The sequence below is a fragment of the Symsagittifera roscoffensis genome, chromosome 5 (genome assembly GCF_963678635.1).
Source record: "Symsagittifera roscoffensis chromosome 5, txSymRosc1.1, whole genome shotgun sequence".
Classification (NCBI taxonomy): domain Eukaryota; kingdom Metazoa; phylum Xenacoelomorpha; order Acoela; family Convolutidae; genus Symsagittifera; species Symsagittifera roscoffensis.
The window spans coordinates 61944628-62066579 of record NC_087066.1 but is presented as its reverse complement, the minus strand read 5'-3'; the positions used below and the strand labels follow the sequence as shown (position 1 = coordinate 62066579).

General features: G+C 34.8%; 1 protein-coding gene across 1 annotated transcript; it reads left to right on the top strand.

Annotated features, from left to right (window-relative positions):
- Positions 1–16671: 16671 nt before the first annotated feature.
- LOC134845986 (uncharacterized) lies at positions 16672–55147 on the top strand. Its single transcript, XM_063863136.1, has 3 exons — positions 16672–16908; positions 54243–54422; positions 54527–55147. Exons 1-3 carry the CDS (start codon positions 16813–16815, stop codon positions 55031–55033), a joined length of 783 nt encoding a protein of 260 aa, XP_063719206.1. The 5' UTR covers positions 16672–16812; the 3' UTR covers positions 55034–55147.
- The last annotated feature ends 66805 nt before the right edge of the window (positions 55148–121952 follow it).

Below are 121952 nucleotides of genomic sequence, written 5' to 3'. Positions count from 1 at the left end.
CCTTCTTACCCAAGATCTTAATAACATAACACAAAACATAACATAACACACATATCACACATTACATACAACTTAGTCTCTAGAATTCAAATTTTTTGAATTCGACCTAAGATTGGACAGTCCAAACTTTGGATCTTTTCCTAAGATCGTCATTCAGTTGTTCATGGTCACTAACCCCTTCTTACCCAAGATCTTAATAACTTCTCGTTAAAATTTACTTAAAATAGCCAGATAAAAAGATTTTTATCCTAAAATTGCGTCCATAGGAACTCTATGTTTTTATAATCTCTCGTAAAATCTACCGCTAACGCTGTCCTAAGACAAGGTCACGAATATCACACTTGTCAGTTTCACCTTAACTTCTCGTTAAAATTTACTTAAAACAGTCAGATAAAAAGATTTTTATCCTAAAATTTATTGAAATCAATCGGTCTTTAAAATTTTTGAATTCGACCTAAGATTGGACAGTCCAAACTTTGGATCTTTTCCTAAGATCGTCATTCAGTTGTTCATGGTCACTAACCCCTTCTTACCCAAGATCTTAATAACATAACACAAAACATAACATAACACACATATCACACATTACATACAACTTAGTCTTTAGCCTAACACCCTCTCGCACGTCACTCAGCCTATACTTAAAAAATATTTCTTATGTAAATATACTTGTATATTAGTATCAAAGAACATCACGTACAAGCGCGTACAATTCCCGAGGATGCAGTCGTCCTCTGTTTGGATTGTACACTGGAAGCGAGAGCTCCTTCACGTCCATTTCCACGAGGAAGTCTCTTAACCTCGTCAAGGACAAGACTAGGTTCTCTGGGTCCACGTGCTGCTTCTCCGTCGCCCTCGTCACCAAGAAGCATAGGTTATTTCCCGGTATCTGTGACGCCGCCGGAGGTAAGGTCGCTACGCCCCTACTCCTGGTCTTTGCGTCCATAGGAACTCTATGTTTTTATAATCTCTCGTAAAATCTGCCGCTAACGCTGTCCTAAAACGCATGTCTGCTGTGATTGCTATCGCACATGTTCTAATTGTGAGTATGAAATCACTGTCTGTTAGTATTATATTACTTGAATATTCATTTGGTAAGTTAAAATATGACTCAACTACCCCCCTATGTCAGGTTTCTTAGGTTCTTCGCCTGTTTCTGCTTCTAAGTCTCCGGTTTCTCTTACTATTCTTAATTTTTTATTATCAAGTTTTCAGTGTGGGTAAGTCCTACCCCCACTCCCCGGACAAAAATATCCATCGACGTCCCCGTCGATTGCATACCGGGTATCAAATCGAGATTGGAAGCCGGAATGAGTAGTCGCCCCTCCTGGGCAGCCCAGGAAGGATCTTCTCGTTCGGTTCTCATGTACTTTATGCTTTCACGATCTACATCTTCAACAGTGACACTGGTCTCCTTTGGGTCCGACGTCATTTCGTTCAGCCATTCCAAGACACGCAGATTCGTCAAGTCTTGTTCACATGACTGCTGTTGCTCGTCGTCGAATTCTACCTCGGGTTTCGACCGGTCATCGACCCACTCGTTGTCGTGACACAGTTATTTCTTCTAAAACCACTACTTCTTCCACTATTTTTTTCAGATCCATCCTATCCACTACAAAGTCGTCACCGTAAGGGTTATATTTCTTTCTTGGTCTTGTCCCGGCGTTCTGTCGAGTCTGTATCGTAAGCGGAAGATATGGTTCCAAATTCTTGGGAACCTCCATCTGTTCGGGATCCTGCCAATCCTCCTCTGCGTAGGGTAAGGTTTCATCGTCCGCTTCGATCACCTCGTTTGGATCCAGTCCAGCGGTGTATTCGTTCCTTCCTCCACGACTTCGTTTCTCCCTCGTGCCATTCTCGTTGACCTCACAAGCAGGATCCATCATTAGATAATCCCCTTCTTCCATGTCTGCGGGTATACACCAGTCTTCTGTCGATGGATTGTGTGGCTTAATGTTCTCATAGTGCTTGGATCCTTGACCTGTTGGCATGACAGACATGCTGTTACCCACTTCTCACATGCCTTTTTCATTCCAAGCCACTCAAAGCGCTTCAGGATCCTCTGATACACTTTGTCGATCCCCTGATGGCCCATCTGATCATGCGACCTGAATAATACTTCTGTCTGATAGAGTTGCGGCAACACTATCGCGTTATACTTGTATAGGACTTTGTCTTCATCTCTTCTCTTGCAAGCCACAATCCCGTCCTTGTTCAAGTATAACCTTCCCTCTTTCTGCATGAAGTACTGTCTCAGGATACGGTAACTGTCTTCCTCGAGGTCCCCTTTATCCGAACAACCATTCTCGATCCACCATTTCAGGTTGCTCGTCATGCGATCATTTCTCTGCGCCCTTAGAAGATTCAAGAGTCTGTATCTCGCCTTCAAGTACGTCTTCATGACCCTCATCTGACTATTCAGCTCATTGGGCTGGTGTGTGTCTTCTTCCATCTTAACGCACTGAGCCATGGCATCAATCGGCTTCTTGCTCATATCTTTTTCACTTCCATCGGAATGTTTAGAATCTTGCACGTTGTCTCAAAAAGATCTAAGTCTTTTAGACAATCCAATTTCTGCAACTGTTCTCTCGTCGGTGCCTCCTGTCTATTGTTTTCTCTCACATGAGCCTCCAGCCATTGTATCGCCATCATAACTTCCACTATCACTATTGTTATGGGCCGTGATGAGTCTGGTAAACTCATGGAGAGCAGCTCTCCAGAGTCCCAGATCAACACCAGATTACTACGCTCGGGATACCACCAGGTCTGCAGCAAGCAGTGGCAGGGAAACTCGTCATGTGTCAACATGATGCTCCTCCATTACGTTTTCCCGAAGCTTCCAGTAATGGTTCCACTTCCATCATCACTCGGTGGACTTCATCATTCTCGTCTGCTGTATTGTAATCTGTAACGGTTGATCCTCTCTGTTTCTGTCTCTCAAAGTCACTGAAGTTCCCACTCACGTATTCCATGAATTTCTTTCCCAGTATTGATTCCAACTCCTCCTTTGTTCTCTCTGTAACTGCTGAGAACATCTTACACAGTAACTCGTAAGGTTTTTCGGACATTCTCGTTAGTCTCACACACTTTGGCACTGAGAAGGCTGGATCCACGATCGTTCTCGTACTCTTTACATCCACAGCTACAAAATGCACCGGGTATCTGCACTTGCACATTGGAGCCAATATCGATCCCACCAAATATCGTGCTCCTGATGGTCTACACTGAGTCTCACTGTGTCTTATGTTCATTTCTGCCTCGATTGCTTCCCTCCATTTTCCTATATGCTTCTGCTCAGTTTGCAAAACTCCTGGGAACACTTCTACACTGATGGCTGTGACCATCTCATGTCTCTGTTCTAGATTCAATAGTGACTCAAAAGAACCAAACATGCTGTAGAATCCTAGTGCAGTCACTATATTCACCTCGGTTCCTCCATGGCAATCTGCGATCAGCTCCGTTTCCGTCCTTGCTTTCATCACGACATTCCCAAACAATATCGTCAATTGCTTGTGTTGTCTCTCTAGGGTTTTCACACAATCCAGACCTGCACAAACGTGACCTTCCAGTCAACAGACTTCCGCCAGACAGCTAATAGAATTGACCCAGTCTTCTGGTCCCCATCCAGGCAACTCCACTTTGTCTTCCCCGTTGATATATGATGTAAAGGTCACGCAGGTTACAGTCTGCATTCAGCTCCCTCTGCGCATCTTTTGTCGCCCGTAATATCGAGTCAGCATTGGGACTAGGACACCATGATAGTTTCATCAGTTCCCACACTACCATCACGCTCGTTCTCAGTAGTTCATCTGAGAATCCCATCCCAAACTCCACTCTTTTGTCGGATTTTGGTATGGAAGGTGCAGTCACCTCTTCTTCCTAGATCAGTCCCAATTTGGTCTGCGGATTATTAGCGCTCTTGATCGTTACAATTCTCGACCTCCAGAATCTTAGCAACACTGCCTGCTGCCTGCTCGTAATCAAAGAAGCAATCGCGTATGTCTTCACTCAGGAAAGGGTTGTATGCTATCCCTATGATTCCGGACACGTAGCTGTACGACTTCTTCTTGATCGGTCCACAGTACTCACTGGATTTCGGCAGTGCCCCCATAGATTCTATAGTGAGTCTCAGCTCCTTGTTTGAAAATCTCCTGATTTCGTCTATCTTTCTCATGGGCTCTAACTCCTCAGGTTCTTTCATATTCACTCTCATCGGCTTGCTTTGATGCATCTCCAGTAGTGCTAGCAAGAGTAAGGCTTTTGCTCGTTCATCGCCCTCCCTCAACATCTTGACACAGGTGTTCAATGTTGGTACTGAAAACTGCTCTATCAGAAATCGAATGAAACAGAGAGCATCTCTCCGCTTCGCGCACGCTACTGCCATTCCTTCCTGGATTATCAGATTCCTCAGGCTCGTCATCAGGAATACTTTTTCTTCTTTTGACCTTTTCCTTTCTTCTGAGTCATATTCCCCTCGAGTTAATCCCATCATGCACCGGGCGAACCTCAGTTGTATTTCGGTTCTCACGTAAGGTACTGCCATGAGAGCGTGTATTCTCGGCGTAGTCCTCATTTCCTCTTCGAAGTACTTCAACACCACTGCTTTCCATGGAAGGCTCACTAATTGCTCGATCGTTTCAGATGACTCTAGAGTTCCGTACGCCTTCTGCTTGAGAGTGGTGCCTCGCAACATCATCTCCAGATAACCCTCCATGGCACCCTTGTCTTCCAGAGCCATCACATATCCTCTAGCCGAGTTTCGGTATTCTAACATCTCCATGTATCCACCGGCGGGTTCATCTATAGGCAGCAAAGTGATGCCGAGGAGAGTAGGAATGACGAAGGTAGATTCAGAGATATCAATGAAAGCTGTCAATTCAGCGAAACGAAAACGAGTCGAAGAGGCCATGGATTTGGGACAAGGTGATTATCAATTGCCTGACACGGACAGAATGTTAACCGATGTAGCGATGGTGCCAACCATTCTCATGGCGGGGATAAAGTCAACAGATTACAAATCCAAAAGGAGTGACCGCACTCTGACTGGAGCAACCTTAGAAATGGAAGGAAATACTTAGCCAATGTGGAGAAAGCACGATGAAAGACTTTAAACCATCTCCCATGAACCACGGAAAGGGAAGTGTCGCAGGACAACTAGTACCAGTGGAGTATAACCGACTGACAGTGTCGGAGACTGTGTCAATAGATGAACCCGCCGGTGGATACATGGAGATGTTAGAATACCGAAACTCGGCTAGAGGATATGTGATGGCTCTGGAAGACAAGGGTGCCATGGAGGGCTATCTGGAGATGATGTTGCGAGGCACCACCCTCAAGCAGAAGGCGTACGGAACTCTAGCGTCATCTGAGATGCAGGCGGAAACGATCGAGCAATTAGTGAGCCTTCCATGGAAAGCAGTGGTGTTGAAGTACTTCGAAGAGGAAATGAGGACTACGCCGAGAATACACGCTCTCATGGCAGTACCTTACGTGAGAACCGAATTACAACTGAGGTTCGCCTGGTTCTTGATGGGACTAACTCGAGGGGAATATGACTCAGAAGAAAGGAAAAGGTCAAAAGAAGAAAAAGTATTCCTGATGATGAGCCTGAGGGATCTGATAGCCCAGGAAGGAATGGCTGTAGCGTGCGCGAAGCGGAGAGATGCTCTCTGTTTCATTCGATTCCTGATAGAGCAGATTTCAGTACCAGCATTGAACACCTGTGTCAAGATGTTGAGGGAGGGCGATGAACGAGCAAAAGCCTTAATCTTGCTAGCACTACTGGAGATGCATCGAAGCAAGCCGATGAGAGTGAATATGAAAGTACCTGAGGAGTTAGAGCCCATGAGAAAGATAGACGAAATCAGGAGATTTTCAAACAAGGAGCTGAGACTCACTAAAGAATCTAAGGGGGCACTGCCGAAATCCAAAGAGTAATGTGGACCGATCAAGAAGAAGTCGTACAGCTACGTGTCCGGAATCATAGGGATAGCGTACAACCCTTTCCTGAGTGAAGACATACGCGATTGCTTCTTTGATTACGAGCAGGCAGTGTTGCTAAGATTCTGGACGTCGAGAATTGTAACGATCAAGAGCGCTAATAATCCGAGGACCAAATTGGGACTGGTCTTGGAAGAAGAGGTGACTGCACCTTCCATACCAAAAACCGACAAAAGAGTGGAGTTTCGGTTGGGATTCTCAGATTGTTTCATTGTTCTTTCTAACCACAAAGTTCCTTAGTTTTATTATTCAGGACAATAACAAGTAAGATTTCCGAAGGGAAGAAGCATAGTAGGATAATTTTAGCTTGTTGGTTGGCAAGACTGTCCTGCAAACCAACATCTTTTAAAATCTAGGAGAAAAAGTTTTAAATCAGGACATTGACATTGGAGTCAGAAAAGATGTTTTTATCTTAGGTCATATCCTCAATGTGCAGATTAGTGAAAAAATTGGAAGGCTATAGTGATGTAGTATGATGCCATTTATATTCTGCAGTGAGTCGATATGACGCGGATAAAAGTAATTTCGTGCATTTTGTAAATTCTGTTCGATGACACTGTACCAATTTTACGATCATTGCGAGATTCAATGGGGACATTGACCGGACTGTCCGGGGAGTATGTGACATTCGACCAGAATGGACGAAAATTCAGATTCGAAATTTTAGCAGCTAGCCTTCTGAATTAGTAGTTTTGAAGGATTAGCAGTGTTATTGGAACGATTAGCCAAACTGTGAAGGCTAGAATCATGGTGTCCTAGTCCCAATGCTGACTCGATATTACGGGCGACACAAGATGCGCAGAGGGAGCTGAATGCAGACTGTAATCTGCGTGACCTTAACATCATATATAATGTGATGATAACAGCCTCTAGGAGCAATGGGGAAGACAAAGTGGAGTTGCCTGGCTGGGGACCAGAAGACTGGGTCAAACCTGGTAGCTGTCTGGCGGAAGTCTGTGGACTGGAAGGTCACGTTTGTGGAGGTCTGGATTGTGTGAAAACCCTAGAGAGACAACACAAGCAATTGACGATATTGTTTGGGAATGGCGTGATGACAGCAAGGACGGAAACGGAACTGATCGCAGATTGCCATGCAGGAACCGAGGTGAATCTAGTGACTGCACTAGGATTCTACAGCATGTTTGGTTCTTTAGAGTCACTATTGAATCTAGAACAGAGACATGAGATGGTCACAGCCATCAGTGTAGAAGTGTTCCCAGGAGTTTTGCAAACTGAGCAGAAGCACATAGGAAAATGGAGGGAAGCGATCGAGTCGTAAATGAACATCAGACACAGTGAGACTTATTGTAGACCATCAGGAGCACGATATTTGGTGGGATCGACATTGGCTCCAATGTACAAGAGCAGATACCCGGTGAATTTGGTAGCTGTGGATGTAAAGAGTACGAGAACGATCGTGGATCAAGCCTTCCTAGTGTCAAAGTGTGTGAGACTTACGAGAATGTCCGAAAAATCTTACGAGTTACTGTGTAAGATGTTCTCAGCAGTTCCAGAGAGATCAAAGGAGGAGTTGGAATCAATACTGGGAAGAAGTTCATGGGATACGTGAGTGGGAACTTCAGTGAATTTGAGAGACAGAAACAGAGAGGATCAACCGTTACAGATTACAATACAGTAGACGAGAATGATGAAGTCCACCGAGTGATGATGGAAGTGGAACCATTACTGGAAGCTTCGGGAAAACGTAATTGGAGGAGCATCATGTTGACACATGACGAGTTTCCCTGCCACTGCTTGCTGCAGACCTGGTGGTATCCCGAGCGTAGTAATCTGGTGTTGATCTGGGACTCTGGAGAGCTGCTCTCCATGGGTTTACCAGACTGATCACGGCCCATAACGATAGTGATAATGGGAGTTATGATGGCGATACGATGGCTGGAGGCTCATGTGAGAGAAAACAATAGACAGGAGGCACCGACGAGAGAACAGTTGCAGAAATTGGGTTGTCTAAAAGATTTAGATCTTTTTGAGACAACGTGCAAGATTCTAAACATTCCGATGGAAGTGAAAAAGATATGGGCAAGAAGACGATTGATGCCATGGTTCAGAGCTAACATGACTGCATGGTTGTACGAATATGCCAAAAAGCATATGTCGAAGCACGGCAGAGTATACAGTGGATATCAATTGGACATTGGAGCAGGAGCTTTCAAGCGAGCTTTCGTGACTCATCGGAATGCAGTGACCACCGCTGTAAAAAATTTCCAGGACAAGTGAACGTAGTGGAAAGGAGAAGGAAGAGATGTTGAGGGAAGACTTGGAGAGAAACTTGACGTTGTGTCTCCACAACAGCTTCTGCCGAAATAGAGAATAGAACGTGGATCCTCTACCTTGTTGCAAACAGAGGCTAGAAGAGCAGAAGTGTTGGAGGAATGCTTCCAACAGCGTCAGAAAGCAAACGATGTGTTGAAAGAAAGAAAATTAGAAGAATTTAGAAGTTTTAGAACTTCTAAACGACGAAAAGAAGAGAAACAAAGGAGTGACGAAGAAGAAGAAGTTAAATTTCAGAATTTTTTTATGTGTGTGAAAAAACTCAAGTGAGAAACCAAGCAACCAAGTTGTATTTGAAAACTGAAATATTTAGTTGAATTTTGAACATTAGAGAATTTGTTGCATTTATAAATTTGCATTTTGATTTTAGTTAGTGGCTTTAGAGACACTTACTATTTATTTAGAAAAGGCTTGAGTAAAGAGTATATTTAAATGTGCCAGCCTGCATGACTGTTTTTAATCAACTAGGAGAACTGATCACTCTGTGGTGACATGAAAGGCTTGGGTAATCTCTTGAAGAAGGAGATTGCTTCATTGTTCTTTCTAACCACAGAGTTTCTTAGTTTTAATATTCAGGACAATAACAAGCAAGATTTCCGAAGGGAAGAAGCATGGTAGGATAATTTTAGCTTGTTGGTTGGCAGGAGTGTCCTGCAAACCAACATCTTTTAAAATCTAGGAGAAAAATTTTTTTAATCAGGACATTGACATTGGAAGTCGGAAAATATGTTTTTTATCTTAGGTCATGTCCTCAATGTGCAGATTAGTGAAAAATTTGAAGGCTATAGTGATGTAGTATCATGCCATTTATAATCTGCAGTGAGTCGATATGAGGGGTTAAAAGTAATTTCGTGCATTTTGTAAATTCTGTTCGATGACACTGTACCAATTTTACGAACATTGCGAGATTCAATGAGGACATTGACCGGACTGTCCGGGGTGTGTGTGACATTCGAGCAGAATTGACAAAAATGCAGACGCAGCAACGAGTTTGAAGCAGTGAATCTTCCGAATTGGCGGTTTTGAAGGAATAAGAGCGTTATTCGAACGATTGGACAAATCGTGAAGGCTGAAGGATTCGGAAATTCCTAAATTTTAAAATTTCGAATTGATGACGTAACAATTCTAAGAAACGTCAGAAACGGCCATTTTAGAGAAGAAACTGAAATAAACACAACATCATTTGTTGCGACGACGATAACAACGAAGAAACTGAGGATCGGAGTCAGAGAAAAACAGAAGTAACAGAGACCGCTCCGAGTTGCAACTATTGTGTCGCTACAATAGTTGCAAAGCCATTGCGAACGACGGTGAAGGGTGGAAGACAGCCTTCCGGAAGGGAGATAAAGGTCTTATTTCCCTGGATTCGAGAATCCGGAGGGGTCTCGGGATTGAAACTCTTAGCCTTTTATATAAACTTTTAGCTTCCCTATTATGTCCTGAATTGAATTTAATTAACATATGAATTCATTTTGCTAGGATGAGAAGCTAGGAGTTGGGGGAAAGGGTTAATCCATCTTCGATGAGGATGATGATTTTTATCAACTGAACAAAAACAATAATAATTCAATAAACACTAGTAGCCCTGATTTTAGGAGTGACCTCGTGGTCTGGGGATACTGAGACCCAGCCATGAGCTCACTATTTCTGCATGTAATTAGGTTAATTTGGACGTTTTTGTCGACCCGATGTTGGAAAGACCACCAAAAGAACTGGCTTTGGTAGAGACGGTGAAAAACATGTAAAGCTCTGTTTAGACGTTAGCCAGTCGTCTTAGGACCTAGCTATATTTTCCGTCGATATGTATCTTCCGGGCGAATGTTACAAGGGTCGAGTCATGGGCCGAACCGGGTCGAAGCATGAGTCGCTCAGAGTCGCAAAATGTGTCGCACAGAGTAGCAACAATGCTAATTTGGGTCGCACAAAGTCGCAACATGGGTCACGAAAAGTCGCAACATGGGTCGTGCAAAGTCACAACGTGGGTCGCGCAAGGGTAAGAAGTTCATCTAGAATAAACAAGCTGAAGGAGCATTCGAGAAGATCAAGAAAGAGCTAGTTGAAGAACCGCTGCTGGGCAAAACCACCAAAATGAGCATGCACAAGCTTAGCACTGTCGCTTTGATGAAAGCCATCTCCGGGATTTTCCATCTAGAGCAAGAGTGGAGTGGGAAGAACAGGGCAGTGCCATCTTCAAATTAGGAAACGTGGCATCTTATGGTTGAAGACCTACTTCATAGACCAGAGTTGCAAGAATGCGCAAACTGCAGGAAGTTTCAACAGGAGACAAGAGGAATAAGCGGCAATCTTGCATCATGTGTTTGGTTCAGTCAATTTATGTCACCTTCACAAATGTGACAAAAAGTCTTTAATAAGCATCTGTGATCCATTTCAATAACTGGTTGGCAGAAAAGGCAGATGTGCATGAGCGTATGCGAGCTAACGCTCCAAAAACTCTTAATCCGGAAAATCAAGGAAACGCTAGCCCTTCTATAACAGTAACAAATTTTGTCCTCTAATACAAAAATGTCCGACAAAAAATCCCGTAAGTCTGTGTTGTTTGCAACAGCAAACATGTCATTTGGTCAGGCAGCGTCTTCAAAGAGAAAACTCCTACTCGAACAGTAAGATTTACTGCCAAAAAATTGTGTTTTTTTTGCCTGCAACCGTCCATTTTTTTCCAAGTTGTCTAAAATCTAAAAAAAAGCAGTAAGTCTAATTACAACAGCAGTACTCATAACGTCCTCTTTTTTGGAGCCGAAAAAATTTATCCTGCAAAAGATTCACAGAGGTCGCCAGCAGGCGAAAAAATCTCTGCTCATTCTGCCAGTCTTGAGGTAGAAACAGTTATAAGTACCTGTACCACGGCCGTTCTTCATGTTGAAAGTCGTTTTCAAAATATTAAGCTGAGAATGTCCAATAACACAACCAGCTCTAATACCTTTGTTCATTATGATTCAGTTTGCATCATTCACAGACTTCTGCTCATTTTCCGGGGAAAAATTAAATCTGGGCTTCAACGGAATACGCTCACAACAAGCTGTAATAACGAAAGTAGTGGATATAGTATTTTCAGGTTTTTATCAAACACACATCTACCATTTTCACACACGGCCTTTTGTGAAGAATGATTTCAACATAGGATCAAGACTTAAAAAGATTTATCCTCAATTAGATCCAGTGGCTTCCCTGACGTCCCAATGTTCTGACGTGGAAAACACTTCAGGCCAAGACTAGTTCCACATCATCCCACCATGAGAGACTCTCGCTGATAAAAGCCGCAATTTTCTGTTTGGTATACGTTTACCCATCGGTTGGGATCTCAGCGGCCCTCTTCCGTCATCCTCACGTTTGCCATCTCAATGTTGTAGATGTAGTGTTGATGACAAGTCTCTTCTAGAACAATTCTAAAATTGGTATGAAATTGGGTCTTACGGTAGTTTTAAATCCGCTTATTTGTATTTCGCATCAGACAAACAATCTCTAAGCAGATTTGAATCGACTGTTTTGCATGACATTTTTGGTACCCAGTAGTAGCTGTGTCACTTACTTATAAACCTCAAGGCACTAATGCTTTATTTTCAGAGGCATTTTAACATTTTGATGATTAATTCAGTAAAGGTACAAGGGGTTTCCAATCTACGAACACTTGACGCTCAAGATTTTTTCTATCATTTTTGAGGTAGTGAGTATTCATACTGAAGCTAAAAATTCCATTGATGTAGTTCCCAGATTAATTTGTTTGCTGAGCTTAAACTTAGTGATGATTCTAAGAAGGAAGCTACGTAGTAAATTATTTTAGAACGATTACCAGGTAAAAGGACAAAATTGAAAGGAATTCAATAGAAACATCGATTAATAAGTCTCATTAAATTTAAATTAAAATAAATTGTTAAATCATCCAGTCGCTACCTATACTGCTGTCGTTTTTTCCATTTTTCCTGTAAACAGTTTTGCAATCAAACAAATTGAGTGACATAGTTTATTTAAAAGATCTTTGAACGCAGTTGTAGTTGGTGACAAATACTTTGAATTAAATATTTTGTAATGTTTATCGCAAGAATTAGAAGAGAGAAACGTTTCAAAAAGAGACATATTTGAAGACAAAAACCATTTAGTGAACTTTTGTAATAGGGGGAGACTTAGAGGATCGAGTGGGTCGGACCCCACCTCTCCTCAGGGATTCGACCCCCTGCCGATACGATCCCTTTGTACTATTTTGAGATATCCATTTTTGACTACTGACCCTAAAGTTTTTCTGAAGGCGCCTTTGGCGCCTTTGGCGCCAACAGATACTAACTTTGAGGGGGAGCGAGCCACGAAAAAACGCAATTTTTAAGTTCGAAAGTGGCTGAAGCTGCCTTTTTGACGGCGGCGAAGCAAATTTGGTCAAAATGGGGTCTTTCTAGTAAATTGGGGAGCTCAGAAAATTAATTTGATCAACCCAAAAAAAAAATTGACATCTTTTTGACATTTTTTTGAAACTCTGCTCTCTTTTGAAAGTGTGCCCTTAAAATCAAACCCTTTATTCTCTAAATCACAAGTTGACTGATTTACTCGTATTAGGACTATTGTTTCTTGTTTTGAAAACTGACGAGTTTTTTTTTAAAATTTTCGCTCAGTGTTTTAAAAGAGCGTTGATACTAATACGTCTTTTTTAATTATAAAAGAAAACGCAAAAGATTAATTTTTAATAGCTTTACTGGCTGCCCAAGGTTTGTCTTTGCTTTGATTAAAAAACTATTAAATCAGCAACTGAACTTGGACTATTGTGCAACAGAACCAGATAAAAGACTTAACAAATCCAAGGAGAAAAAATTGAAGGCTGCAGTTTCAGTCAAAAAGGAATAAAGAACAAGGGATATTTGATCTGAAAACTCAATTAAAATCTAGTTGAAAATTCCCTGATGATGAGGGGAGAAAAAAAGAGCAGGTGAAGCTTGATTTCTTTGATAGATATATCAGCTGCCATTTTATGCCAACGAGCAAAGGGACTCTTCCAATATCTTCAATGTTTCATTTTGCACTGACGGCAGCAAGTAACAAAAATTCTTGAAATTTAGTTTTTCATTAATAAAAGTCTAATCTTCCTTTTTGTTTTAATTAGAGAAACAGCTTTTTAGTAAAATATAAATGTGAGTTTTATCTTTAAACTCGATTTAAAATTTAAAATTGAGAAACAAAGACACAACCTCGATAAATCGGAGACTGACTTTCATCTCACCTCAACATCATTTTGTGAACATTTGTAGCAGGGGGAGACTTAGAGGATGGAGTGGGTCGGACGCCCCCTCTCCTCAGGGATTCGGCCCTGTGCCGATCCCTTTGTACTATTTTGAGATATCCATTTTTGATTACTGACCCTAAAGTGTTTCTGAAGGCGCCATAGGCGCCAACAGATACTTACTTTGAGGGGGAGCGCGCCCCGAAAAAACGCAATTTTTTAAGTTCGAAGGTGGCTGAAGCTGCCTTTTTGACTGAGGCGTAGCAAATGAGGTCAAAATAGGGTCTTGCTAGTAATTTGGGGAGCTCAACTCAAAAAATCAATTTGGTCAACCCAGAAAAAAAATCGACATCTTTTTGACATTTTTTCGAAACTCTGCCCTTTTGAAAGTGTGCCCTATAAATCAAACCCTTTATTCTCTAAATGACAAGTTAACTGATTTACTCGTATGAAGGCTATAGTTTCTTGTTTTGAAAACTGACGAGTTTTTTTGAAATTTTCGCTCAGTGTTTTAAAAGAGCGGTGATACTAATACGTCTTTTTTAATTATAAAAGAAAACGCAAAAGATTAAATTTTAATAGCTTTACTGGCTGCCCAAGGTTTCTCTTTGCTTTGATTAAAAAGCGATTAAATCAGCAACTGAACTTGGACTATTGTGCAACAGAACCAGATAAAAGACTGTACAAATTTAAGGAGAAAAAATTGAAGGCTGCAGTTTCAGTCAAAAAGGAATAAAGAATAAGGGATATTTGATTTGAAAACTCAATTAAAATCTAGTTGAAAATTCCCTGATGATGAAGGGAGAAAAAAAGAGCAGGTGAAGCTTGATTTCTTTGATAGATATATCAGCTGCCATTTTATGCCAACGAGCAAAGGGACTGTTACAATATCTTCAATGTTTCATTTTGCACTGACAGCAGCAAGTAACAAAAATTCTTGAAATTTAGCTTCTCATTAAAAAAAGTCTAACCTTCCTTTTTGTTTTAATTAGAGAAACCGCTTTTTACTAAATTATAAATGTGAGTTTTATCTTTAAACTCGATATAAAATTAAAAATTGAGAAACAAAGACACAACCTCGACAAATTGGAGACTGACTTTCACCTCACCTCAACAACTCACCACTGCCCGGTAAAGTGAAGAAGCCTTCCAAACTCACCAGTAGAAGAAAAATTGACTCAACTCCAAAGATTTGAAGATTTCACTCGAGTTATCCAGCTCCATCGTAGGAAGAAGAATACATATAAATGTAACGTAAGGTTGGTTGGAAACCCCCCTTAACGTAAGATTGGTTGGAACACTAATTAATTTCCTCTAAGATGTTCGGTTCATTTATTTGAAAAAAACCTATGGGTTCTAGTAATCAACATTAAAGTTTTCTGTTTTTTTTCTACAGCTTGTTTCTAAACAATTTTTGTCATAAAATTTGACGATTAAGGTAAGACTGATAAAATTAGGCTAATTAACCAATCAAAATTAAACCAGTACTGTCCACTCAGTAAAAACTAATGACCAAAAATAATTATCGGACTGGATTGAGTGATTTCTTATATTCAAAATTTTTCAGTTGTATTGCAAACGACGTTATAAAAATTCTAAAAAATATTCTCGATTTCGAGCAAAACCGGTATGAAATTTCAATTTTTATTCTCACCTGATTTTAAGTTCGAGCTAATCAGGTGAGATTCTAGGCTTACAAGAGTTTAATTATGCCCAATTTAATCAGAAATTTTAGTTTACTCGAGCAAAGTTAGTTTTGAGAGTTTTTTAGCACCTTTCGGGAATCCAGAACTTCAAAATTTCAAAAAAATTTCTTCAAAAATTTTGGAAAAATTATGAAAACTTTTTACGATTTTTTTTTGTTTTTCAAGTTTTTTTCTACAAAAATTGCTTTATAATTGGCCTTTTTATTCCTGCTGAATAAACCCAAGTTTAATTTTTTTGTTCAGTTTCTCTTGAAACTTATCTCACGATTGTTTTCGTGTTTCTATTCTTTTTTGTACACAAACAGTTTTACAATTGGCCTATTTTACTATGGCTGTCGAATATACCTAAGCTCTGTTTTTTCGTTCAATTTTTTTTGAACTTTTTTAATGACATTTTTGTGTTTCTAATCATTTTTATACAAAAACGGTTTTACTATATACCTAACTTTTTTTGTTCAGGTTTTTTTATCACGCCACAAAGGAAAAAAATTAATTTGATAAAATTTTGTTTTTTTAAACTATGGTCGGAATATTCTGTGCTACTTACACAGTAACCGGCTATCTTTTTTATCTCATGTTTTCTATTCTAGTATTCAATCTTCACAAAACTTCACGCAAGTTCATGCACTTTCGTTAATAAAAAGGTATTGAACTGATAAATCAAGTAAATTCGTACATTGGATTTTGCTCAGCTTCGCAACTATGCTCAGCTTTATGTGTAGTTTATTGCTCCGACTTTCGTAACAGAAGTTACGGAATATTTTTGCTCGGGATAGTTTTTTTTCTTCTGACAAACAAACTTCGAATTCTCAACTAACTATTTTTGACGAAGTGTTTTTATATCATTCAAAAGGTATTGTTGTCCTGAGATTAAATTTGAAAAGATATTTCAATTGTTATGGGGGTTATGACGAGTTATCCGTCCCAGAATTTGTTCCAAATTAGTTGCAGCAGACTACTTGCCCTAGTTGATTTGTTACAAGGAGCGATATCTATCATTTTAAACTTACATGGTGTGTGGGGATATGATTTTCAAAAACCTCAAAATTAAAAAAGTTCTTTTTTTTACAATTATTTTTAAATTTTATTACTACTCCATAGACCTTAGAAGGCAGTCTGAACATTCAGGGCTTTGCCCTGATGTGAGCAGTATTATTATTTTGAGAAGGCATTGAACTGATACCTCTTGTAGTTATAATAAATTGGACTTTGCTCAGCTTCGCAAATATGCCCATCTTTGGACGTTTGTGTGATTTATTATCTTTATTATCTCACTTTTCATTTCTATTTTTCAATCTACACAAAACTTCAAGCAAGATTTGTTGTGCATCAAGCTTTTGTCATTGAGAAGGCATTGAACTGATACCTCTTGTAGTTATAATAAATTGGACTTTGCTCAGCTTCGCAAATATGCCCATCTTTGGACGTTTGTGTGATTTATTATCTTTATTATCTCACTTTTCATTTCTAATTTTCAACCTACACAAAAGTTCACTTAAGTTTTGACGTGGACCAAACTTTCGTCACTGAGAAGATATTGAATTGATAATTCAAGTTACTTTGGTAAAAAGGATTTTGCTGAGGTTCGCAACTATGGCCAGCAGTAGCAGTATTCCAGATTTGTTGGCTGACAAACATGACTGGTCCTCAGAGTATAATCACGCGGACTGCACTCGGTATTACCAAGGGGTTAGTTAGTTCACGTTACCAGTCTTTAGAATGACAAAATGCCCTAAGAGTTTAAGTCATGTTCTGGAGAATAATTGTACTGCAAATTTTAAAGAAAAAGCAGGCGACTTTTCTGCAGTGTTCGAGAAAAAATCATTAGGAGTGGTATTTGTGTCGGTTTCTTTCACAGCTAATAGATGAAAGTTCTGCCCGTCAACCAGACAAGCATGCTCCTGCATCTGCTGTTTTCCCTCTGTTTTGTCGTCATTCAGAGTTCATGTATTGATCATTCGATTGAAAACTGGGTTACTCAGCGCATTTAATAAAACTGTGAAAAAAACTGTAAATTTGTGTGTGTGCGTAATCTTGTGCGTGTTTGTGTGTGTAGGAGAGGGAGGGGAGGGGAGGGGAGGGGAGGGTACGGGAGGGGAGGGGGGGGGGGGAGGGGAGGGTACGGGAGGGGAGGGGAGGGGAGGGGAGGGGAGGGGAGGGGAGGGTACGGGAGGGGAGGGGAGGGTAGGGGAAGGGTAGAAACAATACATTTTTTCTAAAGACGTTTAGTGACTCGGTTGAAGTGTCTGGATGAGCCTAGCGCTAAGTGATAACAACTTTCATTAGATTGGTCACCATTAATAGTACTCGTTTTATGAGAAACAATTCTATTGTCCGTGACCAGTAAACATGCTTTACCTGTATAATTTTATATCCACGTCTTTTTAACAATGCTTCATCTGTATAAAAGTTGGTTTTAATGATCAATAATTTTGACATGCTTTTAAACTGACTTGAAAAAAGTATTTTTCCTACCGCTCTACATGAGACTTGGAACCAGATATAAACTATATTTTTTATTGGTTATAAATTGGATATTTTATCTCCATCTAACTAACAACCCACTTATTTGTAAGTGCTGAAATTACTTGTAATTTCAGCACCAGAGAGATTTGAATTTAAATTAGAAATTAGTTACTTCTCCAAGAGAACTTCAGCACTCGCAATAAGACAGTATACTCTAGATCTATTGAGCATAGCAGAGACTAGTTAGACACCCTGAGACTAGTAGTTATAAGAGTAAGATTAGGATCGGTATTAGACTAAGAAGTTGCACGAATCTATCCGGCCGAAAATAAGATAGCTTGACGAGCAGAGGGTGTACCCTATCCGAAATTACTCTATGAGTTACACCTCGAACCTAACTCATCTGATGCGACAATAAGTCTCGATCAAGACCTTAAAAAACAAATTAGCTTAGAACTAACAGATATATTAGAATTAGACAAAAACAATTTTCAAAAAAGTTACATGATAATAATCTAATTGAAATGTCTCTACGACTCAATAGATCAGAACCGCTATTCCGCACAATACTAGAACTACCAGGCATTGGAAGAAGGCCTCGGACAAGAGACGATCTACGACTACGAAGAAACTTACCATTAAGTTTCATGGTCGTACGGCAAAAGCCAGACCAAACTTTTATATTAAGAATTTTACTAGCAAGGAATTTGGATTTTCATTTGCAAACATAGAAACCTTGAAGAAAAAGCTTCAATAATTATTACAGGCGCTAAATCCCATTTACTATTGTATAATAAAGATTTATAAAAACACCTCAAATCGTTTCCTTTAAATCTGCAGTAAAATTTAAAAAAGGATATCTGAAAAATATATTTATTGAAAATAAAAAATAAAAATTAGTTGACATGACCATATATTATTAGTATATATAAATCATCCTGGCATCCCCAGCTTCATCACCTAAACATAACAGCAATCACTAAACCACTAATATCATCAAACACTAATTTATTCTATCAGATAAATTTATAGGCTTATCCCAATTTTTACCTCTATCTCCTTTTAACTTGTTCAATCATAAATTAGATCATCATGGCTTTCCTTTGATCTCCATTAAATAATTAAATTAAATCCATGTTAAACAATAAAAAATTATATCCTGATCATCAAGGCCTATCCTTGGATGAATTAGAACAATTTTGTTCTCCCCCACCCAATAAATAAGTGTCTAACGACCTTAAACATCAATTCACTACCCAACCCTTTCTAAGACCCAGGACTAATAGAAAGTTTTCAATCACGCTAACAATTCAATTTAAGCTAAACAGTGAAGAGCTTCGCTTATTCATCCTTCACTTAATCCCCCCTCTTAACTGACCCAGGCTAACTTTTAAATCTTAGTAAGTATTAAAATAGTACCTAACGAACTATCTGTGTCCTAAATATACCTGAACCCTGTGGATTGATTTACTATTCTCCAACCCTTGAACACAATCACTACCCCTAAGTAAGATAAGTAAGTTAACACTTTAACTTAGAATAGCCACGAGAAAGTAACAATCATTCTTCGGAATCGATATATACTTTTCTCTCCAACCCTACATAAAAGACCCAAGTTAGGCTAACCAAAAAATCGTAAGGACTAACAATCTAGGATAATAAAATCACTAATAACAACCTTGCACCCTTCATCCTAAGCCTTATATTACTGAACAATTTAGGAAATAAACAAACAATCGTGCTACCCAATTGTGAAATAAATAACGAATCATACGATCTTGTAATTACACCGCAAAACAAACAATTGGATATATTCGCACAAGACATCAAACAATAAAAAGAAAAACTTCAAGTAAACAAAGACAAATCGCACAAAAAAGATTTTCAAAGCGTAGAAACGCACTCTCCAAATCAGAAAACAGCAATTTAGATGCACTTTGCAAACTCAAAGACAAATTAAATAAAAACTACCCAGTTCACGATCAATTATACTTTTCAGACTGAGAAGCTACATCACATTCATCAAAACAAGGGAAAAGAAGAAAAAAAAGATATATAAAAATAAACCAGTACGTTTATACAGTTGGAACCAACCAATCAGGCACATTGAACATTACGCACTAACAGTCATAAAACGAAAAAATGAGCCAAAGTCCAAGTGATGACAGTCCAGACGAAAACTCTGTTTTCCCTTTTATTATAAATTCACTCACTGAAGATAGAGGACAAAAACAATTTTGTACTAATTTGATTGCAAATGTATTCGAACAAGGAATCAGCCCATGTAAAGCAGAATTCCCAGAACTAAAAATCAAAAGACAAATTATTGATCATTATTTAAAAGGAATATGTAATCTAGCACAACCATATGGAATCTACATCATAGAACTCAGCACAGAAAGTAGATATCATAGCAAACATGTTATTCAAACAGACGATGTCGACATAGAATTTTCAAAAGTATTCACAGAATACTTTAAAAATATACAACACCAAAGTTCACAAAGAGCAAACTCAATATTCACCAACGATGTTTTTTCACTAATATATAGTTATGTGTCTATACTAGAAAAAAAGGAATTGAAAGCACATCACCGGTTCATATATCAAGACACACAAATGTCAGAAATGAAATTACCGCATTCTAAGCATTTTTAAACACAATTCGTGAAATTTTTTCGAACAATGGAATTTCACCAAATGTCAAACATGATTTACAATAAATCTTAGCATGGTTCGTAATTGATTATTTTGCACATAATATTGACTTAATTGCACAAGCAAGAAAAAATTTCAGACCTCAAAGTACCAATGATGACACTGTCATTACACAACAATCAGACTATGTTTTGGACCCTGAATGGTCTCATCCATTATTTCTGAACATACCGATAGACATCTCAAGTCAAGCAATCAGTACAATTTCTATTCACAAAGACTATGTAAAGGTATTTCCACTTACAACAAGATATTCAAACACCATCACATTTAATAAATGAAGAAATTGTTGAAACAATTGTATCAACTACACAGCAAAGTATTTCACCAATACATCTAAACCTTACAACACCAAAACCAAAGACTTCAATATTACCTCAAGTAACAATGCAATCTACGGTTAAACCCTCGGTTGTTCCAAAATATTCACATATGAATTACCAAACATTTAGACCAATGACGAAACCACCACAAAAACAAAGAATATTCACCAGAAGTAATTTTGCAGAACACAATTATAACTACGTAAATAGATCACAAACATCTAAACCTCCTCGTACAAACTCGCATAATCGTTCATTTTCACAACGACAAAATTTTCAACAACAAACATCAAATTTCGTAAATTTTAATGATAACCCACGAAATCCAACAGACCCAAGTGAAAACTTTCCATTTTTTCAACAGAATAAAAATAGTAAACAGCCATACCAAAATAAACAAAAAAACACTTAACTATACGCCTAATTGTCTATCATCAGATGATGACGATTTTGATGACCAAAACCATCAACAAAATTTTCAAAACCAAAGACTCCACTCTTATCACGTAAATCAACCAGATATTTTTGAACCATATACACGAGAACAACATATGCGACAACCTAGACCAAATCACGCATCTCAAAATAATAATTTTTACTCAACCAACACAAATGCAAAAAGAAATACCACTACCATATTATTTGCAACAACATGAAATAACAAAAAATCAACTGACGAAATTTTCACAAATGCCAAATGCCGCAGAATCACTACAGATGACTATGAATCCATACCTCATGGGTGGATCATCAATAACATCAACCAAACCCTTGATGGTATTCACAGGCAGAGACCCTGAATATTCTGTAGAAGACTATTTAAACGCAATCACAGCAGATTTAATTTTAAATATCGGACCTGAACCAATTAATACACCACTCCGTCAAAATTGGATACATAGACAGACAGCGTTAATCCAAACAACACTTGATGGCGCAGCTCAGAAATGGTTTTAAGTTTTACCAATAGACGTAAAAACAGATTGGAAAAGATTTACACAAGAATTTTCAAAAAATTTGATTCTGAAAAAAATAAAACAACATGAAAGAATTTTATGTAATGAAATTCGTAGACTACCAAATGAAACAATTAAACAATTGGCAGTTAGGATCGAAACACCAGTTCAAAAAGCATACTCACTAAACACTCATGATTATAAAAACACGAAGATGACAGAAATTTTAATGATGACTCTATCACCCCAATTAAGAAAAATAGGTATTAGAAAGAGAGCACCACATCCCTCATCAATTCGAGAACCAGATTTAAATTTCAGAAAACTAGTTGACAATCTAGAACAAGCAGAGATCACAATGAAACTTGAAGAAACAGAAAATCCCAAACTAAAATACGTCAATAGAATCGAAACAAATACTACACATATAAATAATATACACGATTCAGATGTAGACCTAACTGACAAAATCACTGAAGTTTTGAACATATATGAGTAAAATCCCAATTTCGAAGGTAAACCATCTTTCAAGAAATGGTGTAATTATTGCCGAAGATACGGACACATCATTGCCGAATGTAGACAAAAACAACAGGATAACCAAATTAAACCGCAAAAGTACAAAGAACCAAATAAATCATTCTATCAAAGCATGAAAAAGGATCAAAATTTACCAAACAAAAAAAAATACATAGTAATAACAGCTCTGGTAAACCACTCCCAAATAATTCAAATTACTCAAGAAACCAATCACCCTATAACTCTAGTTATAGAGGTAGATCACCAGAACAAAGAAATTTACGAAATTTCTCACAAAAGAGGTATAGTCGATCAATTAGCCAAAAAAACCAGTATAGAAACAACTATTCACGATCGAATTCAAACAGAACAGAATTTTTTGATACCAGTTTCCATTCAAATTCTAAGAATAGACACTTTTCAAACGATAGATCACGTAATTCATCATACAATAGAAATATAAACTACTCAAATAATAGAAATAGAAGATATTCAAACAAAAGAAATCAATGTTACCAAAACAATAGATCAAGAAACATTTCCTACAACAGATCTAATTATCAAGGAAACAATAACAATTACTATAATAGGCCACGGAACAACTCACAAAATAGAAATCCCAATTAAAACAATCGAAGGAATCATTCTCAATCACCTTATAGAAACAATAATCGCTGCCCTGATTCCCAACAACAATATAGAAGTAACACACCGAAACATCAGCGACAAATTAATCAGGTACAAGCAACTGAAGAAACAACTTCAGATCCCCCTGGTATTGACAACACAGAAAGTACCGAACTACAATTAAACCACATTAGTTGTGAATCAACAGACAGCGAAAGTGATACAAATAACACTATCTCAGTTGAAATGATCACAGTCGAAAACGACTACGAACCCATTGTATACGAACAACCCTTCAGTTCACACATTTACGAAAATTAATCGGAACTTTTTCAAAACTACTATACTAGATCCATAAGAAACGATGTATCAGTTGAACAAAATGTAATTGAAAAAATACAGTAGTCATTAACGAAAAACAACGCTCGAGTACAAATCACATTTACCAAAATATACAAACAGAACAGCCAAGGGAAAAAATTTGGACAATCCCAGTTCTCCTAGAAAGCCCAAAAGGTAAAAAATTTCAACCACCCGATCTTGAAATGGATTTTTTAATTGATTCAGGAGCAGAATCAAATATTATTAACATCCCTACTTGGAATAAAATCAAATCGTTACATCCAATCCTAACACCTGTAAAAACAGCCTGTAAATTAGCAACAGCACAAGGCTCAACATTAGTAAACTTTGGAAAAATCTAACTTTTCTTTGTTCCCACTAGAACAATGGAACAAAATAAAATACTAAATAAACCATTTAAACAAACATTTCACATTACAGACATAAAACACAATATCATTGGCATACCATTTATAACTAAGTATATTACCACAATAAACATTTTAAATAGCAAACTTCCATATAAAAGATAAATACATAAGAACAAAAAACACATCCTTAACATTCTTTCAAAGATTATACAAACAACCACCTTTTTTCTCCAAATTTTATCCTATTTACAATCAGGAACGAAAATACTTGAAACCACTATCAAGAAATGTATATAATTTTTCAATCAAACAAGTCCACCAGTACGATTAAGACCAAAACAAACAACATCTCTTTATGTCAGACCTTGAATTTAAACCCATCCATAAACTTTTCCGAATCACAATTTCATCCATAAAATATATGAAAAGTTCAAACTCAGATATTATTTCATTGCTCGTATATAACAATTCACCATACCAGATAACACTACCCTTAGGACTCTTAGGATACTGCGAAACAAATTAAATAGCATATCGAGTCAATAATAAATTACAATTACTAGATATATGTCAATACACAATTCTTGATGAAGAATTATCAATAAACAACAAAATAATCAACGAAAAAAAATACCGACTGCTTCAAAAAAACACCATATTTTAAACCAACGTTTAAAATATCACATTGTACGGATGAACAACAAAAGTTTCTAACAATGTTTAATTTTCAACATTCTCAAATAACACAAAAATAATTCGTTAAATTAGCCGAACTATTATTTAAATTTCCAACAGTTTATGCAATTTCAAAGGTCGATGTTGGAAAAATTAGTTCACCACTACATTCATTTACCTTTAAAACCTGACGCAGTTTTCAAAAAGCAAAAAGCAAGTAAAGTACTGATACATTTACAAGATAAAGTAAACAGACTACTTAACATTTTAGAACATTATGAAATTATATCACCAGTAAACAAAGAAGAACAACCAAAAGGTAACACCTTTATCAACCCAGTTATCATCGTAGCTAAAAGAGAATCACTAAAAATTGTTCTTGATGCTAGATACCTCAATTCACTAATTGACGAAATTAAATGTAATTGGCCCATTGAACCTATTCAAGTAATTCTAACAAAAATAAATCGTAAATAATTCACTACCGCAGATATGAATAGTGCATACAACCAAATGCCACTAGAAGAACAATCACGACGATTAACACAATTCGTTATTGGAAATCAACAATATGAATTCAATAGATTATTCTATGGAATTTTCATAGGACCAGCAGCTTTTTCAGCTTTTATGAGTAAAACTTTTAGACCACTTATACTCAAAAAACATGCAATCACATACTTAGATGATGTTTTCATGCAGTCACAAACGAAAGACAAAATATTTATAATTTTAGAACAATATCATCAAATACTCAAAAACAAAAACATGAAAGCAGCCCCAGACAAATCACATTTTTCCTAACACGCGTAAAATTTCTTGGCCACATTATCGAAAGAAACACTATAACTCCATTGAAATCACGAATACACGCAATTTAGAAACTTCAATGACCCATAAAAAAAATTCAAGATTTCCTTGGAATGTTAAATTTCTTAAGTAAATATGTATACAACATGCAATTATACTTAAGACCTTTCTATAACATCCTTAGACAGCAAAATAACTTCGAATGGACTATCGAACATCAAACAAGATTCGAAGAAATTAAAAAATTGTTAACAGAACAAATATCAAATACAATCGTAGATCCAAATCAACCATTTTACGCAATGTGCGATGCTTCAAATTTTGGCATCGGCACAGCTCTGCTACAATCACACAGTGGAACAAACAAAATGAATCTTATATCAGCAAATTCTCGCTTATTTACACAAGCTGAACTACGACTATCTAATCTCATGAGAGAATGCAAAGCTATAATATATACACTTACCGAATATGAATTTCTAATATTTGGATCAAAATAACCAACAATTCTATTTACAGATCACAAACCTATAATAATTCTTTTCACGCAGAAATCAAACCCAAACCATAGATTTTACAGATTTAAATTAATTTTAATGAAATTCTCAAACTTACATATAGTTTGAACAGCAGGAAAAAATCTTGCACTACCAGATACATTAAGTAGAAATACACCACCTGAACTACTTATACGAAAAACTAAAGTTGAAATACCACAGAATTATAAATTCTACGTTGCCAAAAAATGGAACATCACCAAGATTAGAATGCAAATACGCAGTAAAAAGTGATATAGATCAGTCACAAATAAATAACTTACAACATTTCCCACTCTATTCAGATTGTCAAAATAACTACTATGAATTAGATCTATTAGGAATATCTACATTCAAACCAACTCCTTATTCACATTGGATAAAAATTAATACTCAACAAAAAACAATCAAACAACAACCACACAAAAAAAACACCTTTCCAATTATAGAAAAAGAAAATTTAACTGACAGAGTGAATTAACAGGACCACCAATAGATGATTCAAAATACACAATAATTCAAGTTTTTGATCTCCATGACCCACTCGACACAATTCCTTTATCAAAATTAGAAGTTGAAATTATTTTTCTACCACCAATAGAAAAAATTACACTACAATTATTACAAAAATATCAAAACTTTGATCCCGTAATTCGACTCAAATCATGGCACAAGTATAAAACGAAACCAACAAAAGCTGATACAACAATATTAGGAAATAAAACACTCCTCAGATACTTTAGAAAATATAATAAAACAACTGCTAATGAAATTACCTACCTTTTAGAATATCAAACACCCGATTTTAAAGTAGCCTGTCTCTGGCTCAGCATGTTTCTGATAGCATTTAACACTCCCATACACAATATACAAAAGGACACTCAGGATCAGAAAAGACATATTCGAATTTTACACAAAATTTTTACTTCCCAAATGCACCAATTTGGATTAAAGTATTATGCAACGATTGCATAAAATGTCAATTAAAAAAACCTTATCCAAATCAAAAACAAATAGCAAGAAAACAAGATTTTATAGGACAAAGTCTATATTTCAATCATAGAATTTCTTTCGACACAAAAGGACCAATTTCACCATTCTCCGAAGGAAATTCTTATATTATGGTAATTGTTGATGCATTTACACACTACGTAGCCTTCACCCAGTACCACATTGTAATGCTTATTACGCATACACAACACTTTACGAACATTGGATAGCTAAATTCGGACTACCAGCAATACTAGTCACAGATAATTGAACAGAATTCATTAACAACGAAATCATCACATTATGCCACCTGTATAATAATAATCACAAACCACGTACATCTCATGCACCTTGGACAAATGGATTAGTCGAAGGTATGAACCGTTCACTACAAGAAAATCTTAGATGCATCATTAATGGAAATGACACACGATACACTGAATGGTCACTGAACTACCCTTACACACACTTTCATCATCCCCAAATTTTGAAATTAGCTTCCGGTTCACATACCAAATGGATTTCAAAAAGAGATGAAAACACAATGAAATCTACCAAAAAGTAACAAAGAAATTGTTACAAAGGCAAAATATAAATAACCAAATTAGTTCACGCTTCATGCCAGCCACAGACTTAAAAACCGGAACATTTGTTTTAATACCTAATTTTAAAACATAAAAAAGAATCTCCAAAAAATTACAACCACTTCGAAAAGGACCCTACCAAATAATTGATAAACCAACTGAAGTAATATACAAACTTATTGACCCAAATAAAAAAGATATCATTCAACACGGTAACAATTTATTACCTTATTACCCAAAAGAATACGCACTCCGCGAATTAACTCAGTTATACTCTTTCACAGGTTTACAAATTGTTCAAAATAACCCACAAATAGAAAAAAAATCAAAACGTTAATACCACAAAAAATACAAAAACAATTCAACAGCAAAATATAGATCCTCGAAGATCAAACACACCAGAAACAAAAATACCTCCAAAAAAAAGAAAAAATAGAAAACTAACAGAAAAAATTTTACCACAAGATCAACAACAAAAATCCGAACATAGAAAATCATTACGTCTTAGAAGTCAACCACTAAAAAACTATGAAACATTCATCCCACAGTCTAAAACATGAAGAAAATTGAATTTCAGAAACAACTTTAATTTAGATTACCGCAAATATTCTTTTTAATCACTCTAAACTTTCACATTTCTGTAAAATCATGCTGAAAAAAACCTCGATCAATTCTAGTTCAAATTCAGCCAATAGAAATTGTTCAAATTGTCACATTTATATCTCTAACACAAACTTATTTAGCCGATATAAATTAATCTCCAGGCATATCTATAACTATAACTTTACAACCTCCAGGTCAAAAATAAGCAACTTGCCAAATCTTGACAACTAAAATAAACACTAATTCAATATTATAACCCTCCTCTATCAGATTATGCAAAAATCAACAATATTTTCCCAAATTCAGACCTCAAAAGTCCCCCAACCAAAAATAGCAAATTAGCCTAAAGTAAAAAAGACCCATGATCTTTTGGCCTAAAGTACAAATATTTCAAAGATACCTCCATTTATCCAACAAACAAAAACAAAACTATGAAGACCTCCCAAACACCATAAAAATAAACCCTCATCAATTTTTGACAAAACTCAACACACTTGTCAAAAAATCAATATATAATCCGACCACACTTGAATTTCGCCCAAAAGTTTAAAAAAATATTCGACGAAATGAATCATTTCTTAAATGGTTCTTTCTATAACAGTCGATAACTTAAAACAAAAACTTTCAAACCTTTCCACAAAATTTTCTACTCTTCTAAACGCTTCTAAACCTCTTCAGAAAATTTTTCAATCTATTTCAATGTTTGATATACTTTTTCATTGAAACTTTTGAATCTCTAATAATAACTTCTATAATTTTTGCAATTTTCTTTAATTTTCTATTCCCTATTTGAAATACATCTCCAACTCTCCCAAATCCTTGACCACATCTACAGGTACGAAAACGTATAATCTATCTAAATGATATGAATTATTTTCAGTCGAACAGATATTTTTATTTTACTCAAAATTTTCCTCAAATTTTTAATCTCCCTCATCATGACAATGTGCAAATCTAAAAAAGGCAATAGTCACCTTTGCCATAGAAACTTTTCTCTTGATACTTTTTTTTGAAGATTATTATAATAAACACAAATTTTCCATTAAAAATTAAAATTCAGATAACTTTCCAAAATTGCTAATCAACGACCACCAAACCAGCCCCCACCAACAACTTCCCAAGAAAATCCAATAACACCTACAACTACAAACAATCCCCAACCATCACAACGAATTTCTTGTCAAGACAATCCATACACTTTCGAAGAACGACACGCACGATTATCTGAACCATTAGAACCAGTTCATCGCCAAGTATCTTTAAGTGAACCAACATTTAACTTATATCCCACCTTGCAACAAGACCTCAATCGAGTCAGACACATTAAACAAAATCAAAATACATCCGATATACATAGACAAATTATACACCCGCGAAGAAATAAGAAATTTTCAAAACCCCAGAGTTCATTTTAATATACCCCAATCACCAATACCAACTACTTAAGAACTTTCAAGCAGTACACTACCAGAAACTCCCACACTTCTTTCACAACATAGCACCTCAAATATACCCTCAGATTACCTAGGTTTAACCCCAACTTCACAACAAATCCGAGAAAACCCTTTTATTACCCCAGACACTACAGAACGACCACCATATTGGACAACACACTCATATACTCAAGGTGAACCGAACATAGTAAATGAACCAATAGATATTTCTTCTGATGCAAGACTATCATCATTACCAGAAACACTCTCACTTCCATCAACACCATCAATAGTCAAGTCTGAAGAAAACACTTTTTCCTTTAAATTTTGCAAACAACCTCGACGCTAGATACCGAGAACAATCATTGTCAAATATCCTTTTACGATTAGACTGGAATACCTTCGTAGCACCTCCTCCACTATTTATACAACATCAAGAAAGTAACCGACTCCATAGTTGGGCACTTAATAGACTACAATATAGACAAGATATCCACGAAGATATCAGAGAACATAACAATCAAATACTTCGACAAAACAGTCTCCAATTAAAATTTGAAATCACAGTCAGACTTAATAATATTGTTCAACAACCTTTTCCTCTAAGTCCACCAAACATAACAGCTCATTCATTTATAACAACTGAATTAATATATAAATACGATACATACACCAAAAACACAATTGGATATATCGCGTTTTATAACCCATACTCCGGATTATCATACACATGTATATTTTAAAGATATTTACCTTTCAACACATTCTTTTTCTATTTTTTTCCGAACAACATACATATCCATCCCCTCGTACAGGACCTCAGGATTTATCAGTAACACACTATGATTGTGAAGAAAACGAACAAAAAACACTACACAAATACGCTATAAACCAAGTAACACAGTGCGAATTAGAACCACTAGCTATAGAAAGCACAAATGTAATAGCAACACTATACTCAAAAGCCCGATCAACAACATTAACAGGATACAAGTTTACAGCAAAATTTTCCGAAAAGAAAGTACATTGCTCGCAAGTCTTAAACGGAAATAAAACCGACTAGACCACGAATCTTTCTATCAAATTAATGTAGAAAGATTAATAGATCTTAGCCCTCAAGACTGTGAGAATGAACTTAGACGATTAAACTTAATACAAAACGACGGAATGAATAGAAAACTTGTAAATTTTCAAGTTTTCCCAGACTTAGCACATCAAGTAGAACTTGAAAAACACCAAGGTCACATTAGACTAGACAGAAATTTCCCCTTTCATGGAACACGCGGAAGATTGACATACGATCTACATGGTAAACACTGGATACCACATATAGGTATCAATGATCCCTCAAATTGCAAAGCAGATACAAAAACTAAAGGATATCAAGAAAAAATGTTTTTTGATTGGAAAACACAACTTGAAAAAGTACAACTAACACGAGATCTAAAAGACGACACCATTGTTTACCAAGGCATTCGACTTCCTTGCAAAAATGACTAAGGACATTGCGATCCTACAACACGCACACAAGCAACCATTGTATGGTTTCCTGAAGAAACATGCTCAGTTTTCCAAGTCCCAAAAATACACGCTAGAATGATTAAATTTCATAAAAAATATTAAATCGAATCCATTCCATTTGAAAAAGTAAAGCCAACTCAAAGAGGAAGTAATAAATTTAGAAACATCCATAATATAGAAATCAAATTGACACGTTTTCAAATATATCACGAAACAGAATTTGCGTGTAAATACAAAAACCCACTCTATGCAAACTGTAAGAATGAACTTAGACGATTAAACTTAACACAAAACGACGGAATGAATAGAAAACTTGTAAATTTTCAAGTTTCCAGACTTAGCACATCAAGCAGAACTTGAAAATCATCAAAGTCACATTAGACTAGACCGAAATTTCCCCTTTCATGGAACACGCGGAAGATTGACATACGATTTACATGATAAACACGGGATACCACATATAGGTATCAATGATCCCTCAAATTGCAAATCAGATTAAAAAAAAATAAAGGATATCAAGAAACATTGTTTTTTGATCGGAAAATACAACTTGAAAAAGTACAACTAACACGAGATTTAGAAGACGACTTAATTCTTTACCAAGGCATTCGACTTCCTTGCAAAAATGACCAAGGATCCTACATTGCGATCCTACAACACGCACACAAGCAACCATTGTATGGTTTCCTGAAGAAACATGCACAGTTTTCCAAGTCGCAAAAATACACGCTAGAATGATTAAATTTCATGAAAAATCTTTTATCGAATCCATTCCATTTGAAAATGTAAACTCAACTCAAAGAGGAAGTAATAAATTTAGAAACATCAGTAATATAGAAAATAAATTGACACGTTTTCAAATATATCACGAAACAGAATTTGCATGTAAATACAAAAACCCACTCTACGAAACACAAAACTCCGAAATACTTGTTGAATACGACGAAGATTTCGACATGACCACTGGAAAAATAAAATTTGACCCCTATGCAACACATCACCTAATAAACGAAGATACATCATACATCACAGTGAACCTCCGCAAAAGCGCAGAAAATCCTGGTGGAAGACTAGAACCATACGACAATGAAAGCACACGTTTACAAGAACTATCATTAATGAACACTACTTATTTTGGCTCAATCCAATTTGACATTCATTTATATATGAAATTAGACTACACAATTAGTAGATTTTTTCAAGAAATGTCAATTTCTGAATTAGAAACACTCCATCAACTATGCGAATTAGAAAGAACACAAATTCTACAATCACTCGCATTAGCAGTTCTAAAAATACCATACGCAGGATATTTGTTATCCGGAAATAGATCAAATTTCCTTGACTATGCTGGAAACTTTTTATGGTTTTATACTTGCACCAAAAAAGTATCACCACTATATTTTTTTTGAAGATAAAAGATGTTACAAAAGAATCCCCATATTCTACAAAAATAAAGTACACTTTGTTGATACACTTTCAAGACGAACATATTTTACGGATACCGCAGTCCCATTTGGATCCGAAAATAGCCACAACGTCGTACAGTTAAACCCTGACGAAGAAAAATACTACCTACTTACACCATACCCTACACTCATGCAGCCACTAAAAAAGTTTTCATCAGAAAGCATTCGAGCTATTGCTCGCAACCCAAATATCGATTTACAGTCAATCGGTATATATTCTAAATCCGATAAACAACATCACATTAGAACACAACAGTTTCAAGAACTACTAACACAAATGGACACTATACAACGACAATCAATAGACCAAAATTTACGAAAACCTGCAGAAACAGCAGGATTTTCAGATATTTACGCGCAAGATTACAACGGATATTTTAAAGACATCAAAGATTACATATATTTAAACGGTGAAAAAAATCGACCACAAGATATATCACCAATCAATATTTTTAGTTTTGTAAATCTCAAAAACGATGTTTTAGCCTTTCTACGATGGCCATATTACATCTTAGAACGATCGACTATCTTATACGCAATGTTTAATTTTATTGGATTTCTTTTCTCTTTACTAAAAGGAATCTATAACACATGCGCAATACATACACAAGTAAATCGACAATCCAACGTAGCACGCATGTTATTTGCAGGATTTTTTGGAATATTTTCATCATCAAAAAATGAAATCCTCCTAGATGCACAAATTAAAGAATATAATACAAAACTATCAACAAATCCCAACACATACAATGACTCAAATACTAATACAAATGCATTACCTACGGCACCCCATTTGCCAAATCTACATCATAATCATCCATTATCATTAGTCTCACGAATTTTTCGAAACTTAGCAATCACAAACCCCCCAAACTTAAGACCCAGCCACATACAAAGCTCCATCCAACATATAGTGACACAACACCCTCCAATTGACGACACATACGAACAAATCATTGAATAGCCCCATACCATCACTTTTCAGTCTCAAAAGAATCATTTTTTTAGCCAACGATGAGCAGACAAGTTGGATCACTCCACCGATCAAACTTCCACCCTGCCAACCTCCAAAACCCACTCCGTATTATCCCACTTTTTGCTTTTCCGCCACCTGATTCACCACAAGCTAATACATCATCAGGCATGAATTCTGACACTAACTCAGATATCACAATTTATACAACCATTTCACAATTCAATAATTCTGATATCGAAACTACCGATGAGTTCGCAGATTCCGAAACATCCCCTTCTACTCATACCCCGACCAGCTCAACAATCTTCTCAAAACCCCCTTTCCGACCTATCCAAACCCAAAGCCAACATACCTCTCCCCACACTCCTTCTCAAGTAACACCAACCTAATCCCCATTCAATAATGAACGCTCCACCAAAAACTCCCCAGATAATATTCAAATTTGCGAATAACTAGATATTTTTATAACACTCTAACATTAATTGCTATCTCCCCACACCCTAACTATTCACCAATTATCATCAAAAATAATATCATCAAATCCACCAACACCTACACCAATTTCAGATTATACTCCACCAATAGCTCATTCATCCACTTCAACAGAATCATCCAATAGTACTAACCGTGCTTATAGAACTTTTAAACGTAAATTACCAAAGCAACCGATTCCATCCAAACCCGGAACTGCCCGACAAATGGTAACTATCCAGACCAAACCAATACTCCAAACTACCCTCAAATAACCCTACCCTTCTTTCGCCAATACACCTTAAACCAATCCGACCTTAACCCTGAACCACGTCACTTTGTAGATGAACATGTATTAATACCCACACTTCATTGGACAGCGTATTATAATTGCACTAACCCTCTTGCTACCACTCCGTAACACCACAAAAGATATTGAAAGACGTAGAAACGAATTATTTGCTCTAACCACATCACTCACTCCCCGACAATTTACATACGTAGGATATAAAAAATTACTAAAAACATTCTCTGCAGCCCGCGCTATGACTACTCATTTGAGTATTACGATCATAACATCATCAGATCTAATCAAGACCAGTTTCTTGACGACGATAAATTCGCTAATCCACAAATCAAAGAAAAGTTTTTTATTAAATCATCATACATATTCACACTTAACATACCTGATAAAAAGCATGATCACATTATTTCAGAAGCACTATCAGACATAAAACGGTATGAACCCTTTCACGAAAATTTTCAAACATTATCACTAACCTTTCACTTCCTGACACCAAAAGAACGCGAATCATGTTGATAACTAAGCAGTTGATAACTAAGCATACAATGAAAAGCAGTACTAACCTTTTCTATAACTTCTGTTCAAATGCACAGAAATTCTATCCACAATCCCACAGCTCGCCCACGAACAATTGTTTAAAATAATGAATTCAAGTTTTAAGTTTGCACTAACAACAACTCAAACAAGCAATAACAAGTTTCCACTTTTCCTTTAACCCGGTTGGAATGGAATTATATAATAACCAAACTAACCAACGCAGCTTACTAAACAATATAAATCATAAACCAAAAGCATGAATAAGGGAAGAAAACCCACGGTACCCAAACAGGGTTAAACCAGCTTAAAACTGGATAATTTATTCTTTTGAAGACTATTACCAACTCTATAAAAAAAACAATAAAACACTAAAAAGTCGCAAGACAAACCCAAACCATAAACAATTTGATTTTGGAGAAAAGGACACAACCAACGAAACAAAAGGAAAACAAAAAATAACGTAACAAAAAAGTTAAACCAAAACAGTTCCCCTTAAAAAACCAGCACGAAATCATACTCCCTTTCCTGGCCTAACCCACCAGAGAGGACGTAATGAGCATGCTCTATAGCCGGCCTAACCCACCGTGCTACATCCACGCTTTGTGACCACATCACTTTTTTTGACTAGAGGTACTCAAGTGTGAGTAACTCTTAAAAATAACTGAACTAAAACTAAAACGCTTTTGCGAAAACAATTAACCAAAATCATAACTAAAATAGAATTAACAAATTTTTTTTAAATGTAAATTATAATATGCAGTACATAGATCACGAGCAACCACAAAAACGAGCATCCAAAGACTAGACGATCCCATCACACTCAACCTACAGAATGGCTAAATACAACTGACATGCCGCTCAAAATCACGACTCATAAAAGATTTAGAGTACGACTTGACTTCGCAGAAAAGGACTTCATTGAATCAGACCAATGACCACCTCGATGTTAAAGTATACGTACAGAAACGGCATCCCCTCCAAAAACGATTTTCACGCCATTCCCAAACCAGATCAAAACAAAGTTCTCCACAACCAATCAAGAACAGACGATCATGGCAAACCATCTTGAAATCAGATTGATTTCTTTGACAGTCAAAGTCTTTGTCAAACGATAACTAATAACTTCCTCTCAATGACTCCAACTTCCTGGATCTTTCTTCTCCAAGAACAGAACAGGGAATGATGCTCGCCCATTAACAACGACCAACTTCCTTACAGATAGAAGATTTAAAGATTCAAAACACTGTAAACCCCGGATGGGTGGAACCAGATATAAATTATATTTGTTTTTGTTATAAATTGGATATTTAATCTCTATAAAATATTTAATATTAACCAATCTTGATCCATCTAACTAACAACCCAATTATTTGTAAGTGCTGAAATTATTTGTAATTTCAGCACCAGAGAGATTTGAATTTAACTTAAAAATTAGTTACCTCTCCAAGAGGACTTTAGCACTCGCAATAAGCCAGTATACTCTAGATCTATTGAGCCTAGCAGAGACTAGTTAAACACCCTAAGACTAGTAGATATAAGAGTAAGATTAGGATCGGTATTAGACTAAGAAGTTGCACAAATCTATTTCGACGAAAATAAGATAGTGTGACGAGCAGACGGTGTACCCTATCCGAAATTACTTTATGAGTTACACCTCGAACCTAAGTCAGACCGCTCATATCAGTATAAAGTGGGCCTGACATAGTTTTTACAATACAAAACCTTAGAAAAAGGCAATGTCTAGTACAGGGATGTTTCGATCTTAGGGACGCATATTTTCGATCAAAGAGTTCGCCTCAACTCAAATTCGGTATAAGTTTTGAAGTGATTTCATTCATCATCTAAGTGGTACAGCGCTGATTTAAATTAAACGGACAAAACGAGCTAAACTTAAAATTTGAAACGCGTTTTTCTCAAATTGGGTTGAGTTTAGGTGAAAACTTATGGAGACAAAACTGCTTACCTTTTAAGCAGAATTAATATAGTGTAATTTGTTTCGCAAAATTCGGTCCTAAAATTTTACCCCAAAAATGAGTCATTTGGGCTTTTCTTAGTTAATAAAAAATTACGCTAAAAACACCCAATCGATAACAGAAATATTTTTTATCAAAGTGAGCCACTTACTTAGTCCAACAAACTTTAAGAAATGTATATTTTCCAAAAAAAGTTTGCAAACCGTTTGAAAATTGTTTTTAAATAAAAAATTTGGTATTTTTTTTATAAAAAAAAACGAACTTTTTGTCTATCAAACAAAAATAATATAACTTATACAATGTTTTAAAAAATACCCTTCTCAAAATTCGTTGAGCTACGTAAGTGGCTCACTTTGATAAAATTATGTCTGTGATCAATTGGGTATTTTTGGCGTAATTTTTGATTAACTAACAAAAGCGAAAAAGACCCATTTTTGGGATAAAATTTTGGGACCGAATTTCGCAAAACAAATTACACCATATGAAACCTGCTAAAATTTTAAGCAAGTGTTGTCTTCATGAGTTTTAACCTAAATTCAATCCAATTTGAAAAAAAAAACGCGTTTTAAATTTCAAGTTTAGCTCTTGTCCGTTTAATTTAAATCAGCACTGTAGTAATAGAGTTTTGCGCTCAGTGGTTATTCAAAAATGGCTTAATTCGAAAACATTTGAAGATCTGGTAGCTTCACAAAACCTAGTGCATAAACCCGTATTTTGATTTTGAGCTTAGGGCATCCGTTATCTTTCAAATGGTCAAAAGAATCCGTCAAAATTTGTTAATTCACTAGTTAAAATGTATGAAGGGAACAAATTATGCGAGCACTAGCGTTCGTTTGGTTTTCAACTTCTGAGTTATGTTTGAGGTGTAACTCATAGAGTAATTTTGGAAAGGGTACACCGTCTGCTCGTCACACTATCTTATTTTCGGCCGGATAGTTCATGCAACTTCTTAGTCTAATACCGATCCTAATCTTACTCTTATATCTACTAGTCTTAGGGTGTTTAACTAGTCTCTGCTAGGCTCAATAGATCTAGAGTATACTGGCTTATTGCGATTGCTAAAGGTCTCTTGTAGAGGTAACTAATTTCTAAGTTAAATTCAAATCTCTCTGGTGCTGAAATTACAAGTAATTCAGCACTTACAAAATAGTGGGTTGTTAGTTAGATGGATCGTGTTTGGTCAATATTAAATGTTTTATATAGATAAAATATCCAATTTATAACCAATAATAAATATAGTTTATATCTGGTTCCACCCATCCGGGGCTTACAGATTTTTGAATCTTAGATCTTCTATCTGTAATGAAGGATGGATGTTGGTCGTGGTTATTTGGCGAGCATCATTTCTTGTTTTGTTCTTGGAGAAGAAAGCTCCAGAAAGCTAGAATCATCGATATGAACTTGTTAGTTGTCTGTTCTGCGATGATTGCGACCGCCGGTGAAATCAATCTGATTTCAGAATGGTTTGCTATGATTGTCTGTCCTGCTTTGCTGGAGAACTTGATCGAGTATCATTCGTATCTGGGAATGGCGTGAAGATCGTGTTTGGAGGGGATGCCTTGTAACTCGGATCTGTACGTATACTTGAACATCGAGGAGTTCATTGGTCTGATTCCATGAAGTCATTTTCTGCGAAGTCAAGTCGTACTCTAAATCCTTTTTGAGTCGTGATTGTGGGCGGCATGTCAGTTGTATTTAGCCATTCTGTAAGTTGAGTTTGATGGGTTTGTCCAGTCTTTGGATGCTCTTCTTTGTGGTTGTGTGTAATCTATGTACTGCAAATTATAATTTACATTGTATAAAGTTTTGTTAATTCTTCATTTTAGTTATGATTTTGGTTAATTCTTTTCGCAAAAGCGTTATAGTTTTAGTTCAGTTATTTTTAAGAGTTACTCACACTTGAGTACCTCTTCTCAAAAAAATTGATGTGATCACAAAGCGTGGATGCAGCACGGCGGGTTAGGCCGGCTATAGAGCATGCTCAGGACGTCCTCTCTTGTGGGTTAGGCCAGGAAGGGGAGTCTGATTTCGTGCTGGTTTTTTAAGGAAACCTGTTTTGTGTTAACTTTTTTGTTATATTATTTTTTGTTTTCCTTTTGTTTCGTTGGTTGTGTCCTTTTCTCCAAAATCAAATTGTTTTTGGTTTGAGTTTATCTTGCGACTTTTTAGTGTTTTATTGTTTCATCTATAGAGTTGATAAAAGTCTTCAAAAGAATAAATTATCGAGTTTTAAGCTGGCTTAATCCAGTTTGGATACCGTGGGTTTTCTTTTCTTAGTCATGCTGTTAGTTTATGGTTTATGGTGTTTAGTAAGCTGCGTTGGTTAGTTTGGTTATTATATAATTCCATTCCAACCGGGTTAAAGGAAAAGTGGAAACTTTTTATTGTTGGTTTAGTCGTTGTTAGTGAAAACTTAAAACTTGAACTCATTATTTTAAACAATTCTTCGTGGGCGAGCTGTGCGATTGCGAATAGAATTTCTGTGCGTTTTAACAGAAGTTATAGAAAAGGTTAGTACTGCATTTCAATTGTATGAATTTACTGCTTTTAAGACTAAATTTTACTGCTTTTGGGATTGAAAAGTATTAATTGATTTTCATCGTATTTAAATTTACTACATTTGGGGAAAATAATTTAGACATTAATTTACTACTTTGAATTGAGTTCTACTACATCATTTAGTGCTGTTGGTTTATTAGAGTTTAATATGGAAAACAGAGTTTATATTTTCATTTGTCTTTTCTTGTTTTGAAGGTGATCGTCATTTGAAGAAAAAAACGAAAATGGAAATTACTGAATAAAATGGTTAGTTCTATTTTGAATTAGTTAGTTTGAAAATATTAAATTCATAGTTACTTTAGTCGTCGGGGAAAAAACTTTGAGGGAAAACATCGTGAATAGCGTCTGATGTAGTTAGTATCTTTGCTAGTATGCTTATTATATTTTTAGTTAGCGTCTGATGTAGTTAGTATCTTTGCTAGTATGCTTATTATATTTTTAGTTTGCAGCAGTGGCCGAAGCAATTGCAGTGCTTTTATGGTTTTTAGTTCATCGGTGCCTACTGCAAATTCATGAGGTTTGATATGGATTAGATTGTAAATTTTATGATTGTATTTAGTGTTGTGGATGAATTCCAAAATGGATACTTCTATAGGTTGAATATATTCAAGCGGGATGATCAGGGTTCGGGATTCGTTGAAGGTCTTTGTGAGGGGAAAAAATATATCCATTTGCGCGATTGGGTCATAATTCCGGAGAATGCCTTGGAAATTAGTATTTTTAATGCAATATGTGAATTTTAGGAAAAACGGTGAGCTGTATTTGGGATTGATGAATTGAAATCTCTTGTGAGGTTGTCTTGATGGTGTGAGTAAATAAAATTGATTTTGGATAAAACGATAATAAGTATAGGTGTGTGTTTGCTTAGTTTTCAACATGATGTCATGTGAGCAGTGCAAATCACGTTCTTTTGGTGTCAGCAAGTATAAGGTTAGTGAGAATGTTTGAAATTTTTTGTGAAATGGTTCATACGCTTGAATGTCTGACAGTGCTTCTGAAATAATGTGATCATGCTTTTTGTCAAGTCTGTTAAGAGTGAATATGTATGATGTTTTATTAAAAAACTTTTCTGTGATTTGTGGATTAGCGAATTGATCGTCGTCAACAAATTGATCTTGATTAGATCTGATGATGTTACGATCATAAAAGTTAATTGAGTAGCCGTTAGCGCGGGATGCAGTGAAATTTTTTAATAATTTTTTATATCCTACGTATGTAAATTGTCTGGATGTTAGTGATGTGGTTAGAGTAAATAATTCGTTTCTACGTCTTTCAATATCTTTTGTGGTGTTAAGGAGTGATAGCGTAAGAGGGAGGGTTAGTGAAATTACAATAAGCTGTCCAATGAAGTGTGGGTATTAATACATGATCATCTACAAAGTGACGTGGTTCAGGGTTAAGGTCGGATTGGTTTAAGGTGTATTGGGGAAAGAAGGGTAGGGTAATTTGAGGGTAGTTTGGAGTATTGGTTTGGTCTGGATAGTTACCAATTGTCGGGCAGTTCCGGGTTTGGATGGAAATGGTTGATTTGGGAATTTTCGTTTAAAAGTTCTATAAGCACTGTTAGTACTATTGGATGTTTCTGTTGAAGTGCATGAATGAATTTATTGATGATGAAAACATTTCAAAAAATCCTGCAAATAATATGCGTGCTACGCTGGCTTGTCGGTTTACTTGTGTATATATTGCGCATGTGTTATAGATTCCTTTTATTATTGAGAAAAGAAATCCAATAAAATTAAACATTGCGTATAAGATAGTCAATCTTTCTAAGATGTAATATGGCCATCCTAGAAAGGCTAAAACTTCGTTTTTGAGATTAAAAAACTAAAAATATTGATTGGTGATATATCTTGTGGTCGATATTTTTCACTATTTAGGTAAATGTAATCTTCATTGTCTTGAAAATATCCGCTGTAATCTTGTGCGTAAATTTCTGAAAATCCTGCTGTTTCTTCAAGTTTTCGTAAGTTTTGGTCTATTGATTGTCGTTGTATCGTGTCCATTTTTGTAAGTAGTTCTTCAAATTGTTGTGTACGTATGTGATGTTGTATGCCTGATGTTGAATATTAACCTATCGGTTGTAAATCAATATTTGGATTGCGGGCTCGAATGCTTTCAGGTGAAAACTTTTTTTAATAGTGGCATTAATGTTGGGTATGGTGTTAGTAGATAGTATTAATTTTCGTCAGGATTTAATGGTACAACGTTGTGGCTGTTTTCTTGGGTACTGCTGTGTCCCAATATGTTCGTCGTGTGAGTGTATCAACAAAATATACTTTATTTTTGTAGAATATGGGGATTCTTTTGTAACATCTTTTATCTTCAAAAACGTATAAAGGTGATGCTTTTTTGGTACAAGTGTAATACCATAAAAAATTTCCTTAAAATTTGATCTATTTCCGGATAAAAAATATCCTGTATATGGTATTTTGAGAACTGCTATTGCTAGTGACTGTAGAATTTGTGTTCTTTGAAGTTAGCATAATTGATGTAGTGTTTCTAATTCTGAGAGTGACATTCCTTGAAAAATTCTGCTGATTGTGTAGTCTAGTTTCATATCTAAACGTATATCATAGGAATTGTGCCAAAATGTTTGCGGTTCACAAGTGATAGTTCTTGTAACCGTGTACTATCGGCGTCTTGAGTTTCAATTTTCCACCTATTCTTCCTATGTTTTTCTGAAATTTTACTGAAACATAAAGGTTTCCGTCGATAAGTGAATGAGAAGTGGCCATAGGGTGATTGTAGAATTTGTGTTCTTTCGAGTTCACATAATTGGTGTAGTGTTTCTAATTCTGAAAGTGACATTCCTTGAAAAATTCTGCTGATTGTGTAGTCTAGTTTCATATCTAAACGTATATTATAATGAATTGTGCCAAAATGTTTGCGGTTCACAAGTGATAGTTCTTGTAACCGTGTACTATCGGCGTCTTGAGTTTCAATTTTCCACCTATTCTTCCTATGTTTTTCTGAAATTTTACTGAAACATAAAGGTTTCCGTCGATAAGTGAATGAGAAGTGGCCATAGGGTGATTGTAGAATTTGTGTTCTTTCGAGTTCACATAATTGGTGTAGTGTTTCTAATTCTGAAAGTGACATTCCTTGAAAAATTCTGCTGATTGTGTAGTCTAGTTTCATATCTAAACGTATATCATAATGAATTGTGCCAAAATGTTTGCGGTTCATAAGTGATAGCTCTTGTAATCGTGTACTGTCTGTGTCTTGTGGTTTTAATCTTCCACCGATTTGTCCTAGGTTTTTCAGAAAATTTACTGAAAGATAAGGATTTTCGTCGGTAAGTGAATGAGATGTGGCCATTGGGTTTTCAATTAGATGTCCTGGTTTTTTATATTTACATGCTAGTTCTGTTTCTGGGTATATTTGAAATCGTGTTAGTTTATTTTCTATATTGTGGAGGTTCCTAAATTTGTTGTTATTATTTCTAATTTGATCAGGATTGACTTCTTCAAACGGGATTGATTCAATAAAATATTTTTGGTGAAATTTAATCATTCTAGCGTGTTTTCTTGCTACTTGAAAAACTGTGCAGGTTTCTTCGGGAAACCATACAATGGTTGCTTGTGTTCGTGTTTTGGGGTCGCAAAATCCTTGATCATTTTTGCACGGAAGTCGACTGCCTTAGTAAAGAATTGTGTCGTCTTTTAAATCTCGTGTTAGTTGTACTTTTCCAAGTTGTATTTTCCAGTCAAAAAACATTATTTCTTGATATCCTTTATTTTTTGTATCTGCTTTGCAATTTGAGGGATCTTTTATACCTATATGTGGTATCCAGTGTTTATCATGTAGATCGTAAGTCAATCTTCCGTGTGTTCCATGAAAGGGGAAATTTGTGTCTAGTCCAATGTGACCTTGATGTTTTTCAAGTTCTGCTTGATGTGCTAAGTCTGGGAAAACTTGAAAATTTACAAGTTTTTTATTCGTTCCTTCGTTTTGTGTCAAGTTTAATCGACTAAGTTCATTCTTACAGTTTTGAGGGCTAAGATTTAGTATTCTTTCTATATTACTCTGATAGAAAGATTCGTGGTCTAGTCGGGTTTTTTTCCGTTTGAGACTTGCGAGCAATGTACTATCTTTTCGGAAATTGTTGCTGTAAACTTGTATCCTGTTAATGTTGTTGATCGGGCTTTTGACTATAGTGTGGCTACTATATTTGTTGATTCGATGGCTTGTGGTTCGGATTTGCAATGTGTGACTTGGTTTATAGCGTATTGATGTAGTGTTTTTTGTTCGTTTTCTTCACAATCACTGTGTGTTACTAACAAATCCTGAGGTCCTGTGCAAGGAGATGGATATGTATGTTGTTCGGAAAAAATTAGAAAAAGTAGTTGTTGAAATGTGAATACTTTTAAAATATACATGTGAATGATAATCCTGAGTATGGGTTATAAAAGGTAATATGTCCAATTGTGTTTTTGGTATATCTATCGTATTTATTTATAACTTCAGTTGTTATAAATGGGGGAGGTGGTGATTGATCTGTTATATTTGGTGGGCTCAAAGGAAAGGGGTGTTGAACAATATTGTTAAGTCTGACTGTGATTTCAAACTTTAATTGGAGACTATATTGTTGGAGTGTTTGAATGTTGTGTTCTTGAATATCTTTGTGAATATCTTGTCTATATTGTAATCTACTTAGTGCCCAATTGTGGAGGCGGCTACTTCCTTGATGTTGTCCAAATAATGGGGGAGGTGCTACGAATGTATTCTAGTCCAATCGTAGGGGGTTGTTTATCGATGATTGTTCTTGGTATCTAGCGTCGAGGTTAGAGGGAAGAGGGTTGGTGATATTTGACTTAAAGAAGGTGTTGATGGGAGTGGAAGTGTTTCTGGCAATTATGATAGCGTTGTATCAGAAGAAATATCTATTGTTTCATTTACTATATTCGTTTCCCCTTGAGTATATGAGTGTGTTGTTCAATATGGTGGTCGTTCGGTGGTGTCTGGGGGATTAAAAGGGTTTTCTCGGATTTTTTGTGATGTTGGGGTTGAACCTAGGTAGTCTGAGGGATTATTTGAAGTGCTATGTTGTGAAAAAAGTGTGGGAGTTTCTGGTAATGTACTGCTTGAAAGTTCTGAGGTTGTTGGTATTGGTGATTGGGGTATATTAAAATGAACTCTGGGTTTTGAAAACTTCTTATTTCTTCGCGGGTGTATAATTTGTCTATGTATCTCGGATGTATTTTGATTTTGGCTAATGTGTATGACTCGATTGAGATCTTCTTGCAAGTTGGGATATAAGTTAAATGTTGGTTCACTTAAAGGTGCTTGGCGATTAACTGGTTCTAGTGGTTTAGATAATTGTGCGTGTCGTTCTTCAAAAGTTTATGGGTTGTCTTGAAAAGAAATGCGTGTGGATGGTTGGGGATTGTTTATAGTGGTAGGTGTTATTGGACTTTCTTGGGATCTAGTTGGTGGGGGCTGCTTTGGTGGTGGCTGATTAGCAATTTTGGAAAGGTAACTGAGTTTTAATTTTTATTGGATGAAAATATTCAATGAAAATAATCAAGAGAATAGTTATAGGGCAAAGGTGACTATTGCCTTTTTTATACATTTGCACATTGTCATGATGAGGGAGATTAAAAATGTGAGGAAAATTATGAATAAAAGAAAAATATCTGTTCGACTGAAAATAGTTCGTATCATTTAAATAGATTATACGTATTCGTACCTGTAGATGTGGTCAAGGATTTGGGAGAGTTGGAGGTACATTTCAAATAGGGTGTTGAAATTTTTTTTTTAAAATTACAAAAAATTGTAGAAATGATTATTAGAGATTCAAAAGTTTCAATGAAAAAGAATATCAAAAATTTAAATAGACTGAATTTTTTTGTGCAGAGGTTTAGAAGTTTTTGTTTTATGTGGTAAACTGTTATGGAAAGAAGAATTTAAGAAATGATTTGTTCGTCGAATAATTTTTAGTTTTGAGGCGAAATTTAAGTGTGGTCGGTTTAATCATCGTGTTTTTTATCTCTTTTTAAAATCCATTCCGTATGTGTACCGGAATCTAATTTCAAAATTTGGGGATGATTAAAGTGGTCTTCATCATGTGTGTGTGTAAGGGTAGCCAGTACCCAGTTTGGTTGACAAAAACCTTGTGCATTTTTATGAGCGTTTGCTGTAAACATGATTGGTTTTTCGTGGCTTTTGATTAAAAACCATTTCGTATGGTGACATTCCTAAAGTTGTTGTGATTTGTGAGTTATAGGATAATGGGAATAATTTTACATCTGTTGACCATTCCGTGTATCGTGTATCATTTCCATTAATGATGCATCTAAGATATTCTTGAAGTGAACGGTTCATACCTTCGACTAATCCATTTGTCCAAGGTGCATGAGATGTACGTGGTTTATTTTTAATATTATACAGGTGGCATAGTGCGATGATTTCGTTGTTAATGAATTCTGTTCCATTATCTGTGACTAGTATTTCTGGTAGTCCGAATTTAGCTATCCAATGTTCGTAAATTGTTGTGTATACGTAATAAACATTACAATGGGGTACTGGGTTGATTTCTACGTAGTGTGTAAATGCATCAACATTTACCATAATATAAGAATTTCCTTCGGAGGATGGTGAAATTGGTCCTTTTGTGTCGAATGAAATTCTATGATTGAAATATAGACTTTGTCCATTAAAATCTTGTTTTGTTGCTATTTGTTTTTGATTTGGATAAGGGGAGACAGGGTACTTTAAAATCGGGTGTTTAATATTCTAAAAGGTCTGTAATTTCATTAATAGTTCTATTATTATATTTTCTAAAGTATCTGAGGAGTGTTTTATTTCCTAATATTGTTGTATCAGCTTTTCTTGGTTTCGTTTTATACTTGTGCCATGATTTGAGTCGAATTACGGGATCAAAGTTTCGATATTTTTGTAATAATTGTAGTGTAATTTTTCTGTTGGTGGTAGAAAAATTTTTCAACTTCTAATTTTGATAGAGGAATTGTGTCTAATGGGTCAGAAAGATCAAAAACTTGATTTATTGTGTATTTTGAATCATATATTGGTGGTCCTGATAAAATTATTTTGTCAGTTGAATTTTCTTTTTCTATCAATGGAAAGGTGTCTTTTTTGTGTGGTTGTTGTTTGATTGTTTTTTGTTGAGTATTATTTTTTATCCAATGTGAATAAGGAATTGGTTTGAATGTGGATGTTTCTAATAGATCTATTTCATAGTGATTGTTTTGACAGTCTAAATAGAGTGGGAAATGTTTTAAGTTATTTATTTGTGACTGATTTATATCAGTTTTTACTGCATATTTGCATTCTAATCTTGGTGATGTTTCAGTTTTTGCAAGATAGAATTTAATATTTTGTGGTATTTCAACTGTAGTTTTTCGTGTAAGTAGTTCAGGTGGTGTATTTCGACTTAATTTATCTGGTAGTGCAAGATTTTTTCCTGCTGTCCAATCTATATGTAAGTTTGCGAATTTCAATAAAATTAATTGAAATCTGTAAACTCTATGGTTTGGGTTTGATTTCTGTGTGAAGAGAAATATTATAGGTTTGTTATCTGTAAATAGAACTGTTGGATGTTTTGATCCAAGTATTAGAAATTCGTATTCGGTAAGTGTGTATTTTATAGCTTTGCATTCTCTCATGAGATTAGAGAGTCGTAGTTCAGCTTGTGTAAATAAGCGAGAATTTACTGATATAAGATTCATTTTATTTGTTTCACTATGTGATTGTAGTAATGCTGCGCCGATACCAAAATTTGAAGCATCGCACATTGCTTAAAATGGTTGATTTGAATCTGGAATTGTATTTTATCTTTGTTCTGTTTATAATTTTTTAATTTCTTCGAATCTTGTTTGATGTTCGGTAGTTCAGTCGTAGTTATTTTGCTGTCTAAGGATGTTATAGAAAGATTTTAAGTATAATTGCATTTTGTATACATATTTACTTAGGAAATTTAGCATTCCAAAGAATACTTGGATTTTCTTTTTATTTGTAGGTGATTGACGTTTTTGAATCGCATATATTCGTGATTTCAACGAAGTTATAGTGTTTCTTTCAATAATATGGCCAAGAAACTTTACGCGTGTTAGGAAAAAACATTTCGTCTTTCGTTTGTTACTGCATAAAAACATCGTCTAAGTATGTGATTGCATGTTTTTTGAGTATAAGTGGTCTAAATGTTTTGCTCATAAAAGCTGAAAAAGCTGCTGGTCCTATGGAGATTCCGTAGAATAATCTATTGAAGTCGTATTGTTGATTTCTAACAATGAATTGTGTTAACTGTCGTGGTTGTTCACCTAGTGGCATTTGATTGTATGCACTGTTCATATCTGCGGTTGTGGAATATTTACCATTTATTTTTTTACCATTTATTCATATTTACCATTTATTCATATCTGCGGTTGTGAAATATTTACCATTTATTTTTGTTAGAATTACATGAATAGGTTCAATGCGCCAATTACTTAGTTTCGTCAATTAGTAAATTGAGGTATCTAGCATCTCGAACGATTTTTAGTGATTCTCTTTTAGCTAAGATGATGACTGGGTTGATGAAGGTGTTACCTTTTGGTTGTTCTTCTTTGTTTACTGGTGATATAATTTCATATTGTTCTAAAATGTTAAGTAGTCTGTTTACTTTATCTTGTAAATATATCGGTACTTTACTTCCACTTTGCTTTTTGAAAACTGCGTCAGGTTTTAAATTTAAATGTAGTGGTGAACTAATTTTTCCAACATCGAAATTGATGTTGCATAAATTGTTGGAAATTTTAATAATAGTTCGCCTAATTTATCGATTTCTTTTTGTGTAATTTGAGAATGTTGAAAATTAAACATTGTTAGAAACTTTTGTTGTTCTTCTGTATAATGTGATATTTTAAACGTTGGTTTAAAATATGGTGTTTTTGTGAAGTAGTCAGTGTTTCTTTTTTCGTTGCTTATTATGTTGTTTATTGATAATTCTTCATCAAGAATTGTGGATTGGCATATATCTAATAATTGTAATTGAACTATATGCTATTTCATTTGTGGTTAATATTGTGGCATTTGTTTCGCAGTATTCTAAGAGTCCTAAGGGTAGTGTTATCTGGTATGGTGAATTGTTATATACGTGTTATGAAACAATATCTGAATTTGAATGTTTCATATATTTTATGGATGAAATTGTTATTCGAAAAAATTTATGAATGGGTTTAAATTCAAGGTCTGACATAAAGAGATGTTGTTGGTTTTGGTCTTTATCGTAATGGTGGACATGTTTGATTGAAAAGTTATATACATTTTTTGATAGTAGTTTCAGATATTTTCGTTCGTGATTGTATATAGGATAAAATTTGGAGAAAAATGAAGGTTGTTTGATTAATCTTTGAAAGACTGTTAAGGATGTGTTTTTTGTTCTTCTGTATTTATCTTTTATATGAAATTTCAATTTAAAATGTTTATCGTGGGATTCTACTTATTTATAAATGGTATGTCAATGATATTGTGTTTTATGTCTGTAATGTGAAATGTTTGTTTAAATGGTTAGTTTTTTTTATTTTGTTCCATTGTTCTAGTGGGAACAAGGAAAAGTTGGATTTTTCCATAATTTACTAATGTTGAGCTTTGTGCTGTTGCTAATTTACTGGCTCTCTTTATAGGTGTTAGGACTGGATGTAACGTTTTGATTTCATTCCAAGTAGGGATTTTAATAATATTTGATTCTGCTCCTGAGTCAATTAAAAAATCTATTACAAGATCTTGTGGTTGAAGTTGTTTAATTTTGGGCTTTCTAAGAGAAATGGGATTGTCCAAATTTTTTCTCTTGGCTGTTCTTTTTGTATATTTTGGTAAATGTGACTTCTACTTGAGCGTTGTTTTTCGCTATTGAATACTGTGTTTATTTAATTTATATTTGGTTCAACTGGTACATTGTTTCTTATGGGTCTAGTATAGTAGTCTTGAAAAAGTTTCGATTGATTTTCGTAAATGTGTGAACTGAAGGGTTGTTCGTATATAATGGGTTCGTAGTCGTTTTCGACTGTGATCATATTAACTGAGATAGTGTTTTTTTGTATCACTTTCGCTGTCTGTTGATTCACAACTAATGTGGTTTAATTGTAGTTTGGTACTTTCTGTGTTGTCAATACCAGGGGGATCTCAAGTTGTTTCTTCAGTTGCTTGTACCTGATTAATTTGTCGCTGATGTTTCGGTGTGTTACTTCTATATTGGTGTTGGGAATCAGGGTAGCGATTATTGTTTCTATAAGGTGATTGAGAATGATTCCTTCGATTGTTATAATTGGGATTTCTATTTTGTGAGTTGTTTCGTGACCTATTATAGTAATTGTTATTGTTTCCTTGATAATTAGATCTGTTGTAGGATTTTTTTTTTGATCTATTGTTTTGGTAACATTGATTTCTTTTGTTTGAATATCTTCTATTTCTTTTATTTGAGTAGTTTATATTTCTATTGTATGATGAATTACGTGATTTATCGTTTGAAAAGTGTCTATTCTTCGAATTTGAATGGAAACTGGTATCAAAAAATTCTTTACTGTTTGAATTCGATCGTGAATAGTTGTTTTTAAACTGGTTATTTTGGCTATTTGATCGACTATATCTATTTTGTGAGAAATTTCGTAAATTTCTTTGTTCTGGTGATCTACCTCTATAACTAGAGTTATAGGGTGATTGGTTTCTTGAGTAATTTGAATTATTTGGGAGTGGTTTACCAGAGCTGTTATTACTATGTATTTTTTTTTGTTTGGTAAATTTTGATCTTTTTTCATGTATTGATATAATGATTTATTTGGTTCTTTGTACGTTTGTGGTTTATTTTGATTATCTTGTTGTTTTTGTCTACATTCGGCAATGCTGTGTCCGTATCTTTGGCAATATTTACATCATTTCTTGAAAGATGGTTTATCTTTGAAATTGGGATTTTTCTCATATAGGTTCAAAATTTCAGTAAATTTTTCAGTTAGGTCTACATTTGAATCGTGTATGTTGTTTATATGTGTAGTATTTGTTTCGTTTCTATTAACATATTGTAGTTTGAGATTTTTTGTTTCTTCAAGTTTCATTGTGATCTCTGCTTGTTCTAGTTTGTCAACTAGTTTCCTAAAATCTAAATCTGGTTCTCGAATTGATGAGAGATGTGTGCTCTCTTTTTAATGGCTATTTTTCTTAATTGAGGTGTTAGAGTCATCATTAAAATTTCTGTCATTTTTGTGTTTTTATAATCATGAGTGTTCAGTGAGTATGCTTTTCGAACTAGTGTTTCGATTCTAAGTGCCAATTGTTTAATTGTTTCATTTGGTAGTCTGCGAATTTCATTGCATAAAACTCTTTGGTGTTGTTTATTTCTTTCAGAATCAAACATTTTTGAAAATTCTTGTGTAAATCTTTTCCAATCTGTTTTTATGTCTATTGGTAAAACTGAAAGTAATTTCTGGGCTGCGCCATCAAGTTTTGTTTGGATTAACGCTGTTCGTCTATGTATCCAATTTTGATGGAGTGGTGTATTAATTGGTCCAGGTCCGATATTTAAAATTAAATTTGCTGTGACTGCGTTTAAATAGTCTTCTACAGAATATTCAAGGTCTGTACCTGTGAATACCATTAATGGTTTATTTGATGTTATTGATGATCCACCCATCAGGTATGGATTCATAGTCATCTGTAATGATTCTGCGGCGTTTGGCAATTGTGAAAAATTGTTGGTTGATTTTTTGTTTTTTCATGTTGTTGTAGATAATATGGTAATGGTATTTCATTTTGCATTTGTGTTGGTTGATAATAGTCTGTATTTTCTGGGTTTTGTGAATAAAAATTATTATAATGAGATGCGTGATTTGGTCTAGGCTGTCGCATATGTTGTTCTCGTGTATATGGTTCAAAAATATCTGGTTGATTTACGTGATAAGAGTGGAGTCTTTGGTTTTGAATGTTTTGTTGATGGTTTTGGTCGTGAAAACCGTCATCATCTGATGAGAGGTAATTTGGTGTATAAAAAGGTGTTTTTTGTTTATCTTGATTTGGTCGTTTACTCTTTGGATGTATGATGAAATACTTTGCTGTGTAGTTGTTACAATTGTTTCAACTATTTCTTCATTTATAAAATGTGATGGTGTTTAAATATCTTGTTGTGTAAGATTTCTAGTTCCATTTAAGTTTTTTTGTTGTACAAGAGTTGAATTTAAACTATTGTTTTGTCTTCTATCAGGTAAAAATGAATTATAATTTAAAGGTGTTGCATCTGTTGTGAGTGGAATTACTTTTACATAATCTTGTGAATAGTTATTGCACTGATTGGTTGACTTGAGATCTCTATTGGAATGTTCAGGAATAATGGATGAGACCAGTCAGGGTCCCAAATGTAATCTGGTTGTTCAGCAATGACAGTGTCATCATTTGTACTTTGGGGTCTAAAAGTTTTTCTTGCTTGTGCAATTAAATCTATGTTGTGGCTAAAATAGTCAAATACAAACCATGCTAAGATTTTTTGTATATCGTGTTTGATATTTGGTGAAATTTCATTGTTTGAAAAACTTGCACGAATTGTGTTTAAAAATGCTGAGAATGCGGCAATATCATTTCTGACATTTGTGTGTCTTGATGTTTGAACCGGTGATGTGCTTTCGGTTTCTGTTCTTTCTAGTATAGATAAATAATTATATATTATTGCAAAAACATCGTTAGTGAAAAATGAGTTTGCTCTTTGAGAATTTTGATGTTGTATGTTTTTAATGTATTCTATGAAAACTTTTGAAAATTCTAAATCGACATCATCTGTTTGGATAACATATTTACCATGAAAATTACTTGCTGTATGCTGTACTGAGTTCTATGGTATAAATTCCATATTGTTGTGTCAAGTTACATATTCCTTTTATGTAATGATCGATAATTTGGTTTTTGAAATTTATTTCTGGAAATTCTGCTTTACATGGGCTGATTCCTTGTTCGAATACATTTGCAATCAAATTAGTACAAAATTGTTTTTGTCCTCTATCTTCAGTGAGTGAATTTATAATAAAAGGGAAAACAGAGTTTTCGTCTGGACTGTCATCACTTGGACTTTGGCTCATTTTTTCGTTTTATGACTGTTAGTGCGTAATGTTCAATGTGCCTGATTGGTTGGTTCCAACTGTATAAACGTACTGGTTTATTTTTATATATCTTTTTTTTTCTTCTTTTCCCTTGTTTTGATGAATGTGATGTAGCTTCTCAGTCTGAAAAGTATAATTGATCGTGAACTGGGTAGTTTTTATTTACTTTGTCTTTGAGTTTGCAAAGTGCATCTAAATTGCTGCTTTCTGATTTGGAGAGTGCGTTTCTACGCTTTGAAAATCTTTTTTGTGCGATTTGTCTTTGTTTACTTGAAGTTTTTCTTTTTATTGTTTGATGTCTTGTGCGAATATATCCAATTGTTTGTTTTGCGGTGTAATTACAAGATCGTATGATTCGTTATTTATTTCACAATTGGGTAGCACGATTGTTTGTTTATTTCCTAAATTGTTCAGTAACATAAGGCTTAGGATGAAGGGTGCAAGGTTGTTATTAGTGATTTTATTATCCTAGATTGTTAGTCCTTACGATTTTTTGGTTAGCCTAACTTGGGTCTTTTATGTAGGGTTGGAAAGAAAAGTATATATCGATTCCGAAGAATGATTGTTACTTTCTCGTGGCTATTCTAAGTTAAAGTGTTAACTTACTTAATCTTACTTAGGGGTAGTGATTGTGTTCAAGGGTTGGAGAATAGTAAATCAATCCACAGGGTTCAGGTATATTTAGGACACAGATAGTTCGTTAGGTACTATTTTAATACTTACTAAGATTCAAAAGTTAGCCTGGGTCAGTTAAGAGGGGGGATTAAGTGAAGGATGAATAAGCGAAGCTTTTCACTGTTTAGCTTAAATTGAATTTTTAGCGTGATTGAAAACTTTCCATTAGTCCTGGGTCTTAGAAAGGGTTGGGTAGTGAATTGACGTTTAAGGTCGTTAGACACTTATTTATTGGGTGGGGGAGAACAAAATTGTTCTAATTGATCCAAGGATAGGCCTTGATGATCAGGATATAAACTTTATGGTATAAAATGGATATAATTTAAGTATTTAGTGGAGATCCAAGGAAAGCCATGATGATCTAATTTAAGATTGAACAAGTTGAAATTGAATAAATGTAAATATCTGGATGAGTCGTTAAAGATAAATTTGATTTAATTGATAGAGAAATTTAGTGTTTTATGATATTAGTGGTTTAATGATTGCTGTTATGTTTAGGTGATGAAGCTGGAGATGCCAGGATGATTTATATATACTAACAGCTTATGATCATGTTAACTAATTTATATTTTTTATTTTCAATAAATATATTTTTCAGATATCTTTTTGAATTTTACTGCAGTTTTAGAGGAAACGATTTTTTGATTTTTTTTTTATAAATCGTTATTGTACAATAGTAAATTTTGGTTTAGCGCCTGAAATAATGATTGAAAATTTTTCTTCAAGGTTTCTATGTTTGCAAATGAAAATCTAAATTCATTGCTAGTAAAATTCTAAATGTAAAAGTTTGTTCTGGCTTTTACCGTACGACCATGAAACTTAATGGTAAGTTTCCTCGTAGTCGTAGATCGTCTCTTGTCCGAGGCCTTCTTCCAATGCCTGGTAGTTCTCGTATCGTACGGAATAGCAGTTCTGATCTATTGAGTCGTAGAGACATTTCAATTAGATTATTATCATGTGACATTTTTGAAAAAGTTTTTGTCTAATTCTAATCTTTCTGTTAGCTCTAAGCTAATTTGTTGTTTTTAAGGTCTTGTTCGAGACTTATGGTCGCACCAGATGAGTTATGTTTGAGGTGTAACTCATAGAGTAATTTCGGATAGGGTACACCGTCTGCTCGTCACGCTATCTTATTTTCGGCCGGATTGATTCGTGCATTGTCTTAGTATAATACCGATCATAATCTTACTCTTATATCTACTAGTCTCAGGGTCTTTAACTAGTCTCTGCTAGGCTCAATAGATCTACAGTATACTGGCTTATTGCGATTGCTAAAGGTCTCTTGGAGAGGTAACTAATTTCTAGGTTAAATTCAAATCTCTCTGGTGCTGAAATTACAAGTAATTTCAGCACTTACAAATAAGTGGGTTGTTAGTTAGATGGATCGTGATTGGTTAATATTAAAATTTTTATAGAGATAAAATATCCAATTTATAACCAATAATAAATATAGTTTATATCTGGTTCCACTTCGCATCAAAAACTGTAATCAAAACTAATTTGCAGCTGCTGAAGAAAGGACAAATGGCAGAGCGACATGAGATTACAGCCAAGCACTGCGAAAGATTTCTAATTCCCATCTTCAAAAAATGGGCCATAGACCTCGGCAAGCCCCTGAAGTTTATGGACATGCTCTGCTGCTATGGAAACGACACCCTAGCATACACCCATGCCTACTATCAAGAGGTGTGTTTTTTTCACCCACTAGTTTCTCAGAATTTCAAACCATTTCTTCTTGTTCTAGCTATTCATGGAGGAAAAATCAAATCAAACTTCTGTATGTTTTCCAGGATTTTGAGAAAACATGGGCCTCCGAGGCCACATGCTATCAGCTTAGCAAGCCCAGATCCTTCCCAGTTGAGACTCTTGGTGTAGATATAAGTGAACCGGCTCTTGAATTCGGAAAGAAGGCCGGAATATTCGACGAGATTCTAAAATTGGATCTAAATGCCCTCTCTGTATCTGAGAGCCATCTATTGAAAGCAAACTGCGAGAGCGCGAATATTATGCATATTAACTCTTCCGGTTACATCAATGAAGATGTAATCCATCAGATAATAGACTGGTTTGCAGCTGGAAAAGAGCCAGGGATGATTGCGTTTGCGCTCGTTTATCCGCTTGAGGGACGAGAGCGCATTTACCGATTAAGAACGCATTTATTGGAAAAATTTAAATTTATGGAATCAATTTCGATGATTCATAGAAACGTCACAGACTTCGAAAGACAGAAATTTGGACCTGAATATGGAATATGGAATCGGTTTAGTTATGATTTGTGGTACATGACCAGATTTTAATATACAATACCGGGTATATAGTAAGTATAAATCACACTGATCAATATATACCAGTTTCAAATTGGTTAATGTACAATCAATTTTAATGAACAATCAATTTAATATATAACCAAGTTTCTTAAAAATTCATCTTTTTGACAATTTTCGAACTAAATGTGTCTAAGGTCAGCCGTGCAACTGCCCGCAAGAAATTCTAGGAGCTGCAAATCCTCTTTTTATTCCAGTTTGCTGCAATTGAAGCTCGATTTCGTTGTTAGGAGTAATTTTTCTATATTGGATTTGACGATAGATTTTTGGCGAATCTATATCGAAAACTAAACAAGACTGCTCGTATCAGGGCGAAGCCCTGAATGTTCCGACTGCCTTTTAAAGTTTATGAAGCAGTAATAACATTAAAAAATTCACTGAAATAAAACAAAATGAAAATTTTTTTTTCTAAAGTTTGAAATTTTTTATGAAAATCATCAACCCACATGCCATATAAAGTACAAAAGGATAGATTTCGTTCCTTGTAACAAATCAATTATGGCAAATAAGCTTCCTTCAACCAATTTGGAACGATTTCTAAGACGGATTAAATCTCCGCTTACGTGTTAATAGCGCGAAATATATCGCGCGTTAATTGTCCCAAACTGGTCAAAATGGCCAAAATGGCAATCTTTAAACCCTCATAAATTTACGTAAAATGATCACAGGTGAAACATCTTTTCAAATTTGAGCTCAGGACAACAATACCTTTCGAATGATATTAAAAAATTTCGTCAGAAATGGCTAGTTAAAAAGTCGAAATTTGTCTGAAGAAAAAACAAAACCCACCCCGAGCACAAATATTCCGTTACTTTCGTATCGAGAGTCGGAACAATGACTGAACATATCGTTTTGAATAGACCAGAAAAGTGACTTTAAAAATTATAGGAAGCGTTAGCCAACATTTATGTATTTAAACAGATATCATTTAAACATAAATCCAGATTTTGACCCCAACACCTTGTTAAGATCAAAAAGAATCAAATCTAGCAATTAAGACATTATTTTGAGTTATTAGAGAGCGAAAGTTTAGGTTCGAATTATTTCATCACTGAAAAACCCAAATCAACTAAAAATGTATTTGTTTGAAAACTAAAATGGTTTTTATATCGAGCTGCTCAGAAAATGTAGGATCGATTTTAGCTCCTAAAACTCAATTTAAATCAATTTGGGTAGTATTTGGTAGCTATTACAGCCAATACAAATCTAAAAATTATTTTTTTTTGTTGTGCAAAAACTAATTTTGTAGCCGGAAGCAGTTTTATAGTTACTGACTTAATTTTTGCTCCAAAATATGGCAAAAACGTGTGCTCGAAAAAGTTGGCCGACTTGGTCCCATATACATCTATATTTTTACCGACCCGATCAATAAAAAACGTGAACGGCGAATAAAAAATTCGTGTATGAACAGTCTCTAACAGAGCAATTGGTTGCGAAGACACCAGAAAGGGGTAAGTTTAAAACCAACAAAACTGCTCTTATCAAGGCGAAGCACTGAATGTTTCGACTGCTTTTTAAGGTCTATGGAGCAGTTCCAACAAGAAAAAAATTAAATTTAATAAAAACAACTTTCTTTAATTTGAGATTTTTTGTGAAAATCATCCCCTCACACGCCATATAAAAAACAAATTGATAGTTTTGCTCCTAGTATTAAATCATTTACGGCAAATAAGCTTCCTTCAACCAGTTTGGAACGATTTTTAAGACGCAATAAATATCCGTTCATGCGTTAATAGCGCGTCAGAAATGGCTAGTTAAAAAGTCAAAAAATGTCCGAAGAAAAAAAACCAACCCGAGCACAATTATTCTGTTACTTTTGTTAGGAATGTCGCAACAACCACTTGTGGTAGGCTGTAGTCATGAAGTTTTACTATTCAAGCAGAGGCTATTTTTTCTTAGATCTTGTGCGTTTGTAATTTTTAACTAGCCATGTTTGACTGAATTTTTAGCTATAGTCAAAAGTTATTGTTGTCTTGAGCTTAGACTTGAAGAAAATATTTCGCCTGTGATTATTTTTGTAAAGGTATGGGTGTTTAAAGATTGCCATTTAGGCCAATCTTGGACAATTAACGCGAAATAAGTTATGTGTTATTAACGCTTAAGCGGAGATTTAATTCGTGTTAGAAATCGTTCCAAGTGTCTGACAAAAGCTTAACTGCCATAAATGATTTGTTACTAAAATCAAAATCTATCGCCTCGTACTTTACATGGCGTGTGGGGGAATAAGTTTTAAAAATCTCTTTTTTTTTCATTTCATTTCATTACATTTATTTTTCTAATGATATTACTGCTCCATAGGCCTTAAAAGGCATTCGTAACATTTAGGGCTTCGACCTGATACCAGCAGTCGTGTTTTATCATTTCATTTATTCCACAGTATAAGTTGATGGTCTGCTTGCCTCCGGACTGAGGGATGAATGTTCTGTCAATTATTGCAGTTCTGTCTAATGGGTTCGCAAACAGTTGAAAAAATTTTTTTGTTGATTAGAAAATGCAGGGAATTCAGGGATCACTGAATTTCTGTGGCCACAACCGTTTTATATGTTGCGCAGCAATGTACTGAAAGATGTTTTTCAGATCATTGTGGAAAAAGTTATTTGAGTGCGTTAAAAAGTCGCGCTCCTAGTCGATAAAGTAAAGTTGTCTTGCAGGAATCTTGCAAAATTCTTCCAAGATCCTTCAAGCTAAGAGCTTGAAGTTTTTGTCAAAAACAACGCGAGAAAAATAAGACGAAATATGGATATGATCAAGGTAGGTTGAAATTATTTTGAGAAAGAAAAAATATTCAAAATTTTACCCTCATCTTATTCACTTAAACAATGTTTTTATGTTAAAAAATTATATACTTTTAAAAACATTACATAACTTGAAAAAGTTTTTCAAATCCACACGTTTTCTGCTTTTTGTCGTCATACCGATTCCAAAAAAATCAAGTATTGGCCCTTTAGGGTAAAAAATGCAACAAAGAGCATAACCTGAAGTTGAAACGCTTTCGTATTTATCTTTACCAGGAGCGGATCTAGAAACTTCTCGAGGGAGGAGGGGGCGGGGAGTTCAAAAAAATGAAAATTTTGTCAACCTAATCTTTACAAAAACCCTAATTTGACCAAATTTTCTGCGCCGCAGGAAAAGTTTTGAAAAAAGGTCAAAAATGGTATTTTTAGCCTTTTTTTGCATGATTTCGGCACGCGCACCACCTTCAAAATTAGTTTAGATTGGTGCCGAATTTTGCAACATATTTCTAAGAGATGCATCGTCTTTCAACAAACTTTGCAAGATAAATCTCTTATGGTGCTGAAAACCATGTTTCCTTTTTTTTCAGTTTTCGTCTTTGCTTCTTCCGAAACTATCTGTTTTAGTAGTAAACGCACTCTGTTTTTTGGTAGTATATATTTGTTGCTTGCGAGAACCGTTTTTGTTTATTACAAATAAAGTAGCTATACAGCTATTTGAGTTATACAGCTCGCAAGAAGACCAAATAATGGTGGAATCAAGTGATTGACTCTTAATATTTTCGGGTCGCATCCCTGAGAGGGTTGGTAGGGTTGGTACGGGGTTGGTAGGGTTAGTAGGGGGTCGCATCCCTAAGAGGGGGATGGGCGTCCGAGCCCCCTCCCCCCTAAATCCGCTGCTGATCTTTACTTTGTTTCATTTTTCTATTTTTCTTTGCAAACTGTTTTTTCTTTTTTGAGAGATTACGGTATGAATTGAACATGAAAACTTGAATTGTAGCTAGTCTTAAGTTAAAAATTTTGTTGTAAAGAAACAATATAGCTTTTTGAGGCAGTCAACTAGCGGGTTGTATGTATATACAAGAAGCTAAAATTGCTTCTTTCTTCCTCGAACGATAATTCCTTTAGCGCGTAAAGCTGTTTTTTCTCACTAAAAGTTATGTCTTTTAAGATCCTACTTGAATCTGCAAATTTGATTTTCTTGCAAGATCCGTTAATGTGTTGTTCGAATTTTGCGAAAAATATCTAAGAGATGCATCGTCTTTCAAAGAACTTTGCAAGATAACTCTCTTATGGTGCTGAAAACCATGTTTCCTTTTTTTTTTCAGTTTTCGTCTTTGCTTGCTCCGAAACGATCTGTTAGGGTAGTAAACGCATTCTGTTTTTGTTCCGACTTTCGATACGAAAGTAACGGAATAATTGTGCTCGGGGTGGGTTTTTTTTTCTTCAGAAAAATTTCGACTTTTTAACTAGCCATTTTTGACGGAATTTTTTTTATCATTCAAAAAGTATTGTTGTCCTGAGCTTAAATTTGAAAATATATTTCACCTGTGATCATTTTACGTAAAGTTATGAGGGTTTAAAGATTGCCATTTTGGCCATTTTGACCAATTTGGGACAATTAACGCGCAATATAATTCGCTCTATTAACGCGTAAGCGGAGATTTAATCAGTTTTATAAATTTGTTTCAAATTAGTTGAACGAAGCTTAATTGCCATAATTGATTTGTTACAAGGAACGAAACCTATCCTTTTGTTCTTTATATGGCGTGTGGGGGGGATGATTTTCATAAAAACTTTCAAATTTTAGAAGAAAAAGATTCATTTTATTTAATTTCATTTAATTCTGATATGTTATTACTGCTCAATAAACCTTAAAAGGCAGTCGGAACATTCAGGGCTTCACCCTGATACGAGCAGTCTTTTTTGGTAGTACAAATTTGTTGCTTGCGAGAACCTTTTTTACATCTAATTTTATTTAAAAATACGTTTTTGTCAGCTAAAGTCACATACATATTTAACGAATTTTATCTTGGCTTAACTCCCTTTGATCGAAATTAGGTAAAGCTCAAAAAATCCATACCAGTTTTCTCGACACCGGAACCATTTTGAAACATTTTTAATGACACTCGAATAACGACTGGGAAGGCTTTAATTTGATATCTCACTCAACCCAATCCAATGGTTGTTTGCGGTTCCTTATTTTGCATGGAAAATGGAAAAAAAAAAATCAAAACAAACCCAAATAAAAAGTTCCTACCCATTTTAAATATCTCTCAATGGGATTTATCACTGAATTTGAAGTCATCCAAAGAAAATATGTCTTCTTAAAAATCAGTCTCTTCTGCCAAATCGCGTAAGCTTGATTTTTATAGTGGACCGAGTAGTGCAAATACGAAAACTTTAAATGTCAAAAATAGTCCGAAAGCCAATTTTTCAAAACAAGCGGTCTATGATAACAAGATATTTAATTGTACAAAATTGCAGGTGGGTTCTTTGGAAAACAAATTGCCAAATTTCTAAATAATTCAGTAAATTTTTTTTCAAAATGTAACTTAAATCTTACATGAAAACTCCAGTAAAACAATTCTGAAATCTGCTTTTTTTCAAACTTATGTTCTTTTGGTTTTGACAAAACGTTCAACACGGTCAGTTGGTAAATCATATTATACAGACCATAGCGATATTAGTCGAACATCGATTGAAACTGTACGAAGAGTCCCCTCGGCTTAGAAAAAAAAGTTTATTCACTACAATTGCGTAACTTTTGCTTGGGTCAGCGCTTCAATCGATAAGCTATAATTTTTGGTCTTCTTAACTCAATTTTCGATAACCCTAGTAAAGGAATGTCTAACTGATGTTCAATAACAATAACCCTCTCCCATTCAAATGACTTTGTCTCAAAAACTGGAACAGTCAACTTCTGTTTCATCGATAATTCCCAGTTCCGACAAAAACTCGGGACACCTCAGGCGAATGGTTTCCCCCAATTCAGATATAAATTTGTCAAAACTATACATTGACAAAATATGAATGTCACCAGCTTGCATTCCTTCTTTCATCATTCGACTTAGCATGAACGCTACAAATTTACTTTTGTCAACATCTGTAAGCTCAAAAATATTCATCGGAGGTCCCTGGAAATTAGATCCTTGCTTTACATCTAATAGAGTACCAGGGGGAACGTGCCCTTGGTCTTCTAGATTGCCATTCATGTTTTCAACAAGTCGGCGTGTCATTTGATTAATTTGAACCGAGTTTTGTAGAACTTCTTCGAGAATAAAAACTTCAACACTTTTTGACGAAATCAATTTTTTGGTGTGCGTTAATTTCGTCATCATTTCAGCATTTGATTGGTGGCTGTCTAATACTAACCAGGTGAAAAATTTATCGGTGGTTAAAATACTTAAGGGATTCAATGGGCTCTCACAAATTCTTTGTACAGAACAATCATCAATGCCCATATGTGTTTTCATAACCCAGCGTGTAACATTAGTTTTTTCCATATCAAACTTTCAAGCGAAGGTATCTGAGGATTCTAGAAAATCATTCGTTTCCCCAATCATGACTTGCTTTTGACCAAATGCTTTTGTGCTGATGCCACTTTGAAGATCTGAAGATAGCGGGTCGTACACATGTTCGAAGTATTTGTCTTTGAAAAATCCGCTTTTCTTATAAGTCCGACCATCAGACATCAGCCTTTGACATGAAATTTCGTTGTCCTCTAGCATTTTACAGTATGAATCGGTAAATTTTCCGCTGCAGAGCAGAATTATTTTGTCTGTCGGTTGTGTTTTACACAAATTAACGATTTTATGAAGAGTCAAAATAGTTTTTCCTGTCCCTGCCGGTCCCATTATTAGCTTCGTTCCGTTATTGCAAGATCTTCAGACCTCTTGTTGCCGTGGGGTCAAGAAAAGAAGCTTCGAAGACTTTGAGGTTTTTACGCACGATGGCTCAGATGTCGGAATCATGAGTTGGGTCTTTGGTCTAACTCATAGAGTAATTTCAGATAAGGTACACCGTCTGCTCGTCACGCTTTCTTATTTTCGGCCGGATAGATTCGTGCAACTTCTTAGTCTAATACCGATCCTAATCTTACTCTTATATCTACTAGTCTCAGGGTGTTTAACTAGTCTCTGCTAGGCTCAATAGATCTAGAGTATACTGGCTTATTGCGACTGCTGAAGGTCTCTTGGAGAGGTAGCTATTTTCTAAGTTAAATTCAAATCTCTCTTGTGCTTAAATTACAAGTCATTTCAGCACTTACAAATAAGTGGGTTGTTAGTTAGATGGATTATGATTGATTAATATTAAATAGTTTACAGTGGTAAAATATCTAATTTATCCAATAATAAAATGTAGTTTAGATCAGGTTCCAGTACCTAGTAGTGCAAATACGAAAACGTTAAATGTCAAAAATAGTCGGAAAGCCAATTTTTCATAAGAAGCGGACTATGATAACAAGACATTTAATTGTCCAAAATTGCAGGTGGGTTCTTTGGAAAACAAATTACCAAATTTCTGAATAATTCAGTAAATTTTTTTAAAACATAACTTGAATCTTACATGAAAACTTCAGTAAAACAGTTCTGAAATCTGCTTTTTTTTCAAACTTCAGTTCTTTTGGTTTTGACAAAACGTTGAACACGGTCATTAGGTAAATCACATTATACAGACCATTGCAATATTAGTCGAACATCGATTGAAACTGTACGAAGAGTCCCCTCGGCTTAGAAAAAAAAGTGTTTTTCTTTTAATCACTACAATTGCGTAACTTTTGCCTAGGTCAGCGCTTCAATCGGATGCCTTTAATTTTTGCTCTTCTTAACTCATTTTTCGATAACCCTAGTAAAGGAATGTCTAACTGATGTTCAAGAACAATAACCCTCTCCCATTCAAATGACTTTGTCTCAAAAACCGGAACAGTCAACTTCTGTTTCATCGTTAATTCCCAGTTGCGACAAAAACTCGGGACACCTCAGGCGAATGGTTTCCCCCAATTCAGGTATAAATTTGTCAAAACTATACATTGACAAAATATGAAGGTCACCAGCTTGCATTCCTTCTTTCATCATTCGACTTAGCATGAACGCTACAAATTTACTTTTGTCAACATCTGTAAGCTCAAAAATAGTTATCGGAGGTCCCTGTAAATTAGATCCTTGCTTTACATCTAATAGAGTACCAGGGGGAACGTGCCCTTGGTCTTCTAGATTGCCATTCATGTTTTCAACAAGTCGGCGTGTCATTTGATTAATTTGAACCGAGTTTTGTAGAACTTCTTCGAGAATAAAAACTTCAACACTTTTTGACGAAATCAATTTTTTGGTGTGCGTTAATTTCGTCATCATTTCAGCATTTGATTGGTGGCTGTCTAATACTAACCAGGTGAAAAATTTATCGGTGGTTAAAATACTTAAGGGATTCAATGGGCTCTCACAAACTCTTTGTACAGAACAATCATCAATGCCCATATGTGTTTTCATAACCCAGCGTGTAACATTAGTTTTTTCCATATCAAACTTTCAAGCAAAGGTATCTGAGGATTCTAGAAAATCATTCGTTTCCCCAATCATGACTTGCTTTTGACCAAATGCTTTTGTGCTGATGCCACTTTGAAGATCTGAAGATAGCGGGTCGTACACATGTTCGAAGTATTTGTCTTTGAAAAATCCGCTTTTCTTATAAGTCCGACCATCAGACATTAGCCTTTGACATGGAATTTCGTTGTCCTCTAGCATTTTACAGTATGAACCGGTAAATTTTCCGCTGCAGAGCAGAAGTATTTTGTCTTTCGGTTGTGTTTTACACAAATTAACGATTTTATGAAGAGTCAAAATAGTTTTTCCTGTCCCTGCCGGTCCCATTATTAGCTTCGTTCCGTTATTGCAAGCATTGATTTTCTATCCGAGATAATGAAACTAAAAATGACTCAAAAAACAACCAAAGTTTACTGTTAAGCCTTGCAAAAATATTATTATTTTTTAATTGCTAAATTTCAGCCAAAAAAGGTTCGAAACTAGTACCCTCTGAAAAATTTTGCCTTATTTTTATTTAAAAAATTATCATATCGATGGCTTGTGGATCAAAAATGGGTTGTTGAGGTGTCTGTTTCTTTCAAGGTCGAATTATTTTTTTTGCAGACGATTGCTGTTGTTGAAAAAAAAAATCCATTTGAAAATCTGAAAGCTTGCAACCAAAATCTAACACCCCCACCAGAAGGATACAACGCGTCCCGTCTTTGAGTAAAAATATCGTGAATGTCTGAAATCAATTATTACATCTAAAAGTCTTTGAAATTTTAAAAAAAGAAGGAAGTTTTGTTGGTAAAACTTCAGCGCTAATTGGCGTTAAAACCTTGTCTAGAAGCACCTGAAGTCATAACTGTGCGCACAGAAATTAGTTGAGAGAAAATTTGAATTGGTAAATCAATTAGTTTTTCTAGCTTACTCACTGAATGTTTTGCGTCAAATTTATCTGAAAGGCAGTCATGAATTCCAATTAAAATAAAAAAACACACTTTAATTGCACATCGAAAATAACTTCAATACACAAGTGTATGTCAAATGTTTTCAGTTTTTTTTCTATCAGTTCAAAAAAATATTATAACATCATTAGATATAAATATTTACAATAACAATAAACAAAACAAAATATTTTACAATTATCGATGATTACTTTTCACCTGAGAGCTTCAAGGTGGTTTAAATATAAATGTTATTATATAAACTTGAAGCTTTTCCATGAAACTTTACCATGATGTGCCACAGAGGGGTCTTCTTTAAATAATAATAGATAATAATTCTTGAATTTTATCTTTGCTTTTCTGTATGTTACTATGTCTTTAAAGTTGACTTTATCATCTGTTAGTTTGTTTCAGATTATGACGGACTCTTTAAAGAAGGAATTTTCTATGTATTGCCCGTTGTATCTGTCGCCGAAATATAATTTTTTGTTTCTTGTATTAGTATCTATTTGGTGGTTATCATACTCAATGTTATAATAGGCTGGCAATAAATGATGTTGTGTTTTCCAAAAGTGACATAATATTTCATAGTCCAGAAACATTGTTACTGGTAATATATTGTGTTTTAGCTTCAAGTCTGAAGATGAGTCGTATTTTGCACGATCGCAGCAAGTTTTTACTGCCCAGCTTAGCTGTTTTTCCAGAGATATCATTAGGTTAGCGGATATTCCACTTAAAAGAAATGCTGGGTAATGCAAATGACTAATTACCAGTGCATGCATTATCAAGAGTCTTGTTTTCACTGGCAACGGCTTTTTGATTGATTGAAGTGTTTTTATTCCGCATGCCATTTTCCTGAGAAAAATTTTGATTTCGTCTTGGAATGTGAGAAACTGATCTAAAACTACTCCTAGGTATTTAACATTGGTTTTTTCCTCAATTTTTTTGTCATCTAGAGTTATAGTATACTTTTCATCCTTTTTCCTTGAATGTTTTTTGCTGAAAACGATGAGTTCTGTTTTTTTTTTGCATTCAATTGAAGTGAGTGTTCTAAAAAATAATTTGACAACAGACTGCAATTGGCTTAGAGTGCTTTAATAGCTTTTTGTGGATCGTTATTTTCACAGAATAGTAAAGTATCATCCGCATATTGAACTATTTTACATGTTTTGTCAATTTGTTTGTTGAGATCGTTAATGTAGAGATTGAATATTAGATGGCCAAGGACAGTGCCCCGTGGGACACCCTGCTCAAGTGCAATCCAATCGGATTCGGTGTTGTTAACAATTGTTTTCTGGCTTCGGTTGGTGATAAAGGAATTGATCATTTCTATAGCTTCTTCGGAAAAGTTTAACACTTTTAGTTTCTGTTTAAGATAAGTATGATCAATAGAATCAAATGCTTTTGAGAGATCCAGTAAGGAAAATGCTACAGTTTTGTTGTTGTTTATTGCTTTTTTGAATGCTTCAGTGCAATAAAGAATAGCGTCGATTGTTGAATATGCTGTTCTGAACCCAAACTGGGTATTTCTTAGTAATTTTTGGGATATCAGATAATCGTTGATTTGTTTATGAAACAATTTTTCAAAAACTTTTGAGAGAGCCCCAGTTATAGAGATATACCTATAATTTTCTGGTAGTTCTGGATCTTCTTTTTTGTATTTTGGTGTGGCAATTGCTTTTTTGAGCTTGCAAGGATATGTCTTGTTTTTCAAAAACTCATTGTATAGAAATGTCAGATGTGTGTATATTTCATTGCAGCCATCCTTCAATGCCCAGGCTGGAATTTTGGATGGACCTGGTGCCTTTTGACAATTTAAATTTTTTTTTTTTACATTCAGCTGATGTGATGAATCGAAATGAAAATTTATTATTATTTCGAATTTTGCATGTAGAAGTCGGTGGATTTTGCCTGATTTTTGAATGTTTCTCATAAGTATCCACGAGTTGAGAACTTGTAATTTAGCAGGTTCGCCATCTGTAAATTATTGCTTATGAAATCGCCGAAGGAGTTTCTAAGTAATGGAATGAGGTTGGAAGATTCTTTTGAGTTTCTTGTATCGTTTATTATACTCCATTGTTCGCGTTCGCTTTTTTTCGAGTTAAACAGTTGAGATATAAATTTATCATCTTCAGAGTTTACCTTTGGTTTGTCGTTGCGAATGAAAATAGTCTTCTGTGGGGCACATTCTTTACAACATTATAACATCATTAGATATAAATATTTACAATAACAATCAACAAAACAAAATCTTTTACAATTGTCGAAGATTACTTTTCACCTGAGAGCTTCAAGGTGGTTTAAATATAAATGTTATTATATAAACTTGAAGCTTTTCCATGAAAATTTACCATGAGTTGCCACAGAGGGATCTTCTTTAAATAATAATAGTTAATAATTCTTGAATTTTATCTTTGCTTTTCTGTATGTTACTATGTCTTTAAAGTTGACTTTATCATCTGTTAGTTTGTTTCAGATTATGACGGATTTTTTAAAGAAGGAATTTTCTATGTATTGCCCGTTGTATCTGTCGCCGAAATATAATTTTTTTGTTTCTTGTATTAGTATCTATTTGGTGGTTATCATACTCAATGTTATAATAGGCTGGCAGTAATTGATGTTGTATTTTCCAAAAGTGACATTATATTTCATAGTCCAGAAACATTGTTACTGGTAATATATTGTGTTTTAGCTTCAAGTCTGAAGATGAGTCGTATTTTTCACGATCGCAGCAAGTTTTTACTGCCCAGCTTAACTGTTTTTCCAGAGATATCATTAGGTTAGCGGATATTCCACTTAAAAGAATTGCTGGGTAATGCAAATGACTAATTACCAGTGCATGCATTATCAAGAGTCTTGTTTTCACTGGCAATGGCTTTTTGATTGATTGAAGTGTTTTTATTCCGCATGCCATTATCCTGAGAGTCTTTTTGATTTCGTCTTGGAATGTGAGAAACTGATCTTTAGGTATTTAACTTTGGTTTTTTCCTCGATTATTTTGTCATCTAGAGTTATAGTATACTTTTCATCCTTTTTCCTTGAATGTTTTTTGCTGAAAACGATGAGTTCTGTTTTTTTTTGCATTCAATTGAAGTGAGTGTTCTAAAAAATAATTTGACAATAGACTGCAATTGGCTTCGAGTGCTTTAATAGCTTTTTGTGGATCGTTATTTTCACAGAATAGTAAAGTATCATCCGCATATTGAACTATTTTACATGTTTTGTCAATTTGTTTGTTGAGATCGTTAATGTAGAGATTGAATATTAGAGGGCCAAGGACAGTGCCCTGTGAGACACTCTGCTCAAGTGCAATCCAATCGGATTCGGTGTTGTTAACAATTGTTTTCTGGCTTCGGTTGGTGATAAAGGAATTGATCATTTCTATAGCTTCTTCGGAAAAGTTTAACATTTTAGTTTCTGTTTAAGATAAGTTTGATCAATAGAATCAAATGCTTTAGAGAGATCCAGTAAGGAAAATGCTACAGTTTTGTTGTTGTTTATTGCTTTTCTGAATGCTTCAGTGCAATAAAGAATAGCGTCGATTGTTGAATATGATGTTCTGAACCCAAACTGGGTATTACTTAGTAATTTTTGGGATATCAGATAATCGTTGATTTGCTTATGTAACAATTTTTCAAAAACTTTTGAGAGAGCCCCAGTTATAGAGATAGATCTATAATTTTCTGGTAGTTCTGGATCTTCTTTTTTGTATATTGGTGTGGCAATTGCTTTTTTGAGCTTGCAAGGATATGTCTTGTTTTTCAAAAACTCATTGTATAGAAATGTCACATGTGTGTATATTTCATTGCAGCCATCCTTCAATGCCCAGGCTGGAATTTTGGATGGACCTGGTGCCTTTTGACAATTTAATTTATGTATTTCTTTTTTACATTCAGCTGATGTGATGAATCGGAATGAAAATTTATTATTATTTCGAATTTTGCATGTAGAAGTCGGTGGATTTTGCCTGATTTTTGAATTTTTCCATTAAAGCATCCAAGAGTTGAGAACATGTAATTTAGCAGATTCACCATCTGTAAATTATTGCTTATGAAATCGCCGAAGGAGTTTCTAAGTAATGGAATGAGCTTGTTTTTTTTTTGAGATTCTTGTATCGTTTATTATACTCCATTGTTCGCGTTCGCTTTTTTTCGAGTTAAACAGTTGAGATATAAATTTATCATCTTCGTAGTTTACCTTTGGTTTGTCGTTGCGAATGAAAATAGTCTTCTGTGGGGCACATTCTTTACAACATTATAACATCATTAGATAAAAATATTTACAATAACAATCAACAAAACAAAATCTTTTACAATTGTCGAAGATTACTTTTCACCTGAGAGCTTCAAGGTGGTTTAAATATAAATGTTATTATATAAACTTGAAGCTTTTCCATGAAAATTTACCATGAGTTGCCACAGAGGGATCTTCTTTAAATAATAATAGTTAATAATTCTTGAATTTTATCTTTGCTTTTCTGTATGTTACTATGTCTTTAAAGTTGACTTTATCATCTGTTAGTTTGTTTCAGATTATGACGGACTTTTTAAAGAAGGAATTTTCTATGTATTGCCCGTTGTATCTGTCGCCGAAATATAATTTTTTGTTTCTTGTATTAGTATCTATTTGGTGGTTATCATACTCAATTTTTAATAGGCTGGCAGTAATTGATGTTGTATTTTCCAAAAGTGACATTATATTTCATAGTCCAGAAACATTGTTACTGGTAATATATTGTGTTTTAGCTTCAAGTCTGAAGATGAGTCGTATTTTTCACGATCGCAGCAAGTTTTTACTTCCCAGCTTAACTGTTTTTCCAGAGATATCATTAGGTTAGCGGATATTCCACTTAAAAGAATTGCTGGGTAATGCAAATGACTAATTACCAGTGCATGCATTATCAAGAGTCTTGTTTTCACTGGCAATGGCTTTTTGATTGATTGAAGTGTTTTTATTCCGCATGCCTTTATCCTGAGAATATTTTTGATTTCGTCTTGGAATGTGAGAAACTGATCTAAAACTACTCCTTAGGTATTTAACTATGATTTTTTCCTGAATTATTTTGTCATCTAGAGTTATAGTATACTTTTCATCCTTTTTCCTTGAATGTTTTTTGCTGAAAACGATGAGTTCTGTTTTTTTTTGCATTCAATTGAAGTGAGTGTTCTAAAAAATAATTTGACAACAGACTGCAATTGGCTTCGAGTGCTTTAATAGCTTTTTGTGGATCGTTATTTTCACAGAATAGTAAAGTATCATCCGCATATTGAACTATTTTACATGTTTTGTCAATTTGTTTGTTGAGATCGTTAATGTAGAGATTGAATATTAGAGGGCCAAGGACAGTGCCCTGTGGGACACTCTGCTCAAGTGCAATCCAATCGGATTCGGTGTTGTTAACAATTGTTTTCTGGCTTCGGTTGGTGATAAGGGAATTGATCATTTCTATAGCTTCTTCGGAAAAGTTTAACACTTTTAGTTTCTGTTTGAGATAAGTATGATCAATAGAATCAAATGCTTTAGAGAGATCCAGTAAGGAAAATGCTACAGTTTTGTTGTTGTTTATTGCTTTTCTGAATGCTTCAGTGCAATAAAGAATAGCGTCGATTGTTGAATATGATGTTCTGAACCCAAACTGGGTATTACTTAGTAATTTTTGGGATATCAGATAATCGTTGATTTGTTTATGTAACAATTTTTCAAAAACTTTTGAGAGAGCCCCAGTTATAGAGATAGACCTATAATTTTCTGGTAGTTCTGGATCTTCTTTTTTGTATATTGGTGTGGCAATTGCTTTTTTGAGCTTGCAAGGATATGTCTTGTTTTTCAAAAACTCATTGTATAGAAATGTCAGATGTGTGTATATTTCATTGCAGCCATCCTTCAATGCCCAGGCTGGAATTTTGGATGGACCTGGTGCTTTTTGACAATTTAAATTATGCATTTCTTTTTTACATTCAGCTGATGTGATGAATCGGAATGAAAATTTATTATTATTTCGATTTTTGCATGTAGAAGTCGGTGGATTTTGCCTGATTTTTGAATTTTTCTCATAAAAGCATCCAAGAGTTGAGAACTTGTAATTTAGCAAGTTCACCATCTGTAAATTATTGCTTATGAAATCGCCGAAGGAGTTTCTAAGTAATGGAATGAGGTTGGAAGATTTTTTTGAGTTTCTTGTATCGTTTATTAAACTCCATTTTTCGCGTTCGCTTTTTTTCGAGTTAAACAGTTGATATATCTTTTTGGTATATTGTTATATAAACAACCGAAAGTCTTTTAAATTTGGATAATTGATTAAAAGACATTCTTACAAATCTAGATTTGTATTTGTATCAAAATCAAAACAGTTATCGAAATGATGTTTCTTTGTCTTCAATTTTTGTTTCATAAGCTCTTCCATTTTATTGTTTTTTAATGATCAATCACTCAATTTGAGTTAACTCTCCGCTTTTTAGACATTGAAAACGCTTTTGATGGAAACATATTTTCTACTGAAATAAACTAAGGATGTTGAAAAACCTGAAATGTTGTATCACCTTTAATTTATTTTGTGGTAACAATCACCATAAAAATGTTCTCCCTTATTTAGATTTTATTTAGTTTCTAGAAAATTCATGTAGCCAATCGAAACTTCAAATTTAAGCGAAAAAATGAAAACAACCGATGGAATTCACATAATATACTTTCTTGTCTGTAATTTTGTTCAAATAAGACAAAATTTTCTGAAATTTTGACAGAGCATTAAATAAATTACTCTGTAATTTCCTAAACAAATACTGGAAAAAAAATTGGTTAGTGTTTTTTGTCAATTTTGATTAAATGGTATGTTTTGTCTGACTTTTTTCCAGATATCCTAGCTCTAAATATACAATTCAGTGAGAAAAAACAGTTTTGAACCAATTATCATTCAGGTAACAAACATTCAAAAAAATCATAAAGCCCCAATGAAATTAGTAATTCTCAACAAACATAAAGTCACCCAAAATTTGGGACCGTTCGTTGACCTCGTTCAAAGTTCAGTTGAGATAGACAACTTGTTTCATTACTTCATTCTCTTTTGCAGCGAGGAGTCGAATCTGAATAAGGGCGATTTGTTCACTTTGTACTTCTTGATTGTGACACACACCCTCCTCATGTTGTATGTAGCTTTTTCATAAATTTGTTGCAGTTGGCAAGCTCCTGATCCATAGTTGATTCTTTGCCAGATTTGGCTTCGTATATAAGTACGAGTCCATGGTTTTCAGCATCGTGATAAACAGTATTTCTAATTGCCGAGATTGCTTCTCCTTGTTTTTCACTAAAATAAAACTGTTGGGATTTTTCAAATTGTCCCAAATAATTAATTTTTATTAGTCGAAAGCAGGGTTCAAAATAATTTTTCCCTGGTAAGATTTTTGGAACGGAGAAAAACTCCCAATTCTTGTTTGATTCTTTGAGAACTAAATTTAATTGAGACTAATGTCTTTTCCTGAGAAAGTTTTTTAGTAGGAGAACCAACTGATCAGATGAGGAGAAATGAGAGAAGTGATTTTGATAAAAAATGAAAATGGAAGTGAGCAGTTTGAGTCATCGCAATTTCCATATATGGAAGTAGTACCAATGAATTTTCCTTACATGGAATGTATGTAGGCGTTGCTTCTCCTATATAAACCCAAATTTTTCGTATTGTATGAATTTTGTATGAATTTTCCCTATATGGAAAGTGTGTAGGCGTTGCTTCTCCTATATAAACCCAAGTTTTTCAGCAAAAAATCATTCTTCTCAATGGCAGCTGCTATGTGTCAAGCTCTTCGCAGCTTTTATTTGGATTACAGTAGAAAATCGCTCTTTAGTTCTGTTTCCAACAAGTTTTACAAAAAATACAAAAAATACCCAAAACTTTTGTGTGTCTACCCACAATTCTTTAAATTCTTTTGAGAATTGTAAGTTCCATTTGGTTTAATTAGGAACTTCTTTTAGCCAAGTTTTGCAGAGATTAGATAAATAAATTTACATATATCAAGAAATTGGCTGTCTTCTAACTTTGTTTAAACACAGATTTCATTCAAGTAATGTTAAATCAAGCGCAGAAGTATTCAATCAGATTAGTCGAGCAGTTCAACATAACTTACGATGGAAAGGATCCAAAAAAAACCTATTACTGCAAAGAAACGACTATTTCGGAAACAAATTGAATCTACATTAACGAAGTTCTAATCAAAAACTGGCGTCTACACAAACTTATGCTACAGCTATTCTAAACAGAGTTCGAAAAAAAAATTAAAAATATGAATAGGATTTTCTGAAATTGTTCAATTATTTTATTGATGGTCATGGTTCTGTGAATAGTGATTATGCAAGCTTTGTGATAAAATAATCAACTGTCTTACAACGTTCTTTTACTAGTTTGCCTTGATGAATCTTTAAAAACTAAGCTCTGGTTGAGGAACACTTAATTCAAATGAAAAGAAAATCGAATTTACAAACAAATGGGAAATTTTAAAAAAAATGTGTAAATAGACAAAAACAGAGATAATTTTAGAGCTCCTTGTCATTTTCTTCTTCATGTGCCACGCCATGTTTTCTTCTTAACAGACCTAAGTTATGCTGTTGAGTCTTAAATTTTTCTTATACATTTTATCACCAATGGTTTCATTTTTTCGCCAATCATGTAGGGAAATTCTTAAAAGATTGAAACACTTCTTCGGAGCTCTGTAGAAGACGTCAAACTCAATTATATTTTCAAAACTAGTCATTTGTAATAAATATTCCTTTGTAAGCAAATGAAAACTTTTTCCGTATCCCAGATCCACAATTTTATCAAAATTTTTTCCATTTGAATCATATGAAAACCCTTTTTTTTCTGGAAGATGACTTAGATATACCCCATTCTCTTCTAAATTCTCTAATTTTTTTTGCTCTCGAGTTCTCTCCACTGTGAAAGATCAAAAACAGTTTGCTCACTAGACTGAGAGAATTTTTTTTATTTTGAGAATTTTCACAGTTTTGGTACCGATTTCACAAACTGGATGCAGCAACTCACCCTTTCGATTATGTTTGGCTTCAACTTATGGGATAGATTTCCATTTCTTCTAAGAAAATTTTTGAAGCGATTTCCAGTAGATTTTCAACTAAAATGATTTTTGTCTTTTCATCCGTATCTTATAACCAGCATAGAGTAGGTTTATTCTCTTAAAAACGAACCAAATAGCTGAATTTATTCAAAAATGTATTAAACACTTCTGCCATTTTGATTAAAAAAGAGAAACGTTTGTCTCATCAAATTGGTTGACTTTTTTTTTTATTTCTGAGAGGATTTGTAGAATAATTTTTCTAGTTGAATTGAATCTAAGTTTAAAAACTTTCAAGAAAAATGACGAATTGAAAACTATTCCTATTAATCACAACCTTGACTAAGTAGAATTTAGCTTTAGATTTAAGAAAAACTTTAAAGATACAAGAATGACAAATTGTTTCTTCAATCTCATCACCTCTGTGTTTTTTCACGAGTTCTGATTGGTTTAATTTTCAATGGATGTTTCTAGAATTAAGAAGGTTTAGAAAATTCGACAAAGTAGGTCTATAAAGAATTTCGAGTTATTGTGTTGATTATAACATTTAGAACATTCTAGAAGTTAATGGGTAAAGACGTCATTTTCTCTGGTGGAAATAAATATTCTACAACTTTCACCGTTCTATAAAATTTAAAGTGTAATGACGCCATTTTCTGTGGTGGAAAAATTTTTAAATTGCCTAAATAAGTCATAAGACATCTTTCTAGCTCTATCGAGAATCATGTCAGCCTCTCGGATCAGCATTTTTGAAATGATTTTTCTATTGATTATTGAATAGTTTTTATAAGAATCTTGTTTATTTATTCTAGCCTAAACACTCTCTATATAGTTTCTAACACATGTGCAATCTATTTAATTTCTAACACGTGTGCAAAAATCGTCTCAAAAACTTTTGCAGGATGGAGAGTTTGAGTTGAGTTTCTCGACAAGTATGCAAAATTAATAATAATTTTTTTACCAGATGCAACTTTTTCAAAGTTTTCAACTTTTTAACGAAAATGTTCAAAAATTTTTGCAAAATGTAAAAATCATTTTGAATTTACCACATAATTCCAACTTCATTTCTTAAATGGAAATGCGAAAACACAAAAAGTTAATAGAAAAAAAACATAACGAATTATTGCAAAGAAAATTTCTATATTGTTGACCTGGACTGCTATTCTCTATGTTAATACATTGGTTTTCATTTGTTTTTGATCAACAGACATGCAAAAATTAGTTTTCTAATTAATTATTTTGAAACAAAAACCCTTAATTTGAAACTATTGAAAGAAGTCAGTTCTCAACACTGAAAGAAAAATCATGATTTTTTTGACAAGATGGTAAAAATTTTTTTAGACATTTTCTAAAAAATTTTTTAGACATTTTTTTTGACAAAATGCTGAAAAAAATTTGATCTCTTTTACAAAATGCAAAAAATGTTGGAAATTGTTTGACAAAATGCAAAAGGTGTTTCATATTTTTTGACAAAATGAGAAAAAAGTTTCAATTTTTTTTGTCATATGCGAAAAGTTTTTCGCATTTTTGACAAACTGCAAAAAATGTTTCACTTTTTTTTTGGTAATATGTGAAAAGTGTTTCACTTTTTTTGGCATTAAGCAAAAAGTGTTTCTTTTTTTTGACAAAATACAAAAGGTGTTTCAATTTTTGGCAAAAAGCTAAAAGTGTTTCATTTTTTTTGACAATATGTAGAAAGTTTTTCACTTTTTTCTACAAAATGCAATGAGTTTCCGAGGTTTTTTGACACGGAGTGAAAACCAAAAAAAGTTTTCTAATAGTGTACAAGGATTTTAGTGTTATTTTCTAAAATGTGTGCAAAAATTAATCAAGTGTTTTAACATATGCGCAAAGTTCGGGCACTTAATTAAGTTCTAATTGTTTTTCAATGGTTTATCCTGAATTTTTCATCTTTTCACTTAGTTAAAATGAAATTGAGGAGTTAATTACGAAAAACGAAAGAAATATCAAACATCAATTATTTACAAAAAAATCAATCAAAGAGCTGTTAAGAGTTCTGGAGGTTCTTTATAGAACGCAGAGCTGGACGAGGCTCTAATGGTTGTTGTGGAGCTGGAAACCCTCATCTTCATCTATTGTGAAGGGGTTTTCGGCGGATCCTGCTTTATCCCAAGGAGAGAGGAAATCGTTGATTGGTTGACTACATATCTAGAGTAAGAAGTATCGGGGTAGTTCATTCCCACATGCTCAACCAAATCGGTATCTTACTACCAGCTTAGAGTAGGTATGAGTTACCTTCTCTAAAAAACGAAAAAATATCTGAATTCATTCAAAAAAGTATTGAACACTTCTGCCATTTTGATTAAAAAAGAGAAAAGTTTGTCTCATCAAATTGGTTGACTTTTTTTTTATTTCTGAGAGGATTTGTAGAATAATATTTCTAGTTGAATTGAATCTAAGTTTAAAAACTTTCAAGAAAAATGACGAATTGAAAACTATTCCTATTAATCAGAACCTTGACTAAGTAGAATTTAGATTTAGATTTAAGAAAAACTGTTAATTATATAAGAATGACAAATTTTTTCATCACTATCATCACCTCAGTGTTTTTTCGGGAGTTCTGATTGGTTTAATTTTCAATAGATTATTCTAGAAATTAGAACATTTACATAACCATTGTCAGTGGACTCCACGATCAATTTTAAAATCATTACTTAACTAAATTCGTGAATATACCATTTTAGAATGTAAATAAATTGAAACATTTGATTGAAACAGTCACTTTGAAAACCCAGCAGCCTTGAGCTAGATTATACGAATGCAGAAATTATGAACAAATACTTAACTTTTGTCAGTGGAATCCACGAATAAATTTTAAATCATTACTTAACTAATTTCGGGGATATACCCTTCCAGAAATTATAGATTCTGTTGAAAAAAACTTGATTTTCAATTTTAGTTTTCAAATCACAAACAGTTTTGAGTCGAATCTTTAGAGTCGTGTCAAAAACAGTCACACCCGCGGTTTAGCGCAACCAATTCAAACGGTCAAACCAAACAACTCGATTAGTTTGAATTGCATAAGAAATTAAGAAAAGGCCTAGGGATATAAAAAAACTAACAATGTTGTTGTTTGACTTCCGGGCTAAACTAAATTTTATAAATTAAGCTCTTTTTTATAAGAACTGATTCTATTTTCATTAAGATGGATTAAAACTGACCAATGATCGTAGTTGTAAATTTAACCTTATGGCATATTGTGAATCAATTCGTAATTGCCCTTGAATGTAAATGCAGTTTGATTTATAGCAGCCATATATTCAAATTCTGAAGCTAGTAAAAATTTGAACGTTAACTCATTTAGAGTTATTTTACCCTAATAATTATTTAATCGGACTCTGAAATTTCTCATTCCAGCACATTTCTCTTTTTTCACAATTTTTACATTCCAGCTGAGATCCGTTTTTTTAAAATAAAATGGTCGAAAAAAAAGCTTGATCAATTATCCCTTAACCACGCTTGCTGAACAACTTTACGCTTTAGTTGGTTTATTATGAGTTTTTTTCGGAGTTGAATTGAATGTTTCAGTAGTCGTAGTGGCTATACTTATGTTAAATTAAACCTCATAAATGTCTAAAAAAAAAATTCTCTCTTGTCGTAAAAAAATATAACTTTGAAGCAAAAAAACCAAATCTGAACTTAATCTAAACATAAATTAGAACAGGTTTGAAATATAAAATCAAGAAAACAAATGCAAACTGTTATAAATTCTAAATTGATTCGAAAAATGATGAACCGTTCCCGAAAAGAGTTTAAAATTTTGTAGAAAAACTAAAATCCATTTAACTATTGTCGTCAATTAACGCTTAAGAAACTTTGTCTCCATGGTCAAAGCGCATTTGCTCGAAAGGTATAATATCTCTCATGGCTTGTATAATGACTGTTCTTTCACCTAAACTGGAAACTATGATCTTCATATTGGCCTCGTTTTTCTTCTGGATGGCTAAACCAACCTGGAAAACGTTCGCTTTATGAAACGTGCAGTCTTCATTTCAAGGGTCGATCAATCGCCTAGGAGGATTCGCAATTTGCAATACGTATTCACTTAGAATTCCTGGTTGGAGGCAGTACTGTTCGGTCTTGCTGTTGGTGAATACCTTGCCGTGGTAATCACCAACATGTCAACTTCTTGCCCATTTCGGCTTTGAATAAAAGTTTGTAATTTTACTTGACAGCTCATTTGGAAGTAGTCATCTGCTGAACGAAGATCTATTAGCGCTGCATCTATCGAACGTAACGTTGAGAATCTTCTCATCGCACTGCCAATAAAACCTCTTCGTAGGTGTATCCGTCCAATTTCTGGAGACTTTTTGAAGCTTGCTTCTTCAGCTTCTCCATCTCGAACGTAGGGTTGGTAGACAAAGGCATAAACCTCGCAACCTTAAGTGCGAGAGAGCGCTTCGGGTTTTCCAGATTTATGATGCTAATCTATGTATTAAAATGATTACATGTGATTCCACGTCGGTTTGTTTTTTGATAAATAAATTCCTTTGGAAGAAAAACTTTTATCGATTGATCTACTTGGCGTTTGAACTGATCAACTAGTGGAGCAAACCGGAACACCGCGTTCCCAAATGGTTCGACGAAAAACTGTTGAGTCGTCACCAGGTTTTTGGTGTCCTGAAAAGCCCGATAAACAACATAGTTCATTAGTTCATATTGCTCCTCTTTAAATGGATTCTGGCCTCCGCATAGTACAATTTCATACCCTGCTCTAGCGAGACTGGAGTTTTGTGGGAGATGCCAGAATTTGACACTGTGCAATCGAGTCATCAAATCGAGTCATCAGTATTTTTTGCATCAACTCAGTGTTTTAGATTTGAAAAGTATTTACAGGCTGCTGGTTCTATGCTCAGCTCCACCGTATCGTTCTCGTTTTCTCCTCTATGTTGACAAACGCCTGGACTACAGAAATTACCGTATGTACTACAGCATGTACTACAGCTTGGCTTCTTTGAGAGTCTTGTTTATTATCGGTTTTTCGGCTCGGTAGGCTTTTACAGGTTGCTAAAATTGAGTTTAATGAGTTTCAATGTATGGTCCACCAAAAATTTTTATGCTTGTATATTGTGTTTGCTTTTCAAAATATTTCTTCAACTTACAGTTTCGCCTCTATTGTCTGGCTGTGTATGATCTTTTTTGCGGTTTTCTGTCTGCTCGTCGTTTCTGTGGTCTTGTGGTTCCGTGCGAGTGTAGGTTTGCCTCCCGTGCTCATGCGTTTGTCTTTCAGTTTTTCGATAGTGGGGAAACGCCGATGGCATGGAAAAATCGGATACGGTGATGCCGACATATAGGAATCCAGGTAGGATGGATATGGCTGATACTGCTGAGGCTGGCACTGATGTACCATCGAGACGCCTGAGTAGAAACGTCGAAGAGGGGTATGTGATTGCCGATATGTCGGCGGAATTGGCGAGGCGAAAGGTCGCGGGGGTGCTCGCAAGAGGGTTCTGGTGTCGGAGCAGCAAATGATGTCGTCTCTGTTGCTGCGAGTGGTGACGGAGGTACAGGGATGTTAGAAGGCTCAGCAAATGGTGATGGAGAACTGGAAGGCACTGAACATGAGCTTTCGAAATTCTACATTTTACTTGATTCCGTAAGTTTTTACAGGATTCGGATGAAAAATGAAAGGTGCAACCATGTTTGAGCAGAAGATGAGAATGAAATGATTCCAATTTAGCGGCCAAGCTCCCATCACTTATCAGCACCAACTTAACCGAAACACCAGGATTTAGATAAGAGTCCGCAAAGGAATAGTTTCCTCTCTTTTTAGGACGCAAGGCGACTGTAGCATCTATGCCATAATGACTGATAATGACTGTTATGCATGCTATGCAATAATGACTACATGAAGATAAAACGGTTGATTGATAATGAAAGCTTCACTGATATGGGGAACTAGACAGTGCAGCTCTTATCAGTGAATCCGTCATTATCAATGATGCATTGTCATTATTCAATTCTTGATCAAGATTCATTTTATTTCATCCTTTTAATTGTTCCTCAATTCAGTCATATCAGAGTATTTCATCCTTGTCATCATGCTAAGTAGAACTTTTCAGGTAAAGGAAAAAGTACAAGTCATCGATGCCGTCACTTCCATCTGGGAAAGTGCTGTAAATTTATCATTAATCAGCGTAAAGATTAAATGATCTGATTGGCCGGGAATTGAAATCTTCAGCGTCCTAGAAAACAGAAAAGAAAACGCAGCAGCTTGGACTATAAGAAAAACCCACAAACACAATAATACTTGTGTCATCAGCAGAAGGCGAATTTCGAGAAAGGAGAAGATATCGTTCAACTGCAGACGGCTGCATCGGGACTCGATGGTCTTTTCCGAACATGCTGGGAGTGTCAAAAAAGGGACTTTCATCATCAACGACCCTTTCGTGTCCCAGTGCACAGTTCGTTCGGTCGACAAACCTCAGAATACTGCGGGTATGAGACCATCATGCAGTGACAGTTTATACGTTAAGTACTCAGATTTGAGAAACGAGTCACAAGGTGATCCAAGGAAACAAGAGCCAGACGAGTTAATAAATTTCATGATTAAGGATGCCGAAACCCTTTAGAGCCCAAGGTCAAAAAACAAGGAGAAAAAACCGCAGGAAGATATTTTGAGTCGGCTTGATTATTTTGAGTCGTCAGAAAGTGAAATTTTCCTGAAGTTTGCTCCATGTATCAACGGTTTAATAGAGGTAAAAATAACATGTAACTAATCAAATGTGTAACTAATCTACTAATTAATTACATCCATATATCTTGATAATCTGTATGATCATCGATTTCATCTGATATCCTGAAAATTTAACCAAGTGATTCTTGTTTTTTTTTATGACAAGCAGAATCCGATGCCATAAAATTCAATGCCGTGGTAGATATGCCGTTGAGGTACTTACCGTATTCTAATTAAACAGCGTATTCTAAGTTGTTATTAAAGCTAGGATCGACAAAGCGCGCCGGAGAAAATTTTTGTGTTGATTGTCTGAAATTCGCTTGCTCGAAGAAACGAGCATTTGCTGGGATGAATTCCATCGAAAATGTGGATGTCACCTTGAGAGTGCCTTCTGTTCTGGCGGAGTTTGCTGAAGAAGATTTTTTGGTATGTCGCTTTTTGTTTCAATTTTGTTATTTTCCAAAAATAAACATGATTTATTCTCTTGTCTTCGTTTGGGAATGAAATCAGCTGCGATCTGAGTGATATCACTCAGCCAATTAGCCAATATTTTGCGACATTTCAGACAATAAAAAGATGCCTTGGCTGGATGAGGAAAAAAACGGGACAAACTTTCATATTGGTTCCAGCTACACCAGTAACCAGAAAGGCCATTGGTTTATCATCCATACAGTGTGCTGCTACATTTTCGGGCAGTATAACTTCTAGATTTTTTGCATGCCTTCAATCTTGGGATTCTGTGCTCGAGGAAAATGGGATTTGTTGCCAGTGAAAAATGACCGTGAGCTGGGCACTCTGATCAAATCTCTCAAGTTCAACGAACACAGAGTTTTTCTCACGAGCGCAATCCGATGCCATATATAATGCCTGAGTCCGACCAGGATTTTTCTATGATTCAGAATGACCAATTAGAACTGTTCGTGCAGTTTGTTGCTATGACTGTTTTTTTTTATGACTGTTTGTTGTTTTGAACTATTTGTTATTCTTTGAGCTCTTTGAATTAACCCTAATTTGACGTACTCATTCTGTTCACTGTATGCAGTATGTGTTATGGTCTGAAAATTATAACGGCCGTCAAAGATGCTCATAGGGAGTAAACTATCTATTTGGTGTGATTTTCTCCTGAGGAGTAGATTATCTATTAAAAGAAACTAATTTGAGTAAATACGTTTTTGATGAAAAAGAACAAAACTTGAACAACTACAGCTGAAATTATTGTTAATTGAAAAAAATATCTAATCCCGAAAATTTTGCCTTATCAAATTTTATGTTCACAATTTGAAAGTTCACGAAAAAGGCTAAACTAAAAACTTTTTTAAAATTGAATTAATTAATTGACTTAATTGATTGAAATGAACTGATGAATTTAGATGTAAGCTTACTACAAAATTTGGCTCAATTTGCTCACATTTGCAGGAATTGAGATTGATGACATGAATTAGGCTCGAAGTTGGGATATAGGAACGATGTTGGGTTACAGGAATTTCGATCGAAGTTGGGTTACATGAATTGAGATCGAAGTTAGTGACAGGAATTGAGATTGACACGTCTTTAAGTGGTAGCTGATCAACGTAGCTGAGATTGAACTTGCTGGTGAACACCTAGTAAGTAAAACATAAAATTTAAAACGTTACCACATATAAACATATATGTAAATGGAATCGGTAAACAAAATGCGGTTTCAACTTACAATTTGCGGATTCAACTTACAGTTTGCGGATTCCGACTATAATTTGCGGATTTCAATTACAGTTGCTGATTCCGCATCAGCTCAATTTAACGATACAAATGTCCCATCATTTGTTTGTGGATTCCACAAACTGTCTATATTCCGCAAATACAGTTGCGGATTCCGCATTTTCGCCGATTTTTGGAGAAATTTTGAGCGGTACAATGTTTTAGGTATTTTTTTGCGGAATCCAAAACAGCAATGAAGTTCAAAGAAAAGTAGCAATGTTGCGGATTCCTTGACAAATTTCATTTTGGCCTGTTGTGGATTCCGCTTACAATGCTGAGAATGCACAATTTGGCCTCGTAATTTAAGGTTTTTTCAAGTTTTCTAATACTCGAGTCGAGGTCCACGACTCATGTTGCGACCGAAATGGGTCGCCGAAATAGTCTTTCTGCGACCGAAATTCCATCATCCCGCAAGAGACTAATTTCAAAAACTTTGAGTTTGTTCTGTAAATCACCCCCCCCCCCCCCCACACTTTAAATTCAGTACAAAGTGAGAGAGTTTGCTCCAAGTAACGTAGAAATTATGCCAAATGGCCTATTTCAACCAATTTGGAACGCTTTCTGTAAGGGATTAAATCTCCACTTACGCGTTAAAAGCGCGAAATAAATTGCGCGTTAATTTTCATAAAACGGCTAGATTGGCAACCTTAAAACCCTCATTACTTTTGAAAAATGATCAAAGGAAAACTTTTTTGTTTTCAAATTTGAGCTCAGGACATCAATACTTTTTGGCTGATAGTATGAACTTCCGTCAAAAATGGCTAGTCCGTCAAAAATAAAGCCCACCTCGAGCACAAACTTTCTTTTTCGTTACGAAAATCGGAACAAAATTGAAATTAGGAAAAAAAATTTCAAAACAAGCTTAAAAAATGAAATTTCCGCTTTAATGAAAACAAACTCTTCATCTGTTAACTAGGAGTCTCGCGTCCTCGCAGCATTTCAATTGTTGCTTGCAACTTGTCAAAAGTCACTAATAAAGCAGAGAAAAATTGATAAAAAGTTGGCAATGGCATGCAGCAAAAAAGCCTAAAAAAGTGAAATAAGAAAAAGCTTCGTCATTTAACACAACGCCCCTAGTTCCCTTGTTTACTGATAAGAGTAACATCCCCGTTGTTTCCAAACACTCACTGACACCCAAATTGAAATAATAAATAATTTTTGCTCAACATTGTTTCTTCACAAACGTAAAGCGGCGCTCTACATACCTTCAAAAAGTATTGATGAAAGTAAAAACAAGCGTGTTGATGAAAATAAAAAGAAGCTGATCCTTGATACCAAAATCTTTCAACAGAATGAGAAATAAATACCTGGGATCTAACAACTGCTGCCATGATTATTAAAACCCCAATTAGGTTAACGATGATTAACGCGGATAAAACATGCTTTAGAAATCTCTAAAGAAAATAATGAAAGCGGAAGTCCGACGAAAATCATTGGTTGAAAAAAATGTTGAAGTCCTTGCGCGATAGATTTCAGCGCGAGGAGAAAACTGCACTCTATTGAAATAGTCATTCGAAACATAAATAAATCGAGCTATTTTTCTTCTCATTCCTTGTCGAACCATAATTTTTTCGGATGGTGACCCAAAATGTTTAAAACCTAGCCGAGGAGACCAGAAATGATCAATTGAGTTGGGACTGAAGGTCTAATTCAAAGAGTTATTTCAGATGAGGTACACCGTCTGCTCGTCACGCTATCTTATTTTCGGCCGGATAGATTCGTGCAACTTCTTAGTCTAATACCGATCTTAATCTTACTCTTATATCTCTTAGTCTCAAAAGATCTAGAGTATACTGGTTTGTTACGAGTTGGTCTCTTGGAAAAGGTAACTAAGCTGTAAGTTAAATTCAGAATGCTCTGGTGCTGAAACTATAAGTAGTTTCAGCACCTACAAATAAGTGGTTTGTTAGTTAGATGGATTGTGATTCGTTAGTCTTCAATATTTTATAGGGATAAAATATCTAATTTATAACCAATAATAATATACAGTTTGGATCAAGTTCCACCCATCCGGGGTTTACAGAGTTTTGAATTTTTCATCTTCTATCTGTAATGAAGGATGGATGATGATCGTTGGTATTAGGCGAGCATCATTTTTTGTCTGTTCTTGGAGAACACAGCTCCAGGAAGCTAGAATCGTCGACATGACGTTGTCAGTTGTCGTTCGACAATGACTATGACCGCCAACGAAATCATTCTGATTTTAAGATAGTTTGCTATGATTTTCTGTTCTTGATCGGTTGTGGAGAACTATGTTTCGATCTGGATTGGGAATGGCGTGAAGCTCGAGTTTTGAGGGAATGGCCTGTAACTCGGATCTGTACGTATACTTGAACATCGAGGTGGTCACTCGTCTGTCTCAATGAAGTCCTTTGCTTCGAAGTCAGGTCGTACTCTAAATCCTTTGAGTTGTGGTTGTGAGCGGCATATCGGTGGTGTTCAGCCATTCTTTGATTTGTGCGTGATGAGGTCGTCCTAGCTGTTTGATGCTCGTCTTCGTGATTGTTTACGATCTATATTACTGCAGTATATATTTTACATAAATAAATGTTTAGTTAGTCTTTCTTTTAGTTATAATTTTTTATTAGAGTTTGTCTCAAAAGCATTTAATTTTAGGTCTGTTATTCTAAAAGAGTTGCTCACACTTGAGTTTCTCTTATCAAAAATAAGGAGTGTGGTCACAAAGCGTGTGTTCTAGCACGGTGGGTTAGGCCGGCTATTAAGTATGCTCAGGACTTCGTCCTCGTCTGGTGGGTTAGGCTTGAAGTGAGGGCATGATTTCATGCTGGTTTTTTATGGTGTCCTGTTTTGTGTTAACTTTTTGTGTTGTGTTTGTTTCTGGTTTTTTCCTTTAGTTATTTTAGTTATGTATTTTCTTAAAAATCAAATTGTTTGGTTTGGGTTTGTCTTTCGACTTTTTGGTGTTTTTATGGTTTCTTTTTTAGACTTATCAATAGACTTATCTCTTATATCTCTTAGTCTCAAAAGATCTAGAGTATACTGGTTTGTTACGATTTGGTCTCTTGGAAAAGGTAACTAAGCTGTAAGTTAAATTCAGAATGCTCTGGTGTTGAAACTATAGGTAGTTTCAGCACTTACAAATAAGTGGGTTGTTAGTTAGATGGAGTGTGATTCGTTAGTCTTTAATATTTTATAGGGATAAAACATCTAATTTATTACCAATAAAAATATACAGTTTGGATTAGGTTACACCCAACCGGGGTTTACAGAGTTTTTGAAATTTTTATCTTCTATCTGTAATGAAGGATGGATGATGATCGTTGGTATTAGGCGAGCATCATTTTTTGTCTGTTCTTGGAGAACACAGCTCCAGGAAGCTAGAATCGTCGACATGACGTTGTCAGTTGTCGTTCGACAATGACTATGACCGCCAACGAAATCATTCTGATTTTAAGATAGTTTGCTATGATTTTCTGTTCTTGATCGGTTGTGGAGAACTATGTTTCGATCTGGATTGGGAATGGCGTGAAGCTCGCGTTTTGAGGGAATGGCCTGTAACTCGGATCTGTACGTATACTTGAACATCGAGGTGGTCACTCGTCTGTCTCAATGAAGTCCTTTGCTTCGAAGTCAGGTCGTACTCTAAATCCTTTGAGTTGTGGTTGTGAGCGGCATATCGGTGGTGTTCAGCCATTCTTTGATTTGTGCGTGATGAGGTCGTCCTAGCTGTTTGATGCTCGTCTTCGTGATTGTTTACGATCTATATTACTGCAGTATATATTTTACATAAATAAATGTTTAGTTAGTCTTTCTTTTAGTTATAATTTTTTATTAGAGTTTGTCTCAAAAGCAATTAATTTTAGGTCTGTTATTCTAAAAGAGTTGCTCACACTTGAGTTTCTCTTATCAAAAATAAGGAGTGTGGTCACAAAGCGTGTGTTCTAGCACGGTGGGTTAGGCCGGCTATTAAGTATGCTCAGGACTTCGTCCTCGTCTGGTGGGTTAGGCTTGAAGTGAGGGCATGATTTCATGCTGGTTTTTTATGGTGTCCTGTTTTGTGTTAACTTTTTGTGTTGTGTTTGTTTCTGGTTTTTTCCTTTAGTTATTTTAGTTATGTATTTTCTTAAAAATCAAATTGTTTGGTTTGGGTTTGTCTTTCGACTTTTTGGTGTTTTTATGGTTTCTTTTTTAGACTTATCAATAGACTTATCTCTTATATCTCTTAGTCTCAAAAGATCTAGAGTATACTGGTTTGTTACGATTTGGTCTCTTGGAAAAGGTAACTAAGCTGTAAGTTAAATTCAGAATGCTCTGGTGTTGAAACTATAGGTAGTTTCAGCACTTACAAATAAGTGGGTTGTTAGTTAGATGGAGTGTGATTCGTTAGTCTTTAATATTTTATAGGGATAAAACATCTAATTTATTACCAATAAAAATATACAGTTTGGATTAGGTTCCACCCAACCGGGGTTTACAGAGTTTTTGAACTTTTTATCTTCTATCTGTAATGAAGGATGGATGATGATCGTTGGTATTAGGCGAGCATCATTTTTTGTCTGTTCTTGGAGAACACAGCTCCAGGAAGCTAGAATCGTCGACATGACGTTGTCAGTTGTCGTTCGACAATGACTATGACCGCCAACGAAATCATTCTGATTTTAAGATAGTTTGCTATGATTTTCTGTTCTTGATCGGTTGTGGAGAACTATGTTTCGATCTGGATTGGGAATGGCGTGAAGCTCGAGTTTTGAGGGAATGGCCTGTAACTCGGATCTGTACGTATACTTGAACATCGAGGTGGTCACTCGTCTGTCTCAATGAAGTCCTTTGCTTCGAAGTCAGGTCGTACTCTAAATCCTTTGAGTTGTGGTTGTGAGCGGCATATCGGTGGTGTTCAGCCATTCTTTGATTTGTGCGTGATGAGGTCGTCCTAGCTGTTTGATGCTCGTCTTCGTGATTGTTTACGATCTATATTACTGCAGTATATATTTTACATAAATAAATGTTTAGTTAGTCTTTCTTTTAGTTATAATTTTTTATTAGAGTTTGTCTCAAAAGCATTTAATTTTAGGTCTGTTATTCTAAAAGAGTTGCTCACACTTGAGTTTCTCTTATCAAAAATAAGGAGTGTGGTCACAAAGCGTGTGTTCTAGCACGGTGGGTTAGGCCGGCTATTAAGTATGCTCAGGACTTCGTCCTCGTCTGGTGGGTTAGGCTTGAAGTGAGGGCATGATTTCATGCTGGTTTTTTATGGTGTCCTGTTTTGTGTTAACTTTTTGTGTTGTGTTTGTTTCTGGTTTTTTCCTTTAGTTATTTTAGTTATGTATTTTCTTAAAAATCAAATTGTTTGGTTTGGGTTTGTCTTTCGACTTTTTGGTGTTTTTATGGTTTCTTTTTTAGACTTATCAATAGACTTATCTCTTATATCTCTTAGTCTCAAAAGATCTAGAGTATACTGGTTTGTTACGATTTGGTCTCTTGGAAAAGGTAACTAAGCTGTAAGTTAAATTCAGAATGCTCTGGTGTTGAAACTATAGGTAGTTTCAGCACTTACAAATAAGTGGGTTGTTAGTTAGATGGAGTGTGATTCGTTAGTCTTTAATATTTTATAGGGATAAAACATCTAATTTATTACCAATAAAAATATACAGTTTGGATTAGGTTCCACCCAACCGGGGTTTACAGAGTTTTTGAACTTTTTATCTTCTATCTGTAATGAAGGATGGATGATGATCGTTGGTATTAGGCGAGCATCATTTTTTGTCTGTTCTTGGAGAACACAGCTCCAGGAAGCTAGAATCGTCGACATGACGTTGTCAGTTGTCGTTCGACAATGACTATGACCGCCAACGAAATCATTCTGATTTTAAGATAGTTTGCTATGATTTTCTGTTCTTGATCGGTTGTGGAGAACTATGTTTCGATCTGGATTGGGAATGGCGTGAAGCTCGAGTTTTGAGGGAATGACCTGTAACTCGGATCTGTACGTATACTTGAACATCGAGGTGGTCACTCGTCTGTCTCAATGAAGTCCTTTGCTTCGAAGTCAGGTCGTACTCTAAATCCTTTGAGTTGTGGTTGTGAGCGGCATATCGGTGGTGTTCAGCCATTCTTTGATTTGTGCGTGATGAGGTCGTCCTAGCTGTTTGATGCTCGTCTTCGTGATTGTTTACGATCTATATTACTGCAGTATATATTTTACATAAATAAATGTTTAGTTAGTCTTTCTTTTAGTTATAATTTTTTATTAGAGTTTGTCTCAAAAGCATTTAATTTTAGGTCTGTTATTCTAAAAGAGTTGCTCACACTTGAGTTTCTCTTATCAAAAATAAGGAGTGTGGTCACAAAGCGTGTGTTCTAGCACGGTGGGTTAGGCCGGCTATTAAGTATGCTCAGGACTTCGTCCTCGTCTGGTGGGTTAGGCTTGAAGTGAGGGCATGATTTCATGCTGGTTTTTTATGGTGTCCTGTTTTGTGTTAACTTTTTGTGTTGTGTTTGTTTCTGGTTTTTTCCTTTAGTTATTTTAGTTATGTATTTTCTTAAAAATCAAATTGTTTGGTTTGGGTTTGTCTTTCGACTTTTTGGTGTTTTTATGGTTTCTTTTTTAGACTTATCAATAGACTTATCTCTTATATCTCTTAGTCTCAAAAGATCTAGAGTATACTGGTTTGTTACGATTTGGTCTCTTGGAAAAGGTAACTAAGCTGTAAGTTAAATTCAGAATGCTCTGGTGTTGAAACTATAGGTAGTTTCAGCACTTACAAATAAGTGGGTTGTTAGTTAGATGGAGTGTGATTCGTTAGTCTTTAATATTTTATAGGGATAAAACATCTAATTTATTACCAATAAAAATATACAGTTTGGATTAGGTTCCACCCAACCGGGGTTTACAGAGTTTTTGAACTTTTTATCTTCTATCTGTAATGAAGGGTGGATGATGATCGTTGGTATTAGGCGAGCATCATTTTTTGTCTGTTCTTGGAGAACACAGCTCCAGGAAGCTAGAATCGTCGACATGACGTTGTCAGTTGTCGTTCGACAATGACTATGACCGCCAACGAAATCATTCTGATTTTAAGATAGTTTGCTATGATTTTCTGTTCTTGATCGGTTGTGGAGAACTATGTTTCGATCTGGATTGGGAATGGCGTGAAGCTCGAGTTTTGAGGGAATGGCCTGTAACTCGGATCTGTACGTATACTTGAACATCGAGGTGGTCACTCGTCTGTCTCAATGAAGTCCTTTGCTTCGAAGTCAGGTCGTACTCTAAATCCTTTGAGTTGTGGTTGTGAGCGGCATATCGGTGGTGTTCAGCCATTCTTTGATTTGTGCGTGATGAGGTCGTCCTAGCTGTTTGATGCTCGTCTTCGTGATTGTTTACGATCTATATTACTGCAGTATATATTTTACATAAATAAATGTTTAGTTAGTCTTTCTTTTAGTTATAATTTTTTATTAGAGTTTGTCTCAAAAGCATTTAATTTTAGGTCTGTTATTCTAAAAGAGTTGCTCACACTTGAGTTTCTCTTATCAAAAATAAGGAGTGTGGTCACAAAGCGTGTGTTCTAGCACGGTGGGTTAGGCCGGCTATTAAGTATGCTCAGGACTTCGTCCTCGTCTGGTGGGTTAGGCTTGAAGTGAGGGCATGATTTCATGCTGGTTTTTTATGGTGTCCTGTTTTGTGTTAACTTTTTGTGTTGTGTTTGTTTCTGGTTTTTTCCTTTAGTTATTTTAGTTATGTATTTTCTTAAAAATCAAATTGTTTGGTTTGGGTTTGTCTTTCGACTTTTTGGTGTTTTTATGGTTTCTTTTTTAGACTTATCAATAGACTTATCTCTTATATCTCTTAGTCTCAAAAGATCTAGAGTATACTGGTTTGTTACGATTTGGTCTCTTGGAAAAGGTAACTAAGCTGTAAGTTAAATTCAGAATGCTCTGGTGTTGAAACTATAGGTAGTTTCAGCACTTACAAATAAGTGGGTTGTTAGTTAGATGGAGTGTGATTCGTTAGTCTTTAATATTTTATAGGGATAAAACATCTAATTTATTACCAATAAAAATATACAGTTTGGATTAGGTTCCACCCAACCGGGGTTTACAGAGTTTTTGAACTTTTTATCTTCTATCTGTAATGAAGGATGGATGATGATCGTTGGTATTAGGCGAGCATCATTTTTTGTCTGTTCTTGGAGAACACAGCTCCAGGAAGCTAGAATCGTCGACATGACGTTGTCAGTTGTCGTTCGACAATGACTATGACCGCCAACGAAATCATTCTGATTTTAAGATAGTTTGCTATGATTTTCTGTTCTTGATCGGTTGTGGAGAACTATGTTTCGATCTGGATTGGGAATGGCGTGAAGCTCGAGTTTTGAGGGAATGGCCTGTAACTCGGATCTGTACGTATACTTGAACATCGAGGTGGTCACTCGTCTGTCTCAATGAAGTCCTTTGCTTCGAAGTCAGGTCGTACTCTAAATCCTTTGAGTTGTGGTTGTGAGCGGCATATCGGTGGTGTTCAGCCATTCTTTGATTTGTGCGTGATGAGGTCGTCCTAGCTGTTTGATGCTCGTCTTCGTGATTGTTTACGATCTATATTACTGCAGTATATATTTTACATAAATAAATGTTTAGTTAGTCTTTCTTTTAGTTATAATTTTTTATTAGAGTTTGTCTCAAAAGCATTTAATTTTAGGTCTGTTATTCTAAAAGAGTTGCTCACACTTGAGTTTCTCTTATCAAAAATAAGGAGTGTGGTCACAAAGCGTGTGTTCCAGCATGGTGGGTTAGGCCGGCTATTAAGTATGCTCAGGACTTCGTCCTCGTCTGGTGGGTTAGGCTTGAAGTGAGGGCATGATTTCATGCTGGTTTTTTATGGTGTCCTGTTTTGTGTTAACTTTTTGTGTTGTGTTTGTTTCTGGTTTTTTCCTTTAGTTATTTTAGTTATGTATTTTCTTAAAAATCAAATTGTTTGGTTTGGGTTTGTCTTTCGACTTTTTGGTGTTTTTATGGTTTCTTTTTTAGACTTATCAATAGACTTATCTCTTATATCTCTTAGTCTCAAAAGATCTAGAGTATACTGGTTTGTTACGATTTGGTCTCTTGGAAAAGGTAACTAAGCTGTAAGTTAAATTCAGAATGCTCTGGTGTTGAAACTATAGGTAGTTTCAGCACTTACAAATAAGTGGGTTGTTAGTTAGATGGAGTGTGATTCGTTAGTCTTTAATATTTTATAGGGATAAAACATCTAATTTATTACCAATAAAAATATACAGTTTGGATTAGGTTCCACCCAACCGGGGTTTACAGAGTTTTTGAACTTTTTATCTTCTATTTGTAATGAAGGATGGATGATGATCGTTGGTATTAGGCGAGCATCATTTTTTGTCTGTTCTTGGAGAACACAGCTCCAGGAAGCTAGAATCGTCGACATGACGTTGTCAGTTGTCGTTCGACAATGACTATGACCGCCAACGAAATCATTCTGATTTTAAGATAGTTTGCTATGATTTTCTGTTCTTGATCGGTTGTGGAGAACTATGTTTCGATCTGGATTGGGAATGGCGTGAAGCTCGAGTTTTGAGGGAATGGCCTGTAACTCGGATCTGTACGTATACTTGAACATCGAGGTGGTCACTCGTCTGTCTCAATGAAGTCCTTTGCTTCGAAGTCAGGTCGTACTCTAAATCCTTTGAGTTGTGGTTGTGAGCGGCATATCGGTGGTGTTCAGCCATTCTTTGATTTGTGCGTGATGAGGTCGTCCTAGCTGTTTGATGCTCGTCTTCGTGATTGTTTACGATCTATATTACTGCAGTATATATTTTACATAAATAAATGTTTAGTTAGTCTTTCTTTTAGTTATAATTTTTTATTAGAGTTTGTCTCAAAAGCATTTAATTTTAGGTCTGTTATTCTAAAAGAGTTGCTCACACTTGAGTTTCTCTTATCAAAAATAAGGAGTGTGGTCACAAAGCGTGTGTTCTAGCACGGTGGGTTAGGCCGGCTATTAAGTATGCTCAGGACTTCGTCCTCGTCTGGTGGGTTAGGCTTGAAGTGAGGGCATGATTTCATGCTGGTTTTTTATGGTGTCCTGTTTTGTGTTAACTTTTTGTGTTGTGTTTGTTTCTGGTTTTTTCCTTTAGTTATTTTAGTTATGTATTTTCTTAAAAATCAAATTGTTTGGTTTGGGTTTGTCTTTCGACTTTTTGGTGTTTTTATGGTTTCTTTTTTAGACTTATCAATAGACTTATCTCTTATATCTCTTAGTCTCAAAAGATCTAGAGTATACTGGTTTGTTACGATTTGGTCTCTTGGAAAAGGTAACTAAGCTGTAAGTTAAATTCAGAATGCTCTGGTGTTGAAACTATAGGTAGTTTCAGCACTTACAAATAAGTGGGTTGTTAGTTAGATGGAGTGTGATTCGTTAGTCTTTAATATTTTATAGGGATAAAACATCTAATTTATTACCAATAAAAATATACAGTTTGGATTAGGTTCCACCCAACCGGGGTTTACAGAGTTTTTGAACTTTTTATCTTCTATCTGTAATGAAGGATGGATGATGATCGTTGGTATTAGGCGAGCATCAATTCTTGTCTGTTCTTGGAGAAGACAGCTCCAGGAAGCTAGAATCGTCGGCATGACGTTGTCAGTTGTCGTTCGACAATGACTATGACCGCCAACGAAATCAATCTGATTTTAAGATGGTTTGCTATGATTTTCTATTCTTGATCGGTTGTGGAGAACTATGTTTCGATCTGGATTGGGAATGGCGTGAAGCTCGAGTTTGGAGGGAATGCCCTGTAACTCGGATCTGTACGTATACTTGAACATCGAGGTGGTCACTCGTCTGTCTCAATGAAGTCCTTTGCTTCGAAGTCAAGTCGTACTTTAAATCCTTTGAGTTGTAGTTGTGAGCGGCATATCGGTTGTGTTCAGCCATTCTGTGGTTTGTGCGTGATGAGGTTTTCCTAGCTGTTTGATGCTCGTCTTCGTGATTGTGTATGATCTATAATACTGCAGTATATATTTTACATAAATAAATGTTTAGTTAGTCTTTCTTTTAGTTATAATTTTTTTATTAGAGTTTGTCTCAAAAGCTTTTATTTTTAGTTCTGTTATTTTAAAAGAGTTACTCACACTTGAGTATCTCTTATCAAAAATAAGGAGTGTGGTCACAAAGCAAGGGTTCTAGCACGGTGGGTTAGGCCGGCTATTAAGAGACTTCGTCCTCGTCTGGTGGGTTAGGCCTGGAGTGAGGGCATGATTTCATGCTGGTTTTTTATGGTGTCCTGTTTTGTGTTAACTTTTTGTGTTGTGTTTGTTTCTGGTTTTTTCCTTTAGTTATTTTAATTGTGTCTGTTCTTAAAAATCAAATTGTTTGGTTTGGGTTTGTCTTTCGACTTTTTAGTGTTTTATGGTTTCTTTTTTAGACTTATCAATAGTCCTCAAAAGAATAAATTATCGGTTCTTTGAGCTGGTTTAATCCAGTTTGTGTACTGTGGATTTTCTTTTCTTAGTCATAGCAATCCGGATTACGGTTATTCACGATGCTGATAACCTTGGACTCGTACTTATACCTGAAATCAAATCTGCCAAAGAATCAAATATGAATCAGGCGCTGGACATCTGTAATAGAGTATATGAAATAGCAACATACAACATGAGGAGTTTGTGTGTCACAATCAAGAAACACAATGTTATCAAACCTCCCTACATTCAGATTCGAATCTTCACTGCAAAAGAGAATAAAGCAAGGAAACAAGTTGCCTATGTCAACTTTACTTTGAACGAATTCAAAGAACTGTCCCAAATTTTGGGAGACTTTATGTTAGTTGATAATTAAAGGCCTCAGTAATGCTATGTGATGTTTTGTATGTTTGTTAATTGAAATATTGTTGGTTCAAAACTATCTTTTGTTACTAAAGTGCATATTTACAGCTGGGATAGCTGAGAAAAAGTCAGACAAAACATAAAAGTTTAATCAAAGTTGACATAAAACACTATCCAATTATCAATAGATTTTCCATAATTTGTTTAAAAAATTACAAAAAACTTTCTTTAATCACTGTTTTTATCAACAGTTAAGTAAAATTTGTCTTATTTGAACAAAATTACAAACAAAATGTATAGATAGTTGTAACATTATCATTATTTTTTGAATTTCTTAATTTCGTTGGTTGTTTTCAATTGCCTTAATTTGAGGTTTATTTTGGGTACATGAACTTAATTAAAACTACCCAGTCTCTAAATAAGGGAAAAACATTTTATTATGATTACATAATAAGTAAAAATGGTACAAAAATTCGAGTTTATTTATTAGTTTCAGTAAGGAAAATGTTTCTATCAAAAGCGTTTTCAATGTCTGAAATGGACATTCACAAGATTTTAAGATTGAACTATTACAAGAAACTACAAGAGTGGTGGACAGAAATGTTGATGGAAAATGTACTAGTTTTAGTTGTATAGAAACACAGAAAATTCAATAGTTTTGTTAAAAAAGATGGAGAGGAGATTTCAGAAAAGAAGAGTACTGCCAAACTAATCAACAATGTTTTTATTTAGAAGAGTTAACTCAGATTGAGTGGTCAATCAGTAAAAATCAAAACAATGGAAGAGCCTATGAAACAAAAATTGAAGACAAGGAACATCATTTTGATTACTGTTTTGACTTTGATACAAATGCCAAATCTAGATTTGTCAGATTATCTTTTAACGACTATCCAAATTTTAAAAAACTTGCGGTTTCTTATATTACAATATACCAAAAAGAAAGTAATAAAAATGTATATTTTGGTGGTTTCTCTTTTCACTGGTTAGAAATAGAACAAATCGAAAAAATTTTGATCGAAATTTCAAAATTTGAATTGAGCATTAAAAAAACAATATAAATCAGACCAGAAATCCATTAATCTCACTTTGGTGTCAATTGTATAGGCTAATTATGAATAAATTCAAATAAATTGATTTATTATTAAGTTTCATAAACATAGTTTGGTTCTAATCTACAAAGTATTTTAAAATCTGTGAATACTTCATTCTGATTGTTTATTACCACAAACACCACCTGTGAAGAAGTCCTTGATATCTACAAACGATATCAAAATTGTCGAAAAGCCCATGAGAAGTAGAACTCAATTTTGATTTGTTGACATTAAACTTATTACAAAATTCCAAGACCATTGAAAGTCGATTCTGATTGGTTGATATCAGAAAAGATAAAAATTTCCTTATAAATAATGCTCGATTCTGAATGGTTGATAGCGAAACTTTTGAAAACTCCAGAATTAGATTGGATTAATTTTTTTCAGCTAGGCTAAATAGTAAATCCATTCTGATTTTCTTTCACGTTAATTGGTTAGGAAATTTGCTTTTTTTATTCATTTTTATTCATTTTTTTGAGGCTATTCAACTTTTCTTTTCTGAAATGTCGTGACATTCTACATCTCCCATTTTTTCCTTTTCCACTTATTGAGATGCCGTCACTGAATAAAAACGAAAGAATTGCATGTCTTGAATGTGGCAGAGATCACACTCGCTTACACGCATCAAGACATCAAAAGCACTGTGGCATTTTGAAGTGTTCCAATTGTAAATTTTATACATATATCAGCGAGGAAACTACTAATCACGTAAAGATGAAGAATTGTCAACATAATGTTAAATTATGTGCTTAGCAGTCTCAAAACACACTCCAAGAGAAGGTAAAATTGATATATTTTTAATAAAAACATAGAAAAAACTTTGATTAATAATTTTTTACTGAATCTGAAAAGACTATACACAAAATTTGAAAAAAATTGCTAGTAAAAAATGACAGCTTCTTCTTCATTATTCTTGTTTTGTCGTATTCAAAGTTACAAAACCAGCAAAAACCGAGATCAAATTGTCTTGAAACTTTCAAAGGAAATCGATCCGAAAATCTTTCATCTACTGTAAAAACTCCATCGGTTGCCAGCTGGCTGGGATTTTGTTGCGATCAATTTGAAGTTAAAGTGAATCACATAAGCTAATGAGTGCTAAAGTATTTATTGAAATACTATAAAAAACTGGATTTTTATGAATGATTGATTAAATGAAAGGTTTCACCTAATAACCATTTTAAAGTTTTCCTTGCATAGTGCTTGTAAAAAAAATCATAGAGTAGTGCGTAGCAGACATTGGGGATTGATTTTCTAAGAATTATGGTTTTCTTTTGCTTTTTGCTTTTTTGGATACGATTCAGAAAAAAAATTGATATCTGACCTGGAAAATGTATGTTTTGCTAACATTTGAAAACTTCAAGATAATAATATACATCATTCTCATAAAAAATTTACTTCAAAATAGAAATTTGGAGTTGAAACAGCAATATACAGTTATAGGTCGAGAAAATAATTAGAATTGTTTTAAAAAGGATTTATGGAATTATTTCTGTTTCGGATTAATGAGCGATTAAAGATGATAGATGAAGCAGAATATGACAAAAAATCAAATTGAGATAGAAATTCAATTTAATTCATTAGGAGTTTAGAGATTTTTTAATTAAAAATTAGCTGATATTTTACATCTTGAGAAAAAATCCAACATAAAAGTATAATGTCTGGAAAAATTTTTATCATTTGATATACTAGGTCAATTTATATGAAAATTCAGTTTCTATGAAAATAATATATTGTGAAGTAAACCCAACTCCAACATCTTTTGGAAGATGATAGATGAAGCTCAAATCAAAACTTGCTTTCAAGATCTACATTTCATTCTTTTGGATAAAAAAATTTGAAGAAGAAAGACTTTTAGAGAAATTAATATGGAGCCTACTGAATAATTCTTAACAAACTAATACTTTAGCAGAACCAGATGTATTATATGATCTCTTAAGTCTATGCACTTAAAAAACAAAAAATTCAATTAGACACACAGTAAAAATTTAGTTCTGTTTAGCTTCAAATTTTTTCAATTAGAAAATTAACTTGAATTATAAAGTTTTTGCTTAATAAATTTCGCTTAATAAATTATTCTTAATTAAGCGTTTTTGCTTAATAAATTATTCAATTGTTACAGTTTGCACCTTGATTTCCTTTCCTTAATTGATGTTTTTGAGAACAGATCTTTTAGATTGCGTATTTCTACTTTTGAAGGTTTTGCATATTATAAACAAAAGAGCTGATCTTAGTTTATTCTAAGAAATCAACGTAGAAGAACAACTTTTTATTCTCAAATTATACATGTGCTTTCGAATGCCTAAAATAGTACCGATTCTTTCTCAATTCGACCTTTTTAAGGAAACTTTCGACAAAACTCAAGAACAAAAAGCGATTTACAAAATATTTTGCAAGAAAAGTGATAGTTAATGATTGCAAAAGTTGGGTTTTTGCTGAAATAGTTTGCTGTAACAAGGGAACCTAAAGGATAACATGTACAAACTACATGGTAATAAATAGACGTTATCAGTTCTAATTTTATCTGTACCAACAAAATCTTCGTTCAATGGATACTATTTTCTCCTAAATTCCTCAAATCTGACTAAATCTTCTTGCAAAGTGAGTTCAAGAGCGAAAACATGCAAAAAGCAGAAAGCAAGAATCAGCTTATGACATCGAAAGTTTCTACGGAAAAACCATGTTGTAGAAGCAACAGAGAGAAAATCATCGGTTTTGAAGAAGATTTTGTTGATTATCATACAATCTAAAAGACTGTTAAGAGAAATATACCCCATTTTAGTCAATTTTAGCTGTAAAATGTTATATTTTTATCAATGATCTGAAACTTATTATTTTTAAAAATGTTAAAAAAGTCTCAGAAGCTGTAATTTTTGTACAAGTTTGGGTTCTTCTTTGAGAAAAAAGTGAGGAGGAGATGGATCATGTAGTTTGATCAGGAAATTTCAATGACCATTGCTCTTATTGTTGAATTGAATTGAGAGTTTTTGGTGAATTCTCCTTGAATTGAACAAAAATTTAGTCAATTACACAAATGAAAGGTTAAAAATGGAAAACTTTGAATAGATTTGAATAATTTTTACTTTCTCGAAAATTACGATTATTTACCTTATTTCACCGAGAAATTGGATGTATCAATTTTGATTCAGCTAATTTGAACTTTATATGTTCACAGCATTATATAATCCGCTTTTCAGCTAAAATTAGGGTAAATTTTATCGCAATTTGCTCCAAAAACTTTGAAATTTTTGCAATTTTTTCCAAAAACTTGAAATATTTTTAAGGTTCCAGTAGGTTTTAGTATAGTTTCAGCTAAACTGAGTACCGTTTCAAAAAATCAGATAACCTAATAATTAGGTACAAAGTCAAATGAAATCCAATCATATCGTGTTTTGAAATTGTTTGAAAAAATTTCACTTTTTTTGATAAAAAAAATCAAATTCTTGCCCATCTTACCATTGACTTACCATGAACCAAAAAACATAATAATTTCATTACTCAAGGTACACGTTATACTTAAAAATTAAATAACGCATGCCTAGATTTTTGCAAAAAAAACTAGACATTTCTACACAAAGTCCAAAAAATATAGTTTTTTTTTACCATTTTCTTAACATCACACTGAAACCTTACCATTACCTATCTTAATACATTGGGAAAACTATTCCCTATGTTAATACAATGAATTTCTAACCCTTATGCATAGGGATATCTAGACACTATCCTAATACATGGGAAATCTAAACACTATACATGGTAAGATCGGGCGCCAAAAATTTTTCTGAAACTTACCATCTCAAACCTTACCATCTTAAAACATAGGAAACCTATTCCCTATTTTAATACATAGGGAAATCTATTTCCTATCTTAATACATAGGTTGCTGACCGGATATTCTATAACCTATGTTAATACATGGAGGTCAGCAACCACCCCCCCCCCCCCCACCACCACTCTCCCTCACCTAATTACTACTAATAGGGCCCCTAAGTCCATTTGACTCGCTTTTATCCAGCAGAGCACTATATTCGACAGTGTCAAAAGCTTATTTCAGGTCTATGAATGTGCATTTGATTAAGATGATTTGATCATTCCAGCGAAATCTAATTTCCTCAATCAGCGATACAATAGCATCTCCAAACGAAATCCAAACTAAAATTGATTGAACACCTTATGTTTGTTAAACCTATTGAAAAAGAGCTTCTCAAAAAAACTGCCGAAAACATGTAAAAAATGGTTTCAGATTGGCAGGATCTTTTTTGTTGCCGTCTTCGTGTGTGAGAATTTCTTTAGGATTTTTCCTTTAAAGGGTTACATTTGCATTAAAGTATTCGATTTCTACCAGAACGCGAGTACTCTTCAAATATTTGCTCTTTTTGTTCCCTAATTTTACAGAAATTATTAAAAGTGTGAATAACCAGGAGCCTAACAACTTCAGCAATCAGTTTTTAGATTATTAAATTCAAGCTAATAGTGATCTGATAATTAAACAGATTTCTAGTTAAACTATAAAAAATCCTTATTTGCCTCTTTCACTGTTTTTCGATATCGTTTTTTTCGTTGTTATGATTGTTTTTTTTAGGAAAACTTCGGTAAATCCGCAATTTGTATCAAACGGTAAAACTTTTACCCTTTTATTCTTTCGTGATCAATTGAGCTCTGATCCCAAGGTTTTATTTCTCCCTAACTTCGAGGCTACCAAAAAAATTGATTCTTGCTCAGAGACACCTGAAAACAGGCCTAATTTAGCCTTACGGCGCTCTCTCAATTGATGTTTTTGTAAACAAAACTCATTTGTAATTCTGTACGTGTGATGGATGACTTCAGTTGGAAACAATTTTTCATTACTATTCTGTCTCATCAACGTCGGGGTTACGATTTTCATATCGTATACCACACCTCGGAGTCGGTTTCGCTTAGTGTAGTTTTGTACGAAAAATGAGAGTATGTGGAGGATTCTGTCTTTCTGCGTCGCCGTTGCATTACACTCCATTCCTAGGATACCCTTCATGTTTCTCTGTACAAGGGTAAGTCCTCTTCCGTTAGTTCATCTCTTGGTACGCTGTGTGTAGTTTTAGCGTTTCAAATGTTGCCTCCAGCTGGCTCGCTCTGTTTCCTTCTACAACCATGTTTGCGCTTCAAGGATTTCCACCAAATAAAAACTTAAAAATATTACTTTTAAAAGTCTGGATTTGCTGGGTTTCTTATCAATTTTTTCAATTTGGTATCAGATAGTGAATAATTTTCGATCCACTTAAATGTCTTTGGCTTTTTCGTTACTCTTTTCCAGTTTTCTAAGATCTTAACTGTGCTGCAATCCTTGCTTCTTTGATCTACAAAAGCTTCCGAAATTTTTCCGCAGCTTATTTTTTCATTAAAGTGTATGTCAGGAAGTCGTCGTGAACAGTTGCCATTAGATGTTTTACCGGTAGTTCTCCCTGCTTTAAAAGGTCGGAAAATTTTTTTTCTCTTGTAAAAAAATATAACTTTGAAGCAAAAAAATTAAATCTGAACTTAATCTGAACATAAATTAGAACAGGTTTGAATTATAAAATCAAGAAAACAAATGCAAACTGTTATAAATTCTAAATTGATTCGAAAAATGATGAACCGTTCCCGAAAAGAGTTTAAAATGTTGTAGAAAACCTAAAATCCATTTAACTATTGTCGTCAATTAACGCTTGAGCAACTTTGTCTCCATAGTCAAAGCGCATTTCCTCGAAAGGTATAATATCTCTCATGGCTTGTCTAATGACTGTTCTTTCACCTAAACTGGAAAGTATCATCTTCTTATTGGCCTCGTTTTTCTTCTGGGTGGCTAAACCAACCTGGAAAACGTTCCTTTTATGTAACGTGCAGTCTTCATTTCAAGGGTCGATCAATCGCCTAGGAGGATTTACAACTTGCAATACGTATTGACTTAGAACTCCTGGTTGGAGGCAGTACTGTTCGGCCTTGCTGTTGGTGAATACTTTGCCGTGGTACTCACCAACACGTCAACTTCTTGCCCTTTTCTGTTTTGAGTAAAAGTTTGTAAATTTTTTGGCAGCTCATTTGGAAGTAGTCATCTGCTGAACGAAGATCTATTCGCGCTGCATCTATCGAACGTAACGTTGAGAATCTTCTCATCGCACTGCCAAAAAAACCTCTTCGTAGGTGTATCCGTCCAATTTCTGGAGACTTTTTAAAGCTTGCTTCTTCAGCTTCTCCATCTCGAACGTAGGGTTGGTAGACAAAGGCATAAACGTCGCAACCTTAAGTGCGAGAGAGCGCTTCGGGTTTTCCAGATTTATGATGCTAATCTATAAGAAATTAAAATGATTACATGTGATTCCACGTCGGTTTGTTTTTTGATAAATAAATTCCTTTGGAAGAAAGTTTTTTTTATCGATTGATCTACCTGGCGTTTGAACTGATCAACTAGTGGAGAAAACCGGAACACCGCGTTCCCAAATGGTTTGACGAAAAAACTGTTGAGTCGTCACCAGGTTTTTGGTGCCCTGAAAAGCCCGATAAACAACATAGTTAATTAGTTCATATTGCTCCTCTTTAAATGAATTCTGGCCTCCGCATAGTACAATTTCATACCCTGCTCTAGCCAGACTGGAGTTTTGTGGGAGACGCCAGAATTTGACACTGTAAAATCGAGTCATCAAATCGAGTCATCAGTGTTTTTTGCATCAAATCAGTGTTTTAGATTTGAAAAGTATTTACAGGCTGCTGGTTCCAAGCTCAGCTCCACCGTATCGTTCTCGTTTTCTCCTCTATGTTGACAAACGCCTGGACTACAGGAATGTACCGTATGTACTACAGCATGTACTACAGCATGGCTTCTTTGAGAGTCTTAATTATTATCGGTTTTTCGGCTCGGGAGGCTTTTACAGGTTGCTAAAATTGAGTTTGATGAGTTTCAATGTATGGTCCACCAAAACTTTTTATGCTTGTATATTGTGTTTGCTTTTCAAAATATTTCTTCAACTTACAGTTTCGCCTTTATTGTCTGGCTGTGTATGATCGTTTTTGCGGCTTTCTGTCTGCTCGTCGTTTCTGTGGTCTTGTGGTTCCGTGGGAGTTTAGGTTTGCCTCCCATGCTCATGCGTTTGTCTTTCAGTTTTTCGATAGTGGGGAAACGCCGATGGCTTGGAAAAATCGGATACGGTGATGCCGACTTATAGGAATCCAGGTAGGATGGATATGGCTGATACTGCTGAGGCTGGCACTGATGAACCATCGAGAGGCCTGAGTAGAAAAGTCGCAGAGGGGTATGTGACTGCCGATATGTCGGCGGAATTGGCGAGGCGAAAGGTCGCGGGGGTGCTCGCAAGAGGGTTCTGGATTCGGAGCAGCAAATGATGTCTGTTGCTGCGAGTGGTTACGGAGGTACAGGGATGTTAGAAGGCACAGCAAATGGTGATGGAGAACTGGAAGGCACTGAACATGAGCTTTCGAAATTCTACATTTTACTTGATTCCGTAAGTTTTTACAGGATTCGGATGAAAAATGAAAGGTGCAACTATGTTTGAGCACAAGATGAGAATGAAATGATTCCAATTTAGCGGCCAAGCTCCCATCACTTATCAGCACCAACTTAACCGAAACACCAGGATTTAGATAAGAGTCCGCAAAGGAATAGTTTCCTCTCTTTTTAGTACGCAAGGCGACTGTAGCATCTATGCCATAATGACTGATAATGACTGTTATGCATGCTATGCAATAATGACTACATGAAGATAAAACGGTTGATTGATATTGAAAGCTTCACTGATATGGGGAACTAGACAGTGCAGTTCTTATCAGTGAATCCGTCATTATCAATGATGCATTGTCATTATTCAATTCTTGACCAAGATTCATTTTAATTCATCATTTTAATTGTTCCTCAGTTCAGTCATATCAGAGTATTTCATCCTTGTCATCATGCTAAGTAGAACTTTTCAGGTAAAGGAAAAAGTACAAGTCATCGATGCCGTCACTTCCATCTGGGAAAGTTCTGTAAATTTATCATTAATCAGCGTAAAGATTAAATGATCTGATTGGCCGGGAATTGAAATCTTCAGCGTCCTAGAAAACAGAAAAGAAAACGCAGCAGCTTGGACTATAAGAAAAACCCACGAACACAATAATACTTGTGTCATCAGCAGAAGGCGAATTTCGAGAAAGGAGAAGATATCGTTCAACTGCAGACGGCTGCATCGGGACTCGATGGTCTTTTTCGAACATGCTGGGAGTGTCAAAAAAGGGATTTTCATCATCAACGAACCTTTCTTTCGTGTCCCAGTGCACAGTTCGTTCGGTCGACAAACCTCAGAATACTGCGGGTATGAGACCATCATGCAGTGACAGTTTATACGTTAAGTACTCAGATTTGAGAAACGAGTCACAAGGTGATCCAAGGAAACAAGAGCCAGACGAGTTAATAAATTTCATGATTAAGGATGCCGAAACCCTTTAGAGCCCAAGGTCAAAAAACAAGGAGAAAAAACCGCAGGAAGATATTTTGAGTCGGCTTGATTATTTTGAGTCGTCAGAAAGTGAAATTTCCCTGAAGCTTGCTCCACGTATCAACGGTTTAATAGAGGTAAAAATAACATATAACTAATCAAATGTGTAACTAATCTACTAATTAATTACATCCATATATCTTGATAATCTGTATGATCATCGAATTCATCTGATATCCTGAAAATTTAACCAAGTGATTCTTGTTTTTTTTTATGACAAGCACAATCCGATGCCATAAAAATCAATGCCGTGGTAGATATGCCGTCGAGGTACTTACCGTATTCTAATTAAACAGCGTATTCTAGGTTGTTATTAAAGCTAGGATGGACAAAGCGCGCCGGAGAAAATTTTTGTGTTGATTGTCTGAAATTCGCTTGCTCGAAGAAACGAGCATTTGCTGGGATGAATTCCATCGAAAAAACGGATGTCACCTTGAGAGTGCCTTCTGTTATGGCGGAGTTTGCTGAAGAAGATTTTTTGGTATGTCGCTTTTTGTTTCAATTTTGTTGTTTTTCCAAAAATAAACATGATTTATTCTCTTGTCTTCGTTTGGGAACGAAATCAGCTGCGATCTGAGTGATATCACTCATCCAATTAGCCAATATTTTGCGACATTTTAGACATTTTAAAGATGCGTTGGCTGGATGAGGAAAAAAACGGTACAAACTTTAATATATTCAACCTCATTAGAGTACGCCAATTTATATTCCCTACCAATGCTTCCGCCCTCCTCATCGCTTATTGAGCCAGAGAACATGGTTATACTTTTGCCTGCTGTTATGTTCAATATGAAGGAGTTAACGTTTATTTTGGTTGGTAAGCAAAAATGACTTCGCTTAGCATGCATACATTGTTCACGTGATTACATCAAGGAGAGAACAACAAAAATGATCAATAAAAGGAGGAAATTTTAGTCAATATAAGTCAATATCACTATCTTAAAAAGTAATTTGGGTTGGAGCGAGTTGAAAGGAACATACACTGAGATCATACACTGAGATCAATTTATCAAAAGCTCAATTTACGCTCGACCAGTTATGACAATTAAGGTCATTTAATATATCCGAGAGGCTGAAGAATTTATTTAGAAAGGCCATTGGTTTATCATCCACACAGTGTGCTGCTAAATTTTCGGGCAGTATAACTTCTAGACTTTTTGCATGCCTTCAATCTTGGGATTCTGTGCTCGAGGAAAATGGGATTTGTTGCCAGTGAAAAATGACCGTGAGCTGGGCACTCTGATCAAATCTCTCAAGTTCAACGAACACAGAGTTTTTCTCACGAGCCCAATCCGATGCCATATAAACCCATGCCTTGGTAGATATGCCGTCTCGGATAAATATCGAGAATTACTTAGACAAATAATGCCTGAGTCCGACCAGGATTTTTCTATGATTCGGAATGACCAATTTGAACTGTTCGTGCTGTTTGTTGCTATGACTGTTTTTTGTTATGACTGTTTGTTGTTTTGAACTGTTTGTTATTCTTTGAGCTCTTTGAATTAACCCTAATTTGACGTATTCATTCTGTTCACTGTATGCAGTATGTGTTATGGTCTGAAAATTATAACGGCCGTCAAAGATGCTCATAGGGAGTATGTTTTGAATTTGATACAAATGCCAAATCTAGATTTGTCAGATTATCTTTTAACGACTATCCAAATTTTAAAAAACTTGCGATTTTTATATTACATTATACCAAAAAGAAAGTAATAAAAATGTATATTTTGGTGATTTCTCTTTTGACTGGTTAGAAAAAGAACAAATCGAAAAAATTTCAAAAAAAGGAGTGTGGTCACAAAGCGTGTGTTCTAGCACGGTGGGTTAGGCCGGCTATTAAGCATGCTCAGGACTTCGTCCTCGTCTGGTGGGTTAGGCCTGGATTGAAGGCTTGATTTCATGCTGGTTTTTTATGGTGTCCTGTTTTGTGTTAACTTTTTGTGTTGTGTTTGTTTCTGGTTTTTTCCTTTAGTTATTTTAGTTGTGTCTTTTCTTAAAAATCAAATTGTTGGGTTTGGGTTTGTCTTTCGACTTTTTGGTGTTTTATGGTTTTTTTTTTAGACTTATCAATAGTCCTCAAAAGATTGCAGATTTCAATTACAGTTGCTGATTCCGCATCAGCTCATTTTAACGATACAAGTGTCCCATCATTTGTTCGTGGATTCCACAAACTGTCTATATTCCGCAAAATCGCCTATTTTTGGAGAAATTTTGAGCGGTACAATGTTTTAGGTATTTTTTTTGCCCGAATTCAAAACAGCAATGAAGTTCAAAGAAAAGTAGCAATGTTGCGGATTCCTTGACAAATTTGATTTTGGCTTGTTGTGGATTCCGCTCACATTGCTGAGAAAGCACAGTTTGGCCTCGTAATTTAAGGTTTTTTCAAGTTTTCTAATACTCGAGTCGAGGTCCACGACTCATGTTGCGACTGAAATGGGTCGCCGAAATAGTCTTTCTGCGACCGAAATTCCATCATCCCGCAGGAGACTAACTTCAAAAACTTTGAGTTTGTTCTGTAAATCACCCCCCCCCCCCCACACACACACACACTTTAAATTCAGTACAAAGTGATAGAGCTTGATCCAAGTAACGTAGAAATTATGCCAAATAGCCTATTTCAACCAATTTGGAACGCTTTCTGCTAGGGATTAAATCTCCGCTTACGCGTTAAAAGCGCGAAATATATTGCGCGTTAATTTTCATAAAGCGGCCAGATTGGCAACCTTAAAACCCTCATTACTTTTGAAAAATGATCACAGGAAAACTTTTTTGTTTTCAAATTTGAGCTCAAGGACATCAATACTTTTTGGCTGATAGTATAAACTTCCGTCAAAAATGGCTAGTCCGTCAAAAATAAAGCCCACCCCGAGCATAAATATTCAGTTTTTTTTTTTCGTTACGAAATTTGGAACAAAATTGAAATTACGAAAGAAAATTTCAAAATAAGCTTCAAAAATGAAATTTCCGCTTTAATGAAAACAAACTCTTCATCTGTTGACTAGGATTCTCGCGTCCTCGCAGCATTACAACTGTTGCTTGCAACTTGTCAAAAGTCACTAATAAAGCAGAGAAAAGTTGATAAAAAGTTGGCAAGGGCATGCAGCAAAAAAGCCTTTAAAAAAATTGAAGGAAGAAAAAGCTTCGTCATTTAACACAACGCCCCTAGTTCCCTTGTTTACTGATAAGAGTAACATCCGCGTTATTTACAAACACTCACTAACACCCAAATTGAAATAATAAATCATTTATGCTCAACATTGTTTCTTCACAAACGTAAAGCGGCGCTCTACATACCTTCAAAAAGTATTGATGAAAGTAAAAACAAGCGTATTGATGAAAATAAAAACAAGCTGATCCTTGTTACCAAAATCTTTCAACAGAATGAGGAATAAATACCTTGGATTTAACAACTGCTGCCATGATTATTAAAACCACAAAAAGGTTAACGATGATTAAAGCGGATAAAACATGCATTAGAAATCTCTAAAGAAAATAATGAAAGCGGAAGTCCGACGAAAATCATTGATTGAAAAAAATTTTGAAGTCATTGCGCGATAGATTTCAGCGCGAGGAGAAAACTGCACTCTATTGAAATATTCATTTGAAACATAAACCAATCAAGCTATTTTTCTTCTCACTCCTTGTCGAACTATAATTTTTTCGGATGGTGACCCAAAATGTTTAAAACCTAGCCGAAGGAGACCAGAAATGGTCAATTGAGTTGGGACTGAATTGAGTTGGGACTGAAGGTCTAATTCAAAGAACAATTTCAGATGAGGTACACCGTCTGCTTGTCACGCTATCTTATTTTCGGCCGGATAGATTCGTGCAACTTCTTAGTCTGATACCGATCTTAACCTTACTCTTATATCTCTTAGTCTCAAAAGATCTAAAGTATACTGGTTTGTTACGAGTTGGTCTCGTGGAAAAGGTAACTAAGCTGTAAGTTAAATTCAGAATGATCTGGTGCTGAAACTACAAGTAGTTTCAGCACTTACAAATAAGTGGGTTGTTAGTTAGATGGAGTGTGATTCGTTAGTCATCAATATTTTATAGGGATAAAATATCTAATTTATAACCAATAATAATATACAGTTTGGATCAAGTTCCACCCATCCGGGGTTTACAGAGTTTTGAATTTTTCATCTTCTATCTGTAATGAAGGATGGATGATGATCGTTGGTATTAGGCGAGCATCATTTCTTGTCTCTTCTTGGAGAACACAGCTCCAGGAAGCTAGAATCGTCGACATGACGTTGTCAGTTGTCGTTCGATAATGACTATGACCGCCAACGAAATCAATCTGATTTTAAGATGGTTTGCTATGATTGTCTGTTCTTGATCGGTTGTGGAGAACAATGTTTCGATCTGGATTGGGAATGTCGTGAAGCTCGAGTTTGGAGGGAATGCCCTGTAACTCGGATCTGTACGTACACTTGAACATCGAGGTGGTCATTCGTCTGTCTCAATGAAGTCCTTGGCTTCGAAGTCAAGTCGTACTCTAAATCCTTTGAGTTGTGGTTGTGAGCGGCATATCGGATGTGTTCAGCCATTCTGTGGGTTGTGCGTGATGAGGTTGTCCTAGCTGTTTGATGCTCGTCTTCGTGATTGTGTATGATCTATATTACTGCAGAATAAATTTTACATAAATATATGTTTAGTTAGTCTTTCTTTTAGTTATAATTTTTTATTAGTTTTTGTCTCAAAAACTTTTAATTTTAGTTCAGTTATTTTAAAAGAGTTGCTCACACTTGAGTACCTCTTATCAAAATTAAGGAGTGTGGTCACAAAGCGTGTGTTCTAGCACGGTGGGTTAGGCAGGCAATTAAGCATGCTCAGGACTTCGTCCTCGTCTGGTGGGCTAGGCCTGGAGTGAGGGCATGATTTCATGCTGGTTTTTTATGGTGTCCTGTTTTGTGTTAACTTTTTGTGTTGTGTTTGTTTCTGGTTTTTTCCTTTAGTTATTTTAGTTGTGTCTTTTCTTAAAAATCAAATTGTTTAGTTTGGGTTTGTCTTTCGACTTTTTGGTGTTTTATGGTTTCTTTTTTAGACTTATCAATATTCCTCAAAAGAATAAATTATCGGTTCTTTGAGCTAGTTTAATCCAGTTTGTGTACTGTGGGTTTTCTTTGCTTAGTCATAGCAATCCGGATTACGGTTATTCACGATGCTGATAACCTTGGACTCGTACTTATACATGGTACCAAATCTGCAAAGAATCAAATATGGATCAGGAGCTAGACATCTGTAATAGAGTATATGAAATAGCAACATACAACATGAGGAGGTTGTGTCACAATCAAGAAGTACAAAATTAACAAACCTCCCTTTATTCAGATTCGAATCTTCACTGCAAAAGAGAATAAAGCAATGAAACAAGTTGCCTATATCAACTGTACTTTGAACGAATTCAAAGAACTGTCCCAAATTTTGGGAGACCTTATGTTTGTTTATAATTAAAGGCCTCAGTAATGCTTTTTGATGTTTTGTATGTTTGTTAATTGAAATATTGTTGTTTCAAAACTATCTTTTGTTACTAAAGTGCATATGTACAGCTGGGATAGCTGAGAAAATGTCAGACAAAACATAAAAGATTAATTAAAATTGACATAAAACACTATCCAATTATCAACAGATTTCCAGAATTTGTTTAAAAAATTACAAAATTTTTTTTAATCACTGCTTTTATCAAAAGTTAAGTAAAATTTGTCTTTTTTGAACAAAACTACAAACAAAATGTATAGTTAGTTGTAACATTATCATTATTTTTCGAATTTCTGAATTTCGTTGGTTGTTTTCAATTGCCTTAATTTGAGGTTTAATTTGGATACATGAACTTAATTAAAACTACCCAGTCTCTAAATAAGGAAAAAACATTTTATTTTGATTACATAATAAGTAAAAACGGTACAACAATTCGAGTTTGTTTATTAGTTTCAGTAAGGAAAATGTTTCTATCAAAAGCGTTTTTAATGTCTGAAATGGACATTCATTAGATTTTAAGATTGAACTACTACAAAAAACTACAAGAGTGGTGGACAGAAATGTTGATGGAAAATGTACTAATTTTAGTTGTATAGAAACACAGAAAATTCAATAGTTTTGTTAAAAAGATGGAGAGGAGATTTCAGAAAACAAGAGTACTGCCAAACTAATCAACAATGTTTTTATTTAGAAGAGTTAACTCAGATTGAGTGGTCGATCAGTAAAAATCAAAACAATGGAAGAGCCTATGAAACAAAAATTGAAGACAAGGAACATCATTTCGATTACTGTTTTGAATTTGATACAAATGCCAAATTTAGATTTGTCAGATTATCTTTCAACGACTATCCAAATTTTGAAAAACTTGCTGTTTTTTATATTACATTATACCAAAAAGAAAGTAATAAAAATGTATATTTTGGTGATTTATCTTTTCACTGGTTAGAAAAAGAACAAATTGAAAAAATTTCAAAAATAAGGAGTGTGGTCACAAAGCGTGTGTTCTAGCACGGTGGGTTAGGCCGGCTATTAAGCATGCTCAGGACTTCGTCCTCGTCTGGTGGGTTAGGCCTGGAGTGAGGGCATGAGTTCATGCTGGTTTTTTATGGTGTCCTGTTTTGTGTTAACTTTTTGTGTTGTGCTTGTTTCTGGTTTTTTCCTTTAGTTATTTTAGTTGTGTCTTTTCTTAAAAATCAAATTGTTTGGTTTGGGTTTGTCTTTCGACTTTTTGGTGTTTTATGGTTTCTTTTTTAGACTTATCAATAGTCCTCAAAAGAATAAATTATCGGTTCTTTGAGCTGGTTTAATCCAGTTTGTGTACTGTGGGTTTTCTTTGCTCAGTCATAGCAATCCGGATTACGGTTATTCGCGATGCTGATAACCTTGGACTCGTACTTATACATGAAACCAAATCTGCCAAAGAATCAAATATGGATCAGGAGCTAGACATCTGTAATAGAGTATATGAAATAGCAACATACAACATGAGGAGGTTGTGTGTCACAATCAAGAAGTACATAATTAACAAAACTCCCTGCATTCAGATTCGAATCTTCACTGCAAGAGAGAATAAAGCAAAGAAACAAGTTGCCTATGTCAACTGTACTTTGAACAAATTCAAAGAACTGTCCCAAATTTTGGGAGACTTTATGTTTGTTGATAATTAAAGGCCTCAGTAATGCTTTGTGATGTTTTGTATGTTTGTTAATTGAAATATTGTTGGTTCAAATCTATCTTTTGTTACTAAAGTGCATATTTACAGCTGGGATAGCTGAGAAAAAGTCAGACAAACATAAATGTTTAATTAAAATTGACATAAAACATTATCCAATTATCAATAGATTTTCCAGAATTTGTTTAAAAATTACAAAAAAATTTATTTAATTACTGCTTTTATCAAAAGTTAAGTAAAATTTGTCTTTTTTGAACAAAATTACAAACAAAATGTATAGTTAGTTGTAACATTATCATTATTTTTCGAATTTCTGAATTTCGTTGGTTGTTTTGAATTGCCTTAATTTGAGGTTTAATTTGGATACATGAACTTAATTAAAACTACCCAGTCTCTAAATAAGGAAAAAACATTTTATTTTGATTACATAATAAGTAAAAACGGTACAACAATTCGAGTTTGTTTATTAGTTTCAGTAAGGAAAATGTTTCGATCAAAAGCGTTTTCAATGTCTGAAATGGACATTCATTAGATTTTAAGATTGAACCACTACAAAAAAACTACAAGAGTGGTGGACAGAAATGTTGATGGAAATTGTACTAGTTTTAAGTTGTATAGAAACACAGAAAATTCAATAGTTTTGTTGAAAAGATGGGGAGGAGATTTCAGAAAAGAAGAGTACTGCCAAACTAATCAACAATGTTTTTATTTAGAAGAGTTAACTCAGATTGAGTGGTCGATCAGTAAAAATCAAAATAATGGAAGAGCCTATGAAAAAAAAATTGAACACAAGGAACATCAATTCGATTACTGTTTTGAATTTGATACAAATGCCAAATCTAGATTTGTCAGATTATCTTTTAACGACTATCCAAATTTTAAAAAACTTGCGATTTTTTATATTACATTATACCAAAAAGAAAGTAATAAAAATGTATATTTTGGTGATTTCTCTTTTCACTGGTTAGAAAAAGAACAAATCGAAAAAATTTCAAAAAAAAGGAGTGTGGTCACAAAGCGTGTGTTCTAGCACGGTGGGTTAGGCCGGCTATTAAGCATGCTCAGGACTTCGTCCTTGTCTGGTGGGTTAGGCCTGGATTGAAGGCATGATTTCATGCTGGTTTTTTATGGTGTCCTGTTTTGTGTTAACTTTTTGTGTTGTGTTTGTTTCTGGTTTTTTCCTTTAGTTATTTTAGTTGTGTCTTTTCTTAAAAATCAAATTGTTGGGTTTGGGTTTGTCTTTCGACTTTTTGGTGTTTTATGGTTTTTTTTTAGACTTATCAATAGTCCTCAAAAGATTGCAGATTTCAATTACAGTTGCTGATTCCGCATCAGCTCAATTTAACGATACAAGTGTCCCATCATTTGTTCGTGGATTCCACAAACTGTCTATATTCCGCAAAATCGCCTATTTTTGGAGAAATTTTGAGCGGTACAATGTTTTAGGTATTTTTTTTGCCCAAATTCAAAACAGCAATGAAGTTCAAAGAAAAGTAGCAATGTTGCGGATTCCTTGACAAATTTGATTTTGGCTTGTTGTGGATTCCGCTCACATTGCTGAGAAAGCACAGTTTGGCCTCGTAATTTAAGGTTTTTTCAAGTTTTCTAATACTCGAGTCGAGGTCCACGACTCATGTTGCGACTGAAATGGGTCGCCGAAATAGTCTTTCTGCGACCGAAATTCCATCATCCCACAGGAGACTAACTTCAAAAACTTTGAGTTTGTTCTGTAAATCACCCCCCCCCCCCCACACACACACACACACACTTTAAATTCAGTACAAAGTGATAGAGCTTGATCCAAGTAACGTAGAAATTATGCCAAATAGCCTATTTCAACCAATTTGGAACGCTTTCTGCTAGGGATTAAATCTCCGCTTACACGTTAAAAGCGCGAAATATATTGCGCGTTAATTTTCATAAAGCGGCCAGATTGGCAACCTTAAAACCCTCATTACTTTTGAAAAATGATCACAGGAAAACTTTTTTGTTTTCAAATTTGAGCTCAAGGACATCAATACTTTTTGGCTGATAGTATAAACTTCCGTCAAAAATGGCTAGTCCGTCAAAAATAAAGCCCACCCGAGCATAAATATTCAGTTTTTTTTTCGTTACGAAATTTGGAACAAAATTGAAATTACGAAAGAAAATTTCAAAATAAGCTTCAAAAATGAAATTTCCGCTTTAATGAAAACAAACTCTTCATCTGTTGACTAGGATTCTCGCGTCCTCGCAGCATTACAACTGTTGCTTGCAACTTGTCAAAAGTCACTAATAAAGCAGAGAAAAGTTGATAAAAAGTTGGCAAGGGCATGCAGCAAAAAAGCCTTTAAAAAAATTGAAGGAAGAAAAAGCTTCGTCATTTAACACAACGCCCCTAGTTCCCTTGTTTACTGATAAGAGTAACATCCGCGTTATTTACAAACACTCACTAACACCCAAATTGAAATAATAAATCATTTATGCTCAACATTGTTTCTTCACAAACGTAAAGCGGCGCTCTACATACCTTCAAAAAGTATTGATGAAAGTAAAAACAAGCGTATTGATGAAAATAAAAACAAGCTGATCCTTGTTACCAAAATCTTTCAACAGAATGAGGAATAAATACCTTGGATTTAACAACTGCTGCCATGATTATTAAAACCACAAAAAGGTTAACGATGATTAAAGCGGATAAAACATGCATTAGAAATCTCTAAAGAAAATAATGAAAGCGGAAGTCCGACGAAAATCATTGATTGAAAAAAATTTTGAAGTCATTGCGCGATAGATTTCAGCGCGAGGAGAAAACTGCACTCTATTGAAATAGTCATTTGAAACATAAACAAATCAAGCTATTTTTCTTCTCACTCCTTGTCGAACTATAATTTTTTCGGATGGTGACCCAAAATGTTTAAAACCTAGCCGAAGGAGACCAGAAATGGTCAATTGAGTTGGGACTGAATTGAGTTGGGACTGAAGGTCTAATTCAAAGAACAATTTCAGATGAGGTACACCGTCTGCTTGTCACGCTATCTTATTTTCGGCCGGATAGATTCGTGCAACTTCTTAGTCTGATACCGATCTTAACCTTACTCTTATATCTCTTAGTCTCAAAAGATCTAAAGTATACTGGTTTGTTACGAGTTGGTCTCGTGGAAAAGGTAACTAAGCTGTAAGTTAAATTCAGAATGATCTGGTGCTGAAACTACAAGTAGTTTCAGCACTTACAAATAAGTGGGTTGTTAGTTAGATGGAGTGTGATTCGTTAGTCATCAATATTTTATAGGGATAAAATATCTAATTTATAACCATTAATAATATACAGTTTGGATCAAGTTCCACCCATCCGGGGTTTACAGAGTTTTGAATTTTTCATCTTCTATCTGTAATGAAGGATGGATGATGATCGTTGGTATTAGGCGAGCATCATTTCTTGTCTGTTCTTGGAGAACACAGCTCCAGGAAGCTAGAATCGTCGACATGACGTTGTCAGTTGTCGTTCGATAATGACTATGACCGCCAACGAAATCAATCTGATTTTAAGATGGTTTGCTATGATTGTCTGTTCTTGATCGGTTGTGGAGAACAATGTTTCGATCTGGATTGGGAATGGCGTGAAGCTCGAGTTTGGAGGGAATGCCCTGTAACTCGGATCTGTACGTATACTTGAACATCGAGGTGGTCATTCGTCTGTCTCAATGAAGTCCTTGGCTTCGAAGTCAAGTCGTACTCTAAATCCTTTGAGTTGTGGTTGTGAGCGGCATATCGGATGTGTTCAGCCATTCTGTGGGTTGTGCGTGATGAGGTTGTCCTAGCTGTTTGATGCTCGTCTTCGTGATTGTGTATGATCTATATTACTGCAGAATAAATTTTACATAAATAAATGTTTAGTTAGTCTTTCTTTTAGTTATAATTTTTTATTAGTTTTTGTCTCAAAAACTTTTAATTTTAGTTCAGTTATTTTGAAAGAGTTGCTCACACTTGAGTACCTCTTATCAAAATTAAGGAGTGTGGTCACAAAGCGTGTGTTCTAGCACGGTGGGTTAGGCAGGCAATTAAGCATGCTCAGGACTTCGTCCTCGTCTGGTGGGCTAGGCCTGGAGTGAGGGCATGATTTCATGCTGGTTTTTTATGGTGTCCTGTTTTGTGTTAACTTTTTGTGTTGTGTTTGTTTCTGGTTTTTTCCTTTAGTTATTTTAGTTGTGTCTTTTCTTAAAAATCAAATTGTTTGGTTTGGGTTTGTCTTTCGACTTTTTGGTGTTTTATAGTTTCTTTTTTAGACTTATCAATAGTCCTCAAAAGAATAAATTATCGGTTCTTTGAGCTGGTTTAATCCAGTTTGTGTACTGTGGGTTTTCTTTGCTTAGTCATAGCAATCCGGATTACGGTTATTCGCGATGCTGATAACCTTGGACTCGTACTTATACATGAAACCAAATCTGCCAAAGAATCAAATATGGATCAGGAGCTAGACATCTGTAATAGAGTATATGAAATAGCAACAAGCAACATGAGGAGGTTGTGTGTCACAATCAAGAAGTACATAATTAACAAAACTCCCTGCATTCAGATTCGAATCTTCACTGCAAGAGAGAATAAAGCAAAGAAACAAGTTGCCTATGTCAACTGTACTTTGAACAAATTCAAAGAACTGTCCCAAATTTTGGGAGACTTTATGTTTGTTGATAATTAAAGGCCTCAGTAATGCTTTGTGATGTTTTGTATGTTTGTTAATTGAAATATTGTTGGTTCAAATCTATCTTTTGTTACTAAAGTGCATATTTACAGCTGGGATAGCTGAGAAAAAGTCAGACAAAACATAAATGTTTAATTAAAATTGACATAAAACACTATCCAATTATCAATAGATTTTCCAGAATTTGTTTAAAAATTACAAAAAAATTTATTTAATTACTGCTTTTATCAAAAGTTAAGTAAAATTTGTCTTTTTTGAACAAAATTACAAACAAAATGTATAGTTAGTTGTAACATTATCATTATTTTTCGAATTTCTGAATTTCGTTGGTTGTTTTCAATTGCCTTAATTTGAGGTTTAATTTGGATACATGAACTTAATTAAAACTACCCAGTCTCTAAATAAGGAAAAAACATTTTATTTTGATTACATAATAAGTAAAAACGGTACAACAATTCGAGTTTGTTTATTAGTTTCAGTAAGGAAAATGTTTCGATCAAAAGCGTTTTCAATGTCTGAAATGGACATTCATTAGATTTTAAGATTGAACCACTACAAAAAAACTAGAAGAGTGGTGGACAGAAATGTTGATGGAAATTGTACTAGTTTTAAGTTGTATAGAAACACAGAAAATTCAATAGTTTTGTTAAAAAGATGGGGAGGAGATTTCAGAAAAGAAGAGTACTGCCAAACTAATCAACAATGTTTTTATTTAGAAGAGTTAACTCAGATTGAGTGGTCGATCAGTAAAAATCAAAATAATGGAAGAGCCTATGAAAAAAAAAATTGAACACAAGGAACATCAATTCGATTACTGTTTTGAATTTGATACAAATGCCAAATCTAGATTTGTCAGATTATCTTTTAACGACTATCCAAATTTTAAAAAACTTGCGATTTTTTATATTACATTATACCAAAAAGAAAGTAATAAAAATGTATATTTTGGTGATTTCTCTTTTCACTGGTTAGAAAAAGAACAAATCGAAAAAATTTCAAAAATAAGGAGTGTGGTCACAAAGCGTGTGTTCTAGCACGGTGGGTTAGGCCGGCTATTAAGCATGCTCAGGACTTCGTCCTCGTCTGGTGGGTTAGGCCTGGATTGAAGGCATGATTTCATGCTGGTTTTTTATGGTGTCGTGTTTTGTGTTAACTTTTTGTGTTGTGTTTGTTTCTGGTTTTTTCCTTTAGTTGTTTTAGTTGTGTCTTTTCTTAAAAATCAAATTGTTTGGTTTGGGTTTGTCTTTCGACTTTTTGGTGTTTTATGGTTTCTTTTTTAGACTTATCAATAGTCCTCAAAAGAATAAATTATCGGTTCTTTGAGCTGGTTTAATCCAGTTTGTGTACTGTGGGTTTTCTTTGCTTAGTCATAGCAATCCGGATTACGGTTATTCGCGATGCTGATAACCTTGGACTCGTACTTATACATGAAACCAAATCTGCCAAAGAATCAAATATGGATCAGGAGCTAGACATCTGTAATAGAGTATATGAAATAGCAACATACAACATGAGTAGGTTGTGTGTCACAATCAAGAAGTACATAATTAACAAACCTCCCTACATTCAGATTCGAATCTTCACTGCAAGAGAGAATAAAGCAAAGAAACAAGCTGCCTATGTCAACTCTACTTTGGACAAATTCAAAGAACTGTCCCAAAATTTGGGAGACCTTATGTTTGTTTATAATTAAAGGCCTCAGTAATGCTTTTTGATGTTTTGTATGTTTGTTAATTGAAATATTGTTGTTTCAAAACTATCTTTTGTTACTAAAGTGCATATGTACAGCTGGGATAGCTGAGAAAATGTCAGACAAAACATAAAAGATTAATTAAAATTGACATAAAACACTATCCAATTATCAACAGATTTCCAGAATTTGTTTAAAAAATTACAAAATTTTTTTTAATCACTGCTTTTATCAAAAGTTAAGTAAAATGTGTCTTTTTTGAACAAAATTACAAACAAAATGTATAGTTAGTTGTAACATTATCATTATTTTTCGAATTTCTGAATTTCGTTGGTTGTTTTCAATTGCCTTAATTTGAGGTTTAATTTGGATACATGAACTTAATTAAAACTACCCAGTCTCTAAATAAGGAAAAAACATTTTATTTTGATTACATAATAAGTAAAAACGGTACAACAATTCGAGTTTGTTTATTAGTTTCAGTAAGGAAAATGTTTCTATCAAAAGCGTTTTTAATGTCTGAAATGGACATTCATTAGATTTTAAGATTGAACTACTACAAAAAACTACAAGAGTGGTGGACAGAAATGTTGATGGAAAATGTACTAATTTTAGTTGTATAGAAACACAGAAAATTCAATAGTTTTGTTAAAAAGATGGAGAGGAGATTTCAGAAAACAAGAGTACTGCCAAACTAATCAACAATGTTTTTATTTAGAAGAGTTAACTCAGATTGAGTGGTCGATCAGTAAAAATCAAAACAATGGAAGAGCCTATGAAACAAAAATTGAAGACAAGGAACATCATTTCGATTACTGTTTTGAATTTGATACAAATGCCAAATTTAGATTTGTCAGATTATCTTTCAACGACTATCCAAATTTTGAAAAACTTGCTGTTTTTTATATTACATTATACCAAAAAGAAAGTAATAAAAATGTATATTTTGGTGATTTATCTTTTCACTGGTTAGAAAAAGAACAAATTGAAAAAATTTCAAAAATAAGGAGTGTGGTCACAAAGCGTGTGTTCTAGCACGGTGGGTTAGGCCGGCTATTAAGCATGCTCAGAACTTCGTCCTCGTCTGGTGGGTTAGGCCTAGAGTGAGGGCATGATTTCATGCTGGTTTTTTATGGTGTCCTGTTTTGTGTTAACTTTTTGTGTTGTGTTTGTTTCTGGTTTTTTCCTTTAGTTATTTTAGTTGTGTCTTTTCTTAAAAATCAAATTGTTTGGTTTGGGTTTGTCTTTCGACTTTTTGGTGTTTTATGGTTTCTTTTTTAGACTTATCAATAGTCCTCAAAAGAATAAATTATCGGTTCTTTGAGCTGGTTTAATCCAGTTTGTGTACTGTGGGTTTTCTTTGCTTAGTCATAGCAATCCGGATTACGGTTATTCGCGATGCTGATAACCTTGGACTCGTACTTATACATGAAACCAAATCTGCCAAAGAATCAAATATGGATCAGGAGCTAGACATCTGTAATAGAGTATATGAAATAGCAACATACAACATGAGGAGGTTGTGTGTCACAATCAAGAAAGTCATAATTAACAAAACTCCCTGCATTCAGATTCGAATCTTCACTGCAAGAGAGAATAAAGCAAAGAAACAAGTTGCCTATGTCAACTGTACTTTGAACAAATTCAAAGAACTGTCCCAAATTTTGGGAGACTTTATGTTTGTTGATAATTAAAGACCTCAGTAATGCTTTGTGATGTTTTGTATGTTTGTTAATTGAAATATTGTTGATTCAAATCTATCTTTTGTTACTAAAGTGCATATTTACAGCTGGGATAGCTGAGAAAAAGTCAGACAAACATAAATGTTTAATTAAAATTGACATAAAACACTATCCAATTATCAATAGATTTTCCAGAATTTGTTTAAAAATTACAAAAAAATTTATTTAATTACTGCTTTTATCAAAAGTTAAGTAAAATTTGTCTTTTTTGAACAAAATTACAAACAAAATGTATAGTTAGTTGTAACATTATCATAATTTTTCGAATTTCTGAATTTCGTTGGTTGTTTTCAATTGCCTTAATTTGAGGTTTAATTTGGATAAATGAACTTAATTAAAACTACCCAGTCTCTAAATAAGGAAAAAACATTTTATTTTGATTACATAATAAGTAAAAACGGTACAACAATTCGAGTTTGTTTATTAGTTTCAGTAAGGAAAATGTTTCGATCAAAAGCGTTTTCAATGTCTGAAATGGACATTCATTAGATTTTAAGATTGAACCACTACAAAAAAACTACAAGAGTGGTGGACAGAAATGTTGATGGAAATTGTACTAGTTTTAAGTTGTATAGAAACACAGAAAATTCAATAGTTTTGTTGAAAAGATGGGGAGGAGATTTCAGAAAAGAAGAGTACTGCCAAACTAATCAACAATGTTTTTATTTAGAAGAGTTAACTCAGATTGAGTGGTCGATCAGTAAAAATCAAAATAATGGAAGAGCCTATGAAAAAAAATTGAACACAAGGAACATCAATTCGATTACTGTTTTGAATTTGATACAAATGCCAAATCTAGATTTGTCAGATTATCTTTTAACGACTATCCAAATTTTAAAAAACTTGCGATTTTTATATTACATTATACCAAAAAGAAAGTAATAAAAATGTATATTTTGGTGATTTCTCTTTTGACTGGTTAGAAAAAGAACAAATCGAAAAAATTTCAAAAAAAGGAGTGTGGTCACAAAGCGTGTGTTCTAGCACGGTGGGTTAGGCCGGCTATTAAGCATGCTCAGGACTTCGTCCTCGTCTGGTGGGTTAGGCCTGGATTGAAGGCTTGATTTCATGCTGGTTTTTTATGGTGTCCTGTTTTGTGTTAACTTTTTGTGTTGTGTTTGTTTCTGGTTTTTTCCTTTAGTTATTTTAGTTGTGTCTTTTCTTAAAAATCAAATTGTTGGGTTTGGGTTTGTCTTTCGACTTTTTGGTGTTTTATGGTTTTTTTTTTAGACTTATCAATAGTCCTCAAAAGATTGCAGATTTCAATTACAGTTGCTGATTCCGCATCAGCTCAATTTAACGATACAAGTGTCCCATCATTTGTTCGTGGATTCCACAAACTGTCTATATTCCGCAAAATCGCCTATTTTTGGAGAAATTTTGAGCGGTACAATGTTTTAGGTATTTTTTTTGCCCGAATTCAAAACAGCAATGAAGTTCAAAGAAAAGTAGCAACGTTGCGGATTCCTTGACAAATTTGATTTTGGCTTGTTGTGGATTCCGCTCACATTGCTGAGAAAGCACAGTTTGGCCTCGTAATTTAAGGTTTTTTCAAGTTTTCTAATACTCGAGTCGAGGTCCACGACTCATGTTGCGACTGAAATGGGTCGCCGAAATAGTCTTTCTGCGACCGAAATTCCATCATCCCGCAGGAGACTAACTTCAAAAACTTTGAGTTTGATCTGTAAATCACCCCCCCCCCCCCCACACACACACACACTTTAAATTCAGTACAAAGTGATAGAGCTTGATCCAAGTAACGTAGAAATTATGCCAAATAGCCTATTTCAACCAATTTGGAACGCTTTCTGCTAGGGATTAAATCTCCGCTTACACGTTAAAAGCGCGAAATATATTGCGCGTTAATTTTCATAAAGCGGCCAGATTGGCAACCTTAAAACCCTCATTACTTTTGAAAAATGATCACAGGAAAACTTTTTTGTTTTCAAATTTGAGCTCAAGGACATCAATACTTTTTGGCTGATAGTATAAACTTCCGTCAAAAATGGCTAGTCCGTCAAAAATAAAGCCCACCCCGAGCATAAAAATTCAGTTTTTTTTTTTCGTTACGAAATTTGGAACAAAATTGAAATTACGAAAGAAAATTTCAAAATAAGCTTCAAAAATGAAATTTCCGCTTTAATGAAAACAAACTCTTCATCTGTTGACTAGGATTCTCGCGTCCTCGCAGCATTACAACTGTTGCTTGCAACTTGTCAAAAGTCACTAATAAATCAGAGAAAAGTTGATAAAAAGTTGGCAAGGGCATGCAGCAAAAAAGCCTTTAAAAAAATTGAAGGAAGAAAAAGCTTCGTCATTTAACACAACGCCCCTAGTTCCCTTGTTTACTGATAAGAGTAACATCCGCGTTATTTACAAACACTCACTAACACCCAAATTGAAATAATAAATCATTTATGCTCAACATTGTTTCTTCACAAACGTAAAGCGGCGCTCTACATACCTTCAAAAAGTATTGATGAAAGTAAAAACAAGCGTAGTGATGAAAATAAAAACAAGCTGATCCTTGTTACCAAAATCTTTCAACAGAATGAGGAATAAATACCTTGGATTTAACAACTGCTGCCATGATTATTAAAACCACAAAAAGGTTAACGATGATTAAAGCGGATAAAACATGCATTAGAAATCTCTAAAGAAAATAATGAAAGCGGAAGTCCGACGAAAATCATTGATTGAAAAAAATTTTGAAGTCATTGCGCGATAGATTTCAGCGCGAGGAGAAAACTGCACTCTATTGAAATAGTCATTTGAAACATAAACAAATCAAGCTATTTTTCTTCTCACTCCTTGTCGAACTATAATTTTTTCGGATGGTGACCCAAAATGTTTAAAACCTAGCCGAAGGCGACCAGAAATGGTCAATTGAGTTGGGACTGAATTGAGTTGGGACTGAAGGTCTAATTCAAAGAACAATTTCAGATGAGGTACACCGTCTGCTTGTCACGCTATCTTATTTTCGGCCGGATAGATTCGTGCAACTTCTTAGTCTGATACCGATCTTAACCTTACTCTTATATCTCTTAGTCTCAAAAGATCTAAAGTATACTGGTTTGTTACGAGTTGGTCTCGTGGAAAAGGTAACTAAGCTGTAAGTTAAATTCAGAATGATCTGGTGCTGAAACTACAAGTAGTTTCAGCACTTACAAATAAGTGGGTTGTTAGTTAGATGGAGTGTGATTCGTTAGTCATCAATATTTTATAGGGATAAAATATCTAATTTATAACCCATAATAATATACAGTTTGGATCAAGTTCCACCCATCCGGGGTTTACAGAGTTTTGAATTTTTCATCTTCTATCTGTAATGAAGGATGGATGATGATCGTTGGTATTAGGCGAGCATCATTTCTTGTCTGTTCTTGGAGAACACAGCTCCATGAAGCTAGAATCGTCGACATGACGTTGTCAGTTGTCGTTCGATAATGACTATGACCGCCAACGAAATCAATCTGATTTTAAGATGGTTTGCTATGATTGTCTGTTCTTGATCGGTTGTGGAGAACAATGTTTCGATCTGGATTGGGAATGG

What these genes read in the sequence shown, in the direction of transcription:
- LOC134845986 (XM_063863136.1), top strand. Translation starts at nt 16,813, where the DNA reads ATGGCCAGCAGTAGCAGTATTCCAGATTTGTTGGCTGACAAACATGAC. An exon ending in GCACTCGGTATTACCAAGGG is followed by an intron (nt 16,909 to 54,242) that starts GTTAGTTAGTTC and finishes ACTAATTTGCAG; the next exon opens with CTGCTGAAGAAAGGACAAAT. An exon ending in CCCATGCCTACTATCAAGAG is followed by an intron (nt 54,423 to 54,526) that starts GTGTGTTTTTTT and finishes TATGTTTTCCAG; the next exon opens with GATTTTGAGAAAACATGGGC.